We start from the raw sequence: 108,605 nt of genomic DNA on the forward strand, positions 1-108,605 counted from the left end.
CCTTCATTTGAATGTGCCTGTAGTTGCAGGGTTCTCTGTGCTGAATCACAGCTTACACAACCTCAGCCTCCCAAACTCCAGAGCTGGGGCTGCAACTGTCTGGGCAGCACGGCTGTGCTCTGCAGCCCTCTGTGCCTTGGAGACACCATGGAAATCAGGAATTCAGCCTGCCCAGCATGCAGCTCCACCAGCTCCTTAGACGTGGCAGCTTTACCCTGATGTTTGAAAATAAAGACCAAAAGCAAGCTAATACTTCATACAAGCTCTCAGAATTGCTGGCCTAAAGGTTTACCTGTCATACATTATTTTAGACTTTTTAAATCAGCAGCTTTACCTTCTTTTCTCTGCCTTCTGGTTCTGAAATCTTCAATGCTTATTTGGGTTACATTTCAAACTTCCTTCAGTAGGTACAAGTGTACTCTTGCTTAAAAATTGGCAACTGAAATAGAAAATCCTAAGGCAAGTTGGAAAGGCATCTCTGCTCAAGTTTAAATGACTCTCAGTGAGTTAGCTGCCTCTGTCCTTCACATGTCAATTTACACTCTGGTGGCAAACACTGTGAGATAAGGGCTGGAGTCAGAGCACGTTGTTTAACCAAACTGTGATTACGACTTGCAGCAGAGGTGCAAACAAGGTTTCTGTTCCTGTCACTCCTGTGAGGTCCTGCAGTTCTGCTGTCCCTTACTCCAGGCCCCTGTCCCAGTGCTCAGCTGCCTGCAGCCCTGCTCTCTGCCAGGCTGTGTCACACACACCCTCACACTCCAGGCCTTGGGAAAAGCTTCCTGGGACTCCATCCCGTGCACAGGCTCTTATCTGGCAGCCTGGGATGGCACCAAGGTCGTGCTTTCCCTCCTCTCAGAACTGCCACACAAGGAGAGAGAAATGCTGAGACAAAAGGGAGACTCTTGGTGTTTTCTTATGAAACCATGACTGGATAGGGGAGAATGCCCTAAACTGCAATTCCTCAGAAATCCTATTTTAACTTTGGGAACATATCCTTTCCCCCATCCACAGTCCCCAAGAATTTCTCTCTAACAATGTATGATACATGTACAGGATATCCAACCTGTGCCAGTTCTCCTTTCATTAGGGGAAGGCTCCATTATCTCACCCAGCTCCTACTTTGCCTGTTAGATACAAAAATGAGCAGTTGCAAGCAATGGCTGATGTTTTCTGCTCAACAGACTTGAAAAGTAACATCATTTTCTCTGCTGCTTCTTCCTTGAAGCACTCCTACACACACCCATGGGGCTTACACCTAGAAAATGCCCTCTGGGAGTCTGCTCTTGGATCACTGCTCTTCAGGAGTGAGTCTGCTCTTGGAGAGCTGCTCTGCAGGAGCGTCCTCACTTCCAGTTCCCCAGGGAATGGTCCCAAGCATCTTTCAGCTACTGCAATTTAAATAAGCTCTTTGTGCTTATCACAAGATGATGATCATACCTTGGAAATTAAAGCTAAATGAAGTATTTTAAATGAACATCAAAGCCCTTTTGTATCCTCTTCCACTTGGAGGCTATTCATTTGGATCCCAGCATAAAGGTCTCAACTTCCCCACCCCTGGAAGTGTCCAAGGCCAGGTTGGACAGGGCTGGAGTAACCTGGTCTAGTGAAGGTGTCCCTGCCCATGGCAGGGTGTGGAACAAGATATCCCTGATGGTCCCTTCCAGCCCAAACCACTCTAGAATTCTGTGGTTCTGTGATCCCAGAAACGGAAGTGCCAGGCAGAAATACATTTCCATGCAGGAGAGGGGAGTCAGGGGCAGCACTGGCCATTCCCCAAGGCAGGGATGGAAAACTGTCTGGCAGTGGAATACTGCTGTTACTGTACAGGGAATAGCACTTAAAGAGGAGGATGGATCAACAGTACCTGGGTTTGTACTCTTCTCTGACAATCTTGGACTGTGCCTCTTGCAATTCACATTACCAAGCAGAGAATACATTCTTAAACTGTAGGGGACTGGGGTGGCAGGCCACAACTGTACTCCACAAAGAAAGCATTCTCCTGCTGTTCTCAGCAACAATCTCAGCAGGCTTCTAGGATTTCCTGCTTTTTGTAATTTCAAGGGTTGTTAGAAAATTGGAAAAAGAAATATTTTAATTCTGAGTTTCAGTAAAAGAGTTCATATTCTTCATTTATATCCTTCATGAAATGGAGTGCAAGACTTAAAACTTCTGTGTAAGAGAGCCACAGTTAGTATTTGTGGTTGGCCCCCAAGTACACAATGACACGATTTTCATACACCTTCTTCATTGTTTTCTCAATTTGCTTCAAAAATACTTGTGGAATTCTCCCACATAAAGTGTGCACTGTATCCAGAAACCTCGACTGCAGAGGGTAGTACAAGGACTGGAAGAGATTGTCTTCAAATGGAAACTAAGGAAAAGAAACAAAAAAGAATTTTTAGTTTTCAGAATTTGTGGAAGGGCAGTGTGTAAGTTTCTGTAAGAGAAAACCTTCCATAGGTAGGGAATGTCTTGTCCCTCACCTGCTGAGTGTCACCAACCCCATCGCTTCACATCCTGCCCGCCTGAGAGTGTGCATTTACAGGTATTAATGTAAAGATACTGTAAGGAAACAGGAGTTTTGGCAAGCAGACACACAACATCCCAGCCTCTGCCTACGGATAGGATTCTGCCCTCTGTGCCTGGAGGCCTGAGGTGCTCAGGGAGGAGAAGCTTTCCCTGGGAATTTATGGACCAGAGCTGCAGCCCCAAAATGAGAAACTTCACTCCAGCTTTTCCTACCTTCAGTACTACAGCAAAGCAATTGATCAGCCTTCTTGATTACTATAATACAAATGAAAAATGTTTAAACCACCTCAAATGCACGAGAAGCCAAAACAACCATGTTGATTTATGCCTGGTGGGCTTTACCCAAACACAAGCACCCATCCCGACGGCTGGCAGAGCCATGTGAGTGAACCCACCCTGGGGCACAGGGAGGGCTCTGTGGAGGCAGCACTTACATCCCGGATCACCTCGTAGAGGGCCCTGAAGGTGGGCTGCTTGTCGTCGTGGTAGACGCCTCTGTTGCCGTGCAGGATGGAGACGCCCTCGTCCTCCGCGCCCCTGCAGTTGCTGCCGTACATGCAGTGGTCAGGCCGGTAGTTCCACTGGCAGGGGAACACGTACAGACATTCTGCCCACGGCAGCGGGCACAGGGAGGGACAGGAGACACGTCAGACAAGAGTTACAACAAATCCAACCAGCCTGGCACCGATGGTCGGGGAATGCCCACAATGCAAGTATCCCCAAGAGAGACAGCTCCTTCCCTCATGGTGACCCCACTCCCCAGCTGCTGGTCCTGAACTGGGGTATTTGCTGGCTCCCCAGGATGAGGAGGAATTGAGAATCTGACTCCATGTTCTTAGAAAGCTAATTTATTATTATATTGTATTATATTCATATTATATTAAATTATTATCATATTGATATGGCATAATATAATATGGCATAATATAATATAATATAATATGGCATAATATAATGTAATACAATATAATGTAATACAATATAATGTAATACAATATAATGTAATACAATATAATGTAATACAATATAATGTAATACAATATAATGTAATACAATATAATGTAATACAATATAATGTAATACAATATAATATAATATAATATATTTACATAATAATGTATTTACATGTTACATTTATATTATAGTATATTTTATCTATATTATATTTATATTTTATATTATACATTTATATTATAAAATTATATTTATATTATATATTTATATTATATTGCATTGGATTACATTATATTGCATTATATTATACAAAAACTATACTAAAGAATAGAGAAAGGATATATACAGAAGGTTACAAAGAATGATAATGAAAACTCATGACTGCGTCCAGAGTCCTGACACAGCTGGATAGTGATTGATCATTAAATTAAAACAATTCATATGAAACCAATCAAACAACCACCTGTTGGATAAACAATCTCCAGAGCAAAGCAGCCAAACAGGAGAGAAGAATGAGATAATATTGTTTTCATTCTTCTCTGAGGCTTCTCAGCTTCCCAGGAGAAAAATCCTTGGCAAAGAGGATTTTTCAGAAAATGTGACAGTGACACTGAACAGACAGGACAACACAAAATCTGGCACTGAACACGACCCAAGGGAGCCCTTCAGAAAGCTGCAGTGAAGAACCAAACCAGAGCACACAGCAGGTGGCAGTGTCCAGCACCCTGTGCCGTAGCAAGGAGTCTGGAGTGACAGGAGCGACTGGGGAAGCACACACAGCACTGGGGTCATGAAAATCCCAGCTCCTCCTGAAGCCAGCAAGGGAAAGCTTACAAAGTACATCCAGGGTTTGCTGCCGCTGCTGTCACAGGGGCCATGACAATTTGTTACACAGCAGAGCATAAGGGGTGGTGTATTTTATCCACAGCTCTCCCAAGAATCATCATCCATTAATTTCACAGGTCTAGGTTATTTAGAGATGAGCCTAATTTCTCAAAAGGGCTCAGAACTCCCTTTCTCCTGGTGATTTTTTATAAACTCCATGCACACAGTGCTTGCAATCTGCTTGTCATAAATCACTCCAGTCCCTGCAACCTTTCTGCCTCGGCCCTGGGGAACAATGAGTGATGGCTGGTGCCAGCAGGGCATGGCAGAAGCACTGAAGATTGAATTCCTCCCTTGGCCTTTCCCAGCTCCCCTGGAAGCCTGCAGCTGGTCTCGTGTGGTTCTTGAAAAGCAGAAGAAAAACTTTCTGACCTTTTCTTCCCTTCAGGCCTCTCCAGCAGAGCTCTCCAGAAAGGGAGAGCAGTCTTTGGAGATGGGCAAAGGAGCAGCTCCTCAGGCCCAGGGAACAGAGCTCTCTGTGGTTTTAACTCACATCCATAAAACGGCACCTGCAGCACTCTTGGCCAATTCCCCTCCCAGCCAGTCTCAACAACCCAGAGCTGAAGACTTCAGAAAATCCAGTTTTCTGTGCTAATGGTACACAATTCTTTCATTTTCTTTTCTTGAGCAGTCTGGTATGACACAATTCATAAAAAACTCTTTACCAGTTCTGAGGAAAGGACAGACTGTGGTGCAGAGGAGTCTCCACATGCAGCTTTGATAGAGAACACTCACCACAATATTGAAGTTTTTTTGCAGCCTTTTTTTTTCCTGCACACTTCAGTGTCTGACTTCACAACTAATCTAGCTCCATATTTTTCATTCTCCAGGAGACCATGCTCCCATAACATTTGTTTCTTTTTGGAAACTAATTCCCACTCTATTTTTCCCTAGGACTGGGGGTAATCTATGGGACAGTGATGTTTGACATCTGTCTGCAGTAAACAGATGTTTGCTTTTTGCTTTGCTTCTCCTCACCCCAGCAGTTTGCCTGGATTTGGGTATATCCAATTACCTACCCTGTGACTCCTCAGAGATAAAGAAATGGGAGCAGAATAAATAAAGATAATTCTAAACTTGGTTTATTCTTAAGGTAAGTTAAGGTGACTTAGGAAACCAGGAGAAGCAGTAGGGATGGACACTCAGCATCCATTCAGAAGCATGAAATGAAGTTCTCAGCTTCTCTGGGAAGTGTGTGCTATGCTCCAGTGTTTAAATCCCTGCATTTCCCACCAGCAGGACATCCATGACATCATCTGGTGCCTGCTGAGTCAGGTCACTCAGCTCAGAGGCTGGAAGCTGCTTTAGGTGAGATATTCCAATGGCTGTGTCCACCTTCTGTCTATATTAGCTTTGTTACTGATTTGCAGAAGTATCACAGGTCAGCGGAATTTCAGAAAAAGGGGGCTTAGCTTTGCAGAAAGTTTGGCACTTTCACATCCAGATAAATATCTGAAACAAAAACATTTTTGCAGCTACACCCTGGTCCAGTGACACCCTGAAGCTCACACTTGACATGAACTTCATCCCTTCACTTCATCATTACTTTTACACCTCATTATTTTTTCAAACCTCCAGAAATCAGATTTATATATTCAATGGAACCAAGTCCAAGCCCCATTACCTGCAGCAATGTCAGAAATGTTTTCATAGGTTAAAAATCCTTTGAGGATACAGTTACAGAGTAACTCCATACCAGAGTATTTATGCATATTGAAAATAACAAATAGCAGTTAAAAAATCAAGCTCAAAATATTTTCCCAAAACAGATAATGAAGACTCCAAGATCATTCCTTACCTGGGTTAAAGTAAAAAATGATATTTAGCAGATCCTGGTCTCCCCATGTGATGTAATTTTTGTACTTTTGGTACAATGGATACAACATTTCCTCCCAAGTCAATCCACCTGGTATCAGACTGTTCTGCAGGGCAGGAAAACAGAAGCAAGGGGTTAAAATCATGATCAGTGCTGTGGTATCTGATCCAGAGTGGGCACACACAAATCTCTAAGCTCTGCTAAGCCATGTTGGACATCCAGGTGAAAAGTGAAAAACAGTCAGGAAATGTTGGACCTGGACAGGGCTGTTACAGCAGAACTCACTGTGTTTATCTGGACAGGAAAACAAATCTCCTGGGCCCAGCTCTGATGTCAGCTCCTGCTATTCACAATCTTCCTTTTCCAAGTAACAGGAGGGGAAAAAAGTGAAAAAGTGGAAAATGCAGGGACAAGGTGAAAACCAAGGTATAAAAGCAAGGAAAATTACAGACTAAAGATCATCCTCTCTGGGAATTATGGTAGGAAGAGCAATGTTTGGGGGTTTTTTCCTCCAGCTGTTCCAGTAACAATGTGGGAAACCCCTGGCATTGTCAGAGGAACCCCTTGGGGTATGCAAAGTTTTAGTCATTACAGAATATGTGCTCAACAACACAGATGTGTCATGAAAAACTGTTCCTTCTCACTTACACCAGTTCACAGAGTCACTTATCTGCAGCAGGATGCAAATTCTACTTACAACAGATGCAGAATTCACCAACTTCTCTGGATATTCACATCAAGCTTTCCAGTTTTAAAAACAATACAGCTACTGCACTGAAGATCTGTGAGTTTGTTCTGTCATGTATCTTTTCACATAAGAAGCTGGGGAAGGCATTTTTAACACTGCTACCAGACTGCTTCAGCTGCAAGTTCTCACTGCTCCAGCCTTGAGGAAGTTTCATTTATTTTAATAATCACGTTCACAACAGCTTTTAGTATCCACTCATACATATTCCATATTTCTCTGATTCTTTGTATTACAAACTTCATGCAGAACACTGAGCTTTCCAAGATGTGAAAACATACAGTATTTGCAGGGAATGCCCTGACTAAAGAGAGAAATGATGAGGACTCTGTTGATATCAGAAGGCTAATTAATTACTTTATTATACTATATTATTCTCTATTATATTACACTATATTACATTACATGTAAACTGTATTTGCCAAGCACTCAATTCTGCACACCACTGCACAACAACTTGTCAGCCAACAGTCCCAACATAGACATGCTTGGCCCTGATAGGCCAAGGAAACAAAACACCATCACTCTGGGTAAACAGTCTCCACATTGCATTCTACTTTTGCACAAACAGGCACAGCAAATGAGACAAGAATTGTTTTTCTCATTCGCTGAGGTTCAGAGAACTCCAGAAATACCCTTGGGAAGACTGCCTTGCTTTTCTCAGTGAGGAGAAGCGTGGTTACACAAGCACACCAGCCCTGAGCGTGTGCAGGAGCTGCAGCTCTCTCACCTTGAAGCGGGCGCTGCGGATGCGTGTCAGGTTCATCAGCATCACGCCCGAGTTGAGGCCGGCGCTGCCGTAGAAGGGGTGCCGGGCGAAGCGGCTGTACCAGCCAATCTTGGGCAGCTCGTGCTCGGGGGCCATGGCAGCCAGCTGGGTGGAGTTGAACTCCCTCAGGAGCTGCCAGATGTCATCGATGGGCCTCAGGAACAGCACGTCCGTGTCCACGTAAAGCAGCGAATCCACGTCCTTTAAAATCACCTTTGGGGTTTGCGCACAGCATGAGAAACAAACCAGAGAGGCAACAAACACAAAGGTTAAAGTAAAAGTCCCTTTTGCCAATAAACTGATCATTTGGAAGCGGTTATTGATTTATCAGCTAAATGTAACTACACAGAGGAACAACAGTTATCAGATTACTGGCTTCTTGTTTGCTGTGGGGTTTTTTTGAAATGCACAATAAAGCAGCTACCAGAGCACTGAGGCTGGATTAACCTTCCTATGAAGCAGCAATTCACTGAGCTCCCAAAAATACCTGCAAGGAATACTTAGTACCCGTTCAGAAATTACATGTAAATAAAATGTATTTACAGAGCTATTTTCAAGATCTCCACTGGCAGAAAGGGGAAGATTTAGATTTACCAGGAGACCAGAAGATTTAGATTTACCTTCATATATAATTAATATATACAACTGTTTCACATTAATCAAGACAACCCCATTGATCACCAACATATGTGCATCCCCCTGAAGAATAAAATTTGTTTGTTAAACAGAAATGTCACATTAAAATACACCAGGTTGTACTCTGAGCACTGTTACCAGATTCTGTATAAAGAATAACCACAGTAAAGTTGGTCAGGTCAGAAGGGTGTAACTGCAGATTAGAGCCAGGATATTTCAGCGGTTCCTGCTGACCATGTTCCCCCTTGTGGCTGCCCAAATCCTTACACACTCCTTCATTAATATCCATGGGAGGACAATGACCTGGTGCTTCAAGACTTTGTAAAGGAATAAAGATCATTACCTACAGCTGACCACCAGTGCCAACTGCATTTTCATTGCTCTTCTTCATTATTTGCTAAAACTGTCCAAAATTTCCTTAAGTACTGAAATCTTCTTACTTTAAGTACTGAAATCATCTTACTTTGGTCTAGCCAAAACCCCTATTTGCTTATCTCTCTTTCTTTGAAAAGCAAACTCAAAGGACTTTGGATTTTCACCATGTGGAACACAACAATCACTCTCTCATCCAACTGCAATAACATTAATGACAAACTCTCCTATTTATGCAGGTGAAAAGAAATTCTACCAAAGAAATTGGGTTTTACATAAATTCTAATGTATTGTGACTGAGGATTACCTGTGAAATAAGAGTGAACAACATTAGGATTTATGGGTGGAAAAGTGGGTGAAAAATATCACCTCTAAGCATGCTCAACAGGAATCCACTAAGATGCCAAATCCCTGAGTAAAGACTTAAATGAGATTTTTCACCTGACTCAACACATTGGGATTCAGACTGACATTTAGTCAAGTTTAACAAATCCCTGACCTGTATTTCTGACAGGATAACTACATGTTCTTCCGACAGAACAGGGCAGCCAGGAGAAGGAACTGTCTCTGCATTTTAAACAAAAGTTAGGCTTACAACAAATTCTAAGTAAACACATTCAACACAGTCCAGATCTCTGCTGGATGGAAGATTATAGAAATACAGCATTTTCTCACAAAAACCTCACAAACCACCACGTAGAGGTATCTGTAAGTAAGTGACAAAAATTGCACAGTAATACACTAAGAGCTCAGAGTAAATATTGGCAGATGTTACGTATCCTCAAGTCCAGTATTAAAAAACCAAACCAATAAAAAAAGACAGGTACTGTAAGAATAAACCAATAGAAGATTTATGTAGAAGTCTGAAAGGAAGAAAGGTTTTCATTTTAGGGATATCCTGGGTATTGTATATTAATTATTCTGCAGCATCTAGGAGCCCTGATTCATAGGGACCTGCTATATGAAGTCACATAATATCAAAACGCATTAGAAAAAGAAAAATCACCCCCAAATTTAGCCTGAGACAGGAGGGAATACCGGAATACAAGCAGAGCAGACTCTGCCTGTGGATCCACAGCACACTGCAGATCATTTAAGATTTCTGTCTAAGGAGGCCATGGTAAAAAGGCAAATTGAGGCATTTTCCAGCAGGAAAAACTGACTCCAGTTCAGGGGGAAGTTTGATGGGTACCTACAGACCCTCCTCATCCTGCCCAAGCATAAGTGACAGCCTGCCACTGCTTCTTCCAGCAGAAAAACATTCTTTCAGCAGCTTTCAAAACTAATACATCTCAATCTGTGGAAGTCCATGGATTGTTATAATTTTCCTACAGCTTCAAGCAGGTATTGCAGTTCTTTGTGCAGTGCCTACCAGCACCTGACCCCACCTTGCATTCCTCCTCTCAGGATTCCCATGCTCTCCTTTCTGCTGGCTAAAAGATTCTTCTTTTCCTGTGTCCGAGGTGTTGCCCTGCAATGACACCCAAGTGGCTAAAAAAAGAGCTGTGCTACCTCCTTTAAGCCCTTCCCACTTTCACATGTTGAGTGTTAAGACTCCGTTAAAAGCTGCAGATGTCAGTTTGAATTGCTCACATCTCTGCTGACTGCGCTTTGGGTAGGGGGGATTTGATTTCACCCACTGCAGCTGTGGGAGCTGCTCACAGAGCAGGAACCTCAGTGCAGGTTAAAAGTGACACAGTGACCTGGAGCAGGAGCTTTGCCAGGCTGTGTCTGGAGGTCTGAGCTCACACAAACCACGCACACACACCTGACAGCCTGGGATTTTGGAAAGGGATGGCCAGAAACACAGCAGCTTTTTCTGCTTCTCTTCCCCTTGGTCTGCAGGCACTTGCATCTTAAAAGTGTGATTTTTTTTTTTTTTGCAGCTATATAGAGTATTCTTAGTAAATCTGTCAAAAAGTTCTGCATAGAACTGGCTATATTTAGCCTGGCACTTCTCTTAAATACTCAATTATCTGTAATTTGATTTCACAACTTCTGTCTCCATAGATTCTCCCTGTGTTAGCAAGGTTGGCAAAGAATAACACACTCCTGAGTAAACACACACTGGTGCACTGTGAAGCTGGGCTACCTAAGGGTTTGTGAGGGCTCATGTGGCAGCTTAGCACAGCTTTATCCAAAAGTAGGGACAAATCACTAAGCTTAATGCTAGAGTAACGGTGCCACAAAGTTGAGTTACTAAACCTCATTGTGGTAAGAGATTAACTCAAGTTACAGCAGAGACTTTTGTTTAGATAAGGCCCTGGCATCTATTCCCCCTGGGCTGGATACTTGAGCATCCCTCAAGAGGAAAGCTGTAACACAGGGATATTGCTAATCTATCTTAAAAGCTCTTAAGTAGATTAAGTGTTTTGAGAAGGGCTCTAAATGTTCATCCAAAAATCATCCAAAAATCCCTCAGGCATTTCAGGATACTTTAGCTGATTGTTTTGGTAGCTCCAGAAGAGCAGCACAGAGCCAGCTGCAGCCAGCCCTGAGGGACCAACATCCCTGGGAGCAGAGGATGTTCCTCACCTGCTGTCCTAACACCCGTGGCAGGAGCACAAACCAGTTCCCAGTGACTGCTGAGAGCACTGCCCTCCTAGTTTAATGTTAAAGTTTCACTCTGTGCTTACAAAAAGATCTACATCTTCCTCCCTGTGTCTCTACAAATGCCCTGGATGGTTTTGCTGCAGCACAGTGCAGCAAGAGACTGACTTGTGAGACTACACAGAGGCTCCATCCCCTGCATCTAAGTGATGCAAATGTGATCAGATGTCTCAGAATGCCTCTGAAAAATGCAGGATGCTGCACAGCCTTCCTGAATATTTCAGCATCCTGGGCAGAGTCAACAAGTTGGGAATGTGCACTCCAACCTGTGCCCAGGACAGACAGTTCAGTTCTGCAAACTGCAGGGTCACATCCCACAGCTCTGCCTTCACCACTGGGTAAAAGCACTGAAAGGCTCTCACCCCATTTTCCCTGAACACATTCCTCACACCCTCCTGTCCACTTTCACACGCCTGCTGGTGCTGCAGAGGAGATTTCTTTGGCAGGAAAGGCACTTGTGAATCAAAGACTCGCATTCCACTCGGGTTTAGCATTATCAGGAGCAAGACAATTTGCACAACTGAGAGCTAAAGCTAAGCAGCTGATAACTACTGCTCTCCTGTGGTCCTCCCGAAATCCAGGCACATTTCATGCTGCTGCAGGGAAAAGTGCTCAGTACAGAGAAGGATGAAAAATACCCAAACTGATATTCTGCTGGTATTTATTAAAAATAAAAGTCAAACTAGTTCTCTAAACAGTGAACTACTGAACACTTGGAATGCTCTGCTCCCACTGTGTGCTGACAGTTCAAGTGGGATATCAGAACCCAGTTATCAAACACCAAAAAACCAAAATAATGGCTGGAATTGCCCAGAAACAGCCTAATGTTGTGCCAGCCTTTGAACTCGAGTACCAAACCTTGAGGGTCCCCCAGGACATTTGCCACCTCAGCTATGATGATGGCTTGTTTATCATACCCACATCAACTCCGAGTCAGCTGCAACTCCTCTCGGACAGCCCCTCCTACACAAAGCCATAAACCTCAGCCTGACCACACACAGCATTTTGCAACTGTCCCTAGAGAAACAAACATCCACGGCTGCCCCCTCATTCTGCTAACACAACAAGCAACAGTCTAATATTCCTTAAAACAAGTTACTGGAGGAATTCAGCAATGTCTGAGTGACAAAAAGGGATCAGTAAAAGCACTGCCCAGCCTGAAGGAATCAGCATGAATGCATAACATCTTCCTGTCATCAGAACAGTGAAGAGAAATAAAAGTTAAGTAATTCTTATTAGTCTCCCAAAATGACAGAAAGTATCCCAGAAGAGCAGAGATTTCTGTTCACCTAGGACATCCTGACACGGTATGGAACAAACTAACACTTAGGGATTATCTTCCAGGTGATACAAATATTTACTCAGGGGAGAGAGGATCCCTGCTGCAGTTGGAGTTACTTCCAGCCCATCTGGCCTTTGTGCTGTTGATAGTCCACCCCTAAATGGCAGATCAGCAGAACTGCTGACAGCACATATTTTCTCACATATGTATTCACAGGCTACGTATCTGGACATGCAGCTGTCTCTGATTGCTTCCATCTGAGAGGGGAAAGATTTCTTTGTCCCCTCTCCACTTCTCCTGAGACAGCCATGAAGAAATCTGGACAGCTTGTCACTTCACTGGAGTCACCCCAATCAACAGCAACCCACGAGGTATTTTTGATAGATGCTCTCAGTTCCACAGAAATTGCTTTACGCAATTCAACTGCTGATATGCAAAATCGGTATCAACACTTCCCTTCTCTCCAAGTTTACAACACTGAGTATAAAATAACTTCTCAGTGAACTTCAAGAGTCCAGGATAGACCAAGCTCTTGCATGAAATCCAACTTCAAACACACAGGAATTATTATCCTAAGGGCAATTCTAACAGTCTTGGAAAAAATAAGTAAAACTCAAGGAAAAGGGAATGCTGAGAGCATCAGTTTAAGGGCTAACATATGGAAAGGAAGATGGTGGGTAAAGAGAGCATGTTGTAAAGAATGTTATTTACAAAAGGCACCCAGCATCTACCCCAAAAGATCTGCCCTGACAGAGTTCTCACATTTTCTCTGGAGTCTGGAGAGTCTGGAGAGCCCGAGAGGCTCATGGAACCAGAGACAAATCAGAAACACACATCCTTTGTTAGCCAGGAAAAAGCCAGGCTGCATTTCTGTGTTGGTTTTTTTTTTTTTTTTTACAGTGTCTTAAAGTTCAGACTAAAATTATCTTTAAGCAGATGTTTCAGCCTGAAAATGGTTTTAATATTATACCAGCAAAGCAGCAAAGCTTCCTTTCTGTAGAATTAACCTTTTCCTGAAGCAACCTACTCAGGAATGCAGGTGCCTTACCGGAAGAAACAGGCGCTGGGCAGCACATGGTTTGAATAACTTCTTCCATTCCTGAGCATTTCCTACTGAGAAGGTTATTGGGTAAATGTTGGACTCAAACTTCTTTGTATATGAGGAAGGCCACTCCTTTAACTGAAAGACATGGTGGGAGGAAATCAGACACTACACGTTATAGAGCTTTTGTTAAAAAATGCATGCCTAAGGAATTTATAAATGTGGACAGTAAGCAACGTGCTCAGCTGCTACTCGTTAATGTCATCTTCTCAGAGATTTAAAACTTATAACTATTTATTCATTTATTTACCAAATGACAAAGAAACTCACCTTTGTCTCAAATTGAGGCTTAAGGGAATCCTCAGCGAAGATGTGGAAGCAGAGCCTCCTGCTGCTGAAGAGAACTGCTGATTTCAGCATGATCAGGGTCTCCTCCAGCCGGTCCCCACATGCCACCACTGCCAGATGCATACACTGCAAGGATGGGGGCTCCTTTGGAGGTTTCTGCTCTCCAGGCTTCCTGAAAATTCAGGGAGAGGCACATAAAGATTATTGAGGTAGACATGAAGAGAATCCCTCATTAACAGACAGCAGGGTTGGTTTTTTTCTTCATCATTCTGCAAAGGACCAGGAGGGTTTTTTTGGTTAGATATTTACAGAACAAGCAAATAGCATGGTAATTCCCATCCATGGTACAGATCAACAGTGTTACAATTATAACATAAAGAAAAAGGCTATTTTCTGTTATTCCTACATTTCTGAGCTTGCAAAAATCACTGCACTACAGACACAGATGAAGCCAATTTCACTTCACCTCAAACCAGACACCACCTTGCTCTGTGCAAATGACAGCTCTTTCCCCAGCCCAGAGGTCACAAATCCAGAACAGTTACAGCTACCCAGGCAACTTTCTAACACAATGCAGAACACACAACTGCATCCAGCATTTCCTAGCCCATAATGGCTAGATTGGAAGAAGACACCCATACTTTTAAAAAAAACCCATTGCATCCATATGTAAATTGTTCTAACAGTTAATTAATTTTCTATGAAAGATGCATGCCTTAATCCTGGCCTGAAGGTACTGGCAGAGTTTCAAAGGACTGCTCTCCATATCACCCCATGGAATCCATGAGACTTTGCTAAAATAGAGATTTTTGAAAACAAATATAGTCACATATCCCAGATGAATCAGACTATATTCCAAGGGCCAAACTGGGATTTTCACTTAGCACCCACCTGTGTGGGCTTTAAATACATTTCATCCAGATACAGGGAACACATCAAGAGGCACAATGAAGCTTCCTGCTAGACAGAAAAATCAGGTTCTCCTGGGGAGTTGAAGACCTTTTGAAAGCAGTCTTTTGGTTCTGTGTTTAGTGTGGAGGTAAAAATTGCATCCTCCAGGAATGCTTGCACCATGGTGTATCCACATTCCAACGCTGATGGCACTTAGCCTCCATCACACAGGATGGAGCTGACCAAGCCACCAAATCCCAGGCACAGAAATCATTCCTGGAGAGTTCAAAAGGCAAATCATAGATCACTGCCTGCTCTGGACATACCTCTGAGCACAGCACATCAATCCCAGCCCTGCTCAGAGCACACAATTACACACACAATTAATCACCGGAGTTAATGCTACAAACAGAAGTTCCAAATAAGGACAAAAATGACAGTTTAAAGCTGTTATTATTTTTTCCAGACACTCTGTGTAACAGCAGCATTCTACCCTTCAGAGTAACCCACCTCTGTGTAAAGGAACACCAGGCACTGACACTTCACTGACTGTACACAGCAACACGTTTCATTAAGGGTTTAAAATCTTCTGCTTTAGTCCTAATTAACCCCCAATTTCATCAGTGTATAAATAATGGAATATTACATCTATGTGAAGTGGTATTTACTTTCCAACCTATTAGTGTAAAAATTGCTGAATTATTGAAGTGAATAATTAGCTGCTGATACAGATCACCTTTCCCCCTTCTCTCCATCTGTGTAATGTTTCCTCTTAATTGAGTCTCTAAATCAAGCCATGCACAGGCTGGGAGCTGCTTTGATGTAGTTTCTGGCAATGGAATTCACTGGGAGAGGGACTAAACCCTGCACTTTTATTGGAACATTTCAAAACCCCACACCAAAGCACTCAGCTTCCCTGGGCAGTTTCAGCCACAGTGAGCTCTGCATTATGCAGCTGTTCTGCAGTGAAAAATCCAGTATGTGCAGACAACACTTCCAAAGGACACACTCAGCAGAAGCAATCCCTGGTGAAAGCAGAATGCCTGGAAAGCCCATGGGAGTAGGGATAACAACGCACATCCAACACAAACACTGTGGAGGAGAAAGATGAGCCTTGGAGGTGAGGAATTTCCAATACTGCAGGGGTTCAGGAGCCTGGAGTGGCCTGAATTGGAATAAACATCCCAGAACAAGGAGCTATTTGAACTACATCAGTCATAGTCTGGGACACTGAGGGCAATAATCAGTGAGAGAAGTAGCAATGAGGTACAAAAGAACTTTGGGACACAACATTTTGCATGTCCTTTGTAAGTACATAAAGAAAATTAGATGACAGCGAAAACAAAGGTGAGCAGGAATGGGAGATACAACAGTGCCACAGCAGGATGCATTTGACTGCCATTTTAAAAAATAAAATTAGGCTTTAAAAAATAACAGTTATCCAGAAGCCTGAGAAGGGGCAGGTGTAGAAGAGGCAAACAAGCAGATGATGGCAAAGAAGCTCCCAGCTCCCCTTCCCTGCCCATGCAGGTACCTCATACAGGGCACGGAGAATGGAGAGGACAGGAGGAACAGCTGCAGGGAAGGACATCCCCCCTAAAGATGCAGGGCACAGCCAAGCTGTCCCACCTGTAAAATGGGAACAGCTGTTACAGCTCTAAGAATCTCCCACCTCAAGAGACTCCCAAGACATTAAAAAGCCCAAAGACCAACAGAGTAATGCAATTATTATCATTAGCCAATTCTTCCTAACGTTTACATTCATTCCTTTATAGTTCAACTTGTCTGTTATGAACAGTCTCTAGCTGGATTTTATAACCTAAATTAAATGTTTAAGCACATTGAAAGCAATGCAGAGACCTGGGCCCTACAGTTTAATATGTTTGACAAGAACAAATACACAAACTAAGATCAAGCACTCCAGAAACCATCACAAAATACTTGCAGAACACATCCCCACGGAGTGGCTGAAGACTGAACTCAATAAGATGGAGCACAATAAAATGTTTACAGCAAAAACCTTCCAACAACACAGAACAACTCCCATCCAGTTGCTCACTTGTATTTTATTTACTGAATACAATTTCTGCAGAAAGGCACTGACACAGCAGGAGCAGCCTGAGTGCTCAAGCACAACAGTGTGCATTCCTAGGTCTTAAAGTTTAGATTACATGTAATTTTCTTATTAGTCACAGCCAAAGTGCCTCAAACATAATTAACCCAAAACCTGTCTAAATCAATCCAAATCCATTCAAAATAATGCATTCCCACCTCATTTCAGAGCCTGCTAATCTATTCAAGCCTTCAAATTTATTCCTGAAAGATAATGCATGCAGACACTTCCAAAATGCAATATAGCTGTTGATGTTTGAAACCTTCTTCCCATTATGATCTCATTTACTTTTGCAGCACAAACAAGGGTAGATTTAGGCATTGTATCAAAACTGGTGATTCACTGAACAGGCTCCTTCCCTGAGAGCCACCCCTGAGCCAACGTCCCAACAACAGCTCCATGATGTGAAACACATTTTCTTGCACACTTTGAAATACAGATTTTTTAAATCAACCTTTCTCACTTTGCAGCAGTTGCACAAAACCAACTGGAGCTGCTGTCAATCCAAAAATGGTTAAAGTTTCAACCTTCTCCAACCACTGAGAGAAAAGGAAAAAAGCCACTCAAAACCAGAATGGATGTTTCTCTCTCCCTTTATGAAGTGGGTTCTTTATGAAACAAGTATGAAACACTTGGGGTTTCAGCATGGTATTATCAAACTCAAGCCAAACTTGCATCTGTGTGCACAGAGGCTGCACAGAAAGAAAAAGTATTGTGACAGGTTGCCACGCAAGGGATGTTTTGCATTGGAAAAGTTACTTTCAGGGAACTAAATGTGCTGGAGAAGGTTCACTTTCCTTGCTTTGCCACGCTGGTTTAAGAGAGAGCAGGGTCACATCTGCCCTTCAAATGTAAAATGATCCTCCTCCTTTTTGATACTTTGCACACATGGGTTTGGCACGTATTTCAAATTCTTTATATAAAAAAGTCTTACTGAAAGCATAGAACTTGCTACTTCCAACAGGAATGAGCAGTAAAACCACCACAAAAAATCAAGTTTTCAAAGCTAACCAGAAACTTACCTAGATTTGTCAAAATTACCTAATGACCAAAGCAGGACACATGAATGTCATTGCTAACATTTGTGAGGCACCAGCCAGCAAATGACATGTGCCTACATTAAGCTTTATGTACAGCTTCTTTTGTTAAAAGAATTCTGCATTGCTTAAAACTTAAAATCTGATGTATTCTGATATTATGGGACTACAGAAAGCAGTATTACAAATCCCAGTCAAAATACAATTCATCTTCCCTGCATGATGCTGATTCTCATGAAGGAAACACAAATCCTAAGTTTCACCTTTGTTTCTCAGCTGAGCTCAAAACTTGCATCCTCTGACAAACCACCCTGACAAAACTGAATTTGAATGTTTTACATTCAAGTTCTGTCAATCAACTCTGCAGTCTCATACAAGCATGTACACTGTAAGATCCTACAGTCCTAATCAGATTTGTTATCCTGAATGAATCAGTTAGATAAAGTGGGATCTCTTGCATCAAATAAAAAAATAACGTGCTTTTGCTCATAAGGAGGAACTGAAATGATAATCATGGCCTGTTTCTTACAATCCAAATTCAAACCCCCCCCAGCGCTTTCAGTTTAGCTTGGATCAGGCTTTCTAAACCCAGCAGATCCCACCACCTGATGCCTTTCAATCACCTCCACTTCAAACTACTTATGTCACACCCTCCCCACGAAAATTCTTTTTTTATGGATACCCTCACCTGAATGAACTGTAGTAGTAACTAATATAACACAGAATCTTTCAGGAAATGGCTGAACAGGACCTACAGAATTGGGCTGCCCAGTTATACAAACTCCTGCTGGGGCCAATGGTGCAGGATGACACAGGAAAAAACAACCACCAAGCCCCACAAACATAATTCTGAAGAAAATGCGCACTTTGAATACTAAATTCCTCCCTTTTTGGTTTTTTTTTTTTTTTTTTTTGCTATTGTGTTGCAGACCTTCTAAAAAGGACTTGCAAAGTCAACAAATAATCAAAAAGTTAGATAATGTCAAATTGTGAAACATGAAGATGCCACTGCAAAGCGCTTTGAAGTGGAATGGTTGTTTACACTCTCCGGCAGTTCCACACTGCCCGGGCTCCCTCCTTCAGTGTTCTTCTTGATTTCCATGATAATCACAGAGATATGCCTTAAAGAAAAATGACTTCAGGAGGTACAGTTGCTAGTGGAAATAATCCTGCTTTAATACCGGCATTTAAATTCTGTCCGTGGCCCACTCTCAGCCCCAGAAAACATCTCCTGCATTCAGTGGGGTAACAATGCTGAGAGAAACCAACTGCTTTAATAAGTTAAGGAGTAAGAGCTCAAGAAACGGGAATAGTCTTTCATTCAGAACATCTCTGTGAAATCATGAATCAGAGACACAAAGACATACCAAGTTAATTAGATATATGAGGTCACACTGACCATAATATAATTGGAATGCAAAGGGGAAAACAAGTCCTCCACCCACTGAAAGCTGCCCTTTTTCTCTCCTAATTAGTTTCTTTAAAAAATACCCTGCCTGTAAGGTGCTGGGACAGGAAACACACCACACCACGATTTAAAACACCTTTAAAGTTCTGCTGAATTAATTTACATCTAAAAAAACATTCAAAACAAAAAAGCTCGAAAGTTTAAAATCTGCCAGTGCCTCCGCAGTTCGGAACCCGGTGGCAGCACACGGAATGAAGAGCCGCATTCCCTTTTCCCCGGCAAACCCGGGGAGCGCACTCCGGAGGTGACAGCAGCCCCTGAGCGCACACAGCAGCAGCACAGTGCCCACCTCAGGCTCCCAAACAGGGCCAGCAGCGAGGGAAAAGCCGATATTTCAGAACCTGCTCCCGGAGAGGAGAGAACCCCACGCCCGGGGACGGGGAAAACCTTCCCGTGGCACCTCTGGTAACTGCACTGCCAGGGGAAACGCGCATGGAAAGTTTGTACTTGCGAACCCCAGCAGCTCGCACAAGGCTCTTTCATCGCCCATCGCTAGCGGGGGAAGAACATCTGGGAGAGGGAAGTGCCCGACGGGACACCGCCGAGGGGAGCCGCGGGCGGGCACGGGCACAGCGTGCGGGGATTCCCGAGGGCAGGGGCCGGGGCACGGAGCTCCCCCGTTACCTGGCGCTGGCGCTGCCGCCGCCCGCGGGGCTCCTCCTCGGCGGGCTCCGGCCGAGGCGCGGCGGGCGGCGGGCGGGCGCGGAGGGCGCGGGCGGCGGGGCCGCGCTGCCCGCCAGCAGATAGAGCAGCAGCAGCACGGCCAGGCACAGCAGGGCCGCCGCCACCTTGCAGGGCCGCCGCATGGCCGGGTCAGCACGGCCGCATGGCCGGGTGCGCCCCGCGGCACGGCCGGGCCAGCAGCGCCGCACGGCCGCGTCCCGCCGGCCGCATCGCCTCAGCCCGGCCCGAGCGGGGACGTGGCCGCACGGGCCGGCCCGAGCGGCGCGGGGCGGGGCGGGGCGGGGCGGAGCGGGGCGGGCCGCGCCTACCGTACTGCCTGGAGTAGCGGCCCGGCCCCGGGAGCGCCGGGCACGGCCGAACGCCGGGCTGTGCCTCAGCTGGGTGCTCCTAACGCGGCACCCACCGCGGGTACTCAGAGGGAGCTTTGCTTTCACGGCTGCGACAGCGTGAGTGTGATCAGGAGAAGAAGGGGAAACTCGTCTCGACAGCGCCTTTCCTCCGCCGGTGCTAACGGGGAAACCGAGCCTCCCTCCGCCTTGCAACCCCGGTTTATCCCTTGCAGGCAGCGCGCACTCCTCATTGCATCTGCACCCAGGACAGGTGAACGAGAAAGTGCAATGCTTGCAGGAGGAATAAGGCGTTCACTCACTTGTGGGAGGCTTTGTCCCCGTGTGACCCATCCGAGCCAGTCTGCCGTGGGACATCAGCAGAAATCACAACACTGAATTTCACAAGAGTAAATCCTTCTTGGGGTCATAATCTGATTTACGAACTGAAATGTACAGAATGACAGAAATAGACCTTGAAATGTACAGAGTGACAGAAATATACATTGAAATGTACAAAATTACAGAAACAGACCTTGAAATGTACAGAATTACGGAAATATACATTGAAATACACAGAATGACAGAAATATACACTGAAATGTACAGAATGACAGAAATACAAGGATTCTTGCTGCCCCGTGGAGCTGGAGTACAAGCTGTGCAAAGAATGCACACACCAAAGAGGAGAGAAGGGAAAGTGGAGCCCCCTAAGTTTAGTACTGGAGGAGCCTCGTGTCCCTCATGGAGCCCCTGAAGTGACTCTGGCATTCACTTGGCGGTGGAACTGTAGAGCCTTTTACACTGTCAAATCACAATGTAAATTACAGTGCATTTTACACTGCTCACACCACACGCCTTCGCCAGTGGTGTCCCAAAATGTACTTTGCCTCAGCATCCGTCCAAATGCAATGAACAACTACTGTTTCAAGAGTTTCATCCAACTCGGATTGTGGCCAGATATGAAAACGTAAATTACTTCATGCTAAGAGGAAAGAGCAATACTAAATGAGAAACTACAGAAAAACCACAATGCATAAACATATGCTCTTTCCCAAGAATATATGGACTATAATAAAACCCTACCAAACTTTATACTTAATGAAAGAGAGTACCAGTGGTTGAAATCCTTGAGCTGGTCGTGTGATTTTTGTATCATCAATACAATCACTTTCTTCTCTAGATGTATCAATTAAGCCCTTTTAGTAATTTTGTTTTGGATTACCATTTCCAAGGTTGCCAGATTTACTCATTATTATTAGCAATGTAGAGCAAATTGTGCTTATCAATTGCAAAGCTTCATGTTTCTGTTTTTCAAGCAAACAGCAAGTTGTCATAATTACTTGCCCAAAACATTGTAGATAATGCATTTTAATTCTTCTGTGCTCCATTAAATACATACTAGCCAAATTCCCTTCATCAGAGAGATGCACTAATAGATGTATCTTTGTGCATTTCCATATAAAACTTTTTCATTGCAGCTCTAAAAAAAATCAGTATGTATTTTACAGAACAAAGCAATACACATTCCTTGGAGATGCTACTTCACCCTTTACTTGGATGGAAAAGCAGAATGGCTGATGCACCACTTTCTTCACTAAAATCAATATATAAATAGTTTTGTTACAAGGAAAGTATTAGCACAAAAAAAAAAAAAAAAAGAACAGGCTGGGAGTTCTTAGGCTCTAAATAAACAACTCTGAGGCAGTCTTGGAAAGTGAGACAAGAATAAATCCTCAGATGAAACTTCTTTATCTTTCACAGGCTTGTCCTGCAAATTTGAACTTATCCAGAGAAGATGGTGCCTACTGGTTCATAATCCAGTTTTCTGTCCAATATACTTATTACAGATTACTTTGCAAGGTCTAAAAGTTAATTAGTGCTGAAGTTCTCTGGAAATGCATCAAAAGTTTCTGAGGACATGACTGAGGCCTTGGTCCAAAACAAATCAGCATCTGAAATTAGATATCATTAACTTCTTAACATGAAATAAAGCTTTTTATATGCCATACATCTTCAATTTCTGCACGTGAAAAACTGGGACACAAGTTTAGGCTGAATATTAAAACCATCCATCCATTTTAAATCAGTGGGGAGAACCATCTATTTTGAAGCAAATTGTGTAATTTTTGTGCAGTACTTGAACTGCTGGTTCAGTTCACTACATATTCAGTGGATTTCCAGTGTGCAGGATTGTTTATCTACTTTTTTTTTTTTTTTTTAAAGAAAACTTTATTAGGAGAGGTTACATAATTATGCTTTTTTTCCCCTCCAGGAAAAATATTTGAATGCATTTCAGAGAGGGCAGTAAGGCAGTCAGCAGCATTTTAAAATGTAGAGAATTATCTAGAACCAGAATACCTCTCATGGTCCAAAGGCAGAAAAATTAGATGAATTCTATATTAGGTGGTACATTTAATAAATTACACCTTTTATAAATAAATAAACAAATAAATAAATAAATTGCTACATTTACTATTTAAAAAGTAATTATTATTACTTTTAATAAATTACAGCTCTTGGATCTTCCTGTTCTCTTTCCTGCTGTATTTGTTTTGATCCACCAGGATCTGTCCCCCGTTCACCCTGTCAGTGTTTGCACTAATCCAGCAGCTTAGAGGAGCTTTATGTAATTGGGAATTCCTCCTCTGACAGTGCTCGTGGGGTCACTCTTCTGTTTACTCATCTTCCACCTTATCTGCAGCAAAGGAGAAGGCAGAGGAATGTAAACATAACAGAAATAGCACATTTGTTCACAGGAATAGTGAACAATAGTACTGGATTAACCAGTAATGGGGTCACAGAAAGAAACAAACCATCGTCCCAACACACTCGAGTTCAATTTCCACGCTTCTTTATGAAAACCAGCTGCTGAAATAAAATACGCTCAGTCTGTGTACGATGTTTTATGCAGTCACAGGTAAGAATTCATTTATTTGTCCAGACGATGGATTATGATTTTCACCCTAAACGACCTAGCTTTACACTGCCCGCATCCGTACTGCCTGCTAATCACTCCCTTTCCAACAACTCCTGCAAACACCAGGAAACTCCACCGAATTCACGGGCAGCAAGAATTTACAGCAGATCTTTGACTTTCTACACATTTCTCGCAAAGGAGCAGAACTACAAACACCGAGCGGCGGGGCAGAGCCCGCCGGGCAGGGTGGGAGGTGCTGAGGGGCGGCCATGAGGGGCGGGCCCGCAACGGGGCGGGCCCGCCCTAGTGCGCATGCGCGGCTCCTCCCCGGTGCGGGCGGGCGCGGGAAGTGGCGGCCGGAGCGGCGCGGGGCTCAGTGAGTGACGCGGGCGGGCATGGTCGGGGCTGTTTTCCGTGCTATTCCCGGGGTTTTCCCGCTGCCAGCCGCCTTCCCCGAGGGCTCTGTCCTCTTTCAGGGCTCGCTGCTGGGTGGCTGAGGGAGGGTACGGCCGCAGGTCGGCGCGTGGCCCGGTGTGACGGCACCGGCGGGAGGCTCTGTGCAGTTTGGGCGCAGTTTGGGCTCCTGAGTGCAGGAAAGAGAGGGAGTAAAGGTGACGGGAGTAAAGGGGAGGTCTGGAGCCTCTCTCTGATGGGGAGAGATTGCGGGAGCTGGGCCTAAGTAAGGCTAATTACCCATATGAGAAAAAGGGTGCTCAGTTAATTTAACCTCGTTAATTGTTAATGTTTTCTGGCTGTTCATAGAATTGTCAGAATGGGGATATGTTTAGTAAAAGTAACTGAAAGTGAGTGAAAAGTAGTTGTTTCCCAAATAATAGTTCTCTTCTGGTAGTATTTGTTTAAATATTTAGAATATTTTTCATTTAAAAAGCTAATTTTCAAAACTGTGTGACCTTTTGTAAACACACCTTCCAAAACTAACAAACAAATCCCCAAACAATCCATAACTGGGTTCTAAATTAAACATGAGATGACAAGCTATTGAAAGGTCAGACAACTGTATGTTAGGTAAATAACACTCTATAAATTCCTTTTCTTGTGCTACATACATACATGTGGTTCTGAGGGAATATATTCTCAGGCAGTTACCTCAACTGCCCTTGAATCTTTTGCTCATATTCTGGCTAATATGTGTGTGAATTATAAAACACAGCTCTATTTGTTGGAAGTATTACGTGTTTTTAGGATTTTTAATAGTGATTTGTGTTCAATTCACTAGAGAACTGCAAAGGTCTAAGATCTGTTGCTGTTGTCCTCTGTTTTCTTCTTGAGCATGTGGAGGGTAATTAATGTGGGAATCTGAAATGTTCTTACAGAATTTTGGAGAGGCATCACTTGCTCTCACAAATTGGAAGCTACAATTATCCTTTTCTTCTTTTCCTGTTTCTGCAGGGCCACACAAGCAGTGTTTGCTTTTCCTGCTGGATTCATCATGATAACTCCAGCTTTTGAACTGACCCAGGACCCGGATTTCCTTACAGTGAAAATCAGAGTGCCTTATGCCAGAGCTTCAGAGTTTGACATTTACTTTGAAGGGGAAGATTTCAAATTTTATGCTAAGCCATACTTTCTTAGGCAAGTAGTAGAAAAAGTTTTCAAAAGTTGGTCTTCATAGTAGGAAATGAACTTAATTTTGGTCCCTTCAGAATGTTCTTCATTTGCAGCTTTTATTCTGTTGACTACAGACAGCTCAGTTCATGCAAAGATTTGGTTTTTTTTTGATCTGGCCTCTTTGTTCCTAGGCATTAAATCATGTTAAAAGGAGTTGAAAGAAATACTTTTCTAAATTTACTGTGCAATGGCTTTGTAATTGTAGATGGCCAGACGGCCCTCTGGGTGTAAATTCTGTAGAGTGTGTCATTTGCTGGGAGGAATCCAGGGGGATTGAACTGCATGGATTGCATTACTGTGAAGAGGAGTGTAGCTGAGCCCTTTGTGCTCCTTTTGGAATGTGCCTTACATTTTTATAGGCTGAGACATTAACTTGCAGAATTAGTCAGGCTTTCGGTGAGGCATCTCATTTTTTGCCTGCAGATTGACACTTCCTGGAAGAATTGTAGAGGATGGCAGAGAAAAAGCATCGTACAATACAGATGAAGGTATTGGTATCTGTGTCAAAAAATGTTGCTGTTTCCAGTAATTTATGCTTTAAAACAAAACAAAAAAAAAGAGAGATAAAGCAATAAATTTGTTGCTTGCAGAACCTTTGTTACATGACTTAAGACAATAATCAGATTGGTGAATGTAGCTTCTGGGGATTGTTTGGTGTAAGGATTAAAAATTAAATAAAGCTTGCTTTCTTCTGTTGCTTTTTGTTTATACAGTGTAAGTCAGGAGACTTCAAGTAGTTAAATATTCCCTTTCATGCTTTATCATTAAAATCCTGAAATGTTATGAAATAAGGTTAAAAACATGCACGGGGATCATTGAAAAATAAATGTTACCTGCATGTGTCCTACTTCCTCTGAGCCTTTCTCACAGAGGAAGAACGCACATTTGCCTGTCTCAGATATTTTAATGCAATAATTATATTCCTGCTTTTTTTTAAGGTACTTTTACAATTCAGTTGCCCAAGGAGGTTCCTGGCCAATATTTTGAGGGGCTGGACATGCTGACATCTCTTTTAGCACCAAAGAAATCAAGATCAGCAAAACCCTTGGTAGAAGAGATGGGTATGACAAAATCAATCCTGTTTATACAAGATGATACATGTGTGTAATGAAACAGTTATTGATCTGTAGAGGGATACATGTAGAAAAGTACAATATTTTTATTATTGACTAGTCCAAGGTATGAGAAGGGTGTGAATAAATAAAAGTATGGATAAGAGCAGAAATAAATATCTTGCAGATCATACACATGTCAGCTTTAGGTGTTTGGATATGTTTAAATCTTTCCAAAATATGCTTAAAATGTGCTTTAAAAAATGCTGATGCTCTGTAGGGCTTTGTACCCCTCTAGTGGCTGTAGAACACACACACAGTTGAGTCTTCTGCTTTCTACAAACTACAGCTGGACTATTAGCTCAGGTGAGAAGCTGATTAAAACCACAGGTTCTGGTGAATGTCTTGCTTAACATCAGTATTTAACAGACAAAAATGTTTGACTGTCTCTTTTTAATTCCTGCCTTAAATTATTGATAACATCATTTAGGTTCTGTCAGGGTTCTCCTAGCATCAAATGCTGATCTTACTGAATTCAGTGGAAGATGTATTTCAGTCTGAGGGAGTGCATTTAAAATTTAGTGTTCGTGATGGTCATTTTTGAAAGTTGGGGAGTTTGAAGGAGGACTTGTGGGTTACAGGTCTGTATGATCCAGTGTTGAGTGAGATGTCTTAAAAAATGCAGTAAAATAAGAAAGGCAAACACCAGTAGCACAATAAACCTTTCAAGGAAATAACATGTATTTTTCTGTGTAATCATTTCCTTTTTCTGACCATGCTGTAGATGCAGCTGCCTCTGCTGAGCTGGGTGAAGAGAATGAAGAAGAATTTGACTGGGAAATGGAACAGATTCCTTATGAAGAGAGCCCCCCACCCCTGCAGCACCCCTATGGGTTTGGGAATTTGCGCTCTGGGGTCTTCCAGAGGCTGCAGGTGGGTGAACTTTGTCTTCTCCTGTCCTAGGAGTTCTGGGTAACTCTCTAGGCTTCCTTGCTCATGAGACAACTTTGGAAAAGTGCAACTCAGTTATGTAACTCTAACTTGCTGTTGTAGGAATTACAGTATTCCCAGGGCTTGGAGCAGGATTGCTGTTTATGAGTAAAGTATTTACATTGTTTGGACATGCATGCTGCTTTATTACCATGAAATTTGTGAGGAAATTTCCCAGCAGGAAATGGGATGGGAAATAACTACCCAATGATGTTTAAAAGGGCACTGCAATTGCCTATTAATTAATGTACAGCCACTTCAGAGAATGAGAGTGTTCTCAAAAGTCACAAATGGTGTGTGATTCTTGTCTTTGTTGGGGTTGTGTGCTTTTGTTTAACATTGCAAATTTGTCATAATGCAAAATAACCTCCCTGTCTTATGATAAAATGGCCTGAATAGACTTGATAATATCATGAGTTCTAAGGAGCTTCAAATAATTGCATTTCCTTGGATTTTTGATGTTTTATTTGCATAGTGGAGCCTGAATTTGGAGATTGAAGCTTTTCTAGGGATTTCAGTGCAATTCTGATAAGCATCCTTCTTAAATTCTTCTTGAATCAATCTTGTGTGCCATACCAGAGGCTTGGTTCTATGATTTTGTTGCCATTTGCAGGATGAGCTCAGTGATGTCATTGACATCAAGGATCCAGAGCAGACCCCTGCAGAGGAACGGAGGAGGAGACGTTTGGCAGCTGAGGCTGCCAAGTTTGAGCCTGATCATTACCTGTGAGTACTGATTAGTGCTGATTAACCTCACCTGGCCAGGTTCCTCTGAAACACATTCCCTCTCACAAATGATTGCATTTAAGATCACTTCTGGAAAGAACAGCTTTCCTTTTGTCTCATCAGAGCATCCTTACCTTAGTGGGTATTTTTACTATGACACTGACACAAAACATTGCTCATTTGTTCTGGGGTTACTCCATTGTTTAATTACTGTATTTAAGGGGATCTACTCTCAGCTGTTGCAGGACCTTGTTTCATACTTCACCTCTTCAGCAGCTGAGCAGCCACTCCCTGCTGGCATCTTGGGTTGACAAAATCAGAACTTTTTTTCACCTTGTGTAAAAAGGATTAATAAACCACACTTGTCTAAGAGGGGGAATTTGAGTTTGGAAGCTATGAAATCTTGTCTTTGCCTTCATCATGTGAAACTTGTTTTACAGCAGAATGAAGAAAATGTCCAAACCAAAACTTTGCATTTCTTTTATGCTTCATTCCCTGTTGTGAGGTGAAAATGATCCTTTGTGCCTTTCAGATTGGAGTATTTCAGGTCAAGTTAGGTTCAGATAAGTAAAATAAATGAAAGCCATGAGATTTCTGAATTGATTCCTGCAAGATGGATCTGGTGGGAGAAGAGTGTAGTCCCCAGTGGGGAGAATTAGTACTGTGGTGTGTTTTGTGGGGACAGGAAAGCTTAACCCATTTCAAGATTTTTCAGAAGGTAACTTTGCAAACCTGAAATTTTTCCTTAGTTGGATATTTCAGAGGCATCCTCATATCTTCCTGTAACACACAAAAAGCAGAAGAGCTTTCTTGAGCTACATTTCACTAGAATTGAAGTAGTTCCTAACCTCTAATGGGATGCAAATTGCAGTAATTTCAAGTTTCAATTTTAGACTCTGTGTTCTGGCCTGGTAGAGCTTCACCATTTAGTTTAATGGCTGTGTCTTGGTAGTTTCAGAACAGATAATACCAGCCTTTCTTCAACAAAAATTGTTTTCCTGAGAAAAACAGAAGCTCTGGTAGAAATGGGGGCAAACAGCTGTTCTGGTGGCCTTGAGGAAAGTGTAGCCTGGCTGATAAGTTGCTTTGACATTGAAGGGAGGCAACAAAAAAATCTGTCAGTGTGAGAGGGAAGCAGATTGCATTCTGTGTTTAGGTTTGGCGTGGGGATGAAGAAGGTATTAAGAAATTTCCTGTGGGTTTTTTTTTCTTTAAATTCTCAGTATTTATACCATTGTTTGGCTTGAAGAAAAAGCTGAGCTGGTAATAGGAGGCTTAGAACTTGAATCCTTTAGGATAAATCCTCCCAGAATTGAGATTTTTACCACAGTGGCTTTGTGCTGAGATGGAGGTGATCTCCCTTCCAGAATTCATGTACAACTCTTCTTTTTCCACCTTGCTGCTGCATCTCCTTGTCCTTGCATCCCCATCCCTGCTTCACATTTACCCTTCAGCTGCATGACACCGTCCCAAAAACTTCCCTGGCTCTTGAGTGGGAGAGCCACCCAACAAAATGATTTGTCTGAGAAGCCTTTGGAGTGTTTTCCTTCAGCTGCATTCAGAACAGATCAGGTTGGTTCAGCTTCATGTGATGCTGCAAGCTCATTAATTCCTGGGCTTCTGGGTGGCTCAGGAAAGGTGGAGGAGGTAAGGAAGGAGTACTGAAACATAGGAGAATATTGTGTTTTCTTAGATAATTATTATTTTCTCCTTTAAAGTCAAAGAACATATTTCTAACATGGAAAATAACCTGGGGCCAAGTGAGATGTATTCTATGGATGTCTTAATATCTACCCACATATAATATGAATTGAAATAAATAGCATATGAAAGTTCTTTTTATTTTCCCTAGGGCTGATTTTTTTGAAGATGAAGCTATTAAACATCTTTTAAAGTACAAACCCTGGTGGATTGATGCTCATAGAAAGATGACAGCCTTGCAGGGAGGAAGTCATCAGGAACATGACAGTCCTGCATTTGGTGAGAATATACATATATATATAAATATATATATATACACACACATCTGTTGCTTGAATGATAATTGCTGTGATGCCATGTTATAGCTTATTGTTCTTAAAGCAAATTTATTGCTCTATTACATTTAATATTTATTTCTGTATTACATTACTTTGTATCTCAGAAACTTTTTTTGAAAGAAAAGTCTTTGTGTCCTTTTAGAAACCTAAAGGGATGTTCCAGGGTGAGTAGGTGACCTTGTGGGAGCACTGCTGACAGATAACTGAGGCTGCCTCCCTGCACACAGTGATTACTGAGAGCACTGCAAGTTGCTATTGTGCATTTTCTCCTATTGTTCTTTGTTCATTTCCTATGTTGTATGAAAATCTGATATTCCTAAAGCAGATGATGATAATCCCTTCACCAGGGGCTCTCAGTGCACTGATAATACCTGCACTTCCCCATTTTCCCTGGGAGAAAAATAGGATTTGGGTAGATGTTGTGTATTTTACTGTGAATGTAATCTGATCTTCATTCCTGGTGTCTTTTCAGCCTCTGAAATTGTTAATTATGTCCATCATAAACACTTGATTTAAAAAGCAGTGGACAAAGGTACAAGAGGCTTAAGAATACAATAATGAGGGCTTCCTTTGTTTGTTTTTATCCATTCACTCCTTAGTAAATGAAACACTACTCCTGTTTGCTTGGCTTCAGGAACATAATTAAATTGAAGAGCTGCTGGATGATTTTATTGATAAGGAATATTTCTCCTCCAGATTGAGGTGCTGAGGCAAAACATGTCTGTTGTTGGGTTTTAGGGTCAAAAAAAAGGAAAACTCCTCAAAAGTGTGGCAAGGCTGCTAATGGAAATTACACAGAAAAGGGACTTCATAAAGGATCCAGAAAAGGGACTTGATAAAGGATCATCTTTGCTCCAAACCATTTGTATTAACAGATATCTATTTATTAATAGGAATGATCAAAAAAATCTCACCTTCATGGGGCTGAGTGGAGGGGCTCATGCTGTTCTGTGAATCTTGAGGAAGTTTAAGTAACAAAAGAGGCATTTTGGAGTTTGGGTGATGTCAATGCCAGCAAACACACCCTTTTCCTTGGAGAAATCTCCAGTGTTGGTAACATTTGTGCTGTTTGAGTAAGTGGCTGAAATCAGTGGAGGTTCCTAGCCCTGAGTGAGCTGTGGTGAAGGGAACCACCATGAGAGGGAGTGCAGGTTCTACTTGAAGGTCTCCTGTGCTGGGGAATGCAGGAGGTGCTCCAGGCTGTTCCAGCTGGGCCTGAGCATCAGCAGGATGTGGGATGTGTCCCCTGGGGTTTGAATTGCTGTACCCAGCCAAGGGAATGGTGCACTTAATCAGCAATTCCTCTCTGGCCTGTGGGAAGGAAGGGCTTGGTTTGAAGTAAAGACATGTTGCTCCTCAGGTTTAATGTAAAAGTGAGTTTATGGTGGGAAAATGACCTAAAAACTAGCATATTCTTTCAAAAATTATTTTCTTATTTAGAAACACTGAATAAAGAGAATTTTTTGTTCCTTTTCCTGACTTACATTGGTATCTTTTCAGTTGTTATCTTTATTGGTTTCTTGGAACCAAAATCTTGATTACTTTTGTCTTTATAATGTCTTTGGCTGCAAGAAGTAATTAGAAGTACAGATGGCCTTTTTTATTTTTTGCATGACATTGCAATTAACTGAAGATTTTCTTGGTTGATTACTGCTCTTATATTTATCCCTGGTTATTTTCTCTTTGTTTTTACATCATCAAGTTCTTCTAATGTCTCATTACCAAATTTTTTTCTCTTTTTGGTTCATCTCTTCTCATTAACATTTAAAGTTTTCATCTCTCTTCTGTCCTTACTTTGAATCTATTTTTATTTGACCTTTTTACTTTTCTCCAGCTTGTGTGCATGGTTTGTGTATTTTGCCTTTTTAAAATTTTTCCTTATCCCAAATGTCTTTTCTTTTTGTCCTTTTTGTGCATCTTGCTGTGCATTCTCTTGTTCACACTTAGAATGTCTCATTCAAGTCAAGTAATACTCCATAAAACCTTATTAATTACACAGCCTTTGCCATGAGGGGATAACATTTTTGGAAAGCTTCCTTGCTGCTGCTGCTGAAGTTTACATTAGTGTCTTGCTTCTGCAGATTCCAGATGAAAGGGTTTGTATTTTCTAACAGTCACATTCAGCTTGGTTAAGAGTTCATTTTTATTCTACTTCCAATTGCACTACTGGAAAAAACTCCTCTTTAGGCAACACAATAATCTTCAAAGGCTCAGGCTGACATATGTATTTAATCTAACATTTATATGCTCCAAGGATATCTTATTTTGTTCAGGGTAACCTCTCATGCTTACAGTGACTGTTCTCTTTTTTATTTCTTTATAGAAAGAGAAGCAATTTCCTCTCAAAGTTCCACCTTTCAGTAAGGCTTGGCTCAAATATATGCCATTACTGGTGGATTCATAAGTTTAAGATGGATTACTTTTCTTTTTTTATCAAATTTCTGTCTACCTGCTTTGCTCAGTTTTCAGGGCTTTGCATCTTGTGTTCCTTCCTGGCTCTGCTGCAGAGCAGTTTTTGTTATTTGTGAGGGAATTCTGCTTTTTATTCATACAGAACTCCTAATGATTAGGTTCCACTGTAAAGTATCTCTGGTTTTAAAAGGCAAGATAAATATCAGTGATTAACTTGATTCTGACTAACCTGCTCTCAGCTGATTTCTCCTCCTCCATCTGATGTTGCTCATTCCTTAACCTACAGGGGTAGATGCACACATTTTAAAACCTTACAATTGTAACATAATATTTCAGTTTAAAGAAAAAAAAACTCAAGGAGGGTTCAGTTCTGCTCAGTTCTTTCCCTTTGGGAGAGCTGTGGGATTCAGGACTTGGCTTGACACGATCACGAACTGAGGCTCTGCTCTCACCAGCAGATTATCAGAGGTGCTGCCTGAGCTGTGCTTTCCTGGCTGACCACTGAGTCAGCTCCCTGTGTGGGTCCAGCACATTTTATCTAAGTGCCCCTAACACATTTAGAGCTGGAAATGTCATGGTAGTCTGCAGATAGAGATCTCCCAGTGATTTAAGTGGTGTTATCACAGTGTAAAATAGCAGTAGGGCTGTAACAAAACACCCTCTGGCTGTCAGACCTCATCCTCCCCTCAGAGATTAAACTCTGCTTCACTGACACTGCTGCTGGAGGACAATTTGAAGTATCTTCTTTTTTAACATGAGGAATGGCCAGCTTAAAACAAGTAAAAGAGGTGATTAAAATGTAAAGGTGATGTCTGCAGCCTCATCTGTCAGAAACTTTGTGAGATGAATGTCTGACTCCTTTAGATGTGGGTATATTAACACACATTTATATTCTGGCATGGTTTTGCCACTGGCAAATGCACAAAACAATTTTAAATCAAAGTTACAAAAAAGTTGCCAATTTAGCTTGCTTGATAAGTAGCAGCAAGTGCTGCTTTGCATCAGATTAGTACTGATTGTGGTACAGATTGTTAGCTGAAACTTGGCAGTGTAAGTGTACAAAAGTGTACAGGCTTAGTACAGCAGAAATGTAATTACAATTTTAATTGTTCTGATAATTTCACACCATGTACTTGGAAGTACAGGGAAAACAAAGTAGGTGGTGGTTTGGACATGTTAATAATGAGTTTCAGGCTTGGATAATTAGTTTTCAAAAACTTCAGGCAATTGATAGAAATTTTTTTTCAGCATTGAAGTATTTTCTCAGAGAAAGATATTTTATTTAGAACACCTGGCACTTTGCAGCAACTTAATGAGCATCTTGTAACATTTACCTTTGGGAATTGCCTGGTCTACATCTTGTTTGCTGGTATGTAATAGACCTGGAATTTCTGTGTTTATTGTCCAGTTGTAGATGTTATGATGCTTCAGAGTTTGAATTTTCAAGGAAGAAAACTTTACTGCTGTATTTCATTAATTTCATTGGGAGTTTCTTTGGTGTTTAAAAGTGAATTATGGTTCATGTTTACACTGAAGAATCAACTTCTGAAGAAATTTACTGATAGAACAGAGATACATCATCTGTAGTTGTGATTCAAGGGGTGGTATTGACCTGCTTAGCATGAACAGAAAAAAACAGAGTTAGAACTGCCATGCTCTTTCTAAATTTTTAATACTCTACTCTAAATGACAATTTGCCTCTGGATTTTTGTCCCATACAATGTGGGCTTCAGAAACCTCATTTTACTTGGACCCTGATTGTGCATTTATCCCTGTATAAGATATCCAGGCATCCACAGAAACCCTTGGCACCTGGAGAGGGTCAAAACCATCAGTGTGTGCATGCAGTGCTGTGCTGGAGCTTGACATTGAAGTGAATATACCAGAGATTAATAAAAGTTAAGAATGAAAGTGAGAGTGATTTAGGCTTTTTCTTGAGTGATGGGTGCCTTGTGATTAGTTACCTGCTCCTTTTTAAAGATGCTGTTGAGGTAGTATTACCACCTATTAAAGTCAATGTGCCAGCTTTAAGTTCATAATCAATTATCCTTTTACTTTTTATAGTTGTCTTCTCTGAGGCAGAGAGAGAGCAGATGAGGAAGTTCACAAATAAATCTTTTCTTCTGGATAAAAGGAGCCGCCGCCACGTGTATCTTGGATTAATTGATATTCTTCTGGCATATTGCTACGAGACCCGTGTCAATGAAGGGGACAAGAATGTGAGTTAATAAAAGTCAAAAATAGAACACGTTTTAGGAACTTAGTGCTGGACCCTGGACTGCCATTGAGGGAACTTACCTTTTAACATGAATTTATTGCCAGGCATTAAACATACGTGATGAAGTTGAAACGAAAGACTTTGTTTCTCTGAATTTGGTGCACATGGGGATTAGTAGGATTTCTGAACACCTCTGTTTTTCTGCAGCAGCATTGGAATAGGAGAGATGTGGAGTAGCAGGAGATTGCAGACAATTCTGTGCAGTTCTGACTTCTGTATCTTGGTTTAGGCAAATTTAATAAGTAATTGTTCTTTTTTGCTCTGTGTGGATACCTTGCCCTCTTGGAATTGTGTATCTTCCCAGATACGCCTCTGTGCCTCTCATCTCCTGTGCTGATATGAACCAAGGAGAAGTGTTCTCAGTGCTTTTAACCAAAATATTGGCACATGTCATCAAAGCCATTCTGGCTTAACCAGGCTGACACACAGGGCATGGGCTGTAGCATGACAAGCAAAATGTCCAGACCTGCTGCTTCACCAAAATAATCTGGGATTGTGGTTGTGTTGCATATTAGAGCTGCACAGAACTGCAAATCTGCCAGGACCACAGTTGTGCAATTCTTTATTGGTGTTGCAGCAACTGTATGATGTGTGTGGAAAACACACTGGGGTTTTTTCTCCTTTCCCCCCTGTCCTTTTTTTTTTATTCCTATTTAATAGGAAAACCAAGACGTTCAGGCTACACAAATCTTTGCTAGAGCCAGGATTATAGATCAAGGCTTTCTGGCTTTTTGCCCCAATCATCCCACTGGACCACACTTCCACTCAAATGCTATGAATCTGTCACATATTAAGAATAATGACATTTTACATGTACTGCTGGCTTCAGGGCCCTCTCTGCAAGCCAAAAGGCTTGAGCTGTTTTCATGAAACAAGGCATTTGAGCTTGGCTTTTGTTGATTCAAATCTCCGTTGCTTTGTGCAAAGGGACAAAATTCCACTAAAATACCATTTCTCTGTGTATTGTTGTTATGTTTTAAAGATTTTGTGCATGGGCTGGATCATCCTGCTATGGAAAGCAACTCAGTCATTCAACATCTGCATTGCAATATAATTTTAATGCTGTCCTGTGGCCATTTCAATGCACATAATGTAATTACTGCTTCTTATTCACAAAGGTTCTTAAATTGCTGCCAGAATGTTATCTTAAATAGTTTGCCAGCAGTGTTGGATTAGATAATTCTTGTTTTATTGTCTTCTCTTAAAATCAGGTTGAATCATCTTGGAACATCAGGAAACTGAGTGCAACATTGTGCTGGCTGGAGGTAAGGTAAAAGTCAAGTTTTGTGTTGTGTTTTTGCTGGGTTACTTGGGTTTTTTTTTTTGGTGTTTTGTGTTGTTTCTGTGCCAAGTTTGCTAATTTAGTATTGAAGATTGATTAATTGTATATCCTGTTTTTAATGGTACCAGAAATTGATTTCTGGGCTCCAGGAGTTATTTGGCATGTATTGCTTTACCTGCCCCCTTCTTTTCAGCCCTACTCTTGGAATAATAAAGGTTGGAAAAAACCTTTTAAATCCTCAGGTCCAGCCATTTCGTGCACAATCACCACATTCACCATTAAACCATGTCCAAGTGCCACTCCCTGTTTGAGCTGCTGCTCATCCTTTGGAACCAGCAGGGATCAGAGGAAAGCCTGAATTCCATCTCTCCACATTCAGGTTGTTCACTGAAAGCACCCAGGCCTGTGCAAAGAAATTGTTACAGAGCTGGGGGTGGGAAGGACTGGACCTGAAATCCATTAATTCTTAAAATGCAGGAAGGTGGGAAGGCCTGTCCAGCTCTGAGCTGAATCTGCTGAGCCAAGTCTCACTTGGCAGGATCAAAACTGAAACTGGACAGGGTTTTTGGGTCCAGTCCTTCAATCTCTTCTAGTGTTGAATGTTACATTCAGTTATAACTTGTATTGTGACAACAGGTTTTCTTTTATTTTGAGTTCTGCAGTAGCAGGTTACAAAGGAGTGCAGTAAAAATGCCCTGTCTTAATTTACAATTTTTTTCCCTTATCCATATCCTAACATAGTGAAGGAGTTTTCTGCATGTGCTCACCCTCTGATAGAGCAGTTCTTGTGCAGCATGTGCCAACAGTGTATTTCACACCTAGAGAACTCACAATCCTGGCACCGAACTCTTCATAACCATCTCTGTTAGATAAACCATTAGGGCTGGGAGTTTTCATCATTCTGTACACAAAAAATTTGCCTCAGTCTGGTTTGTTTGAGCTGAGTGCCATTTTCCTGACCATGACATGTACACACCTTAGCCTCTAAATATTCAATCACAAACCATAAATGATTTAAATGCTTGCTGGTGATCCATTAAAATGAGCAATGGGTTGAGGTAGTCACAGAATGCAAAGAAGTGCTGGCTGTCAGCAAAGTGCTTTTATTGATTTTAATAGATTGACAGTTCAGGATGAAATAGGTAATTTTTTTTAAAATTCATTAATAAATGGAGCATTTTGTCTTGAAAAGTGAAAGCTGGAAGGGAAATCACTTTTAAAAAAGTCTTTAATAACTCCTTAATGCCTCTGGCCTGAGTAAATTAGAGGTGTTCCTCACTCATGAAGCAGGACAATGAACTGTTCTCCCCAGGCAGGTATATTTATCCCTGTCCTGAATATCTGGAGTTTTCATGAAAAGCAGAGTCATGTATCATTTTTTAAGTGCTTACATGTACACATGTATTTGGTTAATATCATATGGATTTAATTTTCCTTTATTCTTAAAAGGCTTTTTATAGCTTCTCCTTAATATATGTAATAATGTGGGACAGATGTAATTTATTGCTTTAATCTAAAGGATGGCAAAGTCTTGACTGAGATGTTTTATTCCCATGTTCTTTACATTTTTTTTTAATCCCAAACCACTAAAATGTACAGGATTTCTGTTATCTTGCCATGCAAACTCAGTGTGCAGTGTCTTGTTTCTATTTAACATGTACATTTCCATATCTGTTCAAATACAGATTTTTAGAGGCATAATAAATCAAAATTTGGGGGTTTTTTTTGCCCTATTCTGCTATGGGTTTTTTCCTTAAGGGAAAACAACCAACACACAGACTAATGCAGGTTTTTCACCGATGCACACAGACTAATGCAGGTTTTTCACCGATGCACACAGACTAATGCAGGTTTTCACCGATGCACACAGACTAATGCAGGTTTTTCAGTGATGCACACAGACTAATGCAGGTTTTTCACCGATGCACACAGACTAATGCAGGTTTTTCAGTGATGCACACAGACTAATGCAGGTTTTTCAGTGATGCACACAGACTAATGCAGGTTTTTCACCGATGCACACAGACTAATGCAGGTTTTTCACCGATGCACACAGACTAATGCAGGTTTTTCACCGATGCACACAGACTAATGCAGGTTTTTTCACTGATGCACACAGACTAATGCAGGTTTTTTCACTGATGCACACAGACTAATGCAGGTTTTTTCACTGATGCACACAGAGTTTCTCCAGCATCCATGACGTCCTGGTGTCTTTTGGAAGAAGAGTGCTGTGCTATCCCCTGTTCAGGCATTTTGAGCTGGTGACACGTGCCCTCAGTGACACAGTCATGATTCTGCAGCTGGGTGAGTGTGTAGGGACTGGGAGTTGCACAAACCCTCTTTATACCTTGCCTTATTAAAGTTACCTCAACTTCTCTATTTACATGAGTTACTTCTTTGAGAAAAGCATTAGATTTATTTTTTGGACAGAAGGATCACTGAGAAGCAGTGCTTCAATGGTTTATTTTAAATGCTTGTGAGTTGCAGGATTAAAAACCCACACAAATGGCAATATTAATATTTACTGCTGCCAAAAACTGTTGCTGATTGAAAATCCCATTGACATTATAACAGTCAGGGAGTGAAGTTTTAAGGGGAAGATGGATGCTGTCCCTCCTCACTTATCTGCACTGCCTTATGTTGCTGTTCATAAGTGTGAAAAAGAAAATTCTGATGACAAAAGTGCAGTGATGCAGTGCTGACAGCCTTTTTTAAGGAGGATATAGTTCATGTGAGGTAAAAAATTTGCTTTTATTTTAATGTCTCAATGGAAAATGGTGTTGCAGTGAGGATTCAGTGATCCAGTGAAATATTGCCTGACTGGGTAAGTTACTACCATGATATTTTAATTTTAAAATTAGTGGTGTTCTTTCCTTGTGTCTCAGAATACTATTCCATTAAAAAGAGAGAAGAACAACCAAGTTCAGTTTATCTGTAGATGAATGCTCCTCCTTGAAAATGTGGAAAGCACATAGAAGTCTGTGGGGAAGAAGAATGTAAAATAGAGATATATGATTTAAACTTTCCTTCCAAATACACAGGATGAAAGCTGGTAGAATTTCATGATGGTGTAAAATCAGATTACCATATCAAATGGCACATACAGAGCTGGGGTCAGATTTTATCCTCATTTTGAAATAGCCTGTGGGAAGAGGACTGGATTCTGAGCCTGTAAAATTCAGGTTTCAGGCAGCTCTCAGCAAGGAGCTCCAGGAGGATCCAGTGATCTGCAGACACCTCCTCTGACTTTGCTGCTACACACATTGGGAGCTGTTTTATTTGTGCTTTTAAACACAACTGGTGGGGTTTTTGAATAATTAGGAAGTAGCATCTGCACATAAAAAGCAGTTTATTTATTGATCACTATAATGCAGAGCTGTTAAATCTGTTAAATACCATGGGCCCATGTTCTGAAAGCAGACATTTGATAGTTTGCCTGATGCAGGATTCCCTGTTTCAAGTCTGGCAAGATTTGCAGCCTCTCATTAGAGACCCATCAAGCTACTGTAATCCAAAACTTTGAATTTATGAAGAAAGACATTTTTAGTTGGGAATTAGTGTAACATTCTCTGATGTACATTGTTACTTGGCAGATGAGTAACAGGAGTGGATGTTGGAAATGGTTTGGGCTGACAGCTTGACAGCTGGAACCTGAAAAAATCAGCAAAATTTTAATTCCACACATCATCTCTTTGTGAAAGAGCACACTTCTTTTTAGTCAAAATAGTGATGCTTGACAAGCACTGATGGGGATACAATTGAAAAGTTATTAGTTATATTTGGGGTTTTAGGTTTTCTTTGCTGACTTGGTTTCCAGCACCGGTGGGTTTATTCTGTTCTGTTTGCCATGGCTTTTTGCTCTCTCCATTTCCTCCTCCTTATTGCCATCTTCCTCACCTTTAACTTTCATTCTCTGGCTGTATCTTTTTTTCAGCATGGAATTACTTACAAATAAGCGAACAAATTTTGTGCTTGAACAGCAGGGGGAGTTCTGATCTTTTTTGTTTCTTTTTTTTTTTTTTTCCCCCTCTCCTCTAAATCTGTAAAATGTAATTTCATCCCTGTTCAGGTTTCATAGCCTAGGAGGAGCCAGCCTCTTGGGAGAGGGTTATTAGATTCCATTTGCAGTGGTGGCTGTTTTCATTTGAATGTGGGTTTTTTTTCCCCACCATTAAACGGTGAAAATAATTTTTTTAAAGTGTTTTAGCCCTTAACCCTTTAGCAACTGTCATCAGGAAACCAAGGGGGGAGATTGCAGCTAATTGGAACGTTGCATAGGAAGGAAAAGTCAAGCTGACAACACAACAGTCCACACTGGTTGTGAACTGAGAACACATCTTTAATCTTTCACTGTATTTATTGACTGTGCGTCAAATAGCTCCTTCCTGAACACGAAGTGAGTTTTTTCTTTCATTTTGCATAACTATTCTGGGACTAGCAGAAGCAGGAAAAGTTCTCCCTGATTCCAGGCCCTGCTGTGCCTGGCCCTGCTGGGAGCTGTGTGTTCCCAGCCCTGGTGCTTGTGTGGGCACAAAGGGAAAAATGCTTCTCTTAAGAGAGATGCTGGGCCAGAACTTCTTGTGATTTGTGAGCTACTTTGCAGCTTAGTTTGTTTCTTTTTAAATACAGTGCCCTGCCTGTGTGTGCTGCAGTTTGGAGCTGGGGGAAGGGGCTGCTTCAGCTGTGGAGGATTTCATGCATGGCTGGGCCTGCAGAGGTTCCTGCTGAATCCAGGGCTCCCCATCCCCAGGGATGGGATGCTGGAGGACACAGTAACAGGGCTGCTGTTCCCAGCCTGGGAATCAACCCCACTTTCCAAGGAGGTCGTGGATACAGTGGTTATTAAACCCTCAGGTGGGACAGGATAAAGATGATCTGTTATTGTGAATCACAAAACCAAAAATCTGCTTCCAGGGAAAGCTGCAGTGCTGAAGTGTCTGCTGGACATTCACAAGATTTTCATGGAGAGTGACCCTGCTTACATCCTTAATGATCTCTTCATTACAGACTACTGCATCTGGATCCAGAAAGTCAAGTAAGTTCTTCAGTAGTCACTGATGTGGGAGATGTTTTTAGCACGCTTCATCTGTGAACAAATGGCAGTAAAATAAATTCTGTCTCCTATATATGGGAATGTGATCAGCTTTTTCATTTAGTAACTGTGTCTGTCCAGCAGTTCTTGATACACAAGCAAAGACATTCAGTGCATTTTTTTAATACAGGGATGCCATTGGAGAAGGGAAGGAGGAATTGGATTAGAAATGAAAATGTGAATTTTCATTAATGTATTAATAGGGGTTTTGGGGGAAAAACAGCTTCTGGGAAAATCTCATTCTATAGTGATCTTTCCTAAGAAGAGAAATGTTTATGTAGCACTTATGTAACTTCAGGATAAAGGCTGGAAGGAGCTTTCACTTCAAAAATGACAGCACATGCAAAGCATTCCCAGCTGCATGGAGCATTGATTTATGGGCTGTAGCAGTTGCACCAATTGATTATTAACACCAGAACAAGTGTCACAAATCCCCATGTGCTCTGTGCCCCTGCAGCTCTCCCTGGCACTGTGGGAAGCTTTGGCTTCCACTACTTGAGAGGAAAGACAAAACCCCTGCGCTTCTGTGTCTCACCTGTGTTCTTTTAATGGACTCAGCATGGCTTATTCCCAGAGTTTTGGGTAGCTTGCAGCCAGACTGGTTGGAATACCAGCATGTTTTAATGGCTTAAAACCAAAAGTACCAGTAGGAAAACAGTGGGAAATGGATTAAATGATTAAAGCAAGCTGCATGTTCAAATCTCACTAAGCTTTATGTTGTTCTTGTCAGATTTACTCTGTTTTTTGTATTATTTTTCCTTCCTTTCTATATCTTCACAGCCTTCTCTGAAAGCCACAAAAGGTGTGAGTTGGAGCAGGCATGAGTAATAAACACACAAAAAATGTCATTTTCTATTAGTTAATACAGCAATGCAGACTCCTGAACCAGTGGCTAAAATAGTCTTTGTATTTACCAGGAGATAAAATATCTGAAGTGCACAAGACAGTGAAGGGGATCTAGAGGGAATTTGGTAATAATTGTGATCAGAAGGGGGAATGAGGCAGAATTGAGGCAGCTTGCACAGGCTGTTACATTTAGGTGTGACTTTAGCTGTACTTCTTGGAGAATTAAAGACCCTCAGTTCTCAGCTGTTCCTGATGGTTTGTAATGTTGATTCTTACTCTCTGTGTGCTTTCAGTGACTCTGTTCCTATAGGTAACAATATAGAAAATACCTTGAAACAACTACAGGTGTTTGTAAATATTTTGGTTCATCAATCCTGCTGAATTCCTGAAACAGCCAGTTCATTTTACAGTGTCAGATTTGAAGAGGCCTTTTTCAACCACACCTGAAATGTGTGGGAAATTCACCAGGTATGGGGAGATTCAGGTTGAAGTTGAGTAGAAAAAGTGCAGTAAATAAAGGAGAAAGTTATTTCATGGGTCTTTCACAAAGAAATGAGTCATTAAGCAGTAATACCTCTGCTGCCCATATCAATGAATATAATGACTAGCAAGTCAGTCATAAACCCAGTTTTCTTTAAATCCAACCCAGGAAAATGCACAGGAGCTATAAGTGACTGATAGATTAACACATTTCCTCCCAGACTCTCACATTATGTCCCAGTTAAGCAGAACTGACAGCTGCTGGAAAGAGGGCAATTAAGCTATCTTATTGTCAGAGTGACACGGCACAATGGCTGTCTGTCATTAGAGAGCAAGAGAGGAGCTGCAGAACCCAGGCCTATTTTTAGGCCTGAACCAGGACAGCATTTAAGCATATGCTGCAGTTATTGCTGTGCAGTTCTGCAGCGTTTGAAGTTCAGCAAGTGCAAAGGCAATGGGAACACTTGGTTTTGTTCCTTTATGTGGAAGGGAACAGCCAAGCTCACTTGTCACTCAGGGCATGCCTTGGCAGGGTGGTGATTTGTGTGTTCAAGGCAAGGGGTCCCAGCTCCCCAGGGTGAGGCACCTGGAGAGGAGGGTATCTTCTTTTTCAGGGGTGAAGGTTGTGACATCCCTCTGGGAATTCCCTGTGAGGCCCTGGCACAGCTGTGGCTGCCCCTGGATCCCTGGCAGTGCCCAAGGCCAGGTTGGACATTGGGGTTTGGAGCAGCCTGGGACAGTGGGAGGTGTCCCTGCCCATGGCAAGGAGGTGGATTGAGGAGAGCTTTGAGTTTCTTTGCCACCCCAACCATTCTGTGATTATATAATTGCTGTTGAGGTGGAAGAGTTTTGGGAGGGGAAGGTGTTTATAGATGTTACTGTGGTGATCTTTCAGTGTTAAAATTATTTCCATCTCCAGTCAGTCTGGATACTTCTCCTGTTTTGCTTCTTAACTATTATTTGCTCCATCAGACTCCTATGTCTCCATTTCCTCCTGTCCTTTTGTGACTGAGGATAATCTCAAAATCCATGGAGGGTTTTCCTTTTCTTCTCCTTTCCCTGTAAGCAACAAACTCCTGGTGAAGGTTGGGGTCTCTGTTTAAACAGTTAAAACAGAATGTAGGTTCTTTTTAGTGAAGAATTATGGGCACTTTAAAACCAGCTGGAAGCAAACTCTTCAGCTCACCTGTGCTGGCACAGATCTCTGGGTTTAGGGAGAAAGTTTGGCACAGGCAAAACCATAATGGATATACCCAGTGAAAGAGAGCCCTCAGTCCCATGCCAGATGAAGAGAAACACCCCTGGTAGGTACTAGCTTTTGAATATGCCATGTGGAAACAAAATCCTTATAGCCAGCAGAGTGTCAATAGCTGATTACAAATTTGGTTTGAGATCATAGTTTGGCTGTGGGTGAATTAGATGAACAAGTGAATGTGTCATTGGGCTGGCAAAAGCTCATTTATTTTAAGCACAGTGTATCTAGAATTGGAAATGATGAAGATGCTGAATAAAACACACACAGGTGGCTAATAGTCAATTGGGGATGGGGAGTACAAGCTAGGTCTGGAATTCTAAGGATTTTTTTTTGTTTAGTTTTTTTTTTTTCTTCCAGAGAAATGACTTTATTCAGGTGCCTGTTACTAAGAGAAAAGTAGATTCAAAAATGCCTTAGACAATGGAAGATACTAGCAAGTGTAGCTGAAATGTCATCTTTCTGCTTGCAATCTTAAAGACAGTTTCACCTGCTTTCCAGGTTCTCAGTATTTCCCTTCAAGCTGCTTGTGGAGTGACTGTTAATAATTCCATCCATTGTGGAAGGTGGCATTAAATCCTTTTAAGTGTTGTTAGGTTTTGAAGAAAGGGAGCATGTTGCTCAGCCAAACTTATCAGAAAAGAGGGAAAAGTAAATGTTAACCTGGCTAACAAAAGCTTGACAAAGACCTATGAAGGCAGCTTGTGGTAAATCTCAGCAGGTGGTGTCAACATTTCTGTTGAAAAGCCAGATGCAGCCAGATGGAAAATTGCATCTTTAACCCCTGAGGTCATAATGACATGTCATCACTTCATTTGATCCCCCTGCTAAGTGAGCTTATCATCCACCCTGCTGTCACTTCTGTTATTGCTTTCATTTCCATAATAAAATTAAATTTAATTTGCCTGGTTTGCATGCTTTTGTTCTTCAGGTCCGAGCTTTTACAAGCCACTCTGATACATATGGCAGCCTCTCCAAGGTGAAATTAGAACTGAATTTTTCTTCTGAGTCTGGGGTTTTCTCCATCTTTCACACCTTCCTTGAAGCAGAAGGGGATGAAGGAGAGGAAAAGGGATTTTGGGGAACCACTGGCTGTTTGATGGCTGCAGTTTGGGCAGCTGGGAGCAGGGCAATCCAGGTGTGCATTTAGTGCAGGAGAGCTTTTCCTCCCTCCTGGCAGGAGTCTGTGTCTGTGACCCCAGGAGCTGTGTCCTTTAGAGAAGCCAGAATAGTTTACCCACTGTCTCTTGCTGTGCTGAGGTTCCTTTGTGTGGCCTGATGTCTTTCTCCAGTGTTTTGTGCTCCCCTTTGTGCCAGGCTCTATTCACATGGGTTTTTTGGCTGCTGTTGTACACTTGTGCCTGCTGGCCATGGCCTGGGTGGGAGGCTGAGCAGCTTCCTCCAGTCCTTGGCAGTACAGGCAGCTCTGCACCCCTGCTCAAGGGAACAGCTCCAGCCCATGGCAATTTAAAGGATTTTTGCCTAATATTTACATGCATATTTAGCTTTAAAAGTGTGCCACTTGTAAGTGTGTATTGTCTGTGTTCCTGAATTGGAGGTGAAGCTGTGAGTGTTCTGGCAGTTTCCCAGGGTTTGGTGCTCTCAGTGTTGAACCACAGAATGGTTTGGATTGGAAGGGACTGTGGACATCATCTAGTTCCAACCTTCTGCCATGGGCAGGGAGGCTTCCACAAGACCAGCTTACTCATCCATCCAGCCTGCTGTAAAATGTTTTTTTTTCTCATAGTTTTATAGGTATGACATGTACAGGAGAATGTTTGATCCCATGTATGTTTTTCTACTTTATAACTTAGCATAAGATTATAAAAATCATTGTTTGTGTTGTATTTTGTAGTAGCTTCAACACGTGCAGTGAGGGAGAGCTGTGAGCTGAGGCAGCTGAGCTGTTAAATTGCCTTGCTGTGTTCTGTGGAGCTGTAGCTGCAACTTGCTTTGTTATCCTGCACAAATACGTGCTCTGCACCCCGAGACGAATGTGATGGTGCTAATTTTGGTGACTGTAGGTGTAACATGCCGGTTTGAGCATGGACTCCTTGATTTAAAGTGAAAAGCAGGATTCCTTGTGGCATTTATACAGTCTCTGTAGAAGCTGCTGTCTTCATTAGTACTAAGTAATTTAAAATCAGATATTCCTGAGCGTGTCATATTTGCTTCTCCTGGTTTGCAGGTGAGACAGCCCCTGAAGGGTGGGTTGGCCTCATAGGTCTGTTTTCCTTTTCATCTCCTCCTTACAATGGAAGCCTTGTCCTTGTTACACTGTAATTACCCAGTCTGAAGCCAGCAGGGAGTTGCTGCTTGATGTGTAGGATGTGAATTTCTCCTAAATAAATGTAGGATTAATTACATTCACAGCATGTCACGGAGCTGATGAGATCGACTGTGATTGTTCAGGCCCCCTTTTCTTTTCCCCAGGTTTTCTGAATCCCTTGTTTAATCAATACAGTGTAATGCTGCCCTGGTGCTGCACAGGCATGAAGGAGTCCAGGACTTTGAGAGAGGAAAAAAAGATTTGTGAGATACAGGATTTTTACTGCCTGTCTCACATCAGATCCTAAAGTGCACAAGGGAGTAAAGAACTCAACTTGTAGTATTGTAGTTTCAGTCCATTGCATTGGATTTACCTCAGGCTTTTGCTAGATTTGGGAAAATATTTTGTAACATATAAACATCTTTAAACTTCTGCAGTCAAATATGATCTTTCAGAATTTTAACATACATTCCAGTAGCATGTTAAAATAATTTGTGGAATGGATCATTTATCTGCAAACTGAAAAATTTTGATTTGGTTATTATTTGCTAAAATCTGGAAAACTTTGAAAAAGTGTGTAGAAAAGATCTGGATTGTGCTGCTTTTGCAGCTGTTTCTTCTTGGCATTTTTGTTTTCTTTCGTGTTTTGGGGTTTTGAAAAGCTCAAAACACTTGAAAAGACACAAGCCAGGCTTTTACAAGTCTTTTGTTATTTGCTTATTTGCTGCTTGTAGGGTTAATATTCATGGATTAATAGAATGGTTTGGGCTAGAGGGGACCTTAAAGGTCATCCCATCCCACCCCTGCCATGGCAGGGACACCTTCCACTATCCCAGGCTGCTCCCAGCCCTGTCCAGCCTGGCCTTGGGCACTGCCAGGGATCCAGGAGCAGCCACAGCTGCTCTGGGCACCTGTGCCAGGGCTGCCCACCCTCACAGGGCACAATTCCTTCCCAATATCCCATCTAAACCTGCCTATACTCCTGAAGTCCTATTTCACCTTTATGGCACTTCCATGTTCCTAGGAAGGATTTAACCTTTGAAACTCAGGACTGCTAAATGAGGAGTGAATGGAGTTTTTCTTGTAGTCTCAGCACTTCTGCTGTGAAAATACTGAGTTCAGATAGGAGAATTCAGGAACAAAACTGTCCTAAAAGGTTTTCAAATGGTGCACTGCTAATGTTAGTTTATTAAATTTTTGATTTGTGATGAGGGGAAGAGGGAATGTGTTAACACATAATAAGAATGAATTGGTGCTTTAAAGCACTCTCAAATGTTAGAGGAATATGCTAATTTTCAGCTGTTAACCTCCTGGATCCAGCAGCCCTGATTCCAAAGAACAAAGGCATAAGCAGTAATATATTCTGGATGAAAATCCTGCCTCTTGGCTCTGTGGGATCAATCTGATTTGTACAGCACGTTTAAAGCACTTCATCCAGTTGAGGCGTGAGGGAGATGCCCTGGTGGTGCTGTGTCACAGGGATGGGCAGCTGTCCTGCTCTGCCTGCCTTGGGCTGTGCCTTCACCTTCATTGCATGGCAGCCTTGGCTTAGTGGGGGCTGCAGGAGTTTCAGGTTGGATAAAAACTCCAGTGTGCAGAGTGTGTGGTGCAGAGAAAAGCCAAATGATTTTCATGGTGCTGCTTTGGAAGCAGCTTTGCCATTAGCATGTGTTCTTAGCTTATGTTCTGCTCCAGCCAGTTATGTTCACTTATCAGGTGGTGTAACAACCCCATCACAAAACCCCTTAAGTTGATCTGGTTTGTAGTGAGAGGATTATATTTTGAACTGTAGCTTTTTAATGATGATGTCATTGTAGGATGCACTGAAGCCACATCATTCTCTTCCCCTACTCCCTGCACAACAAAACCCCTCCTATTTTGGAGATTTTTAATTTGAAGGCTGTTCTTTCCTTTGCTGTTCTGCTTTGGCAAGAGCCATGCAGGTACAAGGACAAACCCAAAAGCTTGGTGCTGTTTGTGGTCACACCTGGGGCTGCACCCTGACTGCCCTGGGAGGAATTGCTGCAGCAGCTCAGGACTACAATCCCCAATTACTGCAGCTCAGGACTGCAATCCCCAATTATTGTAATTCCTTCTTAGCAGGTTTTACAAGCTGGCATTGCTGCTGCTGGCAGGCAGTTCAGTGTGCAGCACTGCTTGGAGCACTCGTGCTGGGCTGGGTTTGCTTCCCATTCACTTCCTTGGTGGCCTGGAGTGCTGAATTAACTCTGAGCTGTCCCAGCTGCTCCTACCAATAATGAGTGGCTGCTTCAGATGGGCTTTGAGATTAATGTGATGCATATTTAAAAATCTGTAAGAAAGCACATTATCTGTCCTGTTAGATTTTTTTTTTTTTGGTGGTATTAAATATTATTTATTTAAAGGTGTAAAATGAATTGCACAGGCTGCCCCAAACTGGCCATAAGTGCTTATTTGAACAATGTGCATTTTAATACAAGTGAGTCTAAAATGACACACTCACTAAAAGCTTGCAGAGCACAGTTATGGATTGGAGAATAAAAGACAGCTGAGGGCAACAGCTTCAGAAAAATAGGTTGGGTCATGCTTGAGAACAGTTTGAACCTGAGCAGGTGAGAGGGTGAGTGCACTTCAGCTGGAGAAGCAGACTAGTATCACTTAGAAGAAGGAAGTGGCATGACCTTAAAATGCATCATTTGTAAGACTGTTAAAACACTGATTCTAGTGCTTGTTCAAAAAGATGTTGAAAACTGGAGAGGATTAGGGGGGAAATACTTCATGGATGTAAATGTCTGAGTGACCTGTGTTACACCAAGATGTCAAATAAACTCAGGAGTGCATTGGTAAGAAAATTAAAGGTTGATTAGGACTTGTCTACAAGTATGATGGGAGAGAGATTTCAGGTTTTAGCCTTTGAGTTGTATTTAAAAAAAAAATCACACAGTCTATTTGAACAGGAAAAATTCAGACAGCAATAAATTTTCACATTTTCCTAGTGAAAAGTAATTGAGTTGACTCATTCTTCCTGTGTTGTTGGGTAATTCTGTACAGTCTTACTTGGTTCTATCAAAATTGCACAGCTCAGATAAACACCTTTTGGTTCCAGCCTGAGTTCTGGGTCTGATGCAGGAAGTTTTGGAGATTCTGAGCAGTTTATTATGCTACTAAAGCAGGAAATGCTATAATTTTCCTTAAAACTTAGGTAGGACTTTACCAATTCATCAGAGAGTTGGTAGAACTTCCAAATTTATTTATTTTCATCCTAAGTCATTGCTCTTGCACCTTAGATCACAGTTCTTGGATTTAAGAAGAGTAACTAATAATTTGCAGGCACGTCCTGTGTGTCTCTCCTTTCAGTGTTTTGATGCATGTTTTTAATACAGTTTCTGTTGGTTTGCTGCCAGTGCCTCTCCTCAGGTCCTGCATCTTGTTTAAGGCCTGAGCTGTCACTTCAGGTGTCTGCAAAGCAGGAGGTGCACACAGAGCACTTGTAAATAACAATACCCAGCTAACACAGTGCACTGACCTAAGAGCCTTAAGGCAGAACACTGCCCTGAGGGCTCAGAAAGGTGATAGACAGATGTGTATTATACCAGAAATTCCCTCTCATGTATGTTTTAGCAAGCCCTGTAAAACATGGATTTTTAACAAGGGATTTAATCTCTCCTTCCAGCTGCTAGCTGCAGTTTCCTTTGATGTTTTTGCTCTCCTGCCCTCTGTTGTTTTTTCCTATTTATTCCATCACTTTTCTATAGCTCAGCTTCCTTCAGGCTGTGTCTGAATGCACCTTGCTGTGGGCAGAGCGGGCAAAGAAGAAAGCCATTTTTTTCCCCCTCAGGCTACTGCTTTGATTTTCCAAAGTTGTTGGGAGGCAGTTGCTGTGTGCCTGCAGAAGGGTCAGTGATCTGTGTCTGCTCAGGCAGCACAGCTCAGCTGAGTGCATTTCTGCTTGGATGAGGGGAAGGATGAGCTGGTGCGGTTGTTCCCTTTCTGAGCAGGTGGAATGTGCAGCTCTGCTCCAAGGGGGAGGCTGAGCTCCAGGCTGGGAACATCTTCCTGCTTTGTTTGCAGCCAGCTTAATAATAATCACTATGTCTATGAGCCATGATCATGGAATCATGGAGCAGTTTGGGTTGGGAGGGACCTTTAGAGGCATCCAGTCCAACCCTCCTGCAGTGAGCTGGGACATCTTCAACTCGGATTGCTCCAAGCCCTGCCCAACCTGACCCTGAATCTTTCCAGGGATGGGGCAGCCACAGCTTCTCTGGGCAGCTTTTTCTGGTGTTTCACCCTCATTGTGAAAACTGTTCTTATATCTAACCTAAGTGGGCCCTGCTGCAGTTCCAGGCCATCCTCTCTTGTTCAGGGGTGCCCAGAGCAGCTGGGAGCAGGTGCCCGAGCACACCAGGGCATGTGGAGGAGCTGGGAGCAGGCTGCTCGCTCCAGCCCCTTGCAAAAATCTGCTTTCCTGCCAGCAGTCTGCAAGATGCTCAGGTTTGGTGTCTTTTCCTGGTCAGACTGAGGGTGAGGGAGCTGCAGGTGGAGGTTTCCCTTCAGGTGTTCAGGGTGTCAGGAATGGAGCAATGGAGGAGTTAAACTCTGATCAGCCCCACTGTGTTGTTTGGTGGATAAATTCCATTGTGAATGTTTGTAATTGTGCCTTTAAGCCTGTTCCCTGCCATTGTTGTTATTTTTGTAATGCAGGACTTTGCTAGCATTATCCCGAGACTAAAATTCACATTTTCTGCCCTGCTGTGTGAGTACCTTTCATTCTCATTCTGTAACACAAATTGTCTGATTTGCAGCATGAGAAGAGCCTTCTCCTAGATCACCAGCAGTGATGGTGAAGACCAAATTCTAGGTAATGGCAGCAAAGAAACTTGAGGGAAATGGGGCTAATACAGAACAGTTCAGTGTTCCATTTCTGTAACACAGCCAATATTACTATCATTTTATAAAATCTCTCTCTCTGCATCTGTTTTGTGGTGAGTTATCTATTCATCTTTCATTATTTGTGTTTATCATAAATGACTTTGGAAGCTGTGCCATTATTAGATGTTTGGACCGACTGCAACTTACTGGAGCTGTTTTGGCAACAGAGCTCTGTTAAACTATTCTTAAAACATACAAATACTCTTCAGTTTCTTTTTATAGTGCAATATTAATTCCAAGTCTGTTTTCTCTTACTAATATTTTCATAATATCATCTACATAAGTAAGCTGTACTTGATTTCTTTTATAATCCATGATCTGTTTGGTTTCAACTTATCAAAAAGACAAAGTAATGAAAGTAAGATGTTATATTGGAAAGCTTCATCTTTTTTTAAAATATTTATAAATGTGAAGTTCAGCTCATGCAGTATTTAGATTCATTATGAAAGAAGCACTGTGGAATTTCAGAATAAATAAGGGGAGAAAGTCACTTGAAACATTCAGACTTATTAACATAAAAGAAGTCACTTAAATTGAAACACTGGTGCTGTTTTCTATTTGATTTATGGTTAACAAACTGTAATACTTTAAGATATGTAGATAGCAGCTCATGTTTACAAGACTGCCAGTTGGATTGCAGTGTAAGTACATCACTCTCTTGCTTTCAGAATCCATGTAATGCCCTTTGAAAGCCAGAATTCCAAGATTAAAGCATTTTATGTTCCCCTTAAGCCCTCTGGATTCTCCCCATCAGCCCTTGTTTATGGGGCAGGCTGTGTTCTGTCACCTGTACAAAAGGGGGATTTCTCCTGCCCAGAGTCATCTCCTGGTGCTGCATTTCAGCTTTTCTGCTCCTGGTGCTGCATTTCAGCTTTTCTGCTCCTCTCCAGTTGGAGTGGGGGCATGCTGCTCACAGGGAGATGCATTTTCCAGACTTTTCAACCCAGCACTGATTTTTCAGTGAGGTTTTCCTGTTTGCAGTGAAGATTTGCTGTGCAGGGAACGCTTTTCCAGTCTCTCCTTTGTCTGGTATCTGTGAGGAAAGGAGGAAAAAAGACTTTATGAACTTCCCAACCCAATTCTTGTGCTGTTGTCCCTTCCCCACATCCTTTGACACCTCCACCAGGCACGAGGTGCATCCACAGCTGGAATCAGCATGGCTCAGTGGCTGGTGGGTGCCTGCCCTGGCCTCCTACAACAGCTCTGTCCTGCCAGCCTTGTCCCAGCAGGCTCATCATTCATCCCTCTGCTTATTTTCATGAAATATGTAGGAATTCAAAGATCTTTAAATTTTAGTTGCTCTTGAATTTGATAAAGTTGCCTGCTGTTTCCAGGAGCTGTTAGAAAGGAAATGATGACCAGTCAGTATGGACATGGACAGTGTAACTGTGCAAAGTTGGGTTTTTTAGGCTGAAAATCAGAGTCCATCATCTTGAGAGATAGAAAGCAAGAATTCCTACCTGCAGTTGTAGAAAAGATCTTGCACAGACTGAGCACTTATTTTCTTTGAGTACTGACTTGAAGTTTAGAAATTAAGTAGTCTTTGATGTGCTGGGGAGGTGGTTTGTTTCTTTCCTGTGAAAACAGTGATTAATCCAGGACTAATTCCTGTGAACAAATGTTGTGTTTTTGCTGTTGTGTTCACACTCATCTGTCTTTGGTTGTAGATAAGGTAGAAGATTAGTTAAAGTTTAGGTCAATTTTTACCTAAGTTCTGAAGAAAATGATGCTGTTTTTATTTTACTAACATTCCTCCATTATCTTCCGCACTCATTGATCAGAGCTAATGAGATTTTAATGGAGTTATTTATGGTTTCTCCCTCTTACTATAAAAGTGTATCATAAACTGAGCACATGAAGCTGTTGGATGGTGCTGTTTGTTTTTATCTCTGTTAATTCTATGACCTCTTCTGGGATTCTTTCAGATCTCCTCAGGCAGGTAGGGTGTGATGAGCTAACCAGCTAATAAAGGCTGGAAAGAAATGTAGTAGATGTTACTTACTCATCTTTCTGATGATTATAAAATACTTTCTGTGCTCTTCTGGGTGAGGGCCTTTTGCTGCCATGGAAGGGTTCAGGTGTGTATTTTTCAGTTCATGCCTTAAACTTCATGGTAGTATTGTGCTGAAAGGAATAGTTGTGTTCCCAGATCTGGATGAAATAAAATCTGTGCACAGATTGCCCAAACTTGTGGGGAATTGGGGTAAAAGTCTGTAGTAAGGTACTTCAGCAGCAAAAACTGTGTAAAGTTAGTTGTTGTCATGGTCTGTAATACAGCAGTGTGCATGACAGGCAAAGTGGGTGGCACTATTAATACTTACCCAGATTATTTTCTGCTCTGCATTTCCTTCAGAACTTCCTTTGGAGTATTTTTGTTCCCTGATCCTGAACTTGCTTTTTCAAAGCTAATTCACTATGATTGGAGGTCACTGACTAGTGTATAATTGAAGCACTCATTATAAATAACCTTGAAAGTGAAATAATAAATGGTGAAATATGTGAGATGCTATAAAACACACTCTAAAAGTGTAATTGAGCCCTAGTCTCTTGTCTCTGGGCAGATTCTGAGGCTCAATTCTTTTGTAACCCATGACGTTTTAAAGAGTGGTTTGGGCAAATGCATGGTGCCTTTAGTGTGATGAGTTTCTTATTATTGCACCTAAATGTCCATTTGTAAGGGTTCTTCTCCTGAACTGGAGGGGTTTTGTGATCTAACCCCATTGTTGGACCATTTATGCAATTTTGTGCCTGTTGACTGGAGCTGTTTCTGCATTAATGAATTCTGCTTTAGTATTCAGTGCCATCATCATCATTGCTCTGTGTCTTACCAGTCAGGCCTGATCAAACCTAGACTCTTTCATGTCTTGAATATTTTATTAAAATCAAATTGTCTGTCAATTCTGTATCATAAGGATTCAATCTTTTTTTTTTCTTTCAAGCTGCCTGAAAGTGCACATCAGGTGTGGAGGGATGTTTCTCATTGTTATTTGCCTTGCTGAAGGAATTGTGCTTACTTTTGGGTAAACCCCTGAAGTTTAAGTTCTGTTACAGCCATTTTTAAATGTGCCTTTCCTCTGCTTTATCCTCCACCCCTGGCTGTCAGAACATGCTGATCAGTGACCAGGGTGATCTCAGTTACCTGCTTCAAGCTTTCCCCAAAAATCACCAGCTTGGTTGCTCTAGTAGCTGTTTGGGACTAGAAAGAAGCTGCATCTGAATTTAGAACAAAGCACAATTTATTTTCTTGCTGATGGACTGGTTGGGTGCTTTGCCAGCTGTGTCATTCTTGTATGAGCTCACTTCTTATCTTCTGTGTCTGTGTTTGGCTGTAACTTGTTGAGCCTTCTGCTTTGAGAGAACCTGAGCTGCAGACTTACTGCCACAGGGATGTGAATGTACACCAGGATCCTGACAGGATTCCATGGGGAGCTCATCTGGCATTATCTGGAGACTGGAGCAATGTCTCTTCATACCCCTGATGTGTGGGCAGATAAGGCTTGGGCTGGAGGACAGTGATGGATGGAATCCAGCAAGAGCCACTGTGAGCAGGGGCAAATGAGACCATCTGAAGGGTGTGGAGAGCTGTCCCTTTGCTGGTGCCCTTTTGTTCACCAGGGACAGACCCTGCAGAAACACCCGTGATGTCCTATTGCAGCCTGTCCTCAACCAGTCCTGGTGGCAAGGCAGAAAATTTCATTTTTCCTTATAGTTTAACTGACATTTATGTCTTGCAGATAGTAAATTTGCACACTCTGTCTGAACTGCTGAGGCTCTGGGATAATATCTGGTGATGTCTGAGATAATATTAACTCTAGAATTGTCTTAATACTTGCAGTACCTCTGGCTAAATGAATAATTGTGGGAAACTGCAAGCAGTGCTGCCAGGTATGTAATTTGGAACACATTTAGAGTGGGGATACTGGTCTGGTTGTGTTGCTTGATATCTTATCTGCTTTATCAAAGAAAGAGGCTGGCTGTGAAACTTTCTCTGCTAAGTCTGAGTTTTGCCAGGCCTCGTGGAGAAAGGTGGTGTAAATACAGCCTGATGCTTTCTCTTTAAATTTGGTAACTCCTTGTGGGTTAAAGATATAAAATTAAGGCTCTTGTGATGCAGCAGGCAGGGAGCCTTTTGCTTCATGCAGCAGCTTTACTATGAGATGGATCCTGTGTGTCCAGAGCTCCTGCTGGGTGGAGAGAAGTTAAACAGCAGCCCTGCAGAGATGTGTCAGCCCCGCAGAGGGGCACAGCAGCCCTGCAGAGATGTGTCACCCCCGCAGAGGGGCTTGGCAGCCCTGCAGAGGATGTGTCAGCCCCACAGAGGGGCACAGCAGCCCTGCAGAGGATGTGTCAGCCCCACAGAGGGGCACAGCAGCCCTGCAGAGGATGTGTCACCCCCACAGAGAGGCACAGCAGCCCTGCAGAGGATGTGTCAGCCCCACAGAGGGGCACAGCAGCCCTGCAGAGGATGTGTCAGCCCCACAGAGGGGCACAGCAGCCCTGCAGAGGATGTGTCACCCCCACAGAGAGGCACAGCAGCCCTGCAGAGGATGTGTCACCCCCGCAGAGGGGCACAGCAGGCTGCTGTCCTGTTTGGAGTTTCACTGATCCCGAGGAGCTGCAGGGCCGCGCTCAGCCCCGCGCTCCGCAGGCACGTCCGTGCTTGACACGGCTCTGCTGCCTCTGAGACTTGTTTATCTTGCCTGCAAGGCTTAAAGATAATTAATGGAAGTGCTTCACACTCTGAAACAGGGCTTGGCAGCCCTGCCAGCACGGAGCACTGGTTCCCACTGGAACACCGAGTGGGCCCTATCCACATGAGAGCAACATCACCTTTAGTTCATTCCAACATCACTTGGGTCCCATTCAAACTCCAGGCTGGCCAGCAGAGCTGCTGTCAGTGTTTGTGGCACCGAGGGTCTGTGCTGGGGCAGGAGCAGCTCGATGTGCCCTGGCAGCTCTGAGCTGTCACTTGGCCAGGATGAGCAGGGAGAGATAGCCAGGGAGGCTCGGCTGGGTTGTGCCATGTCTTACACCTTGTTTACGCTGAGTACTTCAGAACAGGGGGTGTTTGTGTGCATCTGTGAATGCAAAGCCAAATTGGTGAGCCAGTAAGAATAATCCTTCTATTGTTTACAAAAACAAAAGCGAGCTGGAGCTTGTGCCTGTGCAGGAAAAGTCGCTTTCCATTCCACAGATTTTACTGACTGCAGCTTTGGGAGGCTGTGCTGCCAGTGTGAATCTTTGATAGAACTGAGGAATGGTTTGGGTTGGAAGGGACCCTAAAGATCAGCCACTTTCAACCAGGGACACCTTCCACTGTCCCAGGGTGCTCCAAGCCCTGTCCAGCCTGGCCTTGGACACTGCCAGGGGTCCCGGGACAGCCACATCTGCTCTGGGCAGTGACACTCACTCCCATGTTTGCAAATCATCTGCAGAGTGTTTTAGATCTGTAATTCCCCTGCCATGATTGAGTATGCAGCACCACCATCATTCAGAATGAGGAGCAAATTGCTGATTTTTATATTTTCAAGTTCTCTCTGAGTTGTTTGGTCTTTTTTAACATAACTGCTAAAACAGGAGTTCTGCATGTAAGGGAAGTACCAGGCAGATGGGAAGGTCTGAACTATTAACACTCTTTCCTTGAACCTTTTTCCTCACATAGTGCTGGCTGATGGACATAGTGTACGGAAGCATAAGTTGGTTTTTTTTCTTCATCACTGGGGAAAAATGAGAGGATTTTGTGTTTGGATGTACCCCCCTTACCCAAGTCCTGCATTTGTTTTTTACTGTCAGTGCCTGGGTTGATTTTTGTCTTCCAGCTTATGTGAAATCTTCTTGAAAACAATCAAATCCCTGATGTCTGTCTGCAGTGAGACTTCTTCCTCACAGCTCTGTTGTGGAGATAACAGCTATCTTGCCTCCTCAGATCCTGTGCTCCCTGTACTCTCTGGAACACAAAGCAGAACTGGAGCTTGGCTTTACCTGGAGCTGTGTCCTGCTCTGCTCCCACCCTGCTTGTCACTCGTGTCCCTGTCCTGCAGTCAGTGCCATCACCAGCTCTTCTCTTCATGCTGCCACAGGTGGCCTTTGCTGTAAACCTCTAATGATCTCCCTTGCCTGTTGCCATAATCCTCTTTTTATTTTTCTCAGAGTTCTCTCCATCTCCCTTTATTTGCTAAATCTCCTTTGATTCTTTGTTCTTTTCAGCCCAGTTTCGCTCCTTTATAATCTAAGATCTGTAGAACAAGATTTTTTTTCTTCTTCTAGCACCTGAAGAAACTCTCCTGTGCCTAGACAAGGATTACTGTAGTTCTGTCTTGGAATTTTAATTCCAGACTACATGGACAAGCCCCGAGATGCTTCTCTTATCTGTTCCTCAAAGCTATGCATTAAACAAAACATGCATCTGATCAGTTTAACCTGTAATTAAACATTTTCCTTAAGCAACTGACATTGTGATAACTAATAATTATCATGTGTAGCACCTTTAAAACCCATTATGCATGTTTATGTAAGAACACTATTACCATAATAATAAGATATCATTACCACAAATGTGCATACTGAATGAGCATGTCTTAAAGTAATCATGGATTCCATTAATCATACTTGAAAAATTAAAGTATTTGCTGTCTAATCTCTCAAACACTACTCAAAAGGTTTTGGAAACAGCAGGGCCTGTTTACTGCAGGTCTCTCATACACAAGATCTCATTGATGGTGTCTCATTCTTGTTTTCCTGAATTGTTGCTTATCTTTCACCTTGGGAAACCATCAGTTCAGAGACCCACAGTCTCCCTTTGAAAGCATCTCGATGCTGATTTTTGGTCTGTTTGCCTCGTTCTTTTGTCCAGGGAATGCTGCCACCTTTTCTTAAGGCTGATGTGAAATGCACTCCTGAAACTTGGTTCTCCTTCAAATTAGATAATTGCCTTAAAGGAGATGAACTGATGGCTAATTGTAATTCTCTTAGTCCCTTGCACAGGGGCAGAAAAGAAACAACCCTGTTCTTCACGTGTTCTTTGTTGGGGTTTTTTTAAATACAAGATTGCAGTTGGAGAACAGAGCTTTTTGGGTTTATGTATAAAATTAAGGGGTGACAGTTTTGAGTTTGTCTCATATTTAAAAGTTGAGCTCTGTAGATTCTGATGGAGCCTGGATGAGAAGAGTGAAAGTTGGGAAGAAACATTTGACCTACTGAGAAAACTGAAATGAGACTTTTTGTAGTCAGAATATTTGGGCTTGGAAGGGACCTTTAAAGGCCATCTAATCCAGTGAGCAGGGACAGCAAATACCTGATGTGGCCAAGAGTTTTAATTGTTTTAGGGAGATCATTCTTTTATCTGTCAGCAGGACCACTTTGAATTTAGTAGCATAATGTGTGTTGAGTCAAACAAGTTCATCACTGTGTGTTTTCTTCCTTAACACTTGGCATTAGGTAACCTGGACACAGCAAAGTATTTATTAATGCCAAAAAAGCACATTATGTCATACAGCTCCTTAATACTCTCTACAGTTATGTGATATATTTCTGTGTCTTAATATATAAACTGCATTATAAGGAAATAGTGAAGTAGGGGGGAGAGGATTTTAAGGACTGAGAGTTTGGAGCAGGGGAAATGGGCATGAAAAGGCAGAAAAAATAGGAAAAATGAAAAAAACCCATAGAATTACAGAATAGAATTCTAGATTATACATACAGAAATTGACAGATACAATGGAAGTGTGGGGAGAAACAGGATTTTGAGAATTGCTGTTCTGTCATAATGGCAGCAGTGAAATGGCTGAGACAGGCAGTGGGAACTGGGGGATTGTTGTGGCAGGGGGTTTGCTGAGTTGCTCATGGTGCCAGGGGGATGAAATGGCACAAACCAGGGTTTGGGGCAGGGCACAGCCAGCCCTGGGAGCTCCTGTGGCCATGGGCAGCAGCAGGGGAGGAAAAGGGATTGAACCTTCATGGTCTGAGCACTCTGACAGGGGACCGTGCACAGACAGTTGGGAGGAAGGAAAGAGGCTGTTGGAAAGGCAAAGAAAAATGCTTTCTGAAAGGGATGTAAACTCTTGTGACCTGGGGAATAAATCAGCTTCTCCCCAGTGTGCTCAGCAGGCAGATTCCCCTGCAGCCACTTGTTCTGGTCCCACCTGCCTGCAGGGCTCCATGAACCTCTCGGTGCATCACTTGGCTTCTTTTCCTTTCTCTTTTCTCATGGAGCAGGGAGAATGCTTGCTTCATTCCCAATTAAGTTGGCAGCTTCTCAAATCCCCCATAACTTTTCAAGAAAAATGCAAGTCCTTGATAAAAAAATGGAAATAAGTTGCCAGAAAGAAAACATTATTCTAATAAGTTCTTAAAAACTTGTGCCCCTTCTTTTATTAGAGGCTGGTAAGATCATGTTGCATTTAATTCTTAGCTTTAGACTTGAAAATTCTAGAAATATAAATTGTTTTCTGTTGCTTTACTTCTGGGAAAATTATTTCACAGTTTCCTGGTCAGTGGGTTGATTTAAGGAAGTCTAGTGTGTTTTATTCCAAGTTTTTAAAGCATTTAAATGTTGCCCTGTCTGTAAAACGTGTAAGAAACTGCACTGAATTTCCCTTCCCCCACTTAAAAATGCAATTCCTTTAGGAGCTAAAAAAAAAAGTGGAAGCATCTCTGTTATACTGAGTAATTATGCCCCCTGGGAAATGGAATATAAAGATCTTTAAAATCATTGAAGTGAGAGAAGAAGCACTTTAACTTTTGCCTTGCAGGAGCTGTGTATTACATCCCCAGCTCCTTGCTCCAGTGTCAGTGTGTCGTGCCTTGCAGGTTCACAGCCCTGGCAGAGGAAATGAAACCCAGTCAGTTACTGCAGGATTTATAGCAGCCCTGCTGCTGCAGGAAGTGGTGAAAAGCTGATTGATAGTCTGAGGCAAAACTCCACAACAAGGAACAGGATGTATGTTTGGGTTTTTATGCCCATTTTCCCCTCTGCCCTCAGCCCCCTCCATTTCAGTCTCTGTTTATAAATCCTTGATGCCCTTTCCTGGTAAAGCACGTGCTGGCTTCCAGCACTGGGGGAAATGGATGGGGCTGCACCACAGATTTGAAGCCAATGTGGTGTGTCTGCTTTATTAGGGGCATCTATCTCAATGGTCCTGTACTCCTGCTGAATTATATTTCAGCTGAATTCCAGGGGAAGGGTGAAGTCCATCTGCAGGCAGAGTTATTGAACATCTCCTGTGATCGTGGGTGAGCAGGCTGGGTGGGAGAGGAGGAGCCTGGATCACTGATCAGAATGTTCTCCTGGTTCATCTGCATTTCACAGAGATGTCTGGGAGGGTAGGAAACCAGAATGATTTTGCTGCACATAAACTTCATCCAGGCAGCCCTGTGCTGCAGAGTGTGCTGCTAAAGACAGCAAACCTGAAAAGGTTTGTTCTGGAATCTCTTCTCCCTCACTGTGCACTGCTGAAGCATCCCACAGCAGGATCTTTCAGGAAGGTATCCTCAAAGCCTTTCAGTGGGATATTGTCTGACCTTGTGGGAAAAGTTACCCTAAATAATTGTAATTAGGAATCCTTCTGATTGTAAAAGTGGATGTTACAGGAGGAAAAACAATCAGGGCTGCAGAAGAAAGTTGTTTGCACACCAAGCAAACGGAAGAAATGTTTGAGATTGGTCTTCTCGTTATCAAACGGGAAAGTTCTGCTTGTCAGGTTCAATAACATATCTTGTTCTTTGTTAAAGGTCAAAAAAGTTGGCTGCACTCTGCGAGTCCTTGCAGAAAACCACGCTCAGCAAGTCCCACATGGGGCTGGAGCTGGAAGAGCTGGAGGCAGCAGCAGTGCTGGTGCAGGAGGAAGAGAAGGCGTTAAAAGCTGCTGGCACAGTTTCCAAGCAACAGCTGCTTTGCTCCGAGTCGGAGACGAGTGACTCTGAAGAATCCAGCAGCACTTCATCATCTGAGACAGAAGGCTCTGATTCAGATGAGCAGGAGTCCTCGACCAGTGAAGATGGGGAAATAAATTCTTTGCAAGGCACGCTGCAGGAGGAGAGGACAGCTCCACTTATTGGCTGTAATGGATTGAGGCAGGGCACGGACACCTGGGCCGTGGAGGTCGGCGCTGGGAAATCAAAGGTTCCCTTGCAATCTACGGCTCCTCCTGGAAAACTGGTAGAAGAATTAGAAATGCAAATCCAGTCTGCAATGAGACTTTCTGAGCAGCCTGAAGGATTGGCTACTGCAGGCTGCATTTCACAGGAACAAGAAGGAAACCCTGTACCCGAGCCTGACAGATTTTCAGAGGATGCTGCTGGGAAGGGAAATTTCTTGGAGGTGTCTCCCAAGCCCAACCCGTTGCTTTTTCTCTGCAGCACAAATGAAGATGAAGACTAAAGGACTGTGCAGGAGCACAGTGTGACCCACGGGCTCACAGCTTGTTCTGGAATGAGCTGTCCCAAGGCTGTCCTGTGCTGCACAAAAATGTTTTTCTTTTTTTGTCAGAGGACAAGACTGCTTTGAAAAGAATTGATAGGACTGTGTGATACTCTCGCAGTTATTTTTTATTTTTGTCCAATTCAACAGTCTAATATTTTCAACAGTCTAATATAATTTCAATAAACTTCTAGAAACTGTTTTCATTAAGCTTATTCAGTGATAGAATGATGTCCTAATCAAATACAACTGAAATGACTCATTTTAATTTTCTCTAGCTGTTGGGATTTACTTGAAAAATATCCTCATTATGTTTGGATAAACTTGTTTATGCCATTGTAGTTATTTTAAAATGCTTCATAGTAAACCATTCCAAATAATGGTTATAAGTTTAAAAGTTTAAATAGTGATGGTAAATTATTTTGAAATATATAAATTCTGTATTTTTTGTACAAAATAAATTTCTATGCCATCAATACAAGATCCCAGTGGTTGTGTCTTTTATGCGTACGAGATAAAGTTTAAATTTCTGCAGTTCCTCCTAAGTTCTTTCAGCAGTTTTGTCATGTGTTCTTTTTTTTTTTTTTGTGCTGTTTTTAAGCAGTTTCTATCTGTGGACACTTCTGTTGCTGTTTAAAGAACAGAAATCCCAATTATTTAATGTTTTTCTGCAGATGCTCTCAGTTCCACCACAGCAGGGTTAACCAGAGTGAAGGAACAACACCCTTTGTGGGTCTTGGAGCAGGACTGAGAGCAAACCTGGGTTGTCCTGGCTTTGGTAGTCTGGCCTACAGCTTTGGCCAACTCATTTATCCTTTCTTGCCTTTAAAATGCTCAAATAATCCAGTCAGGTTAACACAGTTTGTTAGCTAATTTATATTATTGAAATCAGGTGGCTGCTCCAAATCATCTCCTTTTCTGTTAGCCAATTTCTGCAGAAGGATTTGGGAAGATGGAGCATGGACCACCAGGTGTGGCTCAGCAGGAGCCCAGACCCAACAGGAGCATCTGATTCACTCCTCTGCAGAAGCAAGTTTTGATTACTTTTCAACCTTTTTTCTATTAAATTGTACAGAAATCCTAAGCTAAAGGACTTTTTCTTCCCCAGTGCTGTTCCCTGCTAGGAATCAGCAGGTGAGCTCTGTTCCTGCACCAGCTCCTGCTCAGTGAGAGCTGCAGCCCTCACCTGCCAGTATTTTTTATGTTCTTAAATACCTGCTGCTCTCTCAATCAGTCTCTGTGCTCTGTTCCCTGGGGGAGAAACCTTTCCCATCCTGTGTGGCAGGGAGCACTTATTCTTCTAAATGCCAGCAATAAAATCCACACCAGAGCTGCCAAAGTCTGAGAGAATGGGGAAATACACTTCAGAAGAGAAGAGCGATGATCCTGCTCTCCCCAAATTCCAGGGATGAGCTCAGGAGCTTCTGCAGCTGCCCAGGGGCTGGAGAGATCTGTGTGAAGCTCTGTTTTCTGGTTGTGGAGCTGATAAGGGGTGTTGATTGCTGTGGATTGACTGATGGCAATTTGAAGTGACCTCTGTAGGGGCGGGGTGTGAGGTTTTTGCCTGAAATTCTCTGATCAGAATTCCACCTGAGGCTGAACTGCCCAGCACAGTGGAGGGTCAGGATGAGCAGGGCCTGTCAAAGGGAAGCTTTGCTTCTCCAGAAAGAATGCACAGAGACACTTCCAAAAGAAAAGTGGAGCTTTAATACTGTTTAGCCAAAATTGAGGCTTACTGAGTCTGTGAAGTATCAACTTTTAGGAAAATAAACAAAAAAAACCAAACCAAAAGAAAACAAAAGAAAAGAAAACAACAACAACAAAAAAACCCCACAAACACACACAAAAAGGAGCTCCTAAGAAGTCACATTTATTTAGAAGGGAGGCCTTTGCATCCACAAGTTGCCTAGAAAAGGATGGAGATGTCTTAGGGACTTGCTTGTTCATGTAGTACTTTAAGGTGTTAAAAGCAACAAGTGAAATGCTGGAAACCATCAGAAAGAGCTAAACAGAAGAGAGTTTTGATTTTTTTCTCATGGGGACAGTGCCACATTTTCCTCTCTCTCCAAATCAAAAATTAGAGCTGAATTGATTAAATATCTTTTTTTTCCCCCTGGCTTTCCTTGATTCCAAACAGATTTGTGAAAAGCTTGTAAGGGCTTTGCTGCACGTCAAAACAAGAAAGCATCGATTGGAGTTGATTTAGTGCAATAAATGATAAATATGGGCACGGCATTGATTCAGAGGCCTGAGTGAAGGGGCCGGGTGACCCTCCAGCAGTGCCACAGCTGAGCGCTGTCACAGCCCAGCCCGTGGCTCAAGGCTGCAGAAAACAAACAGGGAAACGCGTGTCAGGCAGATAAATGGCTCTGCTGCTCGGAGCTCTCCGTGGAGGCCATTTGTCTCCAAGATAAGGAAGAATGCACTCCAAAGCCAGGGGGAGATAAGCTGGGAGAAGAAAATGGATGTGGAGCGGCTGTGGTGGCACCTGGGCGGTGGCACGGGGAGCACTGAGGGTCCCCAAGCCCTGCAGGGACAGGGTGAATGTCCCATGGGAACCTGCAGACCCTTCCAAGGCATTTCAGCACTGGATGACATTTATACCTTCACAGCAAACAAACAAACGTGTCTGTGGCAGTTATGTGAGTCACCCAAGTGTTCCCTGAGCCTCTCGTGGATCTGTTCCTCCCCCTTTTCCTGCTACGTGGGCACATGTGAGGCATGATTTGGCATTGACACAACAGCTCTGGGTTTGTAGTATTGTGGTGCCCATAAATCAGGCTATTTTTACATCCTCGGGTTGTGGAGAAGTAACAGTCCTGCTTTGACAAATGCTGAATTTGGTGACCTGAGATCAGACCAGTTGGTTTGCATTTCTTTAAATGTTTTCTCATATCATAAGGCAGCACACAGCAGCAGCTGAGCACAGTTGGTGGCACTGTGAGGATGCTTGGAGACAAAAACAAGATGTGTGTCCCTTAGGTGGGGACTAAGGCGTTGGCAGAGCTCCATGAAGGGCAGCTCTGACCCAAGAGCCGCTCATTTCTGTGGGAGAGGTGATAAGCAGGGAAAAGGACAAAAAGTTTCAGGTCTAGAAAGCAGCAAGGTCTGATAATGTAACTCCCCAGTGATCCCAGGAGCTCTGTGCTCAGTCTCTCTCTTTAATGCTGATGTTCTGAGTGACTTAAATGAAATAATTTTCCCCAGTTTCACAGAGGTACCAGGCCTAACTCAGGAAGGTCCAAACTCTGCAAGGGGAGCACAGAAATAGAATAAAAAGGAGTAAAACTCAAATCTGACAGTGGAGATTTCTTGGTCTGCTACTGACTTGTGCAGAGCAAGGGTGAGAAGCTAAAATCTGCAATTTCTGATGTATTCTTAAATACCTTTCTGTGTATCCAAGTGACTCAAGGCCATGGGTGCCTTGGGAGCTGTGGTGCTCACCCACACCAGCTGCACTCACTGCTCCTCCAAATCCCTGGAAATTTGACAAAGCTGACCAAAATCAGACCCCAGAAATCTCCTAACAATGTGGTGTGTCTGAAGGCTTGGGCTCTGTTCCACTGTGTGTCAGCAGCTCCATAAAACACCCTGAGCCCTCTGCCCAGGGCATCTCAGCAGCCCCTGAACAGGGCTTTGGTGGCTCTCTGGGACAGCTCCTTTCCTCAGGCAGGGACACAGCTGACTTTATCCATAACCCAGGGTAAAACCTGGCTGTGTGCAAGGCCTGGAAACATTTCCTCCTGGCAGGAGGATCACCCTCCTAGAAGAGCCCAGAAATGTAAAAGCCTCTCTCACTCATCACTGATTTGCCTTGTACCCCTGTTCTCCATGCAGAGCCCCCTTCCTGTCACCCTGCTCCACAGGGTAACATCTCTACTCACAGGGTGCTCATCTGCAGCACACCCACTCTTTAATTCCACACATTTTATTTAATATTATTTTTTATTTTCTCATTCTGCCCCTGGGATGTGGTGGGAGCTCACCATGTCCTGCTTCCCACGGGGTGGGAGCTGCGAGGGCTGAAGGAGCAGAGCAGAGAAGCTGCTGAGCAGGGAGCAGGGAGCCAGCACTGAGGTTAAACAAAGCTGGGGAGCCACAGGAGGAGAATTTCAGCAGCCCCTTCTTCAGTCAGGAGCCAGCTGTGTGTGCTTGGCTTCCCAGGGAGGGCAGGCCCTGCTGCTGTTTGCATTTTGCATTTTGCAGCCTCCGCTTTTGCTTTTGGTCTGGAGTCAGTGGTGGGGTGGATGGCTGCAAACATCCCTCTCTCTAATTACGGATGTGTGAGAGATTTGGGAGCCTAACTCATCAATGGTAATGAGATGTTTAAAGCATAAATCAACAGAATATCAAGATGAGAGCGGGTTCCCCTCAGCTGTGCCCCAGACAAGGTGGGTAAGTGACCTGCTGGCTGCACCCTACCTGCCAGGGCTGTGATTACATTCCATTTCCTGCGGTAAATAAATAGGGATGCGTGTTTTGCCTTGATGTAACTCCACCTCCCCTAATATGCTGCATTGTCCATTGATTTGCCTAATTATGTGTATTACAGCGGCACGAGGCGCTGGCAGCAGCAGGGGTCCGTGCTGGGAGAGGAGGAGGAGGAGGAGGAGGGTGATTGCTCCATCTGTTCTGCGAGCTGAGCTGCCGGGAGAGGCAGGGAACGGAGCGGGAAATGGAGGGAAGGAATTACCATCTAGTGCAGGTGCCTCTGGAAGGGGAATCCCACCGCCAGGTGCTGGCAGGCGCCTCTCCTGAGCTCCCCACGTGCTTAATTACCCTGCAGCGAGTCTTCCCGTTCCAATGAGAGCAGGCAATTGCTGCTGGAGCCTCGGAACGGAACGGGGAGTGCAGCAGGGCTTCATCCATCTCACTGCGTTCCCCATCCAGCAGGATTCATGCCCCATCCGGCCGAATTTAAAAGCACTTACCTGGAATGAGATGATTAATTTAAAAATCTGAATGCAGGAGTGCAGCAGACAAGGTCAAAGCATGCGAGCTGTGGATCTGGCCTCCAGAGGTGACATTACAAACCAGCAAGTGCTGCTCTGTGCTGTGGGTTTGGGAAGAAGTTGCTCAGGACTGGGGGAGCCAGTGCAGGGAGAATCCAGGAGAATCCTAGGGGGGCATAGGATGAGCTGTCAGCATTTGCTGTCCTGAACAAGGAGCTTCATCCCTCCACAGCTGATTCTCCCTGCCAGGATGGCTGATGGATCAGGGGTGGCAGTGGGGAATGTGCTGCTCATTCTCCTGCTGCTGCCAGCAGGTAACTCAGCAAATCAGCCTATTAGTCCGACTGGAAAATATCTGAGGGGTAAAAACTGCCCAGAACCTGCCGTGTGCCAGGTAACAAGCCACACACAGGGGCTGTGACATCCTGGGGATAACACGCCTGGAGGGGGAACGCTATCAAAGTTAAAGTCGTGCTGTGTATCCTGCAGGGGTTTAAATTGCCTCAGCAGTTTTTTGTGGTTTCTGGACAGCAGGGCAGGGCTGTGAGGAGCTGCACGCAACCTGTGCAGGCTTGGCTCTGTCCAGGTGATCCTGCAGCACCGTCCCAGCTGCATCCACTCAGGGAGCATCAAAGCGCTGCGGGTGTCACGGTCGGGAGCTGTGAAACTGAGCCGAGGTGCCTGGCAGGGCTCCAGCCCTTTATCCACGGTGTGAAGGATTAGACAGGGATTTGCCAGGGGGCACCATGGAAAGCTGCCTTTTACCTTCACATGTCCGACAGCAAACCCCACTGGGCTCGGTGTGGAGCGAGGGGAGGCTCTCAGAGAGCAGGGGCAATAGCACAGCCTAAAAATTGGGATAAATTTCTATTCCAAGAAGATCCTGGTGCTAACGTGATTATGCTCTGAAATCCTGAAGGTTTGAGCTATGAATAATTGCAGTGATGTGCCTTTTCAGAATGTATTTATTACACAGCAGGTTTGGACAATGCTCTCAGGCACAGGGTGGGACTCTCGGGGTGTCCAGTGCAGGACAGGAGCTGGATTTGGATGATCTGTTCAGGTCCCTTCCAGCTCAGCATATTCCAGGATTCTGATAGCTGAAACAGCCCGTGGAGCCTTAAATACCCTGCTCTTAATGACCCTAATGGAAAGTCCTAAATCACACTTCGATTATAACCTGCAGAGCTGTTGGGTGTCAGTGCAAAGCCAGCACGGGCAGGGAAGGGCGTGTGTGTGTGTGTTAATCAATTTGCTTTTCAAAGTGGCTGAAAACAGAAGCCTGAGGAGTTCCCCCTGCGAGGTGCTTTCCCTGGATGCTGCTCCTTGTGCTAATGGTATCCTCTCACCAGAGAAAACATCCCTCTCCAGAGCTGAAGTGGTTGGCAGGAGCTGTAATTAAGGTGTGAAGAGACTTTCCACACAAGAACCTGCTTTCCTTCCTGTGCTGGGCTCCTCCTTGAGAACAGAGACTCTTTGGCAATTGCCTTGGAAGCCTGTTTGTGTTCCTGCTATTCTGTTTGGATTGCTAATCCTCCAATTTGCACCTTAACTCCCTTAAAATAAAACAAGGGCAGAAATGTTGTCGCGCTGATTTGTATTAAGCGTAAAAGAACAAAATATTTATAATATAAATATTTATAATACAAGTGTTTCTGGACCAAAATTTATCAAAACCTCGTTCTCAAACTGCTATTAATATGTTTTTTTAAATACTGCTAGTTGCTAGAACAGTATTTCTGAGGCTTAGAAATACGGTTTAGATATTTTCTCTTAAAGAATTTCTGGCTTTATTAATTAAGTGGAGCTTTATATGGGGAAAAGAGAAGCTAAAGAAAATAGCGATGTATTAGCTCGGTAGGAGAAGTGATTCAATGTCAGGAAAGTCACAGACCAGTCCATTAAGAGAATCTGTTGGATTTTGGTGAGTCATGGGAAGATATTTTCATTGATAATGTGAAGCAGACCCTGGTGCATGTGTCTGTGGGAATGCAGGAGGTTTTGTGCTGAAAATGCCCAGCCCTGAGCATGTGTCTGCTCAGGGATCTTCCTTCCCCATGGGCTCTGACCCAGCCAGGCCCTGCAGAAAGGGCTGGAGCTGCAGTATCAGCTTTTCCTGGCTGCTAATGTTCCTTTAAAGGAGTCCTGAGTTCCTTGAAACTGGCTGGGTATTTCCACAGGATCCCACCCCAGATAGATCAGGGCAGGGCCAGCTCCAAGCTGGGATACCAGGACGGGATGGATGTTTTATGGATCAGGGCAGGGCCAGCTCCAGGCTGGGATACCAGCACAGGATGGATGTTGGATAGATCAGGGCAGGGCCAGCTCCAAGCTGGGATACCAGCACAGGATGGATGTTGGATAGATCAGGGCAGGGCCATCTCCAAGCTGGGATACCAGCACAGGATGGATGTTGGATAGATCAGGGCAGGGCCATCTCCAAGCTGGGATACCAGCACAGGATGGATGTTGGATAGATCAGGGCAGGGCCAGCTCCAAGCTGGGATACCAGCACAGGATGGATGTTGGATAGATCAGGGCAGGGCCATCTCCAAGCTGGGATACCAGCACAGGATGGATGTTGGATAGATCAGGGCAGGGCCAGCTCCAAGCTGGGATACCAGCACGGGATGGGTGTTCTATAGATCAGGGCAGGGCCAACTCCAGGCTGGGATACCAGCACGGGATGGATGTTGGATAGATCAGGGCAGGGCCAGCTCCAAGCTGGGATACCAGGACGGGATGGATGTTTTATGGATCAGGGCAGGGCCAGCTCGAAGCTGGGATACCAGGACGGGATGGATGTTTTATGGATCAGGGCAGGGCCAGCTCGAAGCTGGGATACCAGGACGGGATGGGTGTTCTATAGATCACGGCAGGGCCATCTCCAGGCTGGGATACCAGCAGGGGACGGATGTTTTATGGATCAGGGACAACGGCCCGGATGAGTGGCAGCGGTGGGGAAAGTGCAAACACCCGGAGACATCCCAGGCTGGGAATGTGGTTTGAGTGCTGGACTGTCCCTCACATTACACACACAATTGCAAGCTGTGTGGTGAGCAGATGGGAGCTCCAGGGAGGCTTTAAGCTGGCGGAACGCGTGCGAGGGAAGGCAGGAGGAGATATCCAAACCTCCCCTGGAGAGCGGGAGCCGCAGGCCCGGCTGGATCCGCTCCACGGGCCTGCTGGGCTGGCTCCACTCTGGGGAGCCACTGCTGCTGCTCTGCTGAGGGGAATCCATGCTAAAGATGCCACAAGAAGTGCCTGTGGAATCTGGCTGTGTGCTCTGTGCTCAGCCACCGAGGGCCCACAGGCTGTGCAGGCCTTTCCTCAGCATTCCCTGAGCTCCCCGACTTCCCATCTTTGATGAGACCTCAGGAAAACCCCCTCCAAAGACAAGGACACCCTTTGCTCTTCAAACTCAGTTGTGGCTGCTGCTGCTCTGTCCCAAGCCTGACTTTGTGTCCTTCCAGCAGCCTGGCATGATGGAGTCCATGGAGAAAGAGGCTGGGAGCTTGGCCAGAGGTGAGACCGCGGCTTTCCAGGCCTTGTCCCTCCCTGCTAAGTCTGCATCTTGCTTTGGGGAATGTAGACAGGAAAAAATGGACACATCTGGCTCAGAATAAGCTGCTGAATTGCAATTTCCATCGGCTCCAAGAGGTGCCCAGCAGTGGCCTCTGCCCGCTGCAGGTGGGGTGGGAAATCAAAGCCTGGAGATTTCACAGGCGACACAAGAGCTCCATGCAAAACTCACTGCACGACTCGAGGAAAAACGTCTGCAAGTCGCCAGCCTGAATTTTCACTCCACCCTAGTCCAAAACCAGCCCCAGGCAATTCTTTGCCGGCTGAGATTAATCCGTGGGCGTCTTTAATCTGAAATGCTAAATCGGAGCAGAGTTTCAGTCTGTGCAAGCCCGCCCGCCTGCGCCGGGACTTCTGATTCTCTTTTTCCGTTACTTTTTCCCTATTGCTACAACAATTAATTAAGAATGGTTCTGCTGAACCCTGTTGATTCATTTGGCACTTGGAAGCTTAATGAGGTGTGAACCTGCAGACTGCGGCATCGGTGTAGCTGACACGGTAATTTATATCAATTGCTGTGATTAGTCCGGCTCCTCAATCACCGCGTTGTTTCTCCCAGCAATCTGTCACAGCCCGGACGGGGGGACCTCAGCGCTGGGTTTCTCTTACACTGCCAGCAATGTTCTTGAGTGCTGCTAAGAAGGAAAATACAACTCGTGGGATGCTTTGAGAATAGCAACACATGGATTGCTTTGGTTGTAATGTGCTTTTCTCTCCTGATGTGGCTGAGATCAGCCCTGGTGTGCAGCTGTGGGGTTGGGGTGCAGGTACCTGCCCCAGCAGCGCTTTGGGACGGTGTTCTTTCCAGGTCAAAAGGTCTTGTTGCTTCAGCCTGTCAGGAGCTGGTTGTGAAAATCGTTCTGTGGGCTGTCGTGTTCGCTGTGCTGTGACGAGATTATTCATCAGTAACTTGAACTTCTGCAAATTCAGCCCAGGAGCCACCTCGGATCCCCTTGCCCATGATGTGGGGTCGAGTAGAGCACAGCAAGGGCTGTGTGACCTCTCTGCAATCACACCCCCCAGTTATGTCCTTGGTGATGGCATTGCGTCCTATTCACTTCCATATTCCAACAAAAATCATGGAATCACAGAATGGGTTGGAAGGGATCCTGAAGACCATCCTGTTCTATTTCTGCTGCTATGGGCAGGGACACCTTCCACTGTCCCAGGCTGCTCCAAGCCCCATCTAACCTGACCCTCGACACTTCCAGGGGTTTCAGGGGCAGCCACAGCTTCTCTGGGCACCCTGAGCCTCCCCACCCTCACAGGGAAAAATTCCTTCTTAGTGTAAAATCCAAACGTGTCCTCCTTCAGGTTGTCACTACAATCCTTGTGAAAAGTCCCTCTCCAGACTTTTGAGCCCCTACAATCACACAAATGCAACTGTTTTGAGTTTTGGGAACAGCTTGGTGTTGAGGCATAACAAGAAAGAGAAGGACAATCTCCCTTTTGGCAGCCTGGGTTCAACAGAGCCACCACAACTTAAATCATCGTCTCTGTTCCTCAAAAATACCTGCCCTATGGACTGAAGGTCCATTGCCTGCTGCTGCATCATCTCCAGGGGCCCCTGTACACACTGCCTTGTTTGTTGGGTGAGGATGGTGCTTTGTGGGCCACCAGGGAACCATTGGCACATCCTGGCTGGGTGTTGGGTTTGTTGTTGCTGAAATGGCTCCTGAGGTATTAAAAAGTCTTTTTTCCCAGCCCCACAATCAAGGAAGAAGTTGAGATTCCTCAGCTCTGGTTCTCAAGGTTGTTTATTTCCCCTTATCTATTCCATTCTTTCTCTGACCTGCTGAGATCTGTCCAGCAGGTTGGGCTGTGGCACAGTCCCTGCCCTTGGGTGGTGTTATCTTTTTATACTAAAAACTATGTGTACTTTATTTACAATAATTTTCCAATACCTATCACCTATGTTAGACAGTCTGCCTCTACTCTAAACCAATCCAGAAGTGTCACCATCAGCAGAAGATGGAGGACAAGAAGAAAAGAAGAACTGGACACACCCAGATTCCTCCATCTTGCCTCCTGAACCCTCATTCTAAAAACCCCAACATTCTACTTTTTCACCCTGTGACAAATTCACTATCATTCTACTCAAACCCTTGTGGCTTGTAAATCTTCACACAAAGTTGGTAATTGTTTCCATGGGTTAAAATCAAAGGCACAGGTGGTTTTGACTTTGACTCTGTGCCAAGGTCTCTGAGCCCCTGCCGGGGTCTGGAGTCCTGCAGGGCAGCCAGAGGAATGTCCTGGGTTCCAACAGCTGGGGACAGGGCTGGGATGGCAGCAGCCCCTTGGGGACAGGGCTGAGATGGGATGGCAGCAGCCCCTTGGGGACAGGGCTGGGATGGCAGCAGTCCCTTGGTGGCAGGGCTGGGATGGCAGCAGCCCCTTGGTGGCAGGGCTGGGATGGCAGCAATCCCTTGGGGACAGGGCTGAGATGGGATGGCAGCAGATCCTTGGGGACAGGGCTGGGGTGGCAGCAGATCCTTGGGGACAGGGCTGGGATGGGCAGCAGTCCCTTGGGGACAGGGCTGGGATGGCAGCAGACCCTTGGGCACAGGGCTGGGATGTCAGCAGCCCCTTGGTGGCACCTCTGGGCACAGAGCAGTGTGGAGCTCAGCAGGCCCATGTGGCACCGAGCAGGGGCTGTAAATCAGCCCTGCTGATGGGGAGAGCTTTAAATCAGCCTAATTGAGCTGCTGGGGCTGCACTGGGGCTGGTGCTACTTTTGTTTATTTTACGCCTGGTTAATGGGAAAATAAACAAACCACCCCCCCTAAACTGAAACCAAAAATGGGAGAAACTGAGTTACACCCAAATAAACCAGCTTTGAATTATTCCCTTCAGTTGGATGTCTAAACAGGAGAATGGATACGTGAATAAATCTAAAACGCTGAACAATGCAGGTAAAGATATTTTTAATGTTCACAGAGCCAGCAGGAAATCGTTACGTTGATGTTTCTGGAAAAGAAAAATCAGCATATGCAATGTTAACGCTTTCAAACTGATCAGTGAGGCACGGGCACATCATTTCTGTACCACTGCAGATATGTAAACTAATTTTAACACCCTTTCTATTTCCAGCTCAGAGTCCTTAGAGTAAGTGAGCGTTTGACCTGTAACCACTGAGAGTAGTGTTCACTTTGGGGCCTGTATGTAGAGAAATATAATTTATTTTAATGATATTTAAGCTAATGAGCTTGGCTAATAGGTATTTTTTAAGCCCTTTATAGGGGTTCAGTCATGGGACAACACGCCACTGGGCACAAATGCTCATTTACTCTGCAAAATGTCAGAGAATGGCCCAGCTATTAGTAAAGTGCATTCTGTTTGATTTTTAAGAATACATTTCCATAAATTACTGGCCCTAAAAATGAAATAAATCAGCCAGCTATTCAGTGAAATCTTAAATGTTAATTGAGAGTCGTGGGAGTGGCTGGAGCCAAAGGAGGGAAGGATGTGGGGGATCTCCCTGGGAGCTGGCTCAGAGGCTGCCTCACCCCGTGGCTTGTCCAGCATCCCCTGGATGTGCTTACCTCAGCTGTGGATTTACTTCTGCTGCTGCTGGAGGTTCTGGCAAGAGGCCCCGCCATGGCAGGTCCGTTGGCCTGGCACCCCTGCGCAGGCCGGGGCAGTCTGGGCCTGCTCTCCTGAGCAGTTTGGACAGCCTGGAAACGAAAAGTGAGTCCTGAGGGAGGAGGAAGATGATTGGGAACTGTGTGGGGACCAGAAGGGTGATGGTAAATGGGTCACCTGGTCTGGGTGTAGGCACTTGAGTCGCGCCATGTGTAGGCTGCAGTCGGCACGTCTTCTTCCCGGCGCACCTGGTTGAATTTGGGGTGTCAGGATGGTTCCCTGAATCCATTTTTGTTTGTTTTGCTCAGAGCCAGCCAACCAGTGTTTCCTCTTGGGGGAAGATGTTTCTTCTGCTGGCACCAGCTGGAGCTGGTTGTGTTCTCAGCTCAGCAACCCTAGAACTGGGCAGGGGGAGTATGTCTGTGATGTCACAGCACCAGGAACCCAAGAACGGAACCCACCTTGCAAGGCCTACTTTCCTGCCCTCAGGCAGGTTGATCTGTGTCAAAATCAATCCCTGAAGCTGCATTTATTTAACCCCTTCCTGAACTTTGCCAGCACTGGGGGTCCCACAGTGTGTCCCTGCCAGACCTGTCAGAGTTTTGCTCACAGCCTGTGGCGTGGATGTGTTCTTACACAAGTGCTTCATAACAAGGACAGCAGGTTTCTCTTCTCTCCTGATTATCATAATTCACTTCTTTATCATAATGTTATATAGAATAAAATTTCATGAGTGGATTAAACAGTCTTTAATGCATTTATTCCTTCACAATGGATTTCACTGTTTGGAGGTGGACATTTTTGGTAAGGGGAATGAGAACCAGATTAGCAGCAGTGATGTGGAGCTCCTTCCTACCCCAGAACAGCAGCAGAGGGAGGGGGCAAGGGCAGCAATTAAATCTGTGTCAGTGCTCCCTGTGGGCAAACCCTGGGGCTGCTCAGGACTCTGGATCTGAACCCCCCATCTCCTTTCCTCTTCCTTCTGTCAGGGTTCCTCTCCTCTGGGCACCCTGATCCACAGGTAAAGCTGTGGCACCTCCACATGCCAGCAGCCCAGACCTGTGCTGAGCAGATGAAAGATTATAGTGATCAATTTGGTGAGAAGAGAGATTTTTCTCCATCTGTCCACCCTCAAGGCTCTATTTCCTCACAAACCATTCCCCGAGGCATCAGGAAAATGGAAGCTGTTCAGAAATGGAGGAGATAGTTAACCCAAAATGAATGAATATCCCACAGGCTGGCTGGCTCTGGAGCAGGAGGGGAGCAGCCAGCCCAGCTCTCCTGCACCATGCTGGCTTTTGCAAAGAGCAAAGTGCCTCACATGCTGATGTTTTCACCCAGCCTCACTCCTCCCTGAGCTGCTCTGCTCAGCCAAGCACATCCAAACCCTCCTCCCTCTGCTCAAAGGTGCCTCCGCCCCAAACCAGGCAGGAGGAGGGCTGGATGAACCCCCAAACTGAGCTGGCCATGGAGGAGTGCTCATCAGCAGAGCCCAGGGCTGACAGGCTGCTCCTGGCCAGCCTCAGTGATTTCCTCCCTGGAATACAAGCTCGTGGTTTGATTGGTTTGTATTTTAAGGGAACAGCAGAAGATGAAGACACTTTACAGGATCTGTGTTTGTGCAGCTTTCCTGTCCCATGGTTCCGATCCTCCTGGCTTCATTTGCTTCACTCAGTGGGAAGCTTTTTGGAAGCAGCAAGGTCAGCTCTGGAGAATTGGGGCAGGTTTCTTGGTGGGGCTTCAGGACACAGCAGGGCACCTGCCTCAGGTTCCCCCTTAGGGCTGGATGAACCAAAGGGATAAAATCCTTCTTGTTATCCAGGTGTGCCTCCCTCCCCGCCCTGGTTCTTGCAATGAATTTAGCTCTCTTCCTGCTCCATCACTTCTTTTTTCCTTTTCCTTTCTGCTATAATGGAGAACATTTATTACACCCCCACCAAGGCTTCCTGTCAGCCAGAGATCCTCAGGGCATCCCCCAGACAGGGCAGAAGAAAAGGGGTGAGCCACTGGGTTTGGGAACATCCTGCACAGAAAATGCTGTGGATGGATCTGCAGCTGAGCCTGCTGGAGGGGAAATCCAAGGGCTTTCTGTAGGTGCACGGGGTGGTTTTGCTGAGGGCCAGGCATGGCCAGGGATCAGGAGTGGGAAGTGCTCCTTGGAGAAGCTGGGAGCTGCAGGACAGACCTCAGCCTTGCTCCTAACCCTGTTCAGCCTACAGATGCTCCAAAGCCCTGAGGAAATAATGGCACTACACGATTTTATTTCTGCCTAAAGCCAACTTTCTGCCAGGAAAACTTCTCCCATGGATCCTGAACTGAGGCTGTGTGGGCAGCCCCCAGCAGCTGCTGCTGTCTCCCACCAAAGCCCAGTGGCACTGAGTGCCAGAGCTGCATCCCAAAATAATTGGGGTCCTCTCGAGATGGAGAGCAGCGAGCTCAGCCGGGAGGAATGAAAACCTTATCCTAAAAGCTACCCCTGGAGCTGTGGGTGATGCTGGGGGATGATGGTCCAAGGGAGAACCTCGGGGCAGCACCTCAGCCCATGATGCTGCAGGAGAGAGCTCAGCTCTTCCCACAGCCACCATCCTCCTGCTGTCTCTGTCCCCATGTCCCTGCCATCCCTGTGTCCCTGCCATCCCCATGTCCCTGCCATCCCTGTCCCCATGCCAGCCCTGACCCTCAGCCCCCTCTGGGCTTTCAGATGCCTCCACAATGCCAGCCAGGGCTGGGAGCAGCATGCTATTGTAAGCATGAATGCAGAATCAGTCCCTTTCCTACCAGCTGTCAAAAAGTATTATTTAATCTCAAATAGCTCTCAGTAGCTTTTTTTTGTTGTTGTTTCCTCTAGTTTGTTTTAAGAAGGTTGTTGAGTGTGAGAAAGCAGGAAGCAGTGTCAATAACACAGTGGGTTTTTTTCTTTTCACAGACACCCTTTGAACTCCCTTTACTCTGCCTCCCCTCCAGTTACATTTACACACCCTATAAATAACCTTCCAGGGCTTTGAAATGCTTTTATTAAAGCTGAGAGTGGAGATTTTTTTTTTTCCAAATCCAGTGTTATTTGCTGCATTATCTGTAGACAACCTTCAGCATAATTACTATAAATGGCTTTGGGTTTTAACCCATCCCTGTGTGTGCTGAATGAGAAGGAAAACCGGGCAGGAAAGTGGCAGAAGCTTGGGAAGGAGATGATGGATGTGCAGGGACCCCATGGCCCCGGGTCTGTGGGGTCTGTGGGGTGAGGGGAGCTGAGTCCAAGCCTGACCAGTTCACTGCCCATGGAGATCCTTGGGGACAGCTTGGACACTTGCAAGGTCCTGCAGGAGCACTGGATGTCTGCTGGGAGGCACTGGGACCATGGCTGGGGATGAAGGTCCATGAACAAGATGTCCCCAAGTGCATCCTGCCCTGCCCCAAACCCCTGCACATGTTCAGGTGTCACCTCTGCACCCAGGGAGGAACCTGGCCCACCATCCTCATGGCTGGGGTCAGTTCAGCACAGTCCGGTTCTCTGGGATGGATATTTCTGTTGCTTTAGCCTTTACCTGGGTAACTCCCAATTTTCACTGATTTAAGCCAGAAAATTATGGTTTTTCATAGTAATTCTCTGCTGTCCTGCAGCTCTCTATTCCTTGGCTCCCTATGCCAGCAGCATTGCAGATCTGGCTGTAATGCAAATCTGTTTGGGATTTCTCTGCTCTGGGTTTCCTTCCTTCCCACTGTCCTTTGTGGTGCAGCAAATTGAGGGGAACCACCTGTACAGCTTCTACTGACCCACATTTGCTCTTCTCCCTTTCATTCTTTTTTTTTTCTATTATCATCACTAAGACTGTGGCTTAGAGAGTGCTCAGATGAAGTTTTGCTGTCTCCTGGAGCCAGCCCCTGGAAAGCCACCACGTCCCCTTGTGCAGCCCTCAGTGACAGCAGATGGAAGTTGGGGGGAACATAATGAGGTGGAAGGGCACTGCCCCAGCCTTGCAGCTCCCAAAAGTGTTTGTTTGTCTCTGCCTCTCACCTCACCAAATGATGAAAATCTCCTTCACCATCATCAATCTTCAATTTTTTGTGCCACCAGGCTGGTGCAGGGAACTCCTGCAGCTCACCTGGGCTGGGGGTGGCTCTGCTCTGATAATGTCCCTTGCAGCCCCCTGCCACAAGAGCTGGATCTAGATGGACTTTAAGGTACCCACTAACCCAAACCATTCCCTAATTCTATAATTCTGTGCATTTGAAAGTCAGGAAATGACAAAACCAACCCACGATATTTTGAATTAATTGAAATATTTCTGTTTGTGAACACGTTTTTCTTGTTTTGGTAATAAATACAGAGATACAGTTAAAAAAATAGCTCCTTAATGATATTAACTAGGAAGTTAAGCCTTTATCATAATATTTAATAGAATAAAATTTTGTGACTGGATTAAACAGTCTTTAATGCATGTATTCCTTCACAATAGATTTCAGTGTTTGGAGGTGGACATTTTTGGTAAGGGGAATGAGAACCAGAAAAAAAAAAAAAAAAAAGGACTTTTAGTAAAATATTATAACTGCCTAAAAACAAACCCACTAGTCCTGAAATATTTATAAATACATTGTTAGTATTATTGGGATGATGCATTTTGGAGGAACTGAGGGAAGGAGGAATTTTCCTGACCAGTGTGCTGGGAGCCTGGCAGGTGATTTTCTATTCTGGATGCAGCTTGTGCAGGCGAGTGCAAGCGATGAAGGGCATTAGCTAAATAAGAGATGATTTAGTGGTGATGGCACTGCTGGTCCACAGATCCCACAGCTGCTAAATTTCAATATAAACTCCCTAACTCTGGAGGCAGAAAGAACTGAACACGCACAAGAGACTGTTTCTGAATATATTTTTCCCCCCTCTCTCCAATAAAAGGCACAAATAATAGCGTATTTTTCAAAGTGCAAAGCACTTTACATTGCAAATACTTACATTAAATTTACATTTCATGGGTGAGTGGCCATAGCTGCTGCTTGCCACATCCTTGCTGGTGACACTCCAGCAGTTGTAGATGATCTAGTGCCCGCTGGCTGAGTGTGCCTGCGTTGTCCAGGAGCAGAGGGGCTGAGGGCAGAGCACTCTGGAGATCCAGAGCACCTTGTCTCCAAAGGCAGAAGGGAGAGGAGTTGTCCAAGAGCAGAGGGACAGAGGGGAATGAGGGCAGAGCACTCTGGAGCTCCAGAGCACCTCCACAACTTCGTCTCCAAAGCCAGAAGGGAGAGAATGGGAGCTCAGGGAGCAGGTGCTGTGGGAAGGCTTGTGCAGCAAGGCATTGAATTCTGGGCAAAGCCAAGGGGAAATCCAGTCTTCTAGTCCTGGAGGGATGTGATTCCTGTGCCCTGGAGGCCAGGGGGAGAGACACAAATCCTTTTGGCAGGGCAGCAGCCAAGCCGTGCGCTCCCACTCGGCAGGGCCGACCCGCGGATGCACGGTGCTTCCCTGGAAAGGTCAGCACACTCACCATCCCTGTTTTCTGCAGAGGTGATGGATGAGCTGCAAACACTGTGCTGACAGTTGTTGTGGCCATGGAAAACTCATTTTCTGCTGCTCCTCACTGGGAGGTGCAGGATGGCCGCGGGTCCCTTGATAATGGCTGCGCCCCTCCTGCCATGTGCCACCTTGCTGGCAGAGACAATTTTCATGGAATCACAGAATCATTTAGATTGGAAAAGACCTCCAAGACCATCAAGTCCAACTGTTAAGCCAGCACTGCCAGTGCCAGTCTCCAAGTGCCACATGTTTTTAATCCCATGTCTCCAAGTGCCACATCCATGTCTTTTAAATCCCTCCAGGGATGGTGACTCCAGCACTGCCCTGGGCAGCCTGTTCCAGGGCTTGACAACCCTTCGAGTGTAGAACATTCTCCTAATAGCCAATCTCAGATAATTCCTGTACAATATCCTATCTGAGATTGATTTTCACGCCCTCCTTTGAGGAGCTCCCTGTTGGAGCCACCCTGGCAGTTACAGGCTCCCTGATTACCCTGCCTGATCAGAAAAGGTTGCACTCCCCTCTCTGGCCCTGCAGACAATTGCTGCTGTGCTTGAGGCCACTGGGTGCTCCCTGGGGCTGGCTGGGTTGTAGGGATGGGTGTGCAATCCCCTGGATGTGGTCGTGTCCCTTTGCAAAGTCCCTCTGCCATCAGCACAAGGGGTCAGACAATAGCCCAGTGCTCCTTCATTGCCATAAGAAAAGGTGTGGGGATTTTTTTCCTCCTTTCTTTGTTTATCTGCAACATCCTTGATGACTGTTCTGGTCAGTCCATACTGTGACCTTCTCACTCAGTGCATTGTTTCATTTCTAGTCTCAAGGTTTAGTGTTTGTCATTTATCTATCTATTTATTTGTTGGCTTTGGCACCTGCGAGCCTGGGGTCTGCCCCTGAGTCACTCCTCACCTGCAGGGATGATTCCTCATTAGTTTCTGTGCTGGCATTTACCATCCTGGCAGCCTCCAGAGCCTGCCTGGTGTGTGAGCCCAGGCTGAGTCACAGCTGGCTTTGCATCCATGGAAAATCAGTGGAGACCTGAGAAGGCACAGTGGGGTCTGATCCCATCTGCAGAGAGCACAGCAGGGCAGGGGTGCTGGCACGGGGAGCCCTGGTGGGAACCTGTCCATTCCAGGCCTGGAACAAGAATTTATCTCCTGTGGGATTTATCCTACTGTGGGTTTTGCCCACACTCACAGATTAAAACCCACGTGGGTTTGCCAGCCTGTGCTGCAGCCATGACTTCGCTGATGTGTAACTGTAGCTGCCTGTTGGGATTTGCTCCTCTGGATTTGTTTGCAGGCTCCTGGGAGAGATCTCCCGTTTGATGAATCCTTTTGTGCACACTGTGCTCCTGTTCCCTGGGAGCAGCAGTCCCTGAGCCTCACACCGTGTCACAGCCTGTGCCACATCGTGGGGCCAGCTCCTGCTCGCAGCATCATCCTTTCCAGAGCGGTCCCTCTGTGAAAAAATCCCAAGCAGTTCCTTAATAAACTAGTTCAGGGTATAAAGTATTTAACTGTTGTGTAATTTCCTGGCAAGCCAGCGGGTCCCCTCATAAATGCAGGAGCGTCGTGCTGGCTCCTGGCCAGGCTCAGGCGTCCCTGGCCACCTGCCCTGTGCCAGCTCGTAAAACCCTCCCATGCTGGTCCCCTTCCCATCCCACTCCCCACACCAGGTCCCCGTGGTGCCACTGCCAGCTAGGGGGGGTCCTGTGAGCCCCCCAAGTCAAACTTAAGGCTCACTGCCCTGTTCTCTGCAGGGAGGAGGCTGGACAGTGTCACCCAGCCACCACGGCCCCAGCACCTGTGTGACAGAACCAGTTTTTCTCCTCCCGTTTGCACACTTTCCCCAGGGGTCAGATGGTTTCTGGCGCCTGCAGCAAAGCCACAGGAAATATCACCGACTTGAGGGGTTTCTCTGGGTTTTAGCAGTTTCTCACCTTTCCAGGCAGGAGGAAAAGCGTGGAGAAGTGATTCATCCCAGCCCTGAAAGCCAAGCCAAAAGCCACCAGGGAGGCAGCCAAGCCTTGGGCAGCCAGTCAAACCTCCCATGCTCTGACCCAGGGTCGCGGCTGTGGGGCCTGACGCACATTCCTCACCCTGCAGGGTCTGATCCCAGGGGCCCTGTGCCTCACCACAGCGGCCCATCCCTTCTTTCTGTGTGTTAATTCCCTGCAATAACCCCCAGCCTCTGCCTTCCCCACAGCTTTCTCCCTCGAGGCTCAGCCCCTGGCTCGTGCTGCCCAGTGCCCGTGGGTCTGTCGGGGTGCTGGTGCATCTCCTGGGGTGCTGGCGGCTCTGCTGAAGTGCTGCTGGGTTTTTTGGGGTGCTGGAGGCTCTGCTGTGGTGCTGGTGGTCTGCCAGAGTGCTGCAGATGCCCGTCCATGTGCTGTCCTGATGTGCTGGCCAGCTGAGGGAGGCGTGCAGGCTGCGTTTGAACCAGGAGGGAGGTGGGACCGGGATGCAGCTTCAAAGGCTCTGAACTGGTTGCCAAGAAGTTCAAAGTGGCAGATTTGGGGTTTGTTTCAAGTCCTGATACCTTATTTTCTGAGCTGCTGGGATGCTGTGCTGGGGTTTGGGAGGCTCTGGTGGCCTGGCTGGGTTTGTGGCTGGGGAACAGGTCCTGTGTTTGCTCAGGCCCCTCCGGGCAGGGGATGATGCCTGACCTGGTGCTGCAGCCCCCAGCAAGCCTGGAGGAGAGAGGAGGAGAGAGCAGATGCCTTTATGTGTGAACTGAATCCATCTGGCCACAGACAGACAGACAGACAGACAGACAGACAGACATTCCACACTGGGCTGTGTTGGCCTGGGTGAGTGTCAGGGGCTCTCCAAGGAGAAGGATGGGGAGAGGAGGACACGGAGCTGGGCTGCCTGGAAACACCTGGGCTGTAATGAGAGAAATTTATTATTCACCTGGCTGTGAGACTGGGCACACTGGGGACACTGGGTGTGACACCAGCACAGAGGACAATTCCTGACCTGGGCTGCCTGCATGGCAGGGTCTGCTGCAATCTGCCTGGAATCAGTGAGGATTGTCCCAAGTGATCTCCAGGGTCTCTTCTAACCCTTCTAATCATTCTCTGATTCTACATTTTGCATTTTTATGCAAAAAATACGATCCTTCTTTTATTCTTCAGATCCTCCACAGGAGGATCCTTCAGATCCTTCTTTTATTCCTCAGACCCTGCACATCTCTACAGAACCATCCATTTGGGGGTGAGCAAAGGTTAAATTCCCACAGCCGTGCATGGGCCCCTCGTGTTCAGCCCCATGAAAACAAAGAGTGAAGGAGATCTGCTGGCACCCAGCCCTATGCAAAGTTCACTGAGGCTGATGAGTTTCCCTGATAACTTTGAGGACTTTGGACTCTGCCCTTTGGCACTTGTGCCTGAGTGCCCTCAGAAGGGATTGATGCCCTGTGGGAAGGGAGGGAGTTCCTGGGAAGCCCCTTCCATTTTCTCATCCACAGAGGTGTTTTGTATTAACAGACATGTTTTGGGTAGGGCAGATAAAACATCATTATCCATATTTCTGAAGGAGAATCACTTACAGGCTCCCTCACAGTGTTTGGAAGGATGTGCTGGCCTGGATCTGCTTGAGGATGCAGTTGTGCTGAGGATATTTTGGATCTGTTTAGGTCATTTGTGCCAAGCCAAAGAAGCAGCAAAATCTTCATGCTCTAAATGCTCATTGGAAGGATTTTGTTCTCATGAGATTTCTGTTAATTGTCTTAGTAAGGGGTGGCATGCTTGAATTTGGCAATTTCTACACTAAATGCACAAGAGGTTTCCTAGAAATGCTCCCAAACACCCCATTGACCCATTCCTCATCAGTCCAGGAGTTCATGGTCACATTTTAGTCCTGTATGTGTAAGTCACTGGGACTTACAGTACAGTTTCCCCACAGGAAGATCTGAACACCTGCTCAGTACTCTGCAGAACCACAGCTTCAGAGCACAGCTTACAGCCATGATACAAATTAGGATTTTATTCACTATTTTATACCAGCACTACCTGTACCTTGCTGCCTAATGTGGGGTTTTTCTCTCTTTCTAGGCCAGTTTCAGACCAGTTGCTTTGCTTGCTTGTCCTGCATCTATTTCCTCCAACCAGCCTCTGCCCTGGAAGGTTTTGTTTGGAAGCACCATCCCACAAGGAAATCAATTGTGTTTTTGTTTGAAATTGCACCCTTCTCCATATTTCCTTATCTTTAGCTAAGTGGCCATCACCTCCTAATTGTAGTTTCCTCCTTTTTTAACTACTGTGCTCAATTTACAGCCTAATTACTCTTACCTTGTTTGTTTAATGAAGCTTATATAATGATTCCTGTGATCTTCGTGAAACGTTACGCTGGGATTTTTACTTTTCACTTTATAAACTGGGATTTTATATTAATGTTTTTAACCTCAGGTTTCTAATCATAAAGTCATAAGGAGTTTAATTGATTTGAAACTAGCCATGCCCTGAAGTGTGTACATGTCAGATTGATTCAAATTGATCCAACGTGTTTAAATAAAACTCGTGCCAAAAGCCCGTTGCACCTTATGCTACCAGATACTTGCCCAAAGCCCTCTGGCTACTTAATTATGCTGCGATCTCAGTGTGATAAATTATTGATCAGGATGTGTTTTTATGTGTGTTGGTTGTAGTTTGGGGAGCCAGAGAATCCCCCAGTCCCACAAGTCAGCACAGGCGCATTGTGTTGGAGGGAATGGTGCAAATCCACGTGGTGCTGGTATTGGAGGCTCTGATTGCAGCAATTTGCAGGTGTCTGGTCACATCCTTGTGCCTTCTCACAGTTTGGGGCAGTCTGGGGGCTCTGGGAAGCTCCTCCTGCCGTTTTAAAGAAAGGAGTGGGAGGCCAGAGGGAGAATACAAGGTGTGGACCCAAGCTGACACAGCAGCAACATCTGATTCAAACCCAGGGATCTGCCTGGAGACCCTCAGTGTCTGCTGGGGCTGCTTTGCACATGGGCCTGCACAATTTGTGGAGCTCTGACAGCCCTGAGTGTTGCCAGCTCGCAAACACTCGCTGAGCTCTCGTGACAGACACAGAGGCTGCAGCCCCAAGGCAGCGCTGCAAGCTGAGGCCAGCTGCCTCCCACAGGATGCTAAATTTGTATCTCTGGCTGAGGGATGCAGCAGCCATCCCTGCCTTTGAAAATACCCAATAAATACCAAAAATCATTGTTTCATGGTGAACACCTTGAAGCCATGGAAATGCCTTTTGGAAAGTAAGATTTGATTCAAGCAACCCAAGATGTAACTAGCAAAATCAAATGCTGCATTTCTACCTGAACCTGCCCAAGCAGTGCTCAGGTCATGCCACCATCACCAGGGTGTCTTTCCAGGGCCCCCATCCCTCCCCTGGAATTGTCTACACAGCTAGAAAATCTGATGAGCTGATTGACAGGAGTACAAATCTGTGAAGTAAAATGAAGACAGTTCAATCTAGGAAGATGGCAACAGATTTTTGTCCTTAATTAGACCTCAGTATTACTATTGGATTTTTTATTTATTCTGTAGTTGGATTAGATTTTAATAAAATAGCTGCATGTGTCAGTACAGATGAGCAGAGACGAAACTGCTGAGTGGCCTAAAACATGGCAAAATTGATTACAGTGACTGGTACAGTCAGAAGTAATGAAGTCAGTTTTGATTTCAACCATCTTGCATTATTTTATTAAAATTTATGCCAAGAAGCATTGGCTGAGCTATGATATACATTAATGCAGAGGTGCATAAATAAATAAGTAAAACCCCAACAGGTGGGTGTTGAGCCCCAGTAAATATTTCCTGGCACAGCCCTCTGTCTCAGCCATGTCTCCTTCCCAGTCCCAGAGGTGAGAGATTGTGCCTGGGGTGAAGAGTTTGAGCTGGGTGAGGAGAATCCCACAGGAAAATTTCCTTGGAGTCCTGGCCTTTGCTGATCTGCCAGGGGCAGCAGAGCAGGGACAGACAGCAGGGGTGTAATAAAATACAAAAATGCTATTATCAGTCAAGCACCTGATCTCCAAGTTTCAGGGTATTTTTTCCTGTGAGTTTCAAGTTTGTGCTCCTGAGTCTGAGCTTCAGAGTGCTCTTTGCTATGTAGATGACACTAATTAATGAAATGAGCTCTGTTCCTCACAGACAGGACTTGTGGATTCAAAGAAACCAGAAACTCAGAGCTCAGAAAAATCATGTTTGTTGGCTTTTATTTAACTCTTCATGCCCTTGAGACCACGGGTAAGGAAAGGCATTGTGCACACAGAACGTGCACTGGAGGTGTGACTGCACTGCTTGTGTGCTCCATGTGCCACCTTGGCCCGCCACGGACACCCACAGAAATCCTGGCTTAGGCTGTCATTTCTCCTCAGGCCAAACAGAGGCATTGTGCCTTGATTCCAGGGCAGAATTCCCCATGGAGCCCTTGTGCTTGTGTTGCCCATGCTGGGGTAGCCCTCTGCACACAGTGTGTAAATCACACATCTCTACGCTGCCTCGCTAGTAAAATACTGGAGCTCTAGAAATAATGTGCATTGCTCTCATGAGAATATTTTTTATCAATTGGCCCATAAAATCCACCAAGGAATTATGTGAGTACCAATATATCTCCACCATCCTCCCACTGATGAGAGCGTTTATTTGGTATGGACGAAATTGAATTTTAATTTGTTCTCCTTCACGCGGGCAGTTTTCTTCTCCGGGTGTAAATACGGTGCTTAAACAAACCAATGAGTCTTCTGGGACGTGGCTCATGTGCATCACTGCTCCTCCTGCCTTGGTGGCACTGGCTGATGGCAAACCAGCTCTGTGTGAGCCTCCTGAGCAGCACAGTCCCCGTGACCACAGCTGGGCACATTGGAAGGGACAGATTTCCCTGGGTGGCCGTGGCAGTGCCCTCAGTGCTGTCTGTGCCCACTCTGCAGAGTGACACACGCTGCAGGCACTGGCTGTCTCTGCCTGTGTGCACAGCCTGGGGTTTGCAGCAGGTTCTGGCACCTGAGGACATCTCTGTGCTGCCTTCATGGCCCTGACAGTCCCCAAGTGCTGGGGGTGACATTGCCCACGTGGGGCCTGGGCTGCTCTGACAGCCTGGATGGTCACCGCTGTCCCCCAGCCTGGATGGTCACTGCTGTTCCCCAGCCCAGATGGTCACCACTGTTCCCCAGCCCAGACGGTCACTGCTGTCCCCCAGATGGTCACTGCTGTCCCCCCTCCCCACTGACCACAGTGCCAGCCCTGCCAGCAGTGCTCAGGGCTGGAGCAAACCCTCTTTGCCACAGCAGCAGGGGAGGATCATGGAATCACTGAATTGTTTGGGTTTGGAGAAGCCCTCTGAGATCACTGAGTGCAGCTGTCACCTCAGCACCACCGTGCTCACCAATGTCCTCAAGTGCCAGGTGCACACATCTTTTGAACACTTCCAGAGATGGTGAATCCACCCTTCCCTGGGCAGCCTGTTCTAGTGCCTGACCATGCTGAAGAACACCCAACCTAAAGCTCTCCATACAATCAATCATTTGGCCCATGTGGTTTTCTGCATCTCACAGAGGGTCTGAGGATGTCAGAGGTCCCTGGGGAAATGTGTGTGGTGAGGCCAGATGTTTCCATGGTGTCCAGTGGTACAGCAGGTGCTGGGGGGGCTGATGGACATGGGATCTGATGGGACCTGATGGGCAGCCAGGGTGAAGGCAAAAAGGGACAGTGACACCCATGGAGCTGCTGATGATGGTGGTCTGCAGAAAAATGGGCATTGCTCAGCCAGTGGGTCACCAGCTGCCCCTCAGACTCCAGCCTGGGGATCCAGCCTGAAAACCAGCTGATCCAAACACTGGTTTTCCTGGTGCACATATTTAAGCTGCAGTCCCGATGGCTCTGCAGAACAGGGCATTCACAGCTGCGCTGTAAATTCAGCATTCCCTGCCTTCCCTCGCTGCAGGGACAGCCCCAGGGTGATGGAGCAGCCCCAGCCACGCTCCCTGGCCCTGGCTGTGGCAGCTCAGGGGTGTCAGGGCTGCAAGGGGCCAGGCAGGGGTTAGGCCTCATGGCAGGGCGAGGACAGGATGATTTATCCCGGTCCTGCCGGGCAGGGGGATATCTCTATCTCTGCCGAGCCCCACAGCTGGCTGATAGAGCGCAGCTCGCTCTCCCTGATAAGCATGTGGGCAGCATATATAATCCTTGCAGAGCTTTCCTGCTAACCTAAACAGAGATTCTGCAAACTTTATGTGCTCGGAAGATAAAAGGTAATGAGACTCCATACATTTCCTGGCTGAGCCCCTTTACCAACCTTTCAATTGCTTCCAAAATGCCCCGTCGTAACCTCTCCATTAGAAATAGATTGGCGGTCTTAATTCTCCTCTTATCACCGACAGCGCCCAGGGGAAGAGTCATGTCCTTCCCCTGCTGCTCTCCGGGAGAGATTCGCCTCCCGATGCAGGTCCTGGGCTGGGGCTGTGCCACACAGATGGGGAGGCGGCAGGGAATTGTGGCACTCCATCTATCTGCACTGATGGAGAAGAATTAAAGGAACAGGGGAGCATTGAAAACAGGCAATTGCGTTCCTGAGGTCGGGCTATTACATTTTATTTATCATTTAAAAGCACTGTGTCTGCTGCCCTTTGGAGCCTGCTGAAATCCAGCCCTGCTGGTGCTGTCCTGGATTTGCAGAAAAGAGCAATTTCTGTTCCTCATTAAACAAAGATGCCATCCGCTCCATCAGCCTTTGGGTTTGGTTCCAAGCAGCTCAAAGCTATTTTATGCTTCCTGATTTTTTTTAAACCGTGGCTGATGCCCACTTTCCTTTGCTCCTGGCTCCCTGGGCAAGCCAGCAAGCAGAATCAATCACATTGCTTTAGCCTGGTCCCATGCTGGCTCAGGAATGCAGGGGCACTTCCCAGCCCTGAACAGTGATCCTGTTTCTAGCACTGAATTCTGTCATTCCTGTTCTGTTTCTGGAGGTAAATAAGCCAAGGCGAGGTAAATAAGCTGGTACCTGTGCTTTGTGCCCTGTAGTCTGATCTTTGTGTACCTGTGGCTGATCCATGAGCTGTTCTGGTCCTGGGATGCTCCCTGCCTGCTCTCCTGCCACAGAGGCTCCAGGTACCCAAGCTCCACACTGGGGCCACCTGTTGCTGGTCTAGGCTGGGATGTGTTCCATATAAATCTGATATTTAACCCCTCCAGGATCTAGCGAGGCTGATGCAAGGTGTGCTCCTGCTTTCCAGGACTTTCAGGATGGGATGTGCTCTGCAGGGACGGGGAGGATGCAGAGAGCCCAGGGGATGTTTCCAGGCTGCTCTCTGCCCTCTAATGGGCTGGGGCAGCCCCTTGGACAGGCACAGAATGAGACTCCTGCAGGCTGGGATGGATTTATCAGGCTGTGTTGCTCAAATGGCCCCAGAGTATCTGCCCAGTCTGACTCTTGCTGGTTTCTGCCTGATCAGGAGGCTGGCAATGGGAGCTGCTCCTCCCCAGGCATTGCAATGCAGCCAGCCAAGTGCCAGAGCATCACCAAATGACTATTGATTTTCTAGCAGGGTGTCTGAGCTGTAAGCAAGAGAACTGCTCTTTAGCCTGGCTGCATGTGGCGAAGAAGGGAAAATCAGCAAAGTGTCGCTTACAGATGCAGCGTGCCTCGCTGACCCCACACACCCCGGGTGCCAAAGAGAGTGTGTGTTACTGCCAGGGGCAGCAGCAGGCTTTGCAGATGTTCTGTATCGTGTGGATTGGACACTCTGAGGCTGTGCAGGCAAAGCAGGCACGTGGTGTTTGCTTTTTTGGGGGGTTGTGCCCACAGGGGACAGTGTGGAAGTGGCTGGGGAGCTCTGAAGGCTCCTGGGGCAGGTGGGTTGCAGGAAGGATGGCACAGAATCACAGAATGGTTTGGGTCGGGAGGGAACACCTCGTTCCAACACCCTGCCACAAGCAGGGACACCTTCCACTGGACCGGGCTGCTCTGAGCCCTGCCCAGCCTGGACACTCCCAGGGATGCCCAAGCCCTTGCCCCGGGGTTTTGGTGGCTGTTGCTGCTCAGAGGTTTGTGCAGGGGGTTTCACTCTCTGAGGAGCAGCTGGGATTGTGTAAGTGCTGCCATCAGGACGGTGCCTGTTGCTATAACTACAGAGCTCAGGATCCTGCCTGGCCAGCAGCACTCCCAGTGCGGAGGGAGCAGGAGGGCTGGTTTGTGGTTTGATTCCACATTTATGGTATCAGTTATGGTGGAGCTGCATCCTGAAATGAAATTCTAACAGATTGTGCTTCGGAGGGCACAGGAGGAGATGGGATCCCCGGTGTCTGGGTGCTGGCTGGCACAGCTGGGGTGTCCCACAGCCACTGTGTGACAGTGCTGGCAGCTCTGGCCCTGGCACAGTGCCTCCCTGAGCTGCAGGGCTGGCCTCCAGCAGCAGGCAGCTTCATCCACCAGGGGAGATGTCTGTCTGGGTCAGGGCACTGGAGCAATGCTCCTCCAGCACCCTGGGAACTGTTTGTGTTGCTGAGTGCTGCCTCAGTTTCCCTCTGTGTCTCCAGTAATCTCACCCCTACCCACGGTACAAACACAGCTCCTCTCCCCTTCTGTTAGGAAAATGTGGTGAGGGCCACTGTGACCTGTGGGGACAGTCCTGTCCTTGCTCCTCCATCCCCACAGCCCCAGCCATCCTGAGAGCCCTGCCTGTCCCTGCCCTGGCTGCTCCCGCTCAGGAATCCCTGCAGTGGGTCAGAGTTCCGTTCCCCTAGGGCTGGAGGGGTTTCCCTGAAAGCCACACTCCCAGCACAGCCTGATCACGATGCTCTGGCCCAAACTGGTACCTTTAGTGTACCCTGCTCTGATCCCTCAATCCCAGGCATCATCCAAGGGATGTTTCCCAGCAGAAGGAGCCTTGTGGCAGAAGGAAGAAGTCAGTTCTGCCTTGGCAAGTGCCCCATCAGCAGCAATGGCCAAAATCCACCATTTCTTCCACTCATTCTTGAAGCTGCAACATCTGGGACATGATGGATGCAGCAGGCAGAGCTCCCCAGGGCTGCTGCACCCCAAATGCATCCCTGCTTTAGCCCCATCTGCCCCAGAGCAGTCAGCTGGCTGTGAGGGAGGGCAGAGGGCTCTGCAGAACACGGCCAGGCTGGGTCAGGGTGGTTTGGAGCAGGGTTCATCTGCTCCCATCAGCTGCAGCAGGTGAGGTGGTGGCTCTGCTGGGTCAGGGGGGTTTGGAGCAGGGTTCATCTGCTCCCATCAGCTCCTCTGTGCTGCAGCAGGTGAGGTGGTGGCTCTGCTGGGTCAGGGGGGTTTGGAGCAGGGTTCATCTGCTCCCATCAGCTCCTCTGTGCTGCAGCAGGTCAGGTGGTGGCTCTGCAGGGCCAGTGGTTTGCAGCTGTGCTTCATTTGGGGCTCTGGGGTCTCTGGGATGAATAAAGCCTCCTAGCAAACCATCTCAGAGAGATGTGTGTGCATTCTCTGCTGCCTTGCAGTGAGGATCTCAGGCGGGTAATGACTTTGCTTGGCTAATTTAGCCCCTGCCCAGCTCTGACTAATTACAAGCCCTTTTAGCTTTATTCTTGCGTAACCCTTTAAGTGTTTCCTTTGGAAAAGGCCTTGCTTGTGCTAAATGCAGAGCCTGGGAGCTTCTCAGAGCCTTTTTCCAGGATAGCATCAAATGCAGGCTGCCAAGAAACCAGGCTGCAACACGTGTGGAAGTGCTGCTGAGCCAGCTGGGGAGTGCCCGGGGCAGGGCTGGAGCCAACAGCAGCCAGCAACTTCATTTTCCTCCTCTCCCTTATACAGAGGGAGGGAGGGAGGAGGAGGAAATATGTTGGACATCTTCTGACTGCACTTTGAACTGAGTAATAAAACTGTGCAGAGGGATTGATTTTTGGTGCCTCGAGGCACCTCTTGCAGGAGACGTGTGGGATGTAAATTCTTCTGTTGGGTCAGGCTTGGCAGCCAGGCAGGGAGGGAGTGTGGGGCTGCTGCCCTGGCCCTGCTCCCACATCTGAGGGGTGATCCTGTGCCCAGGGCTGTTGTTTGTCATGGTCTGGGTGGGGGAGTCACCAGCAGCTTCTTGTCCCCCAGCCGTGCTCATGTAGGGCTGCTCCATGTGCAGACCCTGCACTTGGCACTGTTTGATGAGCTGGAGGTCGTTTAGATTCATTTTTTAAACGAGATGGAGCAGGAAAGGGTCTCTCTGGGAGATACTCTCCGGAGGGAGCAGATCTGGGCTGTGGCTCCCTAAAAGCAGCAGAGCCTGGTGCTGCCCCTTGCCCAGCACCCTGGCATGGTTTGGCGCAGCTCATGCCCACATCTGCAGGGTGATCCTGTGCCCAGGGCTGTTGTTTGTCATGGTCTGGGTGGGGGAGTCATCAGCAGCTTCTTCTCCCCCAGCTGTGCTCATGTAGGGCTGCTCCATGTGCAGAGGTGGGTGCTGCAGATGGGCACCCTGCGCTCGGCACTGTTTGATGAGCTGAAGGTCATTTAGATTCATTTTATAAATGAGATGGAGCAGGAAAGGGTCCCCTGGAGGAAGCAGGTCTGGGCTGTGGCTCCCTAAAAGCAGCAGGCTCAGCAGCAGAGCCTGGAGCTGCCCCTTGCCCAGCTCATGCCCACATCTGTCCTGATTTGGCAGCCTGGGGAGGCACGGGCTGGGCAGGGGGGGCAGCTGACAGTGCCCTCCTGCTGGGCACCTGCAGCCTGTGATCCATGCATAGCACAGGGGCAGGGATGGTGTTAAAATAAAAACAAATTGTGTGGCACTGGCAAAGGTGATTTATGGCAATAAGCAGCTTCCAGAGATACGAGATGGCTCTGACAGTGGCTTGGTGTAATAAGCTGTGAGGGGAAGACACAGGGGGGAACACGTGGCAGAGTAATGCAGGGATCAGCAACCCCTTCAAAATTCATTAACAGCAAAGATTCTGTCTTGATGTTTTAATTATCTGCTAGACACAATGCCCTGGACAGCCTGTGGCTTATTGTCTCTCCTGGGCTCTCAAACAGGAATGATTCCCTCCCTCTCCCAGCTCAAGAAGGGCTGGAGCAGTGCTGGAAAAAGGCAGCATGCAGGCTGGGGAGATGGGGAGGGACCTGGGTGTGCTCCCAGCATCGCAGTGTAACTTCTGCTGCAGCCCCATGGAATATCTGGCACCCAGCACACCCCCAGGACAGGGAGGTGTGTGTGCCACGGCCGTGACACAGAGATGTGTTTGTGAATGTAAAAGAGTTATTTAGCAAACTGCCAGAACTGGAGGCTAAGTGATGGTAAATGGAGCAGCTGTTGGCTTCTATTTTCCTCCAGCAGCTTATCAGAGATCATCTCTTCAATCAAAGGCACTTAAAAAATCTTTGACAATCAATTCATATTCTCCTCTGTGCCGGGGAGAGAAGAAATACTAATAAAAGACCTCCCATGATTGCCTCTGTAATTTCCTTTGTACAAGATAAGTTTAGGTCCCAGTTCATAAAGTACAACATGTAGGACATTAAGTTGTTGTTTTATTCAGAAAAATGCTGCCAGCCCCTAAAGAATTCAATTTTGTGATTCATAAAACCTTTATTCCACATCTCTATGTCACGCTCTTTGAATACATAATCCCAGACAGACTTGATTGGTAAAAAGATAGCCCTATTTTTAGCTTGGAAAAACATCTATACAACAGCAAGGAAAACTTTCCTAGCAGAGCAAGGAAAAATATAAGATCCTGAAATGTTAGGTAACAGCCAAACACTCATTAAAACTGATGGCTTTATGGAAGCTACCTGGAGCCAGGGAAAAGCCCGTTCATAAATACTTGAATGGCTCTTTGTTGTGTCCTTATCCCTTGTTATCCATGTCCTTGAAGTGTCTCCTGCAGGAAACATGGTGCACGATGAGATCCCGTGGGGATGTGTGAGGCTGGGGCTCCAGTGCCAGGGGAGGATCTGCCTGGGGCAGGAGATGAGAGAGAGGATCTGCTCTGCTGCTCTCTGGGACAGCCGGGCAGCTTCTGCCCCAGGAATGAAGGGGGCACCACCCGAGGGGCTTCAGGGTTAGGATGTGACTCTGCTGCTGCGTTTGAACCTTTGCAGCCCAGTGAAACAGGTTTGCAGACTCTGTGCTGCTCGGGGAGCTCAGCTTTCCTCCTGAAGAATGGGCTGGGGTCTGTGGTTTTATTGCCTTTTCCTTCTGGTTAAGGTCTGCACAAGAGGCTGGCTGCCCCAGAGCGCTGGAATTGGGATGCTTGGGATGCTTCAGGAAGCAGCTCCACTCCACTGGAGAAACGAGCCTAATAGGAAAATGCAAATTCTCCAGAGAGCAGGTATCAAGAGGAGATATTCTCCCTGTCCAGGTGTTTGTGCTCAGAATACAGGCATTTGGATGTGCCAGCTTGGATTTTGCTCTTTCTCCTAATTGTAAGTAATGGGAAAGCAGATGTTTAGGGCAATGCTCAACGAGGCACTGAGGTATCTAATGGCCACTGAAGGGTTTGTGAGCCCCAAGCACACATATTCAACTCTCTTCCTCCAAAACCTCAAATCCCAAAATGTTGGGGGTTTTTTTTTCACACGATGCTCTTTCATCAATTTGAGATCAAACTAATGAGCAGATGGCAAAACTGCACCTGCAACACCTCTGCCAAAGCCTCCCCTGGACCCAGCTCCCGAACCTCCCCAGCTCCTCCTGGCAGATTTGGGGTTTGTGATTTGAATTTTCCACAGGGCAGCTTTGGGCAGACAGGTACAAAGGTGCCCAGCACTCCCACCCCGACCAGGACCCCCCGTAAATCCCCAGGATCCCCCTTGTGCCTCTCTTTCTGCCAGCCCTGCTGGGAACAGAGCTGGTTGTGTCTCCTGATTGATGGCAGGCATAAAACGCTGCCGCTGAGAGGAGCGTGGTTTATTGCTCTGTAATTCATCCCCGGGGGGAGGCGGCTGCCCTGGCCCCGGCCCTGGTACCCGCCTGTGCTGATGGATGGCTCCAAGGCCACCGCGGTCCCCAGCGGTGGGACAGGGCTGGCACAGGGGGGACAAACCCCTGGCACTGCAGGGAGGGCTTGGTTCAGGTGCTGGAGCTCTCTCTGCCAGGGGGTGGATATACACATTTTTATATATTTATGTATACACATACACCTAGGTATGGGAGGGTCGAAAATCTCCAAATTAGCTGGAAATCAGCCCCGGGCCATGCAGGGAGCTGTGGGCATCCGCAGCTGCCTCAGGGCAACAGGTAGCAGAGGCAGCGCGGTGGAGGAGCATCCCATCGGCTCACGGCTGACCTTTATCTGCCCGAGGAGGAGAGTGATAACTCACCGGCAGAGCTGCCACCTCCGGCTTAATTGGTCTCGTCTCCCGAGCGAAGATAAAGGTCGCCTCGGAGCTGAGTTCAGCCAATATGTTCTCCATATGGACAAGAAATGTTGCTTTTGTGTTAGCCATGTGCTGAAGTAAGGCTTATTATTTTTTTTTTTTCCACGGGGTTTAAAACTTCGGTGTAGCTAAGCACCAGTCATTAAAAGTAGCTCCAGCTATGACAAGAACTTATGGTATTTATAGGCAGTTAAAAGGAATCGCCGCTTCCCATTTAATGCTGCAGTTCAGTAAATCACTTAAGTGCACGTTCAGATTGCAGCGTGTGATGAATCCTCCCCACGCCGGGCACGGCTGCACCTTCCCGTGCTCTCCGAGGGACTTAAGTGCGCTCTTAAGGAGGGAAAAGCAAAATTTATGGGCCGTACTCAGAGCTGGGCTGAATCGAGCCCGTTTTATTAGGAGAAAATGTAGCGATATGACATCAAAGCTGATGTTATTTACAAAGAGAGACAGTCCCGATGACGAGACAATTGTGGGGAGTGATCAAAGAGGGTTTGGAAGGCATTGTTTGTGGCACATGGCAGAGGGCTCCTCGCCTCCTGCTTATCTGCTGCCGCTGCTCCCGAGCCAATATTGACACGGGCTCCCGGCTGAAGGGCACCGCGTGTTTAAGTAGGGCTGTTTAACATAACAAACACGCTAATCATTGTATCAACACTCCTGCCCGGGAGATCTTGCATGTCTGAGGAGGGCTGCAGCCCCCTGGGGCTGGCTTTGTGGCAGTGAAGGGGCTGGATGGGCAGGGGGAGCATCCTCCTCTGCCCCGGCTCTGGCACGGGCGGGAGCAGAGATCCCGCAGCTCTCCATCCTCTGCCCCAGCGAGCCCTGGGTGAGCAGGGCAGGGGCATCGAGGGCAACAATTCAAAATCCAATCCAGGGCTTTGGATTCCCGACGCTGTCCCTGCCCTCCGAGGGGCATCGCTGCTCAGAGCTGGTGCCAGCAAGGGGGAACTGCAGGGTCCTGGGATGCTCAGAGCTCAGAGCTGGTGCCAGCAGGAGAGAACTGGAGAGTGCTGGAAATGCTCAGAGTTGGTGCCAGCAGGAGGGAAAGGAGGGTCCTGGGATGCTCAGAGTTGGTGCCAGCAGGAGGGAACTGCAGGGTCCTGGGATGCTCAGACCTGGTGCCAACAAGAGGGAACTGCAGGGTCCTGGGATGCTCAGAGCTGGTGCCAACAAGAGGGAACTGCAGGGTCCTGGGATGCTCCTGCCCCATGCAAGAAGCTGTGGGACATCTCCCACACTCTGCTGCTGCTGGGCACAGCTGAAACCTGGGCTAAAAAGGTGAAGTCTGAATTCTAAAGCCAATCCTGGAGCAAGGAGGCAGGGACAGGGTGAGGCATGAGTTGACATGGAAAGGGGGGTCCCTGGAGCCCAGCCTGGCAGGGACATTGCCTGGGGAGCCCCAGCTGCACGGCCCTGCTGGGACTGAGGGTGGGAAGGGGTGGGAGAAGGCAGGGAGGAAATCCAGCCACCCTGTGCTGAGCATTTCCCCTTCCATGTCCCAGGGTGTAGGTCTAGGGATGGCAAAGCATTTCTGAAGGCTGTGTTGTGAGCCTGCCTGCTCTGACTTTCTCAGTCCTTTGCAGCAGGGTTCACCAAAAAAAAAAGGAATATTTCCTCTTTTGGATTTTCCCCTGCCTTTTAAAGGATTTTCTCCCTTTCCTTGGAGTGCTGGCTTTCTTCAGAATATAAATGCCTGAATAATCTCAGCTGATCTTTCTTCACTCTCCTCTTGGGACTGAGGTGTGGAAGATAAAATTCCTCCCCCTCCTTCGTGGAGCCACAGTTTATCCTGTTGTTCCCTGAGGAAATGCTGTCCAGGGGAGCTCAGCACGGATGCCCAGAGCAGGTGCCAGCCAGGGAGGTGGGAGCAGGGCAGAATCCTGCAGGGATGGCCCCAGCCCAGCCTGGGCTTGGCGGGGTTGAGGTGAAATTCGATTGCTTCCTTTGCAGATGGCAGAAAGGCTCTGACCCAAGGGCTCTGTGACATCTCCGGTTCCTGAATTTGCTTCCCTTCGGATTCTCAATGCCAAATAAAGAAAAAAAAAAAAAAAAAAAAAAAAAAGAAAGAAGTAGCAAGATCCCAAGATGTTTTGGTCTGGCAGCACTGTGAGCTCAGAACCATTTGTGTGGGAGATGGTGAGGGCAGCACCACAGGGGTGGTGGGGCAGACCTGCCTGCGAGGAGAAGCCTGCATCCAGGACCACTCCTCCCTCAGATATCTGTGAAGGCTTTGAGCCCTTGAAATCCATTATTAAAAAACTCTCTTTGACTTCAGCAGGAGCCGGATTTCATCTTTAGTCCGAGTTTTGAGCAGAGAAGGGATTTCAGCTTGGGGAAGCTGGGCTGGATTAATCTTTTGTGTATGGGCTTCAAACATCTTTCACATTCACTTTAGCTTTACCTGTGTTGAACCAGGAAATAAATAATGGATATGGGAAGTAGGGTAATGCATTGTGGCACTGAAACCCTGGAGATGGCTGAATAATAAATAAAAGCCTTTTATCAGTGGCTTATGTCCTTGCTGGCTGAGTATCAAGCTGGGCAGCGAGAAGAGCAGTGCAAGGGTGAAGGGAGAGGAGAGGAAAAGGCAGCAGGAGCACAGCAGCTCTGGGACAAACCAAGAGCAGCAGCAGGCTGCCTGTGCACTGTGAGGATGGAGTTCTGAGCCACAAAGCCCCTCTCGGGGAGCTGTGACTGTTCACAGGCAGGATTGGGGAGTTTTGCTCATTGCCTGGCTGGGAGCTCCCACTGAGCTCTGCCAGGGGAACACCAGCACCTCCAGAATTCAGAGGGGAATCCAGTTCAGAGGGACTAGCTTAGAGGAGAGTGTTAACTCCTGTCCTCCATCAAGCCTGGAGTCATGAATGGCAGGAAATGCTGGGAGGGACCGTGGGCAAGGGGAGGGCTGAGGGGGGAGCCTGAGGCTGAACCTCAGGAGGAGAATGTGGGGTAAGGACCCCGAACCAGGACCCTTTTCCAGAGAAGCAGAAGCCAGCCATGCTGCTGGGAGCTGTGTGTGCATCCCAAGAGCCATCAGCTGCTCCGCACAGAGATGCCTTGGAGCTGGAAGGAGGCGTTGGCAGCTACAGGCGAGGATTGCTTCTCTCTCTGCACATCTGTCTCCAAACCCTGCACTGCATTGTTGCTATTTGCAGCAAAACCCCCTGTTTTCTACTTAATGTTTGTCTCTGAGGAGTGATCCCAGAGGGGCTGGCAGGTTTCTGGGGCCTCTTTGCCCTGTGTGTGCTCCTGGAGGGTTTGGGACATCTGAGAGAGGGAGCAGCTGGGGGAGGAGGCACAGGGGGATGAAACCACTTCCCTTCAGAGAGAAACGCGTGGGGGAGTTTGTCTCTGTGGGACCTGCTGAATCCCAGCTAATTCCTGCGAGTCTCCGTGGCCGCTGGAGTTAATCGATGCCATTTGTTTGCCTCGGGGGCAGAGGGTATCGATCCCTTTGTCTCCCTCCCTCCTTGCGCGATGCCAGGTGTCTGAAACACGTCCAAGTTGTGCCTGTGCCAGGCCGAGCGGCAGCTGAATTATCACCTGGGTCACTCGGTTGCTGTTGGAAATGCACAATAAGCTCCCGGCCATGAAAGAGAAAGAAGAAAAAGCCAAACAAAACCCCCAGCAGCTGCAAGCCCTGTGTGCTGGCTGGAGAAAAGCATGGCCAGAACAATGCCCTGACCCGTGTGCTGGGCCTGCTGGAGAGGGTGTCCCCATCCCCTTGGGGCAGGGACCCCCTCCATGGGGCTGTTGGCAGGGGCTGGCTCCATGTGGGTGCTGCAGCCCTGGCTGGTGGCTCTGGCTCCCCAGCTGCCCCTTGGCACGGCTTTCCCTGCTCAGCAAGTGGCGGTGGCTGCGGCACAGCTCTCCCCATCCTCCCCCTCCTTCTCCTCCTCCTTGTCCTCCTCCTCCTCCTCCTCCTCCCTGCAGCTCTGCTCTCATCCATAAACAGCCTAATGCAATTCCCTCCAGCCTGGCTCTGCAACAGGTACCGGCTCTAATGAGGAGAACTGGAGGGGCTGCGTGCTGGCTCGTGGGCCGACTGAGCCTCCCCATTGCTGGGCTGCTGGAGGGGGTCCCTGCCACGGCACAGGGCTGGAGCTGGGGGGTTTTAAAGGTCCCTTCCAGTCCAAACCATTCTGTGAGTCTGCTGGCTCCCAGCATGACAGCTTCCCTGGCAGGGTTTGTGCAGTGAAGGGGTCCTTGGGCCCCCTTGCTGCCAGTGGGATTCCACCCTGTCCAGCCAGAACGGGGAACAGGATGAGGCCACTGCTGGCCCCATGAGTGTGAGTGCTGTCTGTGATGTGTGTGGCCAGCTGTGCACATCAATACATCTCTGTATGTGTGCTCTGTGCTGTGCATGTGCTGAGGGCACAGAGCAGCAGCAGCCTCCCCTCTCAGGCTGCTGGATCCAGCATGGTGAATTTTCCTCTGACAATCAGGACTTTGCCAACTGCTTAAAACTATAGAGTGGGTGCTAGAAATTATCTAATATTGGCTTTCCAAAGAAATTATTATTGCTGCTTCATTCTTTTTGCTGTGGTCTTTGAGGCTCTGCATGGACCAGGCTTTTTGGGGCAATTTGGGGAAGCAGAAGAGAACTGTACACAGGACAGTGACAGTCACAAAACTGCCAGAGATGGAGGCTTGGTGCAAGGTGATTAGCATTAATTTCTCAATCAGCTAACGAGAGACAATGTTGCCAGTGCCTTTTCAATGCTAGCAGAGTTGGTAAGAGCTGGCTGGTGGCTCCTCTGGTGCCAGCCAAGCCTGAGCGACCAGAAGGGCTCAGCCCACAGCTGGAGTCTCGCTCCTGTTTGAGCACAGGGATGATCTGGCAGCATCCCAAAGCACCCAGCCTTTGGAGGCTGGCACCTCTCAAACTGGCTGAGGCACCCACAAGAGTGCTCAGAAGCCCATCCCTCCAGCAGCCCTGATCCAGTGGGAGTTGCCTGTGCAGCTCCAGGAGTAGCAAAGCGTGTTATTCCAGCAGAGCAGAAACCATCAGGAGTGCCCCTGCTCGGGCTGCAGAGGCAGGTTTAGTGCCTCTTTTGATGCACAGCAGAAGCATTAATAGGAAGCAAGGAGCATTTATCAAACACCTGAAGCATTCGCCTCTGTGTGGCTGATGGGAGCCAGCTGCAAGTGTTTGTATGTGTGCCCTTGCTGGGGAGCAGAGAGGGGTTTCTTCTGCTGCAAGGAAATGGTGTCAAAACTGTGAGTGAGTGTGTTTGGGCTGGGGCTGCTGGGCCATGGATCTGTGACCTTGGACTGGGCAGCGTGATGGGACATTGCAGTGAGTCAGTGCTGAATAAATGGCCAAAGAAAGCTCAGCACGGGCTGGTTCTGCAGCTCTCCTCAGGTGTTACACCAGGCTGACTCCATCACCCCAGGCAGCCAGGGGAAATCCCAAACCAGGGATGAATTTTCACCGCAGCAGCTGGAATGCTTGCGCTCACATTCCTCGGTGGCTCCTTTTCATTTTCCTGTGGGAAATTGTAGAAAACGCCTTCCCCCTGTGCCATGTGCCACCGGGGAGCTCCCAGATTCCCTGTGCAGCTGGGAACATCTCTTAGCAGTGCCAGGCATCTCACCCCCTCAGCCTGGCCCTTGGGTACCCATGCTGTGGGAGACAGGAGCTGCAGGGCCCTGGGGAGCTGCAGGGCTCTCGGAAGAAGCATCTTGCAGATGTCATGTCACCAGCCTGATGTGCACTGCCAGCTGCTGTGTCCCCAGGCATCTCCCCTGTTAGAGGATGTGGGGGATGAGTGCCACAGGAGCAGCAGCACCCACGAGTGCTGGGGGTGGTCACCACGTTTGTGCTCCTGCTGCTCAGCCAAGCATCGAGTTCCACAGCTGCTCTCTAGGCAGGGTTTAGAATCCTGTGCACACGTTATTGCCATTCACCAAAAGGTATTTTGACAGGGCTCTGTGATACACTAATTAGAAACAGTCACTTAAAATCCACATCTGAAATGCATTGTGGAATTGAGGTTCAAGGAGTGCAGGTTTGCTACAGAAACCAGATTCCTAAAGAACAATTTCCCACACCTAAATAATGATGTTTTCCATCATGTTACATCCATTAGCTATAACCTGGCAGTTGCATCCATCATAAGATGGTATTTCAGAGAAATAAATGAGTGTATTTTTCTCTGTGAGAACCAAGGCAAAAATATCTCGCTGCTGAAATATCAAGCAGGTTTATACAGTGAGACCAAGTGCAGATTCCTGCTCCAATACATTGATTCAGCCATTAACATACAGCATAGACTAGTCTGCTTTCTCCTAATCCTGTAACTTCAAAACGAACATTTTGGTAGCTACTTCTTATTAAGGTTGCTTTTAAACCATGCAAGCAGCTTTCCAGCAATGTTATTAAACAATATCATGACTCTGCCAGCACCAGCCTGTATTTGTGGCTGTTCCCAGTAGCTGAAGCGCTTTTTAGTCTCCTTGTCTTAGGAGGGTGTTGGCTTTCCCTTCGCTTTTTAAAAGCATTTAAACCGAATTTCCCAAGTTCTTTCCCACCATACGTGTGTGCCAGCAGGTCCCTGATTTTCTATTTCCAGCCTGGGGACCGGGGTGGTGCGTTTCAGGAGGAAGAGTGACACGGTTCCACACACATATGCTGTGCCTGCTTTGCCCGCACTGTTGATGGGAAGAGCATTGACATTGCCGTCGTGCTCCGTCAGCGTCACTTGCGCTTTGCTTGGAGCGGGATGCGCTGCTCCGCTGGCATGAGCCAAGGAGGAGGAGCAGAGCAGCGCTGTGCCCTGCCCCAGCAGTATTACAGCGACTTGAGTGGGCCGCTGGGGTGAGAGAAAGACGAGAATCTTGTTTCTTGATTAGAAGGCTGGATTTATTGATATATGATATATAGTACATTATAACTATACTAAATAGAATAAAGAGAGATGTTGCAGAGACTTGCTAAGCTAAGAATAGAAAGAAAGAATCTATAACAAAGTTGTGTCTAGGGACTCTGTCCCCGGTTTGCTCCTGTGATTGGCCCTTAATTATAAACATGAGAACATGAACTAATCACAGGTGCATCTTATTGCATTCTACAGCAGCTGATAACAATTGTTCACATTCTCTTCTGGGGCCTCTGCCTCCCAGAAGACGCAGAAATCTGAAAGAAAGGATTTCTGTGAAAAATGTCTGCGACATAGCAGCACCCCTCACGTGTGCTCTCCCTGGGGCCTTTCCTCCTGCACTTTTCCAGCTGGAAAGCGGGAATGAGGGCAGTCCTTCACGGGAGGGATTGACAGGCAGCTGGCAGGGCTGGCAGCACAGGGAGCGCCAGGTAAAAGCTGCACCTTGCCAGGATGAGGGGCTTCCCCACACCTCTGAGGTTGGTGGGATTTGAAGGGTGTTTACCACCCCTTGAAAGGTGGAGAGGGATCATCTGGGCTTGATTTAAACCTGGCTCAGGCTGTAGTTTAACAGCATCCATGAGACTGCTGATGTGAAACTGCTCCTCATCTGGGAGGAGGAAGAGGAGGAAGCAGCAGCTGCCAGATGGGCACTGCCTGTCCTCTACAACCCCTGGGCCCTTTGAGGCATGGTGCGTCATCTGCTGGGGTTTTTGTAACTGCAATTGAGTTGTGGGTGAGGTGAACAACACTGAATGGGAATGAGCAATCAAATGTAGCACTCCTTCCATGCTCCAGCCCCAGAATTTGCCAGCTGGGAATCCTTTCCCTGAACAATAATGGGGAAAAAATGCCTTGGGGATTGGGGATTGTAATGGGGTATCATTCTACCTTGCTCTGGGACTGACACCCAGGAAATGAATTGAAACAAGTGTGTTGAGAGATGGAGAACCCTGGGATGATTGATAAACAAACCACATACAAACAGCACAGACTTGGGAAAATGTCCCAGTTAAAGATTTCCAGTGATATAATCACAGGATATTTAAAAAGCTTGATTCTCAGCAAGCCTAATAAAAGGGCAGTTCCTGAACCTCAGCTACAAAGCGAGACCACATGCTGGAACAACACGAGCACTAATCTCAGGCTTTAATAGACTACAAGAGCTAAAAAATGCTCCTGGGACGAGGGCAGCAGATACCTCATGGAGCGAGTGAGCAGCAGAGAGAAACAGGCTCTGGAATCAGCACCTTCCTCTCTTCCACCGGGTGCTGATACAGGAGACGGGGAAACACCAGTGGGATCTTCTCTTCCAACAGTGCAGCCCCCATTGATTGCTAAAGCAATAAAATCGGCCTTTAGTCAGGCACTGCAAAGTTGCATAAAGCACATTTGATGGATTGCACCTATCAAAACTTTTAGCGAGAGGAACACTTACAATTAACAGGCTGCGAACAGGATCTTCTCTGCAATTTTTTCCTTGACATCATCAGTAATTACCTGCACTAAACGTGCTGCTGCTGCTTGGAGGGGGCTTGTCAATCAAGAGGCAGCTCAGACCCAGAAGATCATAAATTTGCTGTTGTAAACTTTGCTGCCAGACTGAGGGAGAAGCACTGACAGAAGGGTATGAAGCATCTGCAGGGCTTTGCATTCCTCCCTGTGCCCTTGTGATTGAGGATGAGGAGGGAAATTACTCCAGGGCTGTGCCACACACACTGGCTGAAAATGCCAGTTCTTCCATCTCTCCAGAAGAGCCATCCCACAATTACCTTCTGTGAGCCTGGCAGTTCCCTCCGCTGGAGAGATACAAGGTTATTAAGCAAATATGATTAATGAATAAAAGAACCTCTGGCATGCTGGAACGAGGCCTGTTGGGCTCCAGGAGGATTCATCAGCTTGTGCTTTGGGAACTGCGTCAGATTTCTGCAGTAATATGATTAACACGCTGTGTAATGGGCTAAATCCATCCCCAGCGTCCCTCCAGTTAAGCCTCTGTGTGGACACCTGGGATGAATTTGGCCCTTTTACAGTGGATGCACTCGACAGAGCTGGAAGAAAGAAGGGCACCGAGTTACTACTACAGCTAGGAAGGGGGATGGCAGAAAGGATGGAGAGGAGGGATGGGTCTGGGAGGGATCGAGACCAGCACAGGAGGGCTGTGTGCTGGAGCAGATGTGTGCGGAGCCCTGCTCTATGCCTGCCACCCCCATGGACAGCCGCACCTTCCGGCCACAGCCGTGTCCCCGCTGTCCCCGCTGTCCCTGCCTCGTGGCGCTGCCGTGCCCGGCCCCAGCAGGCGCGGAGCTGCCAGACCCCACCGGCGGCAGGAAGGGAAGGATGGGGAGCGCTGCCTCCCTTATCTGCCGGGCCAGATTGCGAGCAGCTGCGGGCAGATAACGAGCGATGGGGATCGGCTGCAGGGAGGCGTTGGTTCCCCGGCACAGCAAACCCGCTCTCCCTTTTCCCAGCGCACTCTGGCACAGCCAGGCTGCCTGCAGGGCAGGGAATCTTCTGTGCCGCAGGGTAAAAGCAGGAGGGTGAGTGATGTAAGAGGTGGAACCCGAGTGAGCCATCTCAGTTCTGCTTTATCTCACCCTGCCGGGGTTGCTGCTGCTTCCTCTCCGCCCCAGGCCAGGATGGGTGTCCCCAGCACGCTCGCCAGGCTTGGCCACAGGTTTTGCTCCACTAATGGAATGCTCTTTCATAGGTAGGCTCTGTCTTGCTCTCATATCCTGCACTGCATTAATTGCAATATGATATTTCTTATTCGTTCCAAGGTACCTTCCATTTTGAGTAAGTTCCATGTTTTTGAGCTGTTTTAATAATTTCCAGCGAGTACCTTTGTTTTCCGTCCTTGGATGGTTTCATCTGTGTGTTCGCTGTGGTCTCTTACAGTTCACTTTAGTCTTGTAATTCCTGAGCAAGGAATGGAGCCTTTAGAGGAACTGCCTAGAAAGGGATTAATTGCAGCCAGACCTCGTTAAAATCCCGTTGCCACACCAATTCCCCACACTTACAGAACCTGACCACAGTGTGAAAATTGATATTTATGCTGAGGAGTGTCAATGCACTGCCTGTGCACCGTTCCCTGATTTACTGTCCTCTGGGGGTGTGAGCTCTGGGGATGCCGGTGAGCTGCGCTGGTCCATTTCCAAGCCCCCCAAAAATTAAATAACTGCCCACTTGGGCCCTTTCAGCACCAAATGTGATCAGCACATTAATGCTGCTGGACTCTGTGGATGATCAGCCTCCAGCTTTATTGCCTGATTTCTTACAGCCTGGTTCCTGTAACTTGTTGAACTACTGTTGCAGCAGAACAACCAGATTTTGTGATAGGGACTGAAAATCTGCTTTAAATTCATTTCTCTCAGCCTGTGGTCTCCCTGTGTCCTGCTGGATAAGGGGGGACAGCCTTGGCACATTGGTGGCAGATTTCCAAGGAGACCCAACCCACTAGGGAAAGTTTTTCCAGAGGGGACACGATCCTCCAGGACTCCTGGAGACCTGTCTTTTCCCTGGACACCACATCCCATGGCTGGCTGAAGAGTGCTCCTTCCCCAAGGTCTGCAATGGCTTTCAGGGTTTGTTGAAACTGATAAAAATCTCTCTTAGCTACCAGGACTATGACACAACAAAATAGAAATTTTTGTGATTTTTCTCTACTGTGGAAAAACTCTGCAAAATAAGTGTCTGTTGGCTTTGGAAGTCCCTCTCTCCAATACTCTTACCAGATGGCCGGCGGCTCGCAGGGATGTGGCTGCTCTGTGCTTGCAACCCTTTAGCTCCCATGGAGACCTGGCTGCTCTGTCAGGAAACAGCAAGTTCTGCCTGAGATCGGGGCTGGGGCCTCTGTGGCTTTTCAGGGAGCAGGAGGAGAGTGTGGGAACCCCACACAGCACACCTGGCAGGGCACAGCCTGCCCATGAGATACCCATGCAGCTTTTCCATGTGGCCTGGAAGAGCATCCTGCCCAAAAGGATGCCAAGGCACTGCAGAAGGGGCAATGGGTGCTGAGGGTCCTCGTGGTCCTGGTGTGACCAATAATGGATCTGTTAACACAGTGTCTGCAAGTAGGAAAGACAGGCTTATTTCTGTACCTCCCAGGAGACAGGCTGAAGCTATTATAAAGTTATTAAGCTATTATTATACACAGGTATTAAGGCTGAATGAAGAAGTCAAGTGATAGGAGGGCACACAAAAGAGAAACCTCAGAGGGGTGCAGCAGAGTCAGGGAGAGAGCTGGAGAGGCATTTGTGGTGGGAAGGGGCTGGTGCATCTGTGGGATCAGAGGAGATAAACTGTAAGTCACCTCTGAGCTCTTGACAAGGTGTGTAAACCATTTTCTTCTGCCATATGGCTGATTTGTGAGGATTCCTGCAGGGAGCTGAGCCAAAGGGCCCTTGTGCTGAGGACATCCTAGTCCTAAATGCTGTTGTGTTCTGCAGCATGAGCATGGACCAGCCAAGCTCCAAAACCCCAGGGAAAGCCCACCTGGGACTGCATTTGTTATGGGCCTCTGCAAGGATTATGTGTGCAAAGCTTGTGCTTTTGGTGTGAGCAGCGTACAAAGCCTGTAAGGCCTGAATTCAAGCCAGCTGGAGGAGGGAAGCTCAGTGAGAAAGGAGGGTGCCTCAAAACCCAGCGTGGGTAGTGTCCTGGATCCACTCAGAGCTAAGAAGCTCTAAACACAGTGGGATACAGCAGCTGGATCTTTTTCCAGCAATCTGAGCATCCACCACAGGGAGCAGAGCCAGGGCTGTGACAAACAAGTGCAAAATGTTAGTCAGAAAGGACAAACGGAATGTGAAAAACCACCAGAAACTCCCAAAGTGGGTCAAATTCCTTGATGCATCTAACAATAGACGTAGGGCGGGAAGGACAGGGTGGATTCAGTTGCGTGCCCTCCTGTGCCTCCCAAAATTCGGGCTGCGCTGTGGGCCTGAGTCTGTGGTGGTGAAATTCAAAGCAGGTGGCTGGAATTGTGGAAGCTCTGCCTCCTCCACCCGGGCCTGCCTGGCATAATATTATCTTCACGCCTGAGCGGGGAGGACTTGGCTTATTAAACTTGCAAACCTGCCTTGTGCTCACCCCCGGGTATCCAGGACTGCCTGCTCTCTGGGGCAGGATGCTCTAATGCTCCTTTTACGCCACGTCTACCGCAACGAGGCCTCCTTAATTGGCTTGTGGTTCCCACCAGCACTGCCAGCACGGAGCCAGCCATGCAGGAAAAGCTGCCAGCCGCAGCTCCCGCTCGCTGTTGGTGCATCATTAGCTCACATGTTGTCTCTCTCCCCAAAGACAAACACACTGTGTAGCCAAAGAGGTCTGTGGGGAGGATGCACGGCAAGATCCAAGCACAAGAAGTAGGGGGAGCACAGGTAGTTCTTGTTCCCATGCCCCATTTGGTTTCTCCGCTCTGCCAAATCCCAGATTTTCAGTAGCAGGGGGGAAACTTGCAGTGAAACATCCTTTTTTTCCCTCTCCTTTTTTAAAAAGACATCCTCTTCTTCCTTGCTTTAATCACTTTAAAACAACCCTAGAGGAGCAAGACTTGGGTAAATAAATGTGGGAACCAGGGGAGTTCCTGAACTGTTAAAGAAATCAATATAAATCAGAGTAACCTTGCCCTGATGTCTTCCTTATCACCTCTGAAGCTCTACCTGCCTTTGTCTAACAACAATCTCAGTTAATTAGATAATTAATCTAATTATCTAATTAGGTGGAATCACTAATAGCTATTCCACCTAATTAGGCCAGTGGCTGTATCTCAGCAGTGGTGGTTCTCTCTTTCTGGCTAACCCTCCACCTTCTGCCATGCCTTGAAACCAGGCTCTGACACAATTCACAGCTCTTTGTTTGCTTTAACCAAAACCACCTGGAAGCAGTTTTACATTTTTTACTCAGGCTTTCCTTGAATGAAAGCAAGGTGGCCAGTTGGAAAGTAGAAAAGGAAGCTCTCGGAAGATTAATTTTTTTAGCAATGAATGCAGGAAGCTCTTCATTGTTTTAATCCATTCTCCTGATGTAAGATTAATTTTAGCCCTGAACACAACAACCTGTTATGAATTGATCCTAGGGAAGTATATTGCTCTGAGGCTGGGGAAACAACACAAGTAGCTTTTCCCTCCCTTTATTTGGACAAGTTTAGCTAACTCGTGGCTGCAGTCCTAACTCCAGTCTCTTCCCTGCGGAAATGTGGGTTGTGCTCCCGCTGCAGCTTTCCCAATCCGTCCTCTGCGTGACAGCACGAGGGAGCTGGCAGGAATTAAAAGCAGCCCAAGGCCATTGGTCCCCTGGCAGCAGAGTCCCTCTGCTCCTCTCTGCAGGGATGCTGTGCTTGGCAGCACCACCACGCTCGCTTTGGGTCACCTCTGCTCCTTCACAAGCTGTAGGTGCCCTCAGGGCTGCAAAGCTGCCATAAGGCACTCGTGGGGAATTTTCCCTTTAATGCCTGAATTGGATTTAAGGGTGTTTTGGTGCATTCCAAAACGAATCAACGTCTGTCTGCAAAACAGCCAGACTTGGCCCTGAGAAGAGGTGGATGTGCTCATCCCTCACACCCAGAGCTCTGCTTCCCTGGGATCCCACCTTACACACCAGGAAAAGCCATTCAACATCTGAGTGGTCAGAACTGAGACTCTTCCAGACCCAGGGATGTTGAATGGCTCACTCCATCCCTACCTGTCACAGCAGAGCACTGCTGGATCCCCTCTGACACTAGTACAATTTGGAGCATCACTCTGGTTGGGCTCAGAGTCACAGAGTCCCTGGGACTGGCTGGAGTCTGGATGAGGTAAAAGGGCCAGGGAGGTTCTGCAAGAGCATCTCTGCAGTGAACCCCTTCTCTCACCTGCAAATGCTTCCTTCCTGTAGAGCTCTCAGGTTAATCTGCTGCAGTAGCATCCAGATCTGTGATCTGGTTCTGGGGAGTGACCTGTTCCTGCCTGCCTGGAATGATGGGCAACTCACAAATCCACAGCTTTTCATTTCGTTTTATTCTGTGTTTGGTTGGGGTTTTTTTCTATATGTATATGTAACTGAAACACCACAAAATGTCTCCTTGGGGTAGCTGGATTTTTTAAACAAAAAACAAGTTATGTATTTCATACATATATATATTTTGAGCTGCTTGGAGCAAAGTTGTCTCAGCATTCTCATTTTGAAACCCCTATACTGAGGTGTTTATTACAGAGTCGTGAAAATCCACATTTAGTTGAACTTGGCAAATGTTTTTTGGCTTGAAGCAAGTTTTCTTTTGAAGGAGTTTACTATTAAGTGTTTAAAGGTTTTTTTTCCCCCTTTCTCTCTATTTTTCTTTTGAAAAAGCAACACCTTCCAGAACTGGGTTCAGAAGCAGAAGGCCAGCTCTGCAGCAAGTGTGAAATCTGTGAGTTGAGCACAGAGCTGCAGCCATTCATGCTTTTTTTCTGACATCTGTTAAGAGAATGGGAGGAAGGGAAATCAGCTGTACTCTAGAAGAAAAGAGGCTTTTTTGTTGTTGCTGTTTTGGTGAGTCCTGAGTAGCTGCACTCCCCCAGATGCTGCAGATCCCAGTGCCAGCTGCACAGAGCACAGCATCTCTGGCTGCCTGGAGCTGGTGCTTTCACACACCCCAGAGCAAGGCAGATCTGCTGTACCTGGGAGAAAACTGAGCGTGCAGCAGGC

General features: G+C 46.2%; 2 protein-coding genes across 2 annotated transcripts; one reads left to right on the forward strand and one right to left on the reverse strand.

Annotated features, from left to right (window-relative positions):
* Positions 1-510: 510 nt before the first annotated feature.
* Positions 511-14,120, reverse strand: GXYLT2 (glucoside xylosyltransferase 2). Its single transcript, XM_054280968.1, has 6 exons — positions 13,974-14,120; positions 13,650-13,781; positions 7,663-7,914; positions 6,170-6,293; positions 2,967-3,139; positions 511-2,374 (listed from the first exon to the last, which is right to left on the reverse strand). The coding sequence occupies exons 1-6, from the start codon at positions 14,112-14,114 to the stop codon at positions 2,192-2,194; spliced, it is 1,005 nt and encodes a 334-aa protein (XP_054136943.1). The 5' UTR covers positions 14,115-14,120; the 3' UTR covers positions 511-2,191.
* Positions 14,121-23,761: 9,641 nt separating this feature from the next.
* On the forward strand, positions 23,762-61,256 carry SHQ1 (SHQ1, H/ACA ribonucleoprotein assembly factor). The gene is made up of 12 exons (XM_054281011.1): positions 23,762-23,806; positions 24,841-25,023; positions 25,483-25,547; positions 25,998-26,120; positions 26,896-27,044; positions 27,715-27,827; positions 29,680-29,807; positions 34,343-34,497; positions 35,768-35,821; positions 38,022-38,145; positions 40,756-40,876; positions 60,421-61,256. The coding sequence occupies exons 2-12, from the start codon at positions 24,881-24,883 to the stop codon at positions 61,067-61,069; spliced, it is 1,824 nt and encodes a 607-aa protein (XP_054136986.1). The 5' UTR covers positions 23,762-23,806; positions 24,841-24,880; the 3' UTR covers positions 61,070-61,256.
* The last annotated feature ends 47,349 nt before the right edge of the window (positions 61,257-108,605 follow it).

This window comes from Melozone crissalis, unplaced genomic scaffold, assembly GCF_028551555.1.
Source record: "Melozone crissalis strain CALT ecotype California unplaced genomic scaffold, PUWL_Pcris_2 ptg000029l_1, whole genome shotgun sequence".
Lineage (NCBI taxonomy): Eukaryota > Metazoa > Chordata > Aves > Passeriformes > Passerellidae > Melozone > Melozone crissalis.

Coding starts and splice junctions, on each gene's coding strand:
- GXYLT2 (XM_054280968.1), bottom strand. CDS start 14,114: ATGCATCTGGCAGTGGTGGCATGTGGGGACCGGCTGGAGGAGACCCTG. Junction 6,294..7,662: donor TCCGCAGCGCCCGCTTCAAG/GTGAGAGAGCTG, acceptor CCTGCCCTGCAG/AACAGTCTGATACCAGGTGG. Junction 3,140..6,169: donor CATTTTTTACTTTAACCCAG/GTAAGGAATGAT, acceptor TGCCGTGGGCAG/AATGTCTGTACGTGTTCCCC.
- SHQ1 (XM_054281011.1), top strand. CDS start 24,881: ATGATAACTCCAGCTTTTGAACTGACCCAGGACCCGGATTTCCTTACA. Junction 27,045..27,714: donor GGGTCTTCCAGAGGCTGCAG/GTGGGTGAACTT, acceptor TGCCATTTGCAG/GATGAGCTCAGTGATGTCAT. Junction 29,808..34,342: donor ACATGACAGTCCTGCATTTG/GTGAGAATATAC, acceptor TACTTTTTATAG/TTGTCTTCTCTGAGGCAGAG.